The sequence below is a fragment of the Acipenser ruthenus genome, chromosome 47 (genome assembly GCF_902713425.1).
Source record: "Acipenser ruthenus chromosome 47, fAciRut3.2 maternal haplotype, whole genome shotgun sequence".
Lineage (NCBI taxonomy): Eukaryota > Metazoa > Chordata > Actinopteri > Acipenseriformes > Acipenseridae > Acipenser > Acipenser ruthenus.
Genome location: NC_081235.1, coordinates 8307763 through 8412500, shown reverse-complemented (window position 1 = coordinate 8412500; position 104738 = coordinate 8307763). Strand labels below are relative to the sequence as shown.

Here is a 104738-nt window from a genome sequence, read left to right as displayed (position 1 = left end):
TAGTCCTCTTAAAGTTAAAAAGGGTTAAAAAAAAAAAAAGACAATTGAGAACAGTTCACAAAAACAAAGCGAGTATATATATATTGTTGGCATAACTGTCCGTGTTTTGATTTGAAATGTACAAAACCACTCGCTTAGTGGACAAGCATTTAAATAATAATAATAATAATAATAATAATAATAATAATAATAATAATAATAATAATAATAATGAAACCCTTTTGTTCGGGTGAACTAACACACCTGATGTATCTCTATACATTTAGTCGGCATTTAATAAGGGTAATAGTTAACGTGTTACTGTTTTTTTAAACGTGTTACTGTTTTTTTTTATTTTTACAACATGCCATTTTCATTAAAAAGAAAAGTTATAGGACCTACTACAGTGTAAAGTAAAGCATCCGCTAATTCTAACGTTTGAAGCCAGCTTGTTGCTCCCGGTTTTGTTTTTTGTAAGGCCTCAGTTTGGAGAGTATATGATTGGTTGGAGTCCCATCTTGTAAACTTCCGAAACACACCCGCTGATTGATGTTTTACGACAAGCGTTTGTCATCCTAAAAGAAAACTATTTAACTATTTCAATAAGTTTGTTCTAAAGGGATATTTACTTCCAAGGGCGCCACGTTAAGCACTTTGAATACGTGTGCTTGTTTTCAAACTTTACTCTCTGCCAATGACAGAATACACAGCAAAGAAAAGTAACGATTTCAATCCAAGTGCTTTTTACAATCATGCCTGCGTGCTTCACTGACATGAGGGGGTCCTATTCAGTTATTACGAATTCACATTAGCGGAAAAATAAAATAATAATAATAATAATAATAATAATAATAATAAAAAATAAAAAACATTACACACTTTTGATTACAAAGTTAAGAAGTTGTTTATTTACTTTATAGTTGTTACATTATTTATTTTGTAGGCAATGGTTGTGTAAGCCTGTATAATAAAAATAATGTATTGCACACGCACACGCACACGCACACACACACACACACGCACACGCACACGCACACGCACACACACACATACTGCATACTGCTACTTGAATCATAACAAAAACCCGCGAGGGAAAGCTATGACGACAACATAAAACAAAAGGTACATTTCAGGTGCATCTTACTGTTTGTGTTTTAAAATAGGTTTAATTTAATTTGAATAGGTTTATACCCACCACGTCAGCCACAGCATGCATATTGGCCCATGTTAAGTCTCTTATCTGTGCTATACTTTATAATGCACTCCACGAACACACAACTTGGTAGGACAACTTTGAGTGCTCCAGGGTGTTCGCATGAAAAGTTTATAAAAAATAAAAATAAAAATAAAAAGAATTGTGACCCAAGGGGATATATTTAAGCTTTGTTGTTTTACTTTCCAAATGGGGTGCTTATAGGTTGGCACAAAACATAAGTCTAAAACTGACTGATAAACCAACACGCTGAAGGATGCGGCGAGGGTCTGTCCCAAACTGGCAAAGATTTAAAAACAAACAAAGAAACAAACAAAAAAACAATCCAGAACATCTTTACAATGGAGAAATGACGTTTACTGCAGAAGACAGATATCTAATACGAAGCCCCAAAATAGCCTACAGCCTGAATCCAGTTCCAGACTTAGATAATGGGCGCATGCAGTATTCGAGAAACCTCCTGGTCTGAACACCTGTACTGCATGCTTCAAGACATTTCATTTAATAAATAATAATAATAATAATAAAAACCGTCTGCAACAAATGCGTAATACTGGCAACACTGCAGTTAAACTGGACTTGCATTTCTAAAGGGACCACACTACATCCAACTGCTTATTCTGCTTACTACAGCTCGCCTATTTGAAAGAGAAAAAATAACTTACACGAAATAATTAAAAAAAACATATTCAGACTGGCAAGAAAAAAAAAGTTATACATTGTTTTGATCGAACCCTATTTGAGCTTACAGTAAGTTATGTAAGTTACAGTAAATAAAGGGGATGTTGCATTTTAAATAAATTATTATTTACTAAAATGGATTCGTTTTTTTTTTTTCCTAACAATACATGTATTGTATTTTCCTTAGCAAAAGAATAATATTTCAGAATAGCGCAGGCTATGCAAACAGTAATAACAAGAACACAACACGACTATTCTATGCTCACACGACCTGTATTACCCCTTTATACTTTACAATATTAATGAACCTAGCCTTTCAATACCAGAGTGTTTTACAGCCTGTTTTCTTACTCCATTCTTAGAAGGGCCGAGCTATACTGCGTTAAGAAAATCTACCTTGAATTTCATTTAATTTGCCTGCACTGCAATTTATAAGACATTCGCCAAAGGCTGGCGGGGCTATAATTAAGTTATTGGGTCATGGTTTTCATTCGCCTACATGTAGGGGATACTACATGAAACACAGACATCCTCGTAAGGAGGACTGCTGTGTACAGCACGGGCACACTGAGGCACCACAAAAAATAAAAAAATAAAAATAAAAAAATAAAAAAACCGCCGCGCAGAAGCGCGTCCCCGATGGAAAAGGGGGTGTTGAGAGTAAGCTTCTTCGCCTTAAATAACTTAGTGATACCGCTTATTCTTTAGAAAACAGAAGGAAACACTCTGCCTCGCACCCCTGCGAGCGAAAGTCCTGTTACACATGCTAATTGACTTATTTCCATAATATACCCGGAAATAAATAAGACATCAACGTCTGAAATTTTAAAAAAAAAACAAAAAAAAAAAAACGGGGGGCGGGGGGGGAGGGGAGGGGGGAGCGCTTCTTAATTTGGTCTTGTTTCTTTTCTCTGTTTTTTTAGCCCCTCCATACACCGGACCGTAAACATATATATGTATATATGTATGTATTTAAAAAAAAAAAAAACTACGCCATCAAGCGCAGCACTAACACATTACCCCCACCCCATGCTACCTCCGCGGTCTCTCTCTCATGTATTCCGTCTTGAAGACGATCGTAACATCTCCTTACAAGACTTGCATCGGGTCGTTTTGTTTGCAGGACACCGAAAGATGTTTCTCCTAAAACATATATACACAAATATACACCGAATCTGAAATAACAAGCCGGGGACCAAGGATATAGCGTTGCATTGTTATGTATGCTACGCGCTACAACGCCACAGCAAGCCAGACTGCACCAAAGACACAGCCTCCTTCTAACTGAACATTGCATTTCATAACAAGATCTGATTTTTTTTTTGATGTCCTCCTGTACCTTTTGTTGAAACGGGGGGCTCGGATCGAATTGAATCTTCAGACCTCGCACTGGGTTCTCGATTGTTATTATCGTTTTTTTTGCCCGTGTTTGTTTTTCCATCGAAGATTGGAGATTTCTTTGCGAAGAGAAATGGATGACTGATAAATACAAAAAAAAAAAAACTAATAATAACAATAATAATTAAAAAAGCCCCAGCCGGATCGACGAGATGACCAGAGACTGAACTGCGGTGCTGCAAAAGGCATTTTTAGCTGCAACTTTTTTCTTGTGTGTGTGGTTTTTTCAGTCTCCCTTGGCAATGGTACGTTAGTCAATTTCCTCATTATTTGTCGCTGTTCCAACAAAACATGCACGACGAAAATATCAGGGGGAGTCTGCAAACACGTTTAGATAATATATAGTCTGGAAGAAGTCTTTCAGTTTTGTGTCAGTTACTCTGCGCAGTTGTTGCTAAACGTATGGTTTTGTGTTGTATAATGGGGATAGGAAAACACTGACAGTATACTGTATTTATATTTATGCACAGTGGGATAAGGCAGAAAACAGCGAACTGGCATTTGTCCCATAAAAAAAAAGTTTATTTTTACATTTTTGCCAACAAGACGAGTGTAGTGTAGCTCTGTGTATGCCACGGGACTCTGGAGGCCGACTTAACAGCGAGGAAGCGATCGGAAAATGGCCGCAGTGAAAGCCAGGGGCACGCCGACTTGAACGTGAACTCGTACCGACAGAGGCGTGCTGTAGCCGGGGCACACTGGAGCCAAACCCCGTATTAAAGCGACAGAGTCCCACAGCACCGTATTCGTATTCAATAGAATTACAGCGTTTTCAGTACGAGATAGCTGCGGTATAAATTCAATACACAAACACGAACAGGCTACACATAGGGTGCTTTTAATATTTTCATAACAGTGTAACTCTTATTATGTTAATAACGATATCCGTTCTGTTTTGACCACCTTAAAAATAACTAATCCAAACGATTCCCAGAAATATTGAAATGTTATATAGGCCTATATATATATGTGTGTGTGTGTATAAAGGGGCATTCAGAACAGAAAATAGGAGGCACTTTTTTACACAGAGAATTGTGAGGGTCTGGAATCAACTCCCCAGTAATGTTGTTGAAGCTGACACCCTGGGATCCTTCAAGAAGCTGCTTGATGAGATTCTTGGATCTATAAGCTACTAACAACCAAACGAGCAAGATGGGCTGAATGGGGCCTCCTCTCGTTTGTACACTTTCTTATGTTATTTTTATGTTCATATATATATATATATATATATATATATATATATATATATATATATATATATATATATATACACACACACAACTTTAGGTAATTTATTTTGTTACTTCAGTTTAACCCCCCCCCCCCCCAATATTCTTTATGTATTGATTTAATATTTAATAACCCCATTTGATATGTTTAGTGTTTGAAGAATAACATTGTTTTAATATTCAAATATGCATAGGAATTAGTCTATTTTTCTGCACAGTGCAGAAATAGTGTATATTTTCCATATTCACGTTAGTAGTCTGTACATATACGCATTTACATTTTTAAATATAATCATTTATATATATATATATATATATATATATATATATATATCCCTTTTTATTTTGTTCTATTCTAACACATTCTATATTATCAAAGCCCCACTTTGGACAGGTAGGTGTTCTGAAATATATTTACAGTGATCAGGGACTGACTTGTAGTTTTGTTGGGTTTGTGTTAATAGTTATGTGATCTTAGGTCTTGCATATATTAGAAAGATAAAAGCATAACTTTATTTTTTACAGACACCCTCATGGGCTGCACAGTAATCTGAAATATAAATTAACAGGCAGTAATGCAAAGTTCGAGGTCTTTGTTGTTGGTGGCTCTGTAATCAAAGCCACCCCATGCGCAGCTAAAAAACTGGGAAACCCCCGACGTACTGTATTACCAAAAATGACACTTTTTCACGTCGCAGGACTTAAAAATAGCCCCTATATCACAATAACCTCTGCATAACATGCGGCAGCGTGAATGAATACTGTAGTTACAATTTCCTGTCTGAGAATCAAATGTTTGTCGGTTCAGTTATAGGTGAATTTCTTTCTTGTTTTTTTGTTTTGTTGTACTATAGTATGTGTTTTGTTCTGTTAAGCTTGGTGCATTTTTGACGTTGTGGAGTACAGAAAAAAGCTTCCAAAGTTATTAAAGACATCATCTCTGCTATGTAGAAAGTTAATGTGGTTTTAGTAATGCATTTCACTTTAATGGTGGTTTAAGTAAAAAATAATAATGATAATAATAGAGGGGTGTATTTATTTATTTATTTATTTATTTATTTATTTATTTATTTGCTAAAATATAGGGAGTTCCAGTGATGTGGTTTATATAATAATAATAATAATAATAATAATAATAATAATAATAATGTGTGTGGCAAATTAAGCTTATTGGATTATGAAGCAGAAGGGATGTAAGTGTTGTTAATTTACTGTTAGTCCAAAATGAGTACATTTGCTGGTCTTGCCCCAGTTATATTTTCAACCCTTTTTTCGACAGTGATATTTTTATAATTATATGCACATTTTTTGCATTCAGAGCTAAAGCGAAACCCCGTGCGGTCGTACTTTTCTGAAATCTTTACTGTACTTTTTCTACCACTAAAAACAAAGTTAAGAGATTACTCTACAACGTTTTGAAAACTGAAATTGAAATGAATGCAGGACATAGTTTCACGATACGGATTTCGATTCCTATGGGCAAAAAAAAAAAAAAAAAAATGTTAGAATTCTGCAACTTTTCTGAAAGGGGTATTGCAAACTAATTATACAATAAAAGATAATACCTGTACATTCAGGGCGACTTTGTACGAGTAAGATATAGTACAGATTTATATATTTTGCTTAGCAATAGGGCTTCGTGGATCTGCTCAGCTATTTTGATATTCCAGACTAAGGCAGGCCTTGGAAAGGGGGCGAGCAGTTATGTATGCAACTTTTATTTTTAAACGCGTCTTTATTATATATTTATTTTTTAAGTTTGTAACATATTTTAAAACATTTACCGGAACGGAAAGTCGATGGGGTGGGGGGTGGGGGGGTGCAAGGGCTTAGACTGAAAACCTTCTCACAAAAGAGAGCGTGGTAGATTTAAAGAGAAAGGCGTGCATTCAAGCTGTGCAAATACAGTATATGATGAAACGCATTGCATTTTATTAACGGAGATTTGTGTTGACCATTCTCAATCAAAACGGGAGGAATATAACCAGCTAGTAACTCGCGCGCCCACCATAGCTGTTGTTATCCGATTTGACGATTACAGACTTTTATTAATAGTGCGTGTCGTTTTTTTTTTTTTTTTTTTTTTTTGGCGACTATACTACGACATTTAAAACTATTTTTCTAAATGAACGTGGCTCGGCTTAGATTGGAATTTTGATAATGGGACGCGGAGTCGCTTGGTGCAGCCTGAGCTTGTCATATCAATTAACTTTCCGATAGTCACAACAGAACAGTAATCAATTAGGACCTAACCCCATGCTTTGTGGCAGATATCGTGATCGATAACGCAGAGGCTCTTAATTATATGCACATTCAATTATATATTAAATGCCAGTCGTCCTGGTGTGGGAAACAGGGATACTGCATCTTTAAGTCGGATGTAGCCCTTTTTTTTTGGGATGGGCTATTCTCATAACGTCACATCATTCCTCCCTCTTTTTCATTTTCTCGTTCTTTAATTCTTTCTCTCCCCCATTTCCTAAATGGAACCGCTTTTTAAGCCCTCCACGTCTGTGCGCTTTCTCTGATTTTCATCTTGTTTTTTTTTCTGTTTTTATTTTCCGGATCTGGCTTTTAATAGACGGTGCAAAATGACTCAGTAACTTTTTTCTTTTTTTTCTTCTTCTTCTTCTTTTGACTATTTGTCAAATTCGAATCAGTTTCACAGAACCATGATGTATTCTCCTCTCTGTCTAACTCAGGTAAAAAAAAATAAATTTATATGTCTTTAAAAAATATTAGTTTTCTGTTGTGTGATTGTGATGCTCCTTGTTAAAAATGCAAATAGGTTTACAGTTGAAAAAGGGCGGGATGTTTCTTGGCAAGTCTCCTTGAGGAGTCTCACCACATTACTGTGCTGTGACCTGGCAACTTTGCAAAGTTTCTTTCTTGACATTTTTTTTTTTTCAACATCGATTTCAAAGTTCCTATACTCGCTGTTGTTGTTGTTAATTTGTTCACTGCGGCGCACACATAGCGTTAGCGTTATTGCAATAATATTGACCTTATTAGTATTCAAACGCACGGCATACATTTAACCCATTATGTTTGCAGCAAGGGTTTTCAGTCCAGCATTTGGCATTATAAAATAAGCAAGAGACTTGTTTGAAGGAATTTGTTTTATACTAGGTCAGTGTGTTGCTTGAATGTTACCCTGTGGACGGGGAATCGCTAACTTTCATGAAAACTAGCCAATTGTGCCATGCGTAAAAACAGAAGAGAACATTTGGCATTGTTGTTATATTATTATTATTATTATTATTTATTTCTTAGCAGACGCCCTTATCCAGGGCGACTTACAATTGTTACAAGATATCACATTATACATTATTTCACATTATACAGATATCACATTATTTTTTACATACAATTACCCATTTATACAGTTGGGTTTTTATTGGAGCAATCTAGGTAAAGTACCTTGCTCAAGGGTACAGCAGCAGTGTCCCCAGACCAGGGATTGAACCCACGACCCTCCAGTCAAGAGTCCAGAGCCCTAACCACTACTCCACACTGCTGCCCTGTATGAATCGTATGAATCGGCCTTCGTTCAAACACTTTCTGATTGATTGTCAGATTCAGACAATGACTTGGTTCATGTCACTTGTCACCTTTGGAAAGCGGTCAGCTGCGAAAGACTTTTTCTGCTGCCTTTTGACTCTCGGTTTGATTCGTTGCCCAACACGCCGCGGTTACAAGTCCAGTGCATTAGGGAAGACACGTTCATTTCCCCGGTCACCCTGTTTTGAAATCTTGTTTTCGTGTGGAATATCACATGCGCAGAGAGCGATGCAACATCTATGTTCTCCATTCCATGAAAATGTAGCGATACTTTGAGAGCTGGGTCTTGATTTTATTTGAACGTGAGAACAAGGGGAGCTATGGGTTGTTCTTAGTTAGAGTTGTTTGACACTTTAGTGGGGGAAAAAAGCTTACAAAAGCGCCTTTCTGCGTGTCATTCTGTCCATACAGAAATAATTCAGACTGAGGTTTATGAGCGATTATACAGCAGCCCGGCATCAGTATCCGTCTTTTACCTTAGCGCTACCATTGCCCCATTTGTAATATGATTTAATCATTATGATAGTGGATAGGTTGCATAGTAAATAAATAATCAACATTGATTTTTGAATGCTTTTACATTGTCCTGTATACTAGGTTTGTGTGCACGCGAATATGTTACTAGTCCCGCGATGATTGTGTTGTTTTTTTTTTTCGGGGAGGAAGGGAAAATATATTGTATGACTGTGAGGTAGTGGTTGTTAATTTAAAGTAATAGTGGTCGGAAAAACGTTTCCTGTTTGATTATTAAAAGATGTGTTATTATATCCATATGTAAGTGCTGCATTATACACACAGAGTTGAGTAGAGGTCTCTGTACAGGTAGGTACACCACTCACTGGAACAGCACTGGAAAGAGACAGGCCACCACAATTTGGTAAAGCATTGTGTGGTGTTTATTCCACCTTGGTTAGCACTGACAATAACACTGTGTAATATTAGCCTGAAAGAATTTCCACAATTCAGATCCTTGAACTAATTATTGTAGTTAACCACTTGACCTGGTTTTCATTAGTCTGAAGCCACACTACGCTTTTTTCAATTGATCTCGAATTTGAACCCAGTGGTAATTTAACCTGTGTGGTTTGAGGCCACAATAATTGACCCCATAAATATACAACAAACCCACCCATTACCATAGAGCATGTGAAGGGAATGTACCTAATTGTACCGGAGCGGTCTGCACAAAGGCATGTGTGAACAATACCCAACGAGAACGAATACATTCAAGCCAGTCTGAAAATATTTATAAAAAAACAAATTGTCCAGCAAGCTGGATGCTGTGCAACATGGGGATGTTTCTGAACCTTTGAAACCCGATCTATTGAACTGCTATTGAGTAGCATTCATTCAGGATCATATAGGCAAGCAGAAACTGATAGGGTATAGATACTAGCATGTAATCTATCTATCGATCTATCTATCTATCTATACAATGAAGAAGAAAAGTAATCGATTAACTCAAAACTCACTATTTTTATAATTAGCTCCAACATTCTGGCTTCCATCTTCTTCAGATAGTATGGTAGGAATAGCCAGGTAGACTGGTGTTTATATCTTTAAATATATATATCTATATATATATATCTATCTTTCATCTTGTGGTTTTATATAAATACCATTTTTGTAGCTGGTATCAGTTCCCGAAAACGAATTCTGGTTCTCCCCCCTCCCTGGACTTTTTTATATTTGTTCTATGGCCTAATTTGCTTGGTAATTTATACAGCAATTGCATTTTAAACGACCGCGTTGCTGAGATTTGCAAGTGCGGTAGTGTTTTGTACTACACACACACACACACACACACACACAAACTACACTACACACGCACGCACACAAACTACACTACACATGCATGCACGCACGCACACACACACACACACTCACTCACACTGACACACACACACACTACACAGACTGCATTGTATAAAGTAAATCACAGGCACAGCATGCTTTGTATGTATGTATGTGAGTGTAGAAGTGGTTCCTTAATACCTATAGTATTGTATGCATCCAGCTCTATGGACTATTTATATGTCTATGATACCTTTAAAAAAATATATGTTGAGTAGGTACAGTATTTTTTTTTTTTAGTTAAGTTAAAGTGTAATTTGTAATAACACATATATATATATATATATATATATATATATATATATATATATATATATATATATATATATATATATATATGTTATTACAAATATTTGGGATACAGTATAACCATTATAAAAAGACGAGTGGGTTGCAGGAAGCTGAAATATTGTTTATGGTCCAATCCGCATATTAAAAATGTAGTAGATTAATTTTTTATCATATTGTATATTCATATATAAGATATTTCTCTTTCTCAATTCATCATACCAATGAAAGCAGTGGGACAATCACAACCATTGTTTTCCTTGTGTGTTGCACTAAAACCCTTCCCTTTGTTTTGTGATGGGGAAACAGCAGGAAGTCTTTTTAGTTTTTAAAAATAGTTCCATCAGTGTAAAAATGATATTACTACAGATTTTCAGTCGATAACGGTGATTGTGGTACAGTGTTCCCAAAGCACTGATTATTGCCAGATATTACCAGTCCAGTATCTCATTAGGAAATTGATTGTTGATTGTGCCTTTAACAGATAGCTGAACAGTTCAAAACCCACAGCACTGAATTCACTGTGCTTTGCTTTACTTTGAAAACACTTGGCTAAGCTTTTCCCATAGTATACCGCTGTAAACTTAACAGGGGCTGTACTGAAACGGTGCATTCAGGCAACAGTGGCAGTCTGTCATTCTGTAAAGCTGCTTCCCTTATACCACCAGGGTGTTCCCCAGCATCAGAGATGTTTCTAATAACCAGTCACTGTAACTAATGCAGATCATTGTTAATCCTTACAAAAATCAGCTTGGTTCTGAGCGGGCAACTTAAAAAAAAAATGGGTGGAAAGGCCACGGCACCCCGCTCTGGAGACAGTTTCGCACACACTTCACCCTGCAGGGCTGTCTAAAAAGGCCACAGCACCCCCCTCTGGAGACAGTGTCGCAGACACTGCACACTGCAGGGCTGTCAAAAACATACAGCCAAAGAGAACAACAGGGAACTCTGCAGCTAAAAAAAAAGGCTCTTTCCCCTGGCAAGCACAACTCTATGACAGGAGTGCCAAGACACTTGTAATGATGACAGGTTGTAATAATTACATCTCCCTTTTAAAACGAAGGGAATGGAAGCTTTGATACGTCCTAAATGTAGGTAACGTGAACTGAAGTAGGACAGGTTTGTGTCGACGGAGGCGTGTTTTCTTTGCAGAAGGAAATCAATGTATTGAACAGTTTACCAGGCAAAGCTGTGGCACAGTAATGATGCTTCTCTGTGATAATGGGGTGCTAACAAGGCCCTGATTCATACCATTATATTGGTTCAGCTCTCTTCTGTAATGGACTCTTACACTGCTGTAAAGGCACTTGCCCCAGAATTCAGTTTGAATCCTTATATCCTAAGGATAAACACGCCTGTGAAAAAAAAAAGACACCTGATGTTTACTGTCATGTAAGCATGAGAATGACATCATTCAACGCAGCTATCAAGTAGACAGGCGTTCTCAAGGCTAAACGTTTGCTTGGCAGGGTCTTGAAAGGTTTACATTTGGATTTTGATCGAGCGTTTTGAATGTTCTGGATGAACGCTGTCGTTGTTTGTATTATTTGGTCCTTTTTAAAAGGAAAGGATAGCTAACATTTATTTATTATTAGTTTATTTGACAGACGCCGTTATCCATTTATTTGTTCTTATGGTATTTATTGAGTCGTTTCTTGCTGGTTTTATTGCATGCAAATCATTTTTCAGAAAATGTTCTTTTTGGGGTTTTTGCACTGAGCCTCTCTTAAAGCAGCATGATGTTTCCTGCATGGTGCATTGTTAAGAAGCAGGCGGTTTGTGATTCAGGAGTTGGTGAGGGGCAGATTGAATCTACCATTTTTAGTTCAGACAGTTTGTGGGTCTGTCTGCATCTGGATCAAATGGCAAGAGCTGTAACCCCATCCCCTTTCTCTGCTTCAAGCACAAACACACTGCCTGCTCAGATTGTATGAGAGAGCGAGACACACCACCACCATCGGCTCCACGCAAATCAATGTTTCACTTGCAAGAGATTTTCCCGTAAAGACAAAACAAACAAGCATGTTGATTTAAAAAACAGATCAAAGAAACTGTCAGACGCAATATTTTGACGTATATTTTCCAGATGCATTATTTTGGAAGCTTAACTAGGTCCTCTGTAAAAGTTCCGGCCTGTTGTGTTCACTGTTCCATGGCAACATCCCCACTGGTTTGCCTTTGACGCTCTTAATAAACATCTTGGGGACACCTTGGTGCACTGACCCATTTCTTTGAGATCTAAATGCATGCCCTGTATTATATTGCAGGATCTTATGAAATATCTCATTGAATCCAAGCAAATGCTTTGCAGGCATATTATTATTAGTTCTTTTTTTTATTCTACTCAAATTCTTTTCCCCAGCCTCTTTACGTCAGTAAGCTTCAGGATTAAATTCGTGTTGGAACAATGGACTCCATTCCTGGACGTGGCTACCCCTCCAGTAGCAATAATGACTTATTTCTTAATTAAAGACGAGCAACAGGGACTTGTCTGATGAGCTGCCAAGATTTCTTATCACATGGTTGACATTATAACAAACAGGGCCCTATCCGTATCAAGGACTGTTCTGGAATGTTTTTAAGGACTGTTCTAGAATGTTTTTAAGGACTGATGTCTTGCAGAATAAGCATTCTCTTAGAGTACTTTTAAAAATGGAAATACAGTTCTAAACCTAAAACAGTGGAAAAAGTTGTTTTGCACACTTCTAATGATTCAAAACAAGCTTTAAAAAAACCTTCCTTATTGTCAATGTGACGACGGGACGGACACACTGATGAAGACGAATTTACCAAGTTTCTTTTCTGCTGTGTATCCCCAGATCGAGTTGTGAAATGAAGTACTGCATTTATCAAATCTTTTCTTTTTGCAATCTGCAACTTTGGAGTAAAAAAAACTGGTCAATTAAAAAAAAAAAAAATCACACTTGGTACAAGCAACTCAGACTGTTAATTTAGACGTGTATTCATTTTCTTACAGGGCCATTTTTTCTTCTGCGTGGTGTTAGTTCTGATTCCCGTATGGAATGCTGTGTGCGCCTCTCTAACAGAACATTCCTTCTGGCTGTAGTGAAACCTGCTTGAGTTTCTCTCTTACCGTGGCATCGCCTGCGCTGCCTTGGCACGCACTTAATGGAATCTGTTTTGCACGTGAATCGGCTACCTCTCCTGTTACAGTAATTGCCTATTTCCTAATTACAGAGGAGCAGCACTGACCTCATTTTTACTTCCATCATCAGATAAATTTCCTACGTTTCTTATACTTCATCCAAATGGAAATTCCATCCAGAGATTCCATTCAGGCATTTTGTTAAAGGGAGTGGTGGGGGTGCTTTATTAATCTGCTACCTCTAAAGGGGGTAAGGGCTAGGTGGTCAAATTGGCGATGGGTTCAAGTGCAATCTCGGAGTGCAGCACAGGGAAAACGGCTTAATGGAATCTTTTGTTAATTGGATCAGCTGGATACTAATAAGAAATTGCTGTGCAGCTGTTTTGTGTGATCAAGCTGAAGGCATGCATACAGGATCATGTTTAGAGGTTTTCTATGGAAGATGTTGGGCCAGATAGAGGTGCAGTCAGCAAGCTCCTAATCGAAACACACACAGTCATTGATGCATTGGAAACACTTTGGTTTTCAAACATGTAGACTCTTCACAACTGAAAACATGGCAATAGGTGTACATTGAGAAAACTTGAATATTAAAAAGCAAGAAGACATGCCATGGGCAAGGAAAGCAGGTGTCACTGGGCAGCTGCATGAGGCTCCCAATGGGACGATTCCTAGATTAGTAAATGTTTATTGAGGCAAAGCTGTCAGGAAAAACAAAGCAGCACCATAATTTCGACCGCTGCTGCATTTTAGGAGGTAGACCAGGGATGATCTAGGCATGGAGGCTGGGTACTGAGGAGAGCAGCGTGGGGAAGCTGTCTGTGGCTATGCTGTATCGGCTCTGTGGATAATCACTGGATTTCAGTCACCAGGGCCACATGATGTAATAATGTTTTAACCGGCTCAGCGCTCAGTGACCTTGAGAGCGGTTCACTTTAAATTTCATTGATTTATTTTAGCAGGATACCCTTGAGATCGCTGATATAATTTTTCAACAGGCGTAATTAGCAACAGCCATTTACAGCAGTCAACACGCACAGGTCAGACAGTACACCCAGCGCAATACACACAAGGTGGGGCTCAGAAACCACAGACGCAACCCTCATTTTTACCACGAGAGCAAACACTTGAGATTATCAGATTGCAGCTTTTTCAAAAAAATTGCCAAGTGACCTACTTACGCCTCAGTTCCACATTAGCTGTACAATTAGACTGAAGCAGGCCCCCTGTTGCAGTGGGATGTTAACTCTCTGAGAGAAAACCAGCCACCTGAAGCACCCAGGATTTTGGAATCCTATTCCTTACCAGTATACACACTGATTGTGTATTTAAGAGTAGACAACACAGGATAGAACAAAGGTAAAGTAATGCTTTTTCGTGTACTGCATACAAGAGACCCACCCAAACACTTTTTAAACCACAGGGTACCGCGAGGGAAACACTACAAAGTGTTTTGCCGCCACAAGGAAAGGATTATTTGTTACACAAATGAATTTGCATAGAAGAATTGCAGGAACATGAATTGCTGCATTTCTCCGAGATCAGCAGAGTGGAAATGTACTGAGATCGTTTGGTAGGTCAGGCCGGCAGGCAGGCATTACCTTAAAAATTGGAGCACGCTGCCAAATCAGTCCAGGATATACTTACTGAGCTATCTCTTAATGGAAAAGTTCACATCAGGTGTTTTTATATACAAGAAAGAACCCCAAATGACTGGCACACACTATTTACTTATGACATAAAACTAGTAAGCAACACTGTAGTTCAGGAATCCGTTCTAAGTGATTATATACAATCTAGAAAGATCATTTTCATTTTGTTAATAACCGTTGGATATTATGATTGGGGTTCAAAAATGATTTGTGCACCAATCTTTACCAAGTGTTTGTCATACACTCATAGCCACCCAGGTTTGAATTGCAGTATTTTTTAACATTTCAGGCACTGTTCAATTATAGAGTGCAGGTTTCTTCCCCGCAAGGACAAAATGACAAGGACCCCGATATATTAAGTAGAAGCAGTTCCGTTATCGCGTTGAGTACCGTCATTATCGATTGCTTGTTTATTTTTAAACTCGCTTCGGAAATCTTGCCTCTAAACTAAACTAACATTCTTGAGTTGGAAATAAAAATCTGTCTGGGGCGGTGCGAATGATTACGTGGCTCGTGCTATTGCTGCAAAATTACTGTCTAATATCTCAGCGTGAACTAAAATCTATAAAGCGAGTGCTGTGGATTATGCAGAGCAACATGCTGCCCTGGCTGCACTACCACCAGGCTAGATGAAACTGCTTGTTTAAAAAAATGCTGTTCAGTCTGCTGGTACTGCAGAGTGCCAGTTACAAAGATTAGAAAACAGTAACTCTCAGTCTGCATTCTGTACGGAAAAGCTAGTAATTTGTACAAGTCTGTCCTCTCAACAGTACCGTGTTAACAAAACAACAGTATAAACACAGGTTGAACATTTATCATCGTGACTAAAATATACTGTAGCCTGCAGGTTAGTTGTTGCATGCAAAACCAGTGTTGTCTTTATTTAGGATGAAATTCTAAATATGATGCGGCTGCTCTTTAGTGGCTTTTAAAAAGTACCAAATACCAAAACACTGTAATAAATGTGCGCAGTGGTTTCACACTGCCAGCTCCTGTTAGCTCTTCTTGGCATTGCCATGCTTCAGCCATGCTTGTACTGCAGTATACATATTAGTTACCGTACTTCTCAGTGAGGTACCATGCTTGCTTGTGCTTTGCCACTATGTTTTACTACACTTTGATAGGCTTTCTACCAGTTCATATACTGCTGTCAGTCTATATAAGGGGATTTGTATAATGGGCATGTAAGCACTGTACTTGCCAAGCGTGTTTTATTGTAGTTGCCCAACCCTTTGGGATATAGGGTTTCCTCATGGGATTATAAACATTAGTGCTAATAAACATGCTCTGTGCCAGTTGTCTTGTTATATAACCCGAGGGGACAAGTGGGTGGAAGCTGAATGCCGTTTTTAATCCTCAATCTTGAAATCTTTATTGCGCTGACAAAACTGCCGTCTTCGGTGGGTTGTGCAGCAAACTCTTAAGTGTCCGACCTGCTCTTATTTTGCAGCATGCGCTGCACAGCTCTGTGTGTTCATTGTGCGAGGCTTCGTGAAAATCAGATCAGTCCATTTCGGTAACGGCTCAGCTAACGCTACGCTTTCGTTTCCGTCCGTCACTTGGATCGTCTTGAAAGCGGTTTTTCGAAATCAGACTGGTTCGTTTCCATCAGAAGCAGATCGAATCCGTTACGATTGGGGCTCTGTCCCAGTTAGGATTGCGGGCTGGCAGAACCCGATCTCTACAGCTTTCACTGATAGTGGGAGTCACCTAATGAGCGTCCAATGAAAAGGACTGCAGATGATCAGCCCCAGTCTGATATTGGACTGAGCTGAGATTTACAGAGCAGGTTTCATGGTGTAGATGGGACTATGACTTCATTAAGCTTAGCCAATGAACACACAGATTTCCCATCACGTATTCCGTTGTTTCCGTTGACTCACTTACTGTAAATGTTTATTTATTGATCCGATCTTCATTTAGTTCTGTTGTTGCCTTCAAACAGACCGTGTCATTTTAAAAGCAGTAATCTCATTTGTTTTACCATGGCAACAGACACATGTCTTGCTATTCCCTGTAAATTGTTTTTTTGCAAAGATGCCGCATGTTTTTCAGCGTCTGATATGCACTTATACAGCAGAGGGGGCTAGAGGCAGAATAGGCACCATTTTCCGGGCTGGGTATCTGTTCTTGAATAGGCATTAAAATCTCGCTTCGAGTTTAAAGACCACCTCAAAATGAAGGCCTCTTTTTACTGGTCTTTTTGTTCCTCTTGACCGGATGTGTGTAAAAAACACTTCTGTCTTAAAAGGTTTTTTTTTTTTTTCTTCTAATATATGGTTTTCTAATCTTGATAACATTTTATTGAAAAAGCCCCCATAACTCTCATAACCCCACCAGGTCACAAATTGTTAATTTCATTTTTACACATTTAAAAACAGTTTGTGTGAACTCTGCGGAGTATGCTCTATGCATTTGCAATCTTATTATATCCTGGTCAAATCAAAGAACTCCTTCATTGTTGGAACTGAAAGGGAACTGGTTCTGGAGCACCAGAGTGGGTGGGGTGGGTTTTATAAACAAGTTCCTGAAGATTTGGTTTCTCCAGAGCTGAAACTGAAAGTGTTTCTTAAATGCAAACAAAAGCTAAATGATAAAATACAATCAGTATAACAAAAGAAAAAAAATGTTTGTCTTCCTGAGAAGTAGCTATAACTTTCCAGTCCTGCAGGTCATACAGTAGCAGGAGCTAGCCTGGTTTCCTGTTTGGCTCACAGCATAAGTAAACTCTAAGTCTGTGTGAATTGAACTGTGATGCCATTTTAATTGTGGTGCAAGCTCACCTGTTGGTTTAACCACCTGGTGTTTCTCTTGAGTAGGTTTTGGATTTCTCTGATAAGAGAAGGTTCAACGATGGGACACTTTAGCTGTGGTTCCTAAACTGGGGGCCACAAAGTAGTTTTTGCCGCAGAATATTCGCTTCGAAACAACCCTGCCATGTGAAAAGGCAGGGTTTCCCGGGTCTGTTGAAGAGCAGCCCAGGTAAAATCACTGTTAACACAGCCGCAGTATTTTCTTAATTGCAAATGGAACCACAAACATTATAAAAAGATAAAGGCACAGTTAAAAAAAAAAAACAACCTGTCATTTGAAAACTGTTTGCTCTGCACGTGGGACGCTGCACCTTTAAGCACCAGGTGACTGTGTGATAACCCTGCTGAGGTCATTTAAGGTAATCTCTTCAGGTGTTGTCACACTCCGCTGATCACATTACACTTGGTTGCATATGCAGCTGCTTTACATGCCTTCTATTTGAATTGCTAAATATTTTCCTGACAGTTATTGGGACAGTGAATTTACAGACTCACCGGTCTTGTCTTTCTGCCTTTTCAATTGTTTTCCAAGAATCCCTTTTCAAATTACCAAGTACCGACAAGCTAACACCATTCTGTGACAGTTCCTTACACCTTTTTGTTTTTTGTTAATAGATTCTTTGATAACCCTTTATTTATTTATTTATTTATTTATTTATTTATTTTTTATTGCCAAAATGTAGTTGCGGTCTGCTCTCCGAATCTTTTAACTGACTTGGCTTGAAACTTTTTAGTGGAAAGTATTTTTGTGCCACGGCTGGTAATTGGTCATGCTTCAGAAAAGCCAATTCCTTTAATGTGAAGTGTATTAATCATGCAAAGGTAACCATTGTCAATCGATTAGAGTCGGACATGCTTTTAAGCATGGACACTTTAGGGGTCAGGGGTCAACTACTATAACTCTCCATGCTAAGTAAAACACAGGGCAAGGATGTTTGGAATAATCGAACAGGTTTTTAGGTATGTGGCAGAAATAAGCAACATTAAGACACGACTTCCATGCGTTGCACTTAATACTCTGTGAACCTTTATGGAGCGCTGTGGTGGCTGTAGACAACAGAATCAACCTGTTATGGGGCCCTTTTGGTTATTCAGCCACCCTCATTCCTGGGATAACTACAGTACCCAATAAACGGTCATGGTGTATCCTCTGTATCTCAGCGCTTGGTACTGAATGAATATTTACAGGAGACCAGCATTAAAGAAGACACTATGTGAATTGTGCCATAGCCCATCTATAATGTCTAACTCAATTGTCATGCAAGGTGCTACATGATATTTGTCACGAGGTGCTGTTCTGCTTATTGGGGCTTCTGGAAACTTACTGACACCTAATATGATATCTTCGGCTGGAGATACTGGATTTAATGTAGACTGTTACTAACCTTTCGAAAAGGAATCGCGACCCTGTTTTTGGTATTGCTTCTGTGGAAGACAGTGGCCTTTGTGTTCTCTAATCCATCTTGATAGTGTGGTCCATAGTTAAGGTTTACACTGTGAAGTCTAGCTCTCTTCGGTGGTCCATAGTTAATGTTTACACTGTGAAGTCTAGCTCTCTTTGGTGGTCCATAGTTAAGGTTTACACTGTGAAGTCTAGCTCTCTTTGTCAGGTCTGAATGTCCATGGGCGTGGTAGAGCAGTGTCTCCCCAAACCTGCCTGCTGGCGAGATCTTTGTCTTGTTTAACGAGGCTGCTTCTTCCTTCCTCATCCTTTCCATATTGAGTGGAAAAATAGTGTCACAAATTCAGGGTAAAATAGGAAAGCAAATAGATGGGAAGCAGATGTGATAGTCAGGTGATCTTCTGGCCGCATTTCTTGCAGACAAAACCAAACCTAAAGAGTAAGTAGTGCAGTTTGGAAAAAATCTAGCGTTACCCGTCCCCACGTTTAAATAACGTACCTGTCATTTTTCTTTTCATTCTTAACATCCTGACAACTTTTTACACTTATAACTTTAAAGTCTGCTTCAGAGTTCAAAATGTCTGCTCTAGTGCACTGGGGTTTGATCTGTCCTCTAAGTCACTGCAGGAAGAGCTATCAAAAAAAAAAAAAAAAAATAAATAAATAACAACATGTGCTTTGGCTTTTCTGTTCTGTAGCACATCATGAATCGTTCTTGCTGTGTTACCTGTTTGACAATGTGGGCAATAATCTTTATGCTAGCAGTGCACTACAGCAGACATTTTGAAAAGAGCTTTGAAGCAGACTTTAAAGTTATAAGTGTCAAAAGTCGTCAGAATGTTAGCAATGAAAAGAAAAACGATAGGTACGTTATTTAAACAGTTGTAGCAACTCGGTTCCCCACTGTTTAGTGTTTAAGCAGCACAGTTTGGGATAGTGACAAATTCCAGATTAAAGGCTGTACTGTAACTTCCATTTCACTTGCACTGCCACCTTTCAGTGTTTTCAGAGGAAAAAATACACAGCAACATTTTGAGGCAGATTCAACCTTTCCCCTTTGGAAATGAATAGGCTGCAGTTTCAATATTTTGGTTTAGATTCCTCCACCACAGAATAAATACAAGATATCCGTTTGAGAACTGCAGATCACCATGGAAAAATCAGCAGAAGGACTTTGATGTCACTGTGCATCCGACCGTGGTGGAGGGGGAGAAAAGTTCACAGAGGTCTCCAGTCATTTCAGGACTGTAATTTCAGCGCGGCCCAGAAAAATAATACAAGGGTATTCCCTACAGCGGTTCCTCTTTTCTGATGAGTGCGGATAACAAAGTCATCATTTTAAGGTCTTGTAATAGTCAAGGTGCACTTCCAGGAAAGATACTGAAAGCCTTGCAACTTTCAGCTTATGTCAGCAGAAGTGTATTGGGGAGATTTATCGTCAGTGCTGACTAATGGAGGGTAAGCTTTTCACTTCAACCGTTTCACGGTGACTCAAACCTCTCACCAATCCCCAGGTCTGTGTGTTGCGTGGGGTTTTGATTTTTTTACTCAGATAAGGAGGTGAAGTGGGAAGTTGGTGCTGATAGAACGACTTTCAGTACCCAGTTTGTGTGTTGAACTAAAAGCAAAGAAAAGCATGACCTTTGCCAGATTGACCAAACATTTAGATCTTCACATTTAACCAGCCATATTTGATGTAGTTTTCTGACCAAAACCCAAACAACAACATTACATCAAGCCTACAGCACTAGGAAGAGTGACACTATGGTTTTGTATGAAGATCCAAACGATCAGTAAATAAACAGTTTAAAACCTGTTTCGTGCACCTCGTTGCAAAAATGAGAAAGTTAGCATAATTTATTTCTGTGGGACACATATGTCCCTTGTACATAAAAATGCTTAATGCTGTTGTATCAGTGTGCTACCATATGAGGAACCCCGTGCAATATTCATTCCAAACCCATTGTGTCTCCTTGATATGATGGCTGCTATTGGGTTTCCTTGCGGCATTATTACCCCAGTGGTTTTTTTTGTAAAGGAAACTCTTTCTGAAGCGTCTTCCCAGAGACAGAAGGTGTATTGCAGTCCCTGTGTGTTGCCCTTGGGAACTGTGGTGTCTTTCGCGTTTGCTAAGCACATTTTATGCTTTGTTAATTACGGGCTTGGCAGCCTTTTTTTTTTTTATTTGATGTACTCGGACTGGCTGTAGACGCAGTGAAAACAAAACGACAAAGACCGACTTGTCCAGGGTATTTTACAAATCTGGGCAGTTAGCAAAAAGGGCGGCTTTGTAGAGTCGCTGGGGAGGCAGTTTTTTGAACATGTAATATTTATGCACCGGTTTTCTCTGTTTTCCTCTGTAATTCCCTATTTTCTTCTCCTTACAATCACCCCCATTTTGTTATGTAACGGTACATACCGTTAGACAGGCACAAGCTGACGGTAGAGTTGCATTTGAAGGAATCACAAGCGTCCAGCAGGAGCGTTGGTGTAAATGAATTGCTCCCCTGGTCTGGGGAGCATTGCTTTGTCAGGGTCATTTGGGAGAGTTTGGGGAACCCCCAGCTGTGTAACATCTTTCAGCCGTGTGGCGTTGCAAGCTCAAGGCCGTGTGTGTGACTCGGGGACTTTGAGCCCTCCTCCTGCTGAGTCATCGTGTGTTCATTGCAGCACACGCTGACTCAGACCCAAACAGCGTGGTTTTGTTACTACAAGCCTATGATCCTCAGAAGGTGGTATCTATCAGCTTGGTGGGATACTTTTGAGAACGTCTGACTCACATTTGAAGCTCACTCACTGGCAGTTTCCAGATGACCTGCTATGACATCCTCTCTTTGATCTCTGCATCGTCGGATGCCGTTAACGGCTTTCAAGGCAATTCATTTGTTTTGTTTTTCATAAAGCCTGCATGAGACTCGTTTGTTTATTTCCTATGCAAATTACAGTAGCATTATTGAATGCTTGCTCACGGCAGCATGCAGACCTTGTTGACAGTCCAGTTTGAGCTGCACAACAGAGACCCAAGCTTCCTCTCTCCCTCTTACAACGACAGTCAGTGAGTCCTGCCAGCAGTAGGAGGTTATAACAACGTCTTCAAGCTTTCCTTTCACTGTTAGCATTATACGCATTCATATAGTTTATTGTATTAATACAGCTGTATTTTTTAAATCATTCTTGTGACATTTTATATGACATAAAACAGCAGTGATTTATTTACTATATATATATATATATATATATATATATATATATATATATATATATGACATCTATTTGGACTTGAAATGCTACTATAGCATGTTTCTACTATATCTATAGCAGCGTTATATATATATTTTAGGCACAATAAATGAATACAAATGGTAATGTTTAAAAGTACTAAAGGTAGCGTATAATTAGCTCTGCATTTGAGAATCACTGGTAGTGTATCTCTTATAGGAAAGTATGAATTAATATTAGTTTGTGAATGACTCCAGGCTAGTTCACAAGTATCAATTGTTAATATTTTCCTATAAGAGATACACTGCCAGTATTTTTAAATTGCTAGTTATGTATTTTCTCTTAGCTCAGATCTCTGTCCTGATTACAGTATTGTTACTTCTTTGTCTGTTTTAATGTCAGTGTATTTTAAATTTAAAATGCCCAGACTGTATTTTCCAGACTCCATTTAACTTTTCCATAACTTGATAGCAGATGAATTTGTACCGTCAGAGAGAGAGCGTCATCAGTACTGTACACATTAACTTAGAAATCATTTTGAATTAAGAGCAGGAAGGAAATGCATACTTGTCAAGTTTCCATAAGACTTTTTCTAAAATACCCTCTGGTGGAAAATGATGAGGTATATTCTCCACATTCTTTAAAGGAGAAAAAGTTGAACAAAACAAGAACAAAGAAATAGGAGACGGGTTTAAGAGACTGAATATATCACTTACTTTAGTTGGTTATTTTAACTTTTCAAAAAAATTGGAAAACATGTTAGTCTGGCTTATATAATTAAGTTTTCCAATGTATGCTTTTCCCATGGTCATACTGTGCATTTAATATAGAATCCTTTTTTTTTTCTTTTTGTCGCTGTACCATACTTTGCTATTCTTTACAATGCTTACCTGTGCTTTACCATGCTTACACTTTGCTATGCTTTTACTATGGTCAGCTTTTATAAGGGTAATCGAGCCTTCTTTAGCTGGAAGAGCCATTCAGATTCCCTCGCAGGCAATTGCTTGTAATTACAGAACTAAATCTGCTGTAGGGCTAATTGCATGCATTGTCCCTAGATTGTATTTAAGTCAGGAAATGTTTTTGTTTACACCACTTCAGCCTGTCAGAGTCCTAATTACACTGATAACCCCGCATTAGCATGTGTCAGGAACAGTGCGAGCACAGGGAGGTTGTGTGAAATATGCCTTCCTGCAGTTTCTAACCGTTTAACCCTTAGAAACTCCTTCAAAGGCTTCTTTCCTGTCATTAGATCCGATTCTTCTCCTGTGTTGGCTGACATGCTTACAGCTACTGTAGTACCATGCTTTGATCCCAAAGACACTGCAAAACGACTCAGGGGGTGCAGGTTTAGCAGATTTCCTCAAGGCATGGAAACTGAGACATTTCTTTAACCCGATGTAGTACCAGATAATAATACACGTTTGCTGCCATCTGATCGATTTTAAGTCTGCATTTTATCATTTCTTTTCTGTAGGTTTGTTGTGATGCATTATGCTAGTATAGTATAGCATTCTGGACAGGGTAACCCTGTGGTGATGCACAGCACAGAATGCACTGTATCAATGTGTCGGTGATGGTTTTGCATATTGCTATTGGCTTGAACAGGTTTTCTGTTTCTTACATAGTTGCGATTGATCGTTGCTGCGGTTGCATGACTTGATGTGATTGATCATGCCTAGTGTTGATTTGAATCCTGCCAGACACATTTGGACGCCCACTTTGAAAGTCATGACTGCCAATCACAACCTTCGAGTATGAAAATATCACTAGGGAGGGGAAGCCGAGGTTTCAGCAAGAGACAGGAAATAAAAAACAAGCTCCTGTCCCCGTGATGGCTCTTCACTAACTATATAAATAGAGCTGCGGAGGGAATCACAGCCATTCACTTCGGCACAAAATACCACCGGTTGCTGCTGGTAACCTTACCTTGGTTTCAATGGAAGAAGTGCAGTGCTTAGCAGTTCACAGTACATGGCAAAAAAAATGCAATCCATTGAAAGCCCACCACAAGTTTGTGCAATGTTTGTGCCAAAAAAAAAAAAAAGATTGTGATACAAAATCAATCAGACACTGGCCAGTATTTTCAACTATGGGCAAACTTGCAAGCAATTTGCAGGGTCCAGTGATAATGTTGCTCCTGCTTAGAAGACCAACGATGATGCTGCTCGTGCTTACAAGACCGATTTGTAAAGCCTGTTGTCTTTCTCTCCTTTAAAAGGCAGCTGGGAGTTTGAGTACCTGGCGGATTCTGTTTTTGTCACTACAGTTTAATTGAAGTTTTGTCTAACTGTTCTAGTCTTGAGTGCCGTTTAGCCGGTATTGTATTGCAGAATAACCCTGGCTGATTCCCTGACTGCTGTTTTTTCAACTTGTTTCAAAGTGTTCTTGCGGGCTAATTAATCATTACTATAAAAAGCTCAGCCGCGCTCTACGGGCCAGACAGCTTGTTGTCTTCTTGCCTGGCGACAGGTTGAGATTCCAGAGGGGAACCACATCAAAACTCCAGCCCCTTGCTTCATTAACAATTCCCACAGATGAAGGCTCATCGGCCGGCTGAAAAGCAGGCCTTTAAATAAATAAAAGATTGTAGTGGCTCTTCTTAAGAATCATAATACAGAAGTGCTCTCACACTGCAATGAAAATAACTGAACAAAACCTTTTTTTTTTCCAGTTCTGATATAAAGTCTTGAAACATTGATTCAGGGTCTCCTAACTGCGGGCCTAATTAGTGTTTACTTTTGCCTTAGGAGATCTTGGCATCCCTTTCGAATGCAGTATGCAATAATAAAATAAATTCCAACTGCGGTGCAGGCAGAAGAGTTTGAGTTTGCGGTTTTTCTGACGCAATCCCCATTGTAGTTTATGTAAACCATTTAAGGGGAGCTATGAGGGAGGTCTTTCAGCTCAGATTAAATATTGCGTTTTCCCCGGCCTTAAAAAGAATCTTAAATTACGCCCTGTAAAAACAAGGGGTGTAGAGTCCTGCTTCGACTTGCTGCCTGTGTCCTGCGGCAGAGGAGAAATCAGCATGCTAAAATATACACACTAGCCAGAGTTATCATGGACAAGGTTTGTATTTACTTAGGCCGAAGAGAAAAGGAAAATGCCTTCATGTGAATTGATGTTGGACCACCAGCTTCTTTTACATTTACTTGTTTAAATTACAGGGTTTTTTTTTATATTCCTTGGCAATTCACATCAGATTGTCTTGGGGGTGACTGGCCAGAGTTCTGTAATTACAGTGTAGCCGCTGGTTAGTGGAATCAAATGGTTATTGTGATCAAAACAGAATCACAAGTTATTTTGCTTGTAATATCCCCCTACAGGAAAATATAGCAAGTATGCCATTATAATAGCAAAGAAAACTTTGCCTTTACAACAACATTACCAGTTACAAAATGGATTTTGAACCGATAATGCACAATTACAGTGACCTGGAATGTTTCAGTTACCGGAAATGTTTGTCGTCGGATGGTCACTATAAATATTTTAAAGGATCAATTATAACATCCATTATCTTACCTCTTATTAGCAGTATTATTATCGCTGGTCCACTTTGTGTACTGTTGAAAAATGTTTTGGTTATGTGGTTCAATTTGGATTATGGAACAATATTTAAAAAACAACGGTGTGGAGGAAACGTTGCTGCTACTTCCTGGTACCTAATCACTTCCTGTGTGTTTTTCCCCAATTCAAACATTGGTCAGTGCTGCAGACTTTATAGTCCACTGACTTCTGCTTGTTTTCTTTTTCCCCCCAGGATGAGTTTCATCCCTTCATCGAGGCTCTTCTCCCGCACGTCCGTGCCTTCGCCTACACCTGGTTCAACCTGCAGGCCCGCAAACGCAAGTACTTCAAGAAGCACGAGAAGCGGATGACCAAGGACGAGGAGCGAGCGGTCAAGGACGAGCTCCTCAACGAGAAGCCGGAGGTCAAGCAGAAGTGGGCGTCTCGGCTGCTGGCCAAACTCCGCAAGGACATCCGGCCTGAGTGCCGTGAGGACTTTGTGCTCTCCATCACGGGGAAAAAGACTCCCTGCTGCGTCCTCTCCAACCCCGACCAGAAAGGCAAGATGCGGCGCATCGACTGCCTGCGCCAGGCTGACAAGGTGTGGAGGCTGGACCTGGTCATGGTCATCCTGTTCAAGGGGATCCCACTGGAGAGCACGGACGGGGAGAGGCTTATCAAAGCTGGTCTGTGCACCAACCCCATTCTCTGTGTGCAGCCCCACCACATCAGCGTATCTGTCAAGGAGCTGGACTTATACCTGGCTTACTTTGTACGGGAAAGAGGTAAGGCTTTCTTTTTTTTTTGTACTTCCAGGTGGAGAGATCATATCAATTGACTATTTCTCCTGCTGGCTCTCTGGAGACAGACTGGATGTTTTACAAGGGAAGGAGGTGGACCTGTAGGAGACTGAATATTCAGTCCAGTGTGATCGGAAAAGTCTTTCACCTAAAGAGGTTGATGCTGCAGGGTGAATCGTGTTAATGCTGACCTTATACTGCCTTAGTGATGTGGAATCTGGGATGCATAGCAATATGGAGGACGAAAGTGGTCATGCAGTCACATAACACAGCAGGATATTAGTGGGTTTTTCTCTGGCTAACGCTTCAGAATATGCACTCTTTGTAAAAGTCCTGTCATAAGCCCTGGCCATGTCTGCCAGTTCCATAACTCCTGGCTTACCCCGACCCTTCAAAGCTTGTTGGATCTAGTTGGATGACTGTCTGGGCTCTATAAATAGCCAGTGGGGATGTTGTATGGAAGGGGGTTGGTTTTCCAAGCCAGCGGCAGCTCACTGTACAGAGGTAGGATTTCCAAAGCCAGGCATGAGTAGAATTGGATGCAGCCTTGCAGATCCAGGTTAGACTCAATTCTGGGAGTTTTGTTTCCGCAGAGAGACATGCTGATTCACTTTCCTCTAAGGAATAGGACTGTTCACTTGGACTGTGAGGCTGGCTATAGTAAAGGCATTAATATGATACATATACAGGGACGGAAATAAGACTCCTATTACAGCAGTTTCATCCATTCCAGGTTTTAATACGGTCTTGATTTGCCACAGTGTACATGTAACATGTGTGTCTTATTAAGCTCATAGTAAAACCAGGAATGGATCAAACTGCTATGCAATGGGGGGCCTATTTCCATCCATCCCTGATGTACAATACGATAAAAAATATCAGGCACATCTTAACGTTAACACGTTTAAAATGTGTTGTGATCAAAAACGCACTATTACGACCACCGAATTTAATGTCCAATAATTCAGCCATACAAGTGAAGCAGGGTCAAACGCGATTTAAAGTGGATCTTGACTCACCTGTGTTAGTAAGTTTGAATAGACTGGCCTAAACGTCTGCGTATCTCTTGGTTCAAGTTTTTAATGAGCCCTACAATGTGTCACCTAACACCGGTGAAACCATGTGAAATCTATTTTGGTGATAATTACAGTGACCCTCTTAAGAATTTGAATTGAAGAATTGTTCCTACTGTGAACCAGCGGGCATCTTAATGATAGCTGCTGTAGGTACTTCAAAGCAATTCTTTGTGTTGTTCATACATAGTCTTTAAGCAAGGCTATATTTGAAGTATCAGAGCATTAAGACCACAGACCGATGCTTAAGCTGAATAGGAAAGAATTCTTTTTAGCCATGCTTCCATGTTGTGTAATTCATTTTCAATGAGCACGAGCACGAGTTTTCCAACGCCAAACTGATGAGAGATGTGTTGGAAATTATAATAATGCAATATAACAGGGTGTAGACGAGCGGTTTGAGGAGAGGACCGGGAGCCAGAACATGCTGGTTTCTAATCTCAGCACTGGCCTCTGAGTCACAGTGTGATCTTTGGCAGGCTTCTATCTCTACAGTCTTAGAACTGGGTCTCCTCCTTTAAATTTGTATTAGTTTTCAAAGAACGGGTCCCAGCAAACATGTATTTTTGTTTTGAAGCAAGGTACTGGCGTCACTAAAACAAGGACATTTAATCTAATCACCCAGGGACAGAATATTTTCAACGAGACCCTTAGTGAATGCTAACAGTACTGTGTTTTTGTGTGCGGTCCTTTCGCATTGAGAACGCTCACCTAGCTGAATCCTAGTGATGCAGTAAATTGGAGAGCAGATTAAAGTGACTTTGAACAGGTAGCTGTCATGTAAAGCTTCTGTTCCGGCTGAACAGAGGCAGACTATTCTGAAAGCCCCCCTCCTCCAACACGTGGTGCCAGGATTTCTCCACTGTTACAAAGTATTTCAAAACTTCTGTTTTCAATTAAACAGCTTGGGAGTGCTGCAGGTGGGTGCAGCTCAATGCATGCGGTTGTAAACCGTGAACTGTGACTCAGCACTATTCAAAGAAATGCCCTATGTTGTCACAATGGATCTGGGTAACTCATATCTCTGATCTTGAAAGGCAGTACTAAAAGCCATCTGCCACCTGCTATTTCAAGTGCTGACCATGGCTACATTTTTCATCCTAAAATATATGTTATAAAATCTCCAAAACGTACCTGTCGGTTCGTTTCGAGAGAGCATTCTCAGTGAATTACTCTGCATATTATCACCACATTGAAATGAGGGAGGCCTGAATGTAATTGGAGTCAGTGGGGGTAGGCTTGAATTATTGGCACACTCATGCTAATGTCACTGAAGTGAAATTACAAGGGCTTCTATTAATGACGTGGCTGCTGTCCCAAAATCATGTTAATCCTTAAATATGATTGCTAGGTTATGGTTTGCAGGGTTATTCAATAGTTCAGCTACACACACACTCACTCACTGACTTCTTAATTGCAGGCTCCTCTTACACTGAGGCTAATCAGACTTGCAGCATCGGGAGGTTATAAATGTTCAAGCTCAGCTGTAGCTAAAACAAAAAAGGGCCAGCAAATGGTATTTCTGAAATATGTCAAAACTGTACAGAAAACAAAAGCAAATGTGGATATAGTATTTCCACAGCCCTTAAAGCTGGAATTGACCCAAATGCTTTGGGTTCTAAGTTTGCTGTTAAGGTAAAACTTTTCAGCTAGTTCTATCATCTTGGTACGGATGAGAGAGAGAGAGAGAGAGAGAGAGAGAGAGAGAGAGAGAGAGAGAGAGAGAGAGAGAGAGAGAGAGAGAGAGAGAGAGAGAGAGCGGCTGTGTTGTGGCACTTGTGCCCCTCCCCCTCCCACTGCCTCTCGACCTTGACCCCTAGACGTCTGGGTCGACGAGACCGTCTCCAAGTCACATGACCTCCCTAATAACCAACAAACCCTTGGCTGTAAATACTGGGCTCTGCCGATAAATAGCTCTGGGCTTTTCACTTTCACTGATCACAGGGAGAGAGGGAGGGGAGGGTGGGGGGGGCGGGGGGGGGGGGGGGAGAGCAAGACTCTTAAAGGCACAGAATCCTATTCTTACCGAAATGCAAATAAAAGTGTTCAAGGGGTTGTTTTGACCTGAACCGTTGTCAAACATATGCAGGGCAAATATAGGTGTTAGCCTTGGTGCTAGTGCTCCATATATACAATGAAATGCTTGCAGATAGAAGTTGCACTGATATATACAATGTCATGGAGGTGCTTAATGTGATGGCTTTTCAGATTGCAAACACCCCCAGTATGTTAAAGTTGAAATGTTTAGGAAATGAAACAGAGCCTACCACCCCTAACTGGAATCTCTTTTTTTTTTCTGGATGCTACAGTACATGGTGTTTTGTTTTTTTTCAGGCACTGTTTGTAGTTCTTTCTGATTTCGGCCTTTTTTGTTATTTGTGAAAAGTCCAATTACTGAACTACAGGAAACCCTTTTTAATGTGGATATTCTCCAGAGGGATAGCTTACAGGACACATTGGGAATCTGCACCATGGTTAATGTCATGGCATCCTTTTAATGAATTTATTTTTAAACCAACCCCTCCCCCAACACTTTAAAACAGACCACAACATTGTAATAAAACTTTACAGCACAGAATATACAGTAACCACCCAAATTCAACTGAAACTTCAAAGTTAAGTTTTATAGATCACATATTTAAATTGCCTTTAAATGAACCTGTCTGTGTTATTAGTAACATTTTAATGTATTCTTCTTTCATTTGTGTTCGATAAACATTAACTCCTTCAATTGAAACAAGAAAACTAAACCTAGCGGCCACGCCTCCCTCCTGCTTGGACTGATTGTGACTCGCCCTGAGATCTGAATAAATAATCCAGCTGGACTTGTTTTACTGCGTCTGCTAAATTGGTCACTTAAAAGGGGAGCTTGCCTGCTCCCTGTAAGGCTTCCTGTGCTCAGTATTACACAGTCTCCACTGCTATAGCCATTACCATGCTGCGGAGATGGGTATATCCACACAAACACTCAGCAGTCCTCTTAGCCCGAGTCCTTATTTCTCAGCCCTCTTTTTATGCTGCTGTACACACTGTTGGAAATATTTACTTGTTCATTATATATTGTCGTTTTAATCAGCTTGGCTGACGTTTCTTTTGTTTTAATTAAAAAAAAGAAATTGGAATTCCCTTTTTCGTTGATTTTTTTCGTTGAAGACATTTTAAAGAAATCGTCTGCGGTGTGCTCAATTATTTACCGGAAGCAAACTAAACCGACTGCCAGGTTCCTAAATGCAGTGCAACAAGTAGTGCATCTATTTTCACTGGGAACTACACATTACACGACAGTGGGTACATTTCATGGAAAACCGCGCCAAATGTAAAAGCCTTGTACAGGAGTTAAGATAACAAGGCTGTTTCAACCTAAACCAAGTTGCTCTTGCACAACATTTTTGTTTTGCTTCCCTGAGCTACAGCAGAGCTTGCAGACAACATTCATAACCTCCTACTGATGCAGGCGGTACCAGGAGGGGAGGGGGGGGCTGCCTGCCTGGAGGTTAAACACATATTCTAAAGGAAAGAGATATCAACCTTTCCAGTGGTCCTAAAAACAGATTATAAGGAATATCAGCCTTCACCCTCCACTGATTACTTAAAAGTAATGCCAATGAGAATGATACCTGATTTGCTACACCCTCCCCCTGTCCCAGTAGCGGTGGTAAAGCCCGGCTCTGAGTTTTCCGCAGAGAGTGAGACAGTAAGGTCGCGGGTGAAAGTCAAAGACATTGCAGTGTTACTGTAATCAATCTCACAGATCGATGCAATGTGACCAGCCAGGCAGAACAGAGGGATTCTGCTGACTAAATGGTCTGTGCTAGAAGATTTTGTAGGGGAGTGGGGGAGGAAGGAAGGGAGGGGCGGGGGGAGGCATGGATCTGCAGAAACTAGAAGGAGAGAGAAAGATATCTTGTAACTCTGCTGTCAATTCCCATATCCCTCAGCAGTGTGAGGAGCTCATTTCATTCTAGGGTTCCAGGGGCTCACACTTACAGGCCTCAGATTCAGTTTCATTAACAGCAGGGCTATCCCTTTAGCCTCTGCTGTAGTACCAAATAACTAAACAAGCCGCTTTAGGATAGCGTGTATTTTTTATTTAGTACTTCTGCACCATTAATGCCTCTTCCTGCCTTCAGTTTGTCTCTGCCAATTGTGTGTTAAACGGTACCCAATTATCAGTACTGCTCCTAAACCGACACTCGTTTGGATGTGAACCCAGACCCTCAGGATTGAATGGTTTTAGTGTTGTAACCAGCAGTGAGAAGTCTTAGCCAGCTTCCCGAACCTGTGTTTTAGTTTTTCAAATACAAAGAAATTGACCAAAACGGTTTGGCATAGTGTGCAGGATCCTCAGTGATTTTAGTGTTGCAAAAAAGTTTGATATCTGATTTTTCTTGTAAAAATCATAACCTGGTTGGAGGTACCACTAATGAGCTTGTTTGCAGAAGTCCAGCACAGTTTGAAAATAACATTTCTTACGGACAAAACCGCAGGGGAAAAAAAAAGTTGTTTTCAGCAACAAAACGTGTCTACAGCAGTGGCACTGATGATCCCGTTTAGTTTTAGGTGGCTGGCATAGATGAAAGAATCTTTCAATCATTAATAATAATAATAATAATAATAATAATAATAATAATAATAATAATAATAATAATAATAATTATATAAAACAAATTGTACATAGTTTTCTATAGGACGACCCTATGAGTAGGTTGGCTAGCTAATTGGCCATTCCATAAAACATTAGTTCATTGATACAAGTCAAGCCCAAGACATTTTGATGATCTTTGTCAAAGGATATACCCATCACCCAGGAAAACCTAGGGCTTGCCATCAGTCCGACATCACTGACGTACCCTTTCCTGGGATTGCTGTAATATTCTCTTGAGTGTCTGTACTGTACTGCAGCTGTTCTCTATCAGTAAGACCGCTGTGCAGTGCCGGAGACGACGCTGCAAGCTTCTCCCAGACACCGCACGCAGCCCTTGCTCCTGCAGCACTGTAAAGTCTCCACATCCGTTTAGCACGGCCCCTCGGAACAAGAGCGTGATTGTGTGGAGTGAGGGAGACCCGGACCGTGGCTTCTTTTCAGCCTGTTGAGTCTATTATTTCAAAGGCAACCCCCGTGGGATAAACAGACAGGATTACTGTTTCATTTCGGTCACAGTTACAAACACTCCACTGACAACTACCCAGAGCTACAGGGGAGACTCCTTTCTAGCACAGATTACTTGGGCAGCAGTAGCGTTGGTGGAGGGGGGCTGCTGACAATGAGCAGCCCCTGGAGATAGGGAGAGAGGTGGGCAGCTTCCTACAGTCACCCCCTTCACTCACATCTCCAGGATGGATCCCAGGACAGTATTACTCACCCCTGTTTACGTTTCTAATTAGGTTTATTCAATTTTTCGATTTAACAGATAATGATTAAGCCCAGTAACCAATTAGTAATATTCAAATGTGGTTAAATTAGATACCTATTATATAGATGTATACCTACCTTGATAGCATGCCTAAAATGTTTTGTCAAACTAATGTATTCTGTTTTACAATCTGAAATACTAAAACGTTTTGACCAGTGCTCTTTTTTTTTAGCGTCTTTAAAAAAGTCTTCTTGTTGAAACGTTTGTAATTTAATGTATTAAGTTTCTTTCAGTGTTTCTAAATTTAGCACTGTTTAGTGTTTAATAGCTATGGATTATATTTTACAATGCAGTATATGATTTATTTTGTGACTAGTTTGTAAAATAGGCAAGTGTTTATGCCTAGTTTACAGAGTTGGCAGTACTTACTGCATGTTTTGCATCGTAGGCAAAAAATAAAATAAAATTGCAAAACCCATTAAATAAATTACACAAGAATAAAAAAAACAAGGCAGATTACTGACATGTTTTATTTTTTGTCTTCTGGCATGTATAACTGTTTAGGCATTGATCACCTCAATTTGAACTTACACTGTTCTTCTTAATCTCATTTCAAGACTGTTATTCTTGTAAAAGGTCAGAATAATTTTCTCCAGTACTTTTAACGAGAAATCATTTCTTATCTCGCTCCGAATAAAGAATGGTGCTGGTTATAATTATTTGAGATAACGATTCTTAGTGCAGGAAAACTCCTTTTTCTTTGTAAGTACAGCATCTTTGGCAGCGTGTCCTGGAATAACCATGGCTTTTGAAACTCTGCAGTCCACAATCATTGTGGGGATCACTGCGTCGATTTCTCCAGGTTACTGATCCAGTCGTGTGTTATCCCAATAATATATTTTTTCCTGTCATGCCTTTGTAGCACCCGGGAGGGGCACTCGTTCTTTTCGATCCGTCAGGCAGAATACCAGAGTGAAATAAACTAAGACCACAACAACATGCAGGGCAAAGAACATTGTTTTATTAATTACAGGTGGTTAACTATATTTAACAAACAGGTCAAGCCTAGAATCCACAGTCACGGCATGGGGGTTTGCACTGTTCAGTAAAAACAATGCATGTTAATTATAATTCAAAACAAAGTGCCGTGCTGCTCGAGACAATGGTGGAGACGTGGCTTATTAAAAACAAGAATAAAACCAATACTTTAAAAATTCCCAGTCTCCAGCTCTCCTCTAAAACCCCATTGCCTTTAAAATACATATTTCTAAAACAGTTACACACACACACACACGGAGGGAGACAGGAAACACAGCAGGAGCCTTTCTCTCAACGTCGGCAGCTGTTTCTGGCTGTGCATCCAACCTCCGCTGCAGACAAACCCTGGTTCACGTCACACTGGACCAAAAACAACCCCCCACCTATGGGGGCTGAGAACAGGAGAGCACCAACGTGCCGGTGAGATCTGTGCAAATCTAAACGTGAATATACTACAGTAGCAAAATCAAACGTGCTAAACAGAAACCACACAAAACTGCTCTCTTGTCTTACATCGCTAGGTAATCTTTTTAAAAAGCTAATTAAAATGCTTGGTGATTTTATTTGTGCTCCAGTGAAACTGTGTTTGCAGTCTAGCCTTTGTCTTTGGTTACGGCCTGATGACATTGAGATCAGCTGAAGTCTGGGCTGCCAGTGAAATACTGTTGTGCTGAGAGAGAGAGTGAGAGAGAGTGAGAGAGAGAGAGAGAGAGGAGAGAGAGTGAGAGAGAGTGAGAGTGAGAGAGAGAGAGAGAGAGAGAGAGAGAGAGAGAGAGAGAGAGAGAGAGAGAGGAGAGAGAAGGCCTCTTTCGTTATTTGATTTCTACCAGGAGATATTTGCTTAGCTGCAGAGCTGTCAAGCTTTTCAAACAGGGGAGATTTAAACAAATAGGATGGTGAAGTCTCTATTGGATAGGGATGGGAAGCTGGAAAAAAAAAAAAAAAACGAAAGTCTAGAATTGTCATTTTAGGTTTTAACACTGATCAAACAAAAAGAAATGGCACTGGTGTTAATCTTCTAAACACTAAAAGTGATCTTTTTGAAGTTGGAAGTTTCACCATTTATGGAACTACTGTCCCCTAGGGTTTAAATGAATTTGTTGCAGCCACTTTCTTTCATGTTTTTCACGTTAATTGAGTCCTGTGGAGACCCACTTGTGCCATGTTGTTCATTTTAAGGTAATTATTTTCTGCTTTGCATCCATTTCTGAATATCAACACTAGGCTACATTTAAACAATATAATTTTTTAGTCTCATAGTGCTAAACAGCATATTGGAGAGTTGTTTTTAAAGATGAAGAAATGGATTTAAAGTACGAAAAAAAAATGCCTTAAGAATTTGCAAACTTGCAAAAGCGGGCCTACTTATAGGATTTTATACACACTGAGAAATAAGAATGTGGCAAAATTCATTTCTTAGCTCTACCCTATCGTGGTTCTATTAAAGGTGAAACAACTTCCATAGTAAATATTTCATCCCATCTTGTAGGCCCTTGTCCTTTTACAGCTTAGTGGTGAGGGCTTACTATACTGTACCTGAGGCCCAGGCTGGCTGTACTGAAGCTGGGCCACAGCTGGACTGGTGACTGAGGCTCTGGGGGCCTGTCACGTACAGTATGAAGCATTGCTTCTGCATTCTCCACAGCTCTGGCAGCCGCTGATGTGCTGGGCTGTTTTAAAAAGAAGCTTTCCAGAAATGAGTCAGGCTTCCTTGACAGCACTTGAAAACATAAACATCCCGGCGCAGCTCCACTCAGCGAAGATGGCCCTCTCCGTGTTGTTGTTGTGTTTTGCTTATGGCTTTTTTCCCCCCCTTTGTAAAGGTTTACCATGGCGATTATTGCACTTTTCCCAGACGTTTCACCAAAATCTCAATGCCTTTATGTTCCGTTAGGATTGTTTAGACAAATTTAGCAAACGAAGTACATCTGTAAATCTCTTCTTAATAGATGTTCAAGCCTTTGAAAATGAATGTAAAAGCACTGCCTAAACAGGACACACAGGTTTTATTTCCAAAAGAATCATACTATTAACCCTTTCATGCATGAAATATTGACAATAGCTGAATAAAAGTAGTTTTGGCCACATAATAAATATATTTTTAAGTAAAAAAACTTTTTTTGTTTCACTAATTTATATGGGAGAAAAAATGGCATCTTCATATGAGGCTGTCATGCATTTGCATCTTCCATATGTCCCCATATATCTAAAGTCTAGAAGACATTATTATTATTTATTTCTTAGCAATTGTTACAAGATATTACATTATTTTTACATACAATTATATTATTTTTTACACATTATTTTTACATACAATTACCCATTTATACAGTTGGGTTTTTACTGGAGCAATCTAGGTAAAGTACCTTGCTCAAGAGTACAGCAGCAGTGTCCTCTATCTGGGATTGAACCCACGACCCTCCGGTCAAGAGTCCAGAGCCCTAACCGCTGCTCCACACTGCTGCCCCAGTGCCATGCATGAAAGGGTTAAAGTTCAGTGCAGTCACTGTTGCAGAGATATAGCACATCCTTGTAAGCTAACGGAAGATGACATGGCAGTCAAGTCTGTACCTCTGGTAATGTCACATCGGTGCTATGGGCAGCCGGCAAGCAGATAACCATTGGGAATTATTTTGTGGGAATGCAGTGTGCCTGACTGGAATTTCCTTTTTAAATAAGGAGCGAGGCCATCCCAATAAATCAACAATCGGAACCTGTAATCTTAGAGTGCTAATCTGAACTTAAAAGGAAAACCAGTGTTTACTGGAAGGGGACCAGTGACCCCAGTACAAGCTCTGTAATCCTGGCTGGTTCGTCTTTTGATTTCAGCCCGGTGGGTTTGACAGGACCCTGCAGCTGGGAACAATCTAGGGTGATGACCTCATCTGCCGTGGCCTCTGAAACAGGGGGCCGCCTTTTGTGGTGGGAGGAGTGGGATCGTGCCAAACCCCTTGCTATTTATAGAGGCCAAGGACCAATTGCAGTCTTTAAGTGCGCTCCTTTGCCTGTCTAACTCAATCAAATTCACAGGGATCAAAATAAATTACTGGAAGCATGGCTGCTTTTTTTTTTCAAAGGAAATTCTGATTCGCTTTGTTATTTTTGTATTGGGTTGCAGTATATATTAATATTCTTTCTGTCCTTTATAGGTTTTTATGTAAAAATGAATATGCATGCACATCGACATGTATTTTAATGAGATCATATATATCATAAGGTATTTATTATAACATTTTGGAGTATCCATTTTAACAGTATCTTGGAGCTCTGTTATAGTTAGGAAGCATGTGTTTAAAAACTGAATCTGCCTCGGAAGCAATTTCATATACTGAGATGCAATGGTAACCAATGCACACTGCTAATCCACTGCAATGTTACAATATTTGTACAAATACAAATACAAATTTGAGCCCGATTAGGATTCTTACTGGCAAATCAGAGGAATGTAACAAAATGTCTACTTTCACCGCGGTGTGGTTTTTTTGTTGTTGTTTGTGATTTGCCTTTATTTCAGTTTAACAGTTAAGGGTCCCGATTCAGAATTGTTGTTAAAAAAGGGGTTCCTCAAATAAAGTTTGAGTGTCCCAACAGAGACTTCAGCTTCTCTTGAAGGAGCTGCAGAAAAAGGAGGTCTGTCTCTTTAAGAATCCTCCGATGTTTACATTTCTTTTGGCAGTTTAAAAGGCTGGACTCTTCCTTCCACTCTCTCTCTCTCTCTCTGTCTCTCTCTCTCTCTCTCTCTCACACGCGCACACACAGATTTCCTGCGTTAATTTCCTGTACTGTACATTACAGTCAGTCATCCTCACTGAACTCGCTTCAGCAAGCAGGGAGACTCTCAACTTCAGAACCGGGAAACTTCCATTTATCTGCTCGTCCCAGACGACCTCTCTGGGGAAGTAAAACAATGAAACAGAGAGACCCGGGTCAGCTGGGGCAAGCTGACATCTGCCACAACAGAAGCACAGATACACAGAGTGCGGGCTTGAACTTGTACTGCTGGTGGTGGTGTCTTCTCCTTTTAAGACATTTAATCACATAAACAAAGGCTTCATCTTCAATCACTTTAATTAAATTCTGATCCCAGGCTTGTTTGGAGCTTTCAATGAGTAATTGCAATTGAGGTTATTGAGCGCAGTTAATAATAGAGCACGAAACCGAAACCTTAAAATTCAAATCTCGAACCATACCAATCCTTAATGAGGTTCGGCTGTGTATCTGGGTATCATGGCGTAGGGGTTTGGAGTGATGGGGAAAGGGGAAGAGAGAGACGAACACGTGACTGTTCTTTGCTGCTAGTTACACCACTAGACTCCTTATTGGTCAGAACTCTGAGCCAATGACGTGCAGGGAAATGCCCTGAACCTATTCCCAAATACCTTGACCCCCGCCCCCCCCCCGCCCCCCCCCCCCCCCCCCCCAGCATAAACCAAACTGAATTAACTCAATATTGGATATCAGTCCCAATAGTGGATCAACACATACAGTAATACAAATCTTTAAACACACAGTCATAAAACCAGAATACAACTATAGAAACATTTTACTTCTGAAGTATTTTTAAATACTTGAACAAAACACTACACTGAAGGAATATACCTAAATATTTTCTCTACCGGACCTATACAGGTTAATTTAGTTTTAAGCACGGTTCCTGTAACTATTGAATTATGCTGAGACACCCCAGACTTAGAGATCAGACATCCAAAAGTCTTCTACTTGTTAGGTCATTGCTAGGCTGAAGTCCAACATGAAGACCATTTTAAGACATGACTTTTGGAAGGACATCCGCGGTTAAAGCCGGAGTAGTTCAATAAATACCAATGAGCAAGGATTTCCTGTGGAAAAAACTGATAGGGTTTATTCCAGTCTTTTCTTTGAAGGTGTGTTGCCAGAGTCACTGCTCTGGACTTCAAAGCAGAAGCTTGCTGTTATTTTTGAATGTGCAGGGCTCCAGCCACTCTTCTCTTCCAAAGCTTGAGTTGCTGTGGGTGTCCCTAGGGGAGTCTGAACTCTGCCTGGACGTATTCCTTTGTCTTCTGCCAGCTTGCAGGTCTAGTATTTTGCTGATCGTGCATATGTGTGGTTTGTTATGGGGGTGGTTGTTATGGTTTTATTAGCTTTTTCCCCAGTAGATTATAAAGTGGAAAAATGTAAGAAAAAATACAAAAAATAACAGAGACGATAAAAGCATACACCCACCACAAGGATCAGGGGGCATGGGAATGCTTTCACAATTGAGATCCCCTGTGCTTGTGACTGACAGGGTGCTCTCTCGCTGTTCTGCAGGGCTTTACTGTTTATACACAGCCTTAACTGGAAACCAGACTCCCATCCATTATTAATAAGGAGAGAGAGAGAGAGAGAGAGAGAGAGAGAGAGAGAGAGAGAGAGAGAGAGAGAGAGAGAGAGAGAGAGAGGCGTGGGACTGCCAGCTCTCAAAGAAAGTTTGGAGACAGGTGTTTACAGAAGTTTACAGCATTATTATTTACTGTCGTTGCATGACCTCTGTAAGATAATAAGACGTGTTTGAAGATATTCTGGGCAGGATAATGCACAGGGAATTAAATCTCAAGTCAGTCAATGAGTACCTATTGCAGGGCTTCCCAGCCCTCATCCAGGAGAATCCATGTGTCTGCTGGTTTTCATTCCAACTGAGCTCTCAATTATTTATTTATTTATTTATTTGCATTTTTATAGTGCCTTTAACCAAGGCGCTTTACAAATTTAAACGAAATGGTACAGTCAGGAGTACTGGGTGAAGAAAGAAGGTAAGTTATTGGGCGAGGGCGGATAGCAAGATTGGATAGCAACCAAGCAAGCTGATATACGGGCATCCAGCTCGGGGGTAAAGGAGGGGAATGAAAAGAAAATCTGGGTGTTGTCAGCAAAGAAATGATGGGGGAAATGACTTAACAAGACCCTGAATTGAACTAATTTTTATGAATTGAACTAATCATTTTTAAAGTCGCAGGGTTCAAGTTATGAATAAAATGTTATAGTTAACTTGAAATCTGCAACTGTTTAAGAGTTGAAAACAAGTAAAAAGGTTTAATTAAGCAATATATTAGTTCAGTTAAGGGTCTAGTTAAGTAATTGAGAGTTCAGCTGGAATGAAAACCAGCAGACACATGGCTTCCCCAGGACCAGGGTTGGGAAGCCCTGCTATTGTATATGTAGAAAGTGCTTTGCATTGTTTTCTGTGTTGAATTGACAGATTCGTTCAGTCTGGTTGCCGTTATTAAACCGTTCATAACCAAAGATCATAAAGAGAGTTTAAAAATAAAAGCCGAGAATCATCGGATTTGCTGTGCTGTCGGAGGTCAAGTCAGTTCAGTCGTCTGCCTGGAGTATTCCCGGAATTATCCGGTGGGGATCCAGGACATTTATCTTACTGGCTCAGATTATCCGGGGATCAGTTTTTGCCATCAGCTGTTTGATATTCTGGAGCCCTGTTTCTGAGTTAATTTCACATCCAGCGGCTTTTCATTTGTTTCAGAGGAAAAGCCAAATCAAAATTAAATTCCAGCAGATGAGCAATCGCAAGGGTCGAGGCAGAAAAATACATCATGTGATGCCCGCTGCCGCGTCTCAAAAACTGGAAAGAAGTCGAAGAGGTATTGAGCAGCTGTAGGGAATTCAATTCCCCAGTCACATAGCTGATTTAACAGGGTTGTAGGTGCAGCTACAGAGGCGCTCAAGACAGAAAGTGTATGGGCCTGTACATAATAACTGAGGTACAGTCAGCTCAGAGGTTTGCAGCCAGATTTAGAGATCTCCTGATCCCATGATCCCCTGTGCATTTTTTATAGCAATGGAAGCTTGCGTATTGTGGCAGCGGTGGGATATGTAGCCTGCCTGGACAGAAGGTTTAAACTTGAAATTAAGAAAGGGAACAGGAAAGACTCCAAAACTGAGAGAGAAGGAGCTGAAGACCAAAACGAAGAAGGTTAAACTTACCATTGTTTAACGTGAATTAAAGAGGCTTTTAGCCAATAACATTTGACATTGGACTTTCTGGTTTGCTTTTAGAAAAAATTGCAATATGACTTAAATATGAACTCAATATGAAATTGAATGAGTACTTAGTTAATATATAAGTTATGCTTAGATTTTATTTTAAGCTCCCTTACGACCAAATGTTTGCCATGGTAAATGTAGCTAGAAGCTTCCCTTCCTTCTCCTAAGCTTATATTAAACAGGCATTGAGTTGTGGTTTAGCATTAGCATGTGTTTACCACATTTTTCCTTCTGCTTATTTTTATATATAATTTATAATGAATTTCTCTCCAACCTGAAACATTTCCACATGCCTAAACAATACTGGTTTCACAGGCATACCAATAAAGCACGATTCAAGTTGAATTTCATAGCAGGAGCGAGAGAGGAGAACAATCTTTCATCTCTGTTTAGTTTCTCATGAATAAAAGATGAGAGGGAATTTATCTGAACTGCACCTGTCACTGGCTCAATAAGATATGCTCATTCCCGCACAAATTTGGCAGAAGACTTGTTGTCTAATGGACCACGCTGATGCCAGGCTGGCAATGTGCCTGCTTTGATTAAATAGTTCAGTCAAGTAGGAGGCGGGCTGGGGTTGGGAGGCAAGGGTGTAGTGAGAGATACCCTGGGGTCTGCCTCGCACCTGTCACACAGAGAGTTCATCGTTTGCTACAATGAAAAGCCTAACTGGGCTAATGTATAGTTCGTATGAATGTGAAAGCTTATTCTCCCAGTATAGGTACACCTGGGTCATCCCTAGAGGGAATGCCAACCAGCTCCCTCTGAATGTGTAGCTCCATTGTCTAGGAACTGGCTGCGTGGCACGGCTCTGCCTGCCTGCCTGCCTCCCTACCTCCCTCACCCCCTCGCTCAGCTTCTCTGGGTCACACACACAACCCTCTGAGAGACAAGCAGCTGTCTGTTTGCCCTTCGGAGCTTTGCCAAGCCCGGCAGCTGGTAGCGCTGGTGGCATTAAGAAGATGACATTACCACTGATGGCACGCTTGGCCCCCAGCCCAAATGAAAGGGAAAAAGCGTGAGAGAGAGCGAGAGAGAGAGAGAGAGAGAGAGAGAGAGAGAGAGAGAGAGAGAGAATGGGTAATTACATGGCTGCTTTGGGCCCCAGATTTTCCCAATTCATTAAAGCTGATTAAAACCCGCTCCTGTACATCTGTGTTCAAGTAGCAGCTGTCTAATGACAGACAAATCCTCTAAATAATTACAAGTTAAGAGGTTGCCCCCCTTTGAGTCCTGTATGTTTTGCAGGACTAGTTTCATGTCCTGTTCTATATTTACTGGATGCTCTGGCATCCAGTAAATAAATCCTCTGGTATTCTCCTGTATTTATTTTAGCACCTTATTAGTTTATCGACGGTTACAATGTGTTGCTATGGCTGCTGTTTAGAATGAGATTTTGCAAAAACATAAATATTTCTGATTCCTGCTGAGTAAGAACTGTGGAGGTATCTGGCTTATTATTACTATTGTAAGTCATGTTGCTATTGGAACCTACTAGCAACATCTACACTTACTGTATAATTCCGCAGAGAGTGTCGATCTCGCACTCAGAATGTCACTGACAAAGCATTCTGAACTTTTAAACCACAGCGGGTTCTGTATATGTGTTATTTATTGGTTTTGTTGTTATCAGCTGGTCAGAGCTGGTGGTTTGCTGGTTTTCAGCTGGTCATCCTGTTTCATGAGCTGGTTAATCTGGTCCAAGATAAAACCGGTCCATTAAAATCCCTTTATTAGAAAATAGTATGCCATGGTCGGGTTCTGCTTCTATAAAAACAAGCTACCCCTTACAACAGCACAGTTTGTTTGTCTGGCAAAAAAAAAAATATATATATATATATATATATATATATATATATATATATATATATATATATATATATATATTTTTCATTGCCACCCACTTTATTCACAGTATAGAAACCACAATGGGAAAACCAGACCACCATGTTTAATTTTGTCACATCAACACAGTTGAAACAAATACCCTGGGACCTTCGAGTGATTTCAAGCAGACTTAAAAAAAAAAAGCTTATTTTTTTTATCTGCAAAGCAGTCATTTAAGTATAAGAGAGCTCGTATTTAAGTATACAGCTTGATGCATGAGATTGGAGAGGAACAGTCTGGAGGTTCAGACCTCTTAAACTGCTGGTGAATGATGGTTCACTGCTCCCTGCGATTGCCAGGAGACTGGATTCCGTGCTCCTCGAGCTGTAGCGGGCAGGGGAGCTGGGGGAGGGCTCTCCCTGCCTTCTTTCTTCTTAACAGGCTCTCTCAACATACCAGCTGGTACCAGTCGCTTGCAGTCTACGGGGTGTGATATGTATGCAAAAACAATATTAATAAAACCTAGCAGTGGTGTCTCTAAACTCAGATTAGCTCTTACAGAAACAGGTAAAAAAAAAAAAAATTGCAGGGCTTGCCCAGAAACTGCACTGTGAACTTCATGAAGTTTTGGTGTGCCTTAAAGAGACCACTCTTACAGTAAAGGGGTTATTGCGCTGTTGAAATACTGTCCACTCAAGATTCGTGATTGTCACAAGACATGGTTTTAAAATAACGAGACAACCGCGTTCAAAGGGCTTGCAGTGGCACGTCAGTAACTGTATATTGTGTAAACACTGGAGGCAATGGTAGCACCAATGTGACGAGGTACTGACGTTGGTGATAATTGAGTTTGAGAGTAGATATTATTACACTTGGATTAACACAGAAAAAAAAAAAACTCTCTTTCAGTCTATAACCTGGATTAATTGATGGCACAAAAACTCTTTCAACAAGGCTATGGAAGATACTGCTCTATGCCGGATATTGTGGAAACTTTAGTCATGTAATGTTTCCTGTAAATTTCCACTTAGACCTGAAGAATGGTCTTTTGAAGTTTGAAAGTGCTTATATCTAGATAAATAGTCAACTCGCCTATTGTAACCATCGCCTCTTTGTTAGCATTTTCATATTCTGACATGCCAATAGTATCACAATGTGAAGCACACAGCGCTGGTCAGTCGCTGTACCACCTGACAGTGTGCTCCTCCTGTCTGATCTGAACTTGTTCTAAACTACTGTGTTGCCAGCGCTGTGGTGGGCTGATCGTTCTGCTAGGGTAAAGGGGTCCAATACGTAATTCGTAAGGCAACAGTTAGTACAGTTTGATCCACTGACGTTACAGGGCCACATGACAAAATGTGAAAAGCTGAGACCTTCTGAAGTGCAATGAGATCTGCGTACCCTAGTACTGGTCACATTGTAATGCACAGCTGGAATCGAACCCGTGACCCAGGAGGGGGTGTCATCTCCACTCCACTGACTCATTCAGGCTTTGACATTACGGAATTCAGGTGAGCGAGAGAGCGAGAGAGAGCTATTGTGCTACAATGTTACCCCCCCCCCCCCCCCTTCCCCTATTCCCAGGCACCCTCCTCAACGAGCTCCTAAAGTGAGCTATAGGATAAGGGAACTGCAGCCTGAGGGAACATTGTGTGCAGCTTCTTTGCAGCATTAATTGTGTGTGACAGATGATATCTGCAGACCATAAACAACAGCGATAGGTTCTTGGCAGTGCGGTGGCGGCAGCAGTGAGTGCAGCTGGTGGGGAGCAGATGGAGCAAGCAGGAGAGCTGCTGGCTTGGAGAGAGGCAGCCCAGATTGGGGAGCTCAGCCTGTTTCTCATGTTGTTTTTGGGGGCCGCGCTGGCTTGACTGCCCAATATGAGACTGCTTCCTAAAGTAGCGACAAGGACCAGAGTAGATGTCCTTTTGTCTGAGAAGAGAAAGGGGCCGGAGATGACCACATTTGATCCGCCTGAGCGAGGTGACTAGGCGGCACATATATGCATCTCGGTATTGGGTTAGACAGTAATGAAATCTTCAGTTGTACGTTATCGTCCAAAAAATGATCACGGTTATTCAACATCATGTTTTAGCTCTGTCCTCTTATACTGTAACACTGACAGAAGGGGGGACTACAAAAGAACAACGGCCATTAAGAAACCTGAATTTGATATTTAAAATAAATATTTAATTTGCATGACAAAGTGTTTTTTTTTTTGTACCACAGCTCTGATTTTGTCATAGCTGGTGGCTCGTTGTTTTTGCAAAGGAGCATGGGGGATAGAGTTCTCAAGAACTACAACTCCCAGCAGTCTTTGTAACTCCCAATTTTCAATAAGCACCTCATTTCAAGGTATTCACTCTTAGTCCTTCAATTATAGTATTGTATTACATTCTGCAGTGTGCGTTATAACTGCTTTAGTTGTACGTTTATTGCTGTAGTTTGGTTATGGAAACTAGGGAGTTAAATGTTGCCTATGCATCTATGCCAGTTTAGAAGATGACATTCATTTGTGGCTTTAGATAGAAAAAAAAAAGTACCAGTACAGTGTTCTGGTTCACTGAAACCCAGGGCTAGCCTTTTCATTAGCAGTGTATTTATGGCGCCATTTCTGGTTGGCTCTTTGGCTCTGCAGTACAATAATTGCAAGTGTCTTCTTAAAACTGCTGAAACGTGAAGCCCACACAGAATATTTTGTTATGCTTTATTTTCCGTCTTTAAGTTTTAAAAGCGAATGTATTTTTTTTTCCCTGTCTTTTCTGTGTCCTGCGGTTTTCACTCAGTCAGGAGTGAAAAAGAACACGATTCCCGGCTCTGGGTTTAAACAGAGATATTTCCATACCCTGGCAGCTGTATTTAAAGAAGTGGAGTAACTCACAAGCCAGAGGGCTCACTGGTTAGCTATCACTTGGTGACAAAAAAATCAGACATTCCTAAATTTCAACACCTAGTACTTACAGAAATGCAAATCTAAAATGAGCAATCCCTGAAGCAAGCTGTCTGCTTGTGTGTCTGTTATTTCCCTTCTAAAAGCGAACCATAGTACCAGCAATGTGTGATACAGCACAGGGAAAGCTCGGCAAAGCCTTTATAAAGGAGTTCTGAATATCGTGTCCAATTCAAGAGGATGGAGGCGACGGAAAGACCTGCCTGGTTGCTCAGTGTAAAGCCCCTCGGCTCAGTGGGGAAGTGAGAGATGATGTGTTAAGTGGTGAGTCCTCTTAATGAAGACATGTAAGAGGTGTGAGACACACAGTCAGGGGATAAGGAGATGAGACTGGGGGGCAGAAGGACTGTGATTAAACTCTCACACATGGACCACATTACTGATATCATCTTTAATTTGTTTATTAACCCATAGTGGCCTTGGTACTTGGATTAGATAATATCTGGACCTGTTCTGGGTGTCTAGATGAGAATAATAGTATGCCTTTAATATTATTAATATTACAATATGAAATAGCTTTGACATTGCTTTTTGGTGCCGGTACTGACTGATTGTTAAAGTTACCTGTGTTCTGTGTAACTAACGATGCAGATTTGTGCTTCTCAACAAGTTCTTTGTGTAAAATAAATAAGTAAAGGCCTGTGTTGCTGCTCAGTATTCAGTTACAGTGCCCCTATGCCTTGACCTGAGAATCCGGTACATGACAGCGCAGCAGTTAAATAACCCAGATATCTCAGCTAAATGTAGACCAAGGACGAAGATTACATTTACTTTAATGCGTGGGATTCAAGAATTATCACAGTATAATTGTGCCTGATCCCAGGTGGAATGAATGACGTTTTCTTTAGTTCTGGGTCTGTTTTTATCATCTAAACCATGATCTTAATACCTAAAAATTACAAACCTGTTTTTTCCCTTATTTTTGGTTTTAAAGCTCCTTCTGGGTACAGTCTTCATTCGTGTGATTTATAATACGCGGTGTGTAGGGTTTTCTCGTATTGTTTGAGGGACGTCGTTTCGCCCAGTTTGAGCAGCTCAGATTCGCTTGGCAGTTCTCTTGCATGACTTGGCAGTGTAGTTAAAAACTCATTGTACATTGAAATCAAATGGTCCGTCCCTTATAAAAGTCCACCATAGCAAAAGCATAGCAAAGTGTAATAAAGCACAGTGGAAGCATGGTAAAGAAGCATTTTAAAGCCCAGAGAGGTAAATCATAATAAAAAAAAGACCACGGCAGACCATAGTAAACTATGATAAATGCATGGTATAACCATGGGGAGAACATGGGAAAACTGCAAAGTTACTGTGCAAATTCACCATAGAAGAGAGATGAATGCAGAACACATCTGCAAGCAAATGGATTAGACAACTTAACTCAGTAACACCACTTCAAAGCGTTTTTCTTCCAAACAAACAAAACATGCTGTGGAGTGACATGGCAACCCGGGATACTGCTGTTTAGCCAAGTCAGCTTTATTAGCTGACACGTTTTTGAAAAGCTTCTTTGGAAATATGTGTGTATCAGGGATCCCCTGTCTGCAGGGCTGGCTTTCATTTAGAGAAAGGGCACTGCAGCCACAGAGAAATCTGGTAGAGTGACGACTGTTTATTGGACCATAAATCCATATATCGCCTGATTGGGGTTCTAGGTGGTTTGCGAAAGAGCAGACTGAGACATTGTAATATAACACTTTGGTTATTCTAAAATAAATTAGGCATATTCATGAAAGCTGTCCTTACCAGTACTAGTCATGGATTTGGAACAAATATTGAACACAGTTCTTTTCAGGTCTGTTGCATTGACTCGCTGCCTGGGAATGACAGAGGAAATGTGTGATTTAGTTATTGCTTTTGTAATAAGGAGTCCAGATGGCTTAGGGTTGATGTTAAATGTTTGCCACATTTGCTGAATCGTAACAGATTGTCTGCCTTTGGAGTAGAGGGAGAGAACGACGGCACGGAGAGGGAGCGAGAGAAGAGAGAAAGATGGGGAGAGAGGCAAAGGGAGGGAGTGAGCTAGAGAGAGTGGAAGAGCGAGGGAGCTAAAGAGAGAGGAGAAAGAGAGAGACAGAGGGAGGGAGCGAAGGATAGAGAGAGGCTGAACACACGCTTTTTGTTAAGAGGGCATTTCAGGATAAGTGCTGCATCAGGGCCATACTGCACAGCTCACACACTCAGCTTCACAGTTTGCATTGCAGATGGCTTGTTGAAGTATTATTTTTTCTATTTGCCCCAAATCCTAATGTTAAGCCATTAGGGGTCACTTTAAGTTCAGTGCAAGAGATTTAAAGCTACGTGGTCATGACACTTAAAGAACAGTTTGAAGAAAACAACATGAGGAGGAAACCATTATATAGTAATGGGAGTCCTGCTACTGTCGCTAAGGGCGTTTTCTAGTCTCTAGTCGTGCGACTGTCTGGCTAACCAAGGGAGACTTGTCACCAGAGTTCTAACTGATCATGTCTCACAACCCTCTCCGGTTGTTGCAAGACTGAAGTATAAACCAGCCTTTATCCAGAAGAAACCATAGCAGAATCATCACAACATTACCAGCAATGGCAATGAAAAAACACTGCAAAGTAGGCCCGATACATTAGCACACTGGGTTACCAATGTGCACGCTGGTTCACCATTGTAACGTCATTGGCATAATAACAGGGTGTTGCCACTGTGCTACTGAAGGCTCTTGCTACTCTGGTGCTAGATTTGTGCTGGCATTGTTGTGTACTGCATTACCACTGAATTTAAGAGAACGGAAATAAAGAAACGCTGCTTTGACACTTCAGATCCATCTGGTCTTGGATTTCACAGCCAGAAGTGTCAGCCTCGGTCATGGGGAGGGGTTTATAAAGCTTGAAATTAGAATCTGCGCTGGTGGTTTGCCATGTTTTTTTTTTTTTTTAATCCATCCATGCTATATCCACACACGGTCCAATATGCACATGCTTATGCTGACTTTACTAGATTATGCTGACTTTACTAGCAGTGTCTGGGCAGTGTTACCCCATTACGCAGGGAGATACCCATGGTGCACTGAGCCAGTGAAGAGATCTCCTGGGGAGACAGCACTGGTGGCCCTCAGTCGAAATCCGAGGGAGAATTAAACCCCTCACATTCCAGTCTACAGTCCCCCCCCCCATACTATATAAAGCTCTGCATTTTAAAACTACTGTACAGCAGTTCTGAGTGCTTAAATGTATTCTTATTTTGTAAAGATAAATGTCAAAGGAAAGACGGAACTGTATGCTCATGCAGAGCTTTGCTGCATACAGTACGTTTAGCATTAGTCAACATCACACTTAAACTTAACCCGGTCTGGAGAAAGTCAATGCTGCTGAACATGCGTGCACTTGTCTGATTAGATTGTGCATATAAACAGCAAAACAAAGTAGAAACAAATGATCTGCATAAATTGGCTCAGGTGTTGAAAAGCATTGTGTAAAAAAAATGAATCATGGAGAATGCACAGACTTTGTCCTTTTACTAAGTTAATATTAACCAGATCTGCATTACGTGGACTGCACAGTGTGAGCCCAGGATAAGTATGGCAAACTCTAAAATTACTATGCAAATGTAAACATGCCTAACTGTTACATGAGCATTGTTAAATTAAAAAAAAAATTCATCTAAATTATACAGGGGGGGGAAGGAGAGGGAGAGACCACACAAAGAGTTTTGCTTCCTAGAATTCCCAACCACAATGAAAAATATGTCATTCCTGCCAGTCTGTCGAATGTCCGGATTCTGTTTTTTTTCCCGTTTCAAATCCAAACAGAACGGGAATTCGTAAGAAGCGGATAGATTACCCCGAAGCCCAATGAAAATAGTGCCACCCACTGCTGTGGGAAAGACGGTGATTAAAAGAAAAAAACATACTTTGTATTTCATATGTTTTATAGTAAGTTCCTTAAGACCACCTGAAGGAACTGAATCCAGCTTGTCAGACGTGTTGCTGGAATCATTGGACAGTCCCATGATCATGTGACTGATGCTGACACAGTGATTGGAAGATTGGAGTTCAACATGCAAGCAATCGGTGTGTCTCTCATTGGTCACGGTATTGAGCGACTCTGATTTATATTTGCTAAATAAACTGGGGCCATTCGAAGAACAATTAGATGTCAACGCTGAGTTGTTATACTTATTGTGCCAGTTCTCTAGTGTAACTTGGCCCTAATGAAAGGATCCTCAATGTCAAAGCAGGGGCGCTGAAATGTTCTGCGCTAGAATGATGGCACACAAGCCATTTCGACAGGTGTGTGGATAAACGTTTGTAAGCCTAGAGTTGTGCAGTACTTGTTGGAAATCCATTGTGTTTGTAATTATATCGCCTGCCAATGGTTCTTGCTGACACTTGGTGGCAATTATTGTCTCTGTCGGGTTCAACTCTACAGTGCAACAAGTTTCCAGGAACATGTCTTTGATTAATATTAAAGGAGGCACAAATTTGGAGTCCCAAGATGCAACTCTGGGGCAGTTTTCCAGGATAGAAATTTGCAAACAGGTGTAGCCAGTAAATTATTTACATTTTGCATAAATGACGCATTGACTTCGGTACAAAACTCACATCTGGACGAACGCTCAGTGAATAAACACACTTCCTAATTATTCCAAAAAATATACATAAAATCGAATTTTGATTCCTTTTAAACGTGGGCGTGCTCGGTCAAGCCTTGAATAAGACATGCTTGCCTACAATTGAAAACGTCTCTGCTGAATTGTATTGCCGATCCAAAGCAATTGTGGGTGGTTAAGCAGTTTTTATATAAATATATATTTGAATACGTCTGTGAAAATCTTCCAAAAATAACTTTTAAAGAACACGCCATTCGTGTCTGGTTTTCATATTGTGGTTTTGTGCAAGCAAGGACTTTGTTTTATTCTTTTATATGCAGTACCAGTAGAAGCTTTCAAGTCAGTTGTTGTTGTTATTTAATAGCTTTGCATTAGAACATTGATTTACCAGAAATGATGTTCAGTGGCAAGTTAGTGGCACACCACTGGTTCTGCACTAAGTGACAATGGCACCACAGTGCACGCATGCTCTGATTTTAATGGCATTACAAAAAATGACTTTCTCAGTGTCTTCTGTGTTGATGATTCATTTACATTCTTCTTTCACTGGGAAAGCGGTCTCGACTTGATCAAAGTGTGAAGGATCTCTTTCTAGTCTATTGAAGAGGAATGTGTGTGCGCTGAACGTGCATGCATTAGACATTAACTGGGCATGGCTGTGAATGACCTCATTACAGTGAGTCATGCACGCAAGGACATTTTATAGACAATTGAAAGATGGAATTTCAGCCAAAGACCTGTAGGTTTGGTGATTCCTTAAGTGGGAAATATATTCTGGTATAACTGTGTTAGTTTGCTTTTTTACAAATAGGCAATCTGTTATTGGTTTGCATCCTAGGGATGGAAATAAGATTCCTATTGCATAGCAGTTTCACCCATTCCAGGTTTTACTAGGAGCTCGATTAGCCACAGTGCATCGGTAACAAGCTCAGGTGTGTCTTATTAAACTCATAGCAAAACCAGGAATGGGTCTATCTGCTATGCAACAGGAGTCTTATTGCCATCCCTGGGTGTCCTGCAAAAGGGTTAAAAAAAATATTACCATCAAAAACTATTTCCTGGAACATGATTTCTTTTTTTATCTGGTTGGTTACAGGAAGCAAGGTGAAGTTACCTAAAGAAAATGAAATCGTAGGTTAGCAGTTTTTATTTTCCAGGACACCTCTTAATCGATGCTCTTTTATTTATATCTTGTACCATTTTGGTCGCGTTCTGTTTGAAGTCGTTGTACAACAAAGTGAAGTACGATGAAGTAGAAGTCAATGCACAAATGGATAGTGCATGTAAACATTTATACACTGCATACCTTGGATGACCCTGCATCCAAAACATCACCTGACACTTTATTTAACCACAATATCATCAGCTATTAGTTTGTGCAACACAGATGGGCTGACACAACCGACCTCACTGCTAAAGCTAAGCATCTTACCACTTGCGGTTACATTTGTCACTGACTGTTTCCCATCATAAACTTTCCTTATTGCGTTTGCATTGCATGACTTGATCACTTAAACATTTCCAGTCAGTACTTCATAGCCACCTCCCAAAGGGTATGATAACGTCTTGTGTGTGTCTTAAAACCCTGATTCCCAAACAACTCGAATTTGTTCAGATCTGCAGTATTGTCTTTATTCTTTGTATGCCGAATACAAATCTCAGAATCCTGTTCTGCCAGGTTGCCTGTATAAGGCTCTGGAGCCTTCGGCAGCTGACGAAGGCATTAGCTGAAGTGTTTGTTTGCTAGGTAAGGGAAAAGTGTAATCAAAATGGGATCAAAGAAAGTAATAACTGTTTAAGAAAAACGTGCAAAAGCATGAACCAGTGTACTTGTTAAAGGGCTCACAGTTAATTGTAATTGAAGACAAACAGCAGTCAAACATCTTTTTTCTTTGACTACATTTTTATTAATCAACCACACTGACGCAAGGACTGTTCTGAAAAGCAGGCGGTACCGAGAGCTTGAGGTTCTCACCTTGATTGGTTAACATGTGTGTCGGGCTCTCTCTTTGATAGGTTAACACGTGCGTCAGTCAGTGTGTGAGGAGGGGGGGGGGGGTGTCCATATGCCAGCTGGCAGCTGTGCGCTTTCTATATATCCCCAGAATCTATTCTGTATTATTAGGCACCAAGTAATTGGCCCTTGGATTTGAATGCTGCAGGAAGCTACAATTAGGAGATAAGGTCAACCGGAGCAATTATCAGCCTAGTAATTAGCATAATTAGTAAAGGGATTCACACTCACACAAACCCTCCTCCAGAAATGGAGCACAGCTTGGATCCAACACTTTGAGACGTGGGAAACTTTAGAAATCGTACAGTAATTATATGCTGTTAAACCCTTAGTGCCTGTTAGAGTGCACAGCTGCTGGGAGGAGTGGGGCAGGAAGCTGCAGGCTCCTCCACAACCTCTACTTGGGTTTAAGACACGCTGCAGTGCATTCTGGTAATTGTAGTCTTTTAAAGAAAGGCACAAGGTAAAAGGTAACAGATTGTGAGTTGTATGCCAGTAAAAAGGATAAGGAGGAAGTTTATTTATTACAAGATATTGTCTTGCGTGATTCAAATCAAGTGCAGGTGATGTTAGTTCAGTTCTGGTAGTTATCGGTCTGAATACATTTCCAGCAGCGTTTGTTAAAATATGTGTCCCAGCAGTAAAATACAAACATTTCGACTTGAAGTCTTTCTCAGTGTCCTAAATTGAGAAAGACTTCTAATCAAAACTCAGAACATTTTCTACTGAAGTTTCTTTTTCGTATTAAACTGTACAAGAATTTGGACAAAGAAAATAGACACCTCTGCTGTAACACTGGCATGAGAGTATAGGGCCAACACGGGCAGACATTAATTCAATGTGACAATACAGAAGCACCTTCCAACCAAGCACCTACTGTAACCCCCCCTCTATCGGAGTCTTCTGTCTTGCCTATCGTGACTGAAACTCAATTGCAACAGGTAGTGGCAGAATTTCCATTTGCAAATCAGATATGTAAGTGACACAAAAGTATGAGCTACACATGGCAGGTTATTTTTTTCCCCTGGAGTTGGGGGGTAACCACATTTCTGTGGCCATATGAAACAGATGGATTGACGAATGAAGGCTTGTGTGTAGCTGCTAGTTTATCTCAAGGCAGACCTGTAATTATGTATAGGATTTAATTGTACCAGCTGCAACCCCCCCCCCCCCCCCCCACCCCCCTCCTGTAAATGTGATTTGACAGCTGCGTGTAAACAGCAGCTCTTGTGTGAGGTATTAGGTGTGGAATCTTTCACAGAAACTTCAATATTCCGGTGCCCATCTCTGTGTTCACAAACACAGGAGCCCTGCTCAGAATTGGCAGCTAATTATTACTGTACAGTGGGCTAATTCTCACTGACAAAGCAGCTTCGCTTTTGGTAAGAAGATGTATCAAATCAGAGGCAGTGCCAACCACAAACTAAGGGAGAGAGAGAGAGAGGCACTGCTTTTTACAGCAGTAATTGGTATGTATTTGCAAGGAATTGTCAAATAATTACAGCATGTATTCTTAAATTGGTACTTTGTAGATAGTCCCTTAATCCTGCTAATGCACCTCAAATTTTGAGTGACAATTGTGCATTAGCCCTTTTAAAAATGCAGGTATGATTCATATACATTACATATGAATATATATATATATATATATATATATATATATATATAAAGAGCTCAAGAGAGACAACTTCCCAGTTTCGGTATGTTTAGCTTTGTCAAGGGAAAGTGTGTTTAAAATCAAACAGTGGAGGTACTTATAGGCTTTTGATGCCATGGTAACAACAATCACTTAATTCTATTTAAATCCTGGCGTTGAGTCTATTTATCTATTTATGTTCCTTTATATATTGTACATGATCTAATTTGATTTCTTCTAAAACTACAAATTGTACAGTAGCTCATCCATGTTATGTACATTTTTTTGTAAAACGTTGAACTATTGGTTCATTTCCTTTTTTGTTTCATATATTTGATAGGTGATTGTGTATTCTTTTATATAACAGGTGATTCTCTATTTGTTTATATATATATATATATATATATATATATATATATATATATATATATATATATATATCTATATATATATATATATAATGGATAGCAAACAGGCTCTGCTCATCCCCAGCCCTCTCTCTGACAGGTAAAGCCATATTATTTTTGTCTGCTCCTTTTGCAAAGTCAGTCAGAATATGGAGTGGCAGGTGGGTCGATGGCCCTGCTCGATATCACTGACTCCTCCACGCTGCACTTTGTGTAGCTGAGAGCCGACGCTGCTCTCTGCTGTTTAATAAGTATTGATCCCTCTCGCCGCTCTCTCAGTCTGTGTGGCCTGCGAGGCTGCAGTCTCTGGCTGACTCCCCTCTCTGCACACACACATCCCTGCCTGGGCAATGGATTCAGTATTTTGAAAACCGTAATAGTATTGCCATTATATGAACAACTGTGTGTCATGCAGGGCTGTGCGGTAATGACATCTTCCGTCATCGATGGCTGACTAAAAAATGTATGCCGAAATGTATCATTTAATGATCTCAGAAGTGGCAGATCCAAATGCCGCCACTTTTTAAAATTCTTATGAATCCAGCGTGAACGGTATTCAGATCGGTCACTGTATAGATTCTTAGAAATAAACATTAGGCTAGATTCTCAAGCCCGTTTACTGCAGATCATCAGTAGCATAGCTTTTATTTCTGAATGGGCAGAGAGAAAAAAAAAACACCATTACCTTCCAATTGTCAGGTAACCAGAAGTGAAGAGGGTATATTTTTCCAAAAACACCTTAGAATAATAATCTCACTAGGCCTGAGTATTTCTGGGCAGGTAGACAAGGCGCTGTATTTTTTGTAGCATCCTTTAGTAAAAAAAAAAAAAAAAAAAATACTATTTCCCGTCTGTACCTTTTCCGCATCTCTTCATAGTCTCGCTTTACTGTTATTTTGTTTTTGAAAAGGGAGCCTTGTCAGTTTAGAGCCTGCCTTGCAGCAGACGTCAGCCAGATGAAGGCTCTCTCATCGTTCCAGCCGTGTTGGTGTGTGCATTGTTTAGGAAGGACTTGGCAGGACTTAGTGTGTCAGCTCCTGGCACACACTTGGCAGCAAGGCTGCCCCCCCTGCCCCCTGCCTGCACTTGGGGAGAAGGAGCCAGCAATCCCGAGGATGTTATGTGTGCTGGAGGGGGGGCTGGACACTGGGAAAGGAGCCCAGGTTCAGGATGGGAGAGGAGGGGGTGGGGTTGATGTTCTTGGAGATGCTACTGCCTTTCATACCCAAAAACTGAAGTCAGCAGTCGAGTGTGTTATTGTTTCCTTGTTTCCGATGGTGCTCCCAGCGGCTTAACCCTGGCAGTCTTATTAAACAAGATTGAGGTCCTTTATTCTGCTCAGATTTGCTCACCACCTCGCTGAACACAGAGAGCCTCTGAAATGGAGCTTTGCAGGGTGTTACGTCTTTAAGCATTGAGCAATCGTGTATCTGTAAATGTTTGATATGTTCGAAGAGAAAACAGTTTGTTTCAGATGTTGTAATAAAGACTTTCGATATCTTCAAATGAAGAGTGTTTGACTGTGTTTCAGGAACTCAGATCGCTTCAAAAGCCTTGAAAGAATAAGTATGTGTGTTTAGACATTTATAACGGTTATACTTTGTTCTAACAAGCACACTGCTGGTGACTGCTGCATTTCGCAATGTTCAATCAAAACGAGACCCCACATGCATTCTGTAATACGTTTTCTCATCATTGAAACATTGAGATTAAATGCTTTTTTTCAAAGGTAGTTGCTTGGAAGTCTAACTGCAAGTTGTTTGGTGATTGACTGCATTTCCTTATTCCAGAATTGCCATATGACCATTAACTCTGGGCTCCACCTATACTGTATATTATAAATAAAGCAGTTAAACAGATTTGAAAGGTCACCACTGTGTGACGTTTTCTGGAATCAGGAAGCGCAGACCTTGGACTGACAATCGAATTATCTGAGCAATCTCAAAACGAGGTGGATATATTTAGAGATAAAAACATTTTATCAAAGTGAGAAGTGAGAAACGTGTTTGGTTAAGCTAGAGCCGTTTTGGATTTCGGTAAAACTAGGCTTGTTTATCAGCAACGGGTTTAGTAGTGAAAGTGCTGGCTCTTCAAAGGTTTCTGTTTTTTTCTTCTGTTGTTGTTTAGTTGTTACTCACTTAATTCCTCAGCTACTCCAGAGGAATTACTTTCACGTTAGGTCATCTCAGAGCAACTTTCTCTGCCAGCTAGCTGGCTTTTTCTTTCTTTTTTCATTCTGAAGGAGGTGTCTTGGCACATGTCCGTGTTGGAGCGACGGAGGGCCAACAGAGAGAGAGAGAGAGAGAGTGAGAGAGAGAGAGAGAAGGGGAGAGAGAGAGAGAGAGAGAGAGAGAGAGAGAAGGAGAGAGAGAGAGAGCAATCTAAAATGGCTGCCAGCTGTACTCTTTTTCTCCTTCGTACATGAAATGTCTGCCAAGAAAGTTCCCTGCCGCTTTGCATACTGAAGCCAAAAAAGCTTAGCTTAAAAAGAAAACAGAAAAATATTTACAGTAACTCGGGTGAGGGGGGGGTGATTTGCTCAAGAAAAATAAAAACCGCACACTTGTGCAGCTCTGTGAGAGAGCAGCTATTAAGCATTTATAGTATTGATTCACAAAGGCAGATACACCACTGTACACACTCTGCAGTTTACAAACCAGGTTATTTCATTTACTTAGCAACGTGATCCGATTACATGGTGAATTTCAACTGAGATTAAAAAAAAAAAAATGCCATCACAAAGAAAAAAAATATATTTTCTCTTTCCTGCTTTAGAAGAAAAAAAAAAGATGATTGGGATCAAGGAGTAGTGCACAAAATGGATGCCACCCCCGTCCATAAATGTAAAATGGCTGACAGTGACCGCCCCTGTTTGACGTCATCAAACGGCGAGTTTTTTTTCTCTTTTTATAGAGAGCTTCTCTAAAAAAAACCCAAAAAAACAGATCTATGTATATATATATATGTTACAAATTAATTAACGTGCAATCGTTTTATTTTCTGTCTTTCTTTTTTATCTTTGAAAAGCAAGGCACGAAAGGTTATCTTAAGAAAGTCGGTTGTGCGTGGTGCTGTTCCACGTCCCTCCTGCTTCTCTCTGTGTCTCTTTCACTCCCTGGATTTGCTCCGATTCTTTCTCTGCACAGTCAAGTTGTGAAGCTGAAGGCCAGGGGATTTTACATCTACAGAAAAAAAAAAAAGTTGGAATTTTTCCCTTGTCTGTGACTGCCAGTGCCGTTGTTGGGCAGCAGCTAAAATTAAAACTACAGACACAACTTTTGGAACAAAAATCATACCCACTGTAACACGCTACTGAAGATAGAGAACAATCAGCATGCAGAGACCGCTCGCACTTAACCCTTTGCCATCCCTTTACCAAAAAGAGACTAAAATGAAGCAGACGAGGCTGGTGCCTTCATCAGTGTAGACCCTGCCGCTAGCATCCCAACACAATTCTTACACTTTTAACCAGAACAGGGGTGTCATGGGAACGTGCACATGTGTTAAATATGAGACATAAATTGTATATGATTGTAACAATTTGAAAGGACTATGCTTGGTCATTTTAAATTCTTACATGGAAAAATAATATACACTGCCATGTGCCATACCATATGCTGTACATTTAAAAAAAGAGACTCATTTCAGTCTTCATCCACAATGCAATTTTATTTTGCTGTCTGTTCTTCAGTTGTGTTTTCTGTGCACACTTCTGGTAACATTTTCACATTTAATGAATTTAATCCAGTTTTGGTGTGCTGCTGTATCAGGACCACATTCTGTTAGGGTTTCTCCATTGAAATAATCTGGGATTATAATTAAATATGTTAATCTGATACTGCAGATTACACATGATTAATCTTTCTTGTAAATGGTTGTGAAACTGTACATATTTTCAATAAAAAAAAAGTACACTTGATTTTTATTTTACCTTTTCATTCAAGTTTTTACATGTAACACTTAATGCACATTTTTTGTCGAATTTCCAAATGGCTGTTTTACGTACGACTGTGTATTTCAGTACACCTGATTGCAGTTTGGATATGATCTTTTATATAATATATTATTTTCTCATGCTCTTCATATGTGTGTACTGTTCTCTTGTGTGAATCACTTTTGTTGTTTTGCATATTGCACCAAAGTCCATAGATAAGTGTAGCACTGAAGCGGGTGCGACGCCAATATGCTTCCCCACCTTCCCCAATCAGACTTGAGAAGTCTTTTCAGAAACAGTTTAGCACAGTTAGCGCGACACCAATATGCTTCCCCACCTTCCCCAATCAGACTTGAGAAGTCTTTTCAGAAAGAGTTTAGCAGAGTTAGCGCGACACCAATATGCTTCCCCACCTTCCCCAATCAGACTTGAGAAATCTTTTCAGAAACAGCTGAGCACAGTTAGCAGGACAGATCTAAGCAGACTCACCAATAGAGAATCACACATAGGCGTATGGCAAGACCTTTAGTACAGTGTGTTTAAAGGTTTATTTTTGGTCACCCTGACCCTATGTTGGGAGTTCTGCCTTTTTCATCCTGCGGCTCCCTTCGTCGTGAGCCAAAGACTGGGGGCCATTGTCAGGGAGGCCTGCGCTCGGCCAAGGGGAGAGAGAGATCAGATTAACAGCAACAACAAGCAGCTCAAAGAATATCACAGGAGGCTATTTTAGTCCTCGACTGGCCTGTTTATTGAAGCTGGTCTGCAGCCTTGCCTTTCTGCTGACACTTTCACAGCTGTCTATTTTTAACTATTTTGAAAGACGTGCTGCCTGTGTTTTTACCAGCACTGGCTGGCGAGGTCAAAACCTCCTTTAAGAAACACTGATCTTTCCAGAACTAGCTCAAGGAGCACAGTCCTCCTGTACAGTACAGTGTACAGTTGAGGTAATGTTGCAAAGTTACTTTTCCTTAAGTGGGTAAAGACCCAGGTTTTATTAACACTATCTATACTTTCCAGTTTCTTCTGCTACAGATGTTTTGGTTCTCTGCTTGTATTTTGGAATACACTGTAGATGAGGAATTGTTTCCCTGTTCAGTACCTAATAGCTTTGTATTGTAGCCCAAACTCACTCCAGCGATCTGCAATCGGACCATGTGACCATGTGCAATGGTACCAGGATGCAGCAGTTTTTCTATTACGTAGTATTTTAAATATTTGCATATCCCAAAATGAACATTAAAAAAAACAAGAACCAGGCCTACTGCAAGTTAGCCGTTTTGGACACCACAGTGCCTGTATGTCTTTTCGGTTTTATATTGTGACTATAATTTCTTAGTCACTTTAACCCTTTCAGTCCTGAATTATTTTTTATCAAGCTGAAAAAAGGAATTCCCGTATTGAGCATACATGAGAACATGACAAACAATTATATATATATATATACATATACATTTTTGACATTTATTTCTACACAACCTCAGACTGGGAGCTCGGAGTCCCGTGAGGTTCCAGCGTGATTTCCAATGGCGTGTGTCAACATCTTGACGCTAAGGGGTCCTGCCAGGACTGAAAGGGTTAAAGGAAGTCCAGCTTATTAAATACCACACTGAAAAACAAACAACACTGTGCACGCACGTTGCTATTTGAGATCAGTTTACTGGTGCGCAGGGCTGAGTGGAGTTATATGCCCTCGCTCTGTATGCAGTGTTGAAAGAGTTATGGGTAACTCAGTATCGTGCTGACCAACAGGTGTCAGATCTGCTCTGTGGTGGGTGTTTGCAGTGCACAGCAACAGTGATGGTAGCAGTGCTTTCCATAGGAGAGAGTGTGCATGCGGAGTGGCTGCACAACACTGAGTGTGGGGTTCAATGCTCCTGCAGCAACTATGGTCAAAGCAACCCCACAAATATCTTTTAAGTAAGTTAGAATAACCAGGGATGCCAATTTTTTTCCATTAACCAAAAAAAAATAGCATTTTTCTGTGATTTGAAATGCCTCCCCAACAACAATTTACTGTAGGTAGCAATCAGTTTCAGTAACAATGAACACAAGAGTGGATGTGTTGATACACTTGCACACCAGCAGGCAGTGAAGTCCTGAGCACCGGAAGCAGTCCTATTCCATGTGGTTATGCTAATGGAAAGTTAATGGTATGAACAAGCTGGTAATCCATTGCCGGGCCCCGGGCTCCTATATGACGAGGACCGCTGCGTAACGTTTGTATCAAATCCATTGGGATGCCCTTGCTGTTAATCCGTTAGTTAGCTCTGCTCAGGACTTGTGTAAGTTTTGCTTCCACACTAAACTAGAAGACGTCAAGGGGCTTTGCGTTTGCACAGCTTGAGCAGCTGTGTGCGTGTGTTTATATAAGAGATCGTCGGTCCACGGATCCGTCTTGGAAATGTGCTTTCTACTCCAAGGTCAGGGCTTGCATTTTGCCAGAGGAATGTGTGTCGGAGTAGCGTGGGATTTTTGGCCGACACTTTATTTCATGACATGGACAGTTTGTTTATCTGCGTAGAGCATTGTATGTTCGTACCCATTGATTAATCACATCATTATTCTCAAAGTGCCCGTTGTGTAGGTCAGGGGAGAGTTATTGATATGTATCTTGTGAATGATATTGTGAAATGCCTATAATGCACGCTATAATACACTTTGACACGTATCATAATGGCAGCTTTACCAGTGCTCTTGTGGTTGATGCCACAGAACCCCTTGGTGGAATTATACTCTTCGCTGTCGTCTTTATTATACCGTGTATTTTAAGATTTTGATATAGATTTCTTTATTAGACGGCCTTGCAGCAGGGAGATGCAGCTTTTATATGGTCAGAACACTGCAAAATAGCGCAGCAAAAGACAGCCTGTTTATACAGTGCTCATGTGTATCTGTGGTTTATTGTGATGCCATTGGTATGTGAAAACATGAGAAGGTTAACACCGTGGTGGAGTTATTCTACCAGTACGACTCATATCACTGGAGCTGCCCTTGGGCTACCATTGCTTTTTTAGTACCAAGCCATACCTTTGCCATTGGTAAGGATGAGTACCTCTGCTTCTGTAGCTTTGTAGTGCCTGTGTATTCACTTCTGTCCTGTGAATCCTTCACAGCATGCTTGGTATTTATAATATTAAAAACAGCAGGACGATATGATTTGTTTGAATAATTAAGTGGGGAATTATTAAATGCTGTATCCCTTTTTTAAGGCAGAAATTAACATCTAGCTGAAAAACCTGTCTGGTTTTTTTTTAATGTTTAATTGAGGGAAATGTATTCAGAGGAAAAGTACTGAAAAAAAAAACACACACAACAGAAGCTTAAAAAAAGATAAAACAGCAACAAGATTTTCAATTGAATTTATTCACGCGAAATGGGTTAAGTTATAAATCTGGGCTAGTCTTTAATTCTGATTATGGACGAACCACGTGCTGAATGGGAAACCAGGTTTTATTTGATAATTTATTTGATTTCCTTTTTTTTTCCTGGATGTAGAATCCATTTGAGAAACTGCAACTAGAAGGGAGTCTCACAAGCTGTAGGATCTGCAGGCAGCAATGAATTAATCACTAACTAATGTTTAATGAATGCATTTATGAAATGCTTCACTTCAACAGAAGAGGAGTCCATGACAAAAAGAATGCTTTATGACTATAACAATGAAGAATCACACTGGGTGCTTCTCAGATCTGCTCAGATCAGAAGGCAGGATGTGTATCGTGAGATTACAGTTGCAATACCAGCTCATGTTTCCAGAGCTTTATCCAGCTCAGGTCTCTTTAATCCCAAATCCTCTGTATCCTTCTGTTACAGAATCCGAGCAGAGCAGCAGTCCTAGAACCAGGATTGGCTCAGACCAGGAAGACAGTAATGCAGCCACGATGGGTAAGTGATGTATCCGACCCCATCCCCCTAAGTAACCGACCCCAAAGAAACTCTTATAAAGTCAGTCTTATCAAGTGATTCAACCTCCCCACCTTTTCACACCGATAGCAGACCACAAAATCCACAATGACATCTGCCAGAGCTATTTGGCTTGGCTGGCTGGTGGTGTTTTTTTTTCTCGTAAGCCGTTTACAGTAACAGAAGACATGTGAATCCCCTACCTTCTCTGTGATGCAGCAAACAGAAAAACCCCATCACACGTTCTCATTGATATACAATGGGATGAGCCAAATCATTGCAGTACCATGGACAACGTGCCAGGGCATCAGGACCACTGTGCAATATGTGCGCCAACTCCATATCTTCTTCTTCTTCTTCTTCTTCTTCTTCTTCCTTCCTTCTGTTTTTCTGTTTTGGGTATCACCCCCAGGTCATGTGACTTTTGTCTTTTGCAGATGCCCCAGAGTTTCAGGACAGCTTTGTGGCTTCAGGAGTTTTTAATGTAACAGAACTGGTTCAAGTCTCCAGAAGTAAGACTTTTTTGAATAAATTATTGGCACTAACTTTGAAGTGCTATTAGTGTTTATAAAAAAAAATGGTATGCTGCAGTCCTGTCTTATTGATTTTAAGTGATCGATATTGAGTTAAAGACTGTGGTATAAAGATCCTTCTGATCTGTAGATCATTAAAATAGACCCCAATATACAATACATGATGCTGTCCACACACATGCTGTAGAGTGTTTGTAAATGAGGTGGCGGGATTCAGCAGCCTCTGTTTGTTGAAGCACTGGACATTGCAATACAATATTCACACCGTATATGAGTTTGTGTTAACGGTCCTCTCATGGGACAGAGTTTTAGTAAACAGGTCCATGTTGTGTACCCACAGCCCCAGTGGTGACGGGGACAGGCCCAAACTTCTCCCTGGGGGAGCTCCAGGGGCACCTGGCTTATGACTTGAACCCTCCGGGGGCAGGCTTGAGGAGGACCCTGCCCAGCACCTCATCCAGCGGGTGAGTATTGCTGCAGAGGGCCAGTGCTTCCCATCAGCGAGTCCTGGGTCATTCAGACAGCAAAGCCATTTGTTGGGCTGTGTTTCTCAAGATAATAGTGTTAATAGATGTTGATGCTGGTTATAAGCTCAGGGACACAAATTCTAATACTCAGACAAACAAAATATATTTGGCAATAATTACTATTGTTTAGTAGACACTTTTATTCAAAGCAGACTTTAAATTGCTTTTCAGAACAGAGCCCAGTAATACCTCAATGTGGCAATTTTTTTTTGACATAAGAATGTGTCATGTGATCCCAGTCCTGGAAGGGTTAACTGTGAAATCCTGAATTATAAAACTGGGGCATTGATTGAGAATATTCTGTGAGAGAATTACAGTGAGGGTACTTCCTGACGGTAGTCTCTTTGCTTCCCTTCAGGAGTAAAAGGCACAAGTCTGGCTCCATGGAAGATGACATTGACACTAGCCCAAGTGGAGAGTACTACACCTCTCCCAACTCCCCCGCCAGCAGCAGCAGAAACTGGCCTGACGAGATGGAGGGGGGTGAGTGGGAACCAAGTGTTTAGATTTAGAGGGAGCGGTGGTGGATTGGATGTGCGCTCCATGTTCCTTCAAAACCTTACAGAAATATTAGGGGGAAAAAAACCATTGGGATCCCGTCAGAATCTCAGCGTATGTGCAGAACCATTTGCAGAACCACAGCATTGCCAGCAGCAGCAACTGGACTTGAAACAGATAGTCTGATCCTTGGATTATCGATTGACTGATTATGATCAATTATCTCCCCAACCCTAGGTCATACCGTTGTATTAACATTGGTATGTCAAAATATGTGTTAGCATTCCAATGGCTCTTGGCACAGTGCAGAACAATTGAATGGCAAAATCTAACGGTCCGTTCAATAATAGTTTATCCATTATGTGAGCTGAACTCAACATGCGCTGGTGGTTTGGGAAAACGCATATCACTGAGGTTTTGAAAGAACAATGGTACTGCATAATTCAATATTGGGAGCAGGCTGGTGGAGGTTTGTCCAAAGAAATAACTACTAATCTAACCAGTAATTTTGACCCACCACTGTTTCAGTTAATAAACCCCCTATGTTTGGTATTACTAACTATAGCATAGATGTATGACTCAACCAGACTATAGCATTTATATCCTAGTGCTTTGAAATTTGGCATAGCAGCGTGTGTGTGGTAATTTTACTAACCTATAGTCTGTAAATTATTTGGGTATTACTAACCCGAGTAGCTGTTATACCACAGTGTGTTATATTACTACTTGTAGCAGCAATATCGCAACATTTGGTATTACTAACTTCAGTACCTGCTATAACAGTGTTTGGTATCACTCATTTCAGTAGTCCAGACTTAGGTAGTGACATGGCTGATCAAAGGGCTTATTGTACTTATGAGAGTTTCCCCACATCCACCTTCAACATTAGAATGATATCTTTGCAAACAGCCATAAGAGTCACATGGTCTCGAAGCCTGAGACCTAGACTAGCACCATTAAAGCTGGAATAGAGTTTAGCATGTTAATGATCCCCAAGGCACCTTAACAAATCTCTAATATGGAGGTTTGTCTAGTCTTTATATGATCAACAATGAAAGAGTGTTCAGGCCTAGTTTAGTTGCCAGGTAGATATTAGCGGTTTCTTGAATAGTCTTGCTTAATAACTGCGTCTGGGGGCGGACAGCATAATCTTTCTTGTGGGAGTGGCAGCTAACAATTCTCCCCATTGTACAGGGATGGAAGTCAGGGAAGCTGGATCCACGTGACTGTGGTAGTCTTCTGAAGGGCACCTCTGAGTTAGCATCTAGCTAACTAGCGTGCCATGTAGCTTTGTTTTCAAATGCAAAAATATTTTTGAATATTTTGCTTTTTTCTTTTGACAGTCAAAAAAAAAAATAATGTAATATGTTCAGTCTGCTTCTCTTAATTTTTTTTATTTTGGTTACGCTTTACAGTAAGCAACAGTTTATATAAGAAAACTAGAACTTGTTTATCTTTATTTCTTGTATTTGTTATTTATTTATTTATTTATTTATTTAGTTGCCCCATTTATATCATTTTTGTGTTTTATAAATGTTATGGCTCATGAAAATGATGCACAGTGACACTGGGCCCTCCTTGCCATTCAAGCCTGGGTCTTTCCTAAAATGAGGCAGACAATTGTATTTTAAATCTGGGCTCATTTGAGACCAATCTCTTCAAGCCAGGTTGGAAGTCTTGAGCTGTAAAAGCTTGTGCATTAACACACTACGCTAACCTTTATTCTGTCATTTTTGTTTAATATTCCCTCTTTTACTAATCAGACTCTTTTTCCAGCACATAGTAGTCTTGGGGGCTAGTCTGACTTTTCTTATTTTTCTATTGAGATTCAAACAAAGGAATCGTGTATTCTAAACAACTGTGCTGATTAGGGGCTTTGTGCAGTAAGACTTATCTTCAATATCTATGCCACGTGTCTGGGATAAAAAAAGTTCTGTGCTAAATACCCCCATTGTTCTAACAGAAGACTTTTTTTTTCCCTTGGATATACCTTAAGGATTTCACTTTGTCTCGTGTGTTGTTGTCTGTGCTGTATAATTTTAGATTCTGTTGAGGCATTATTCAAGTAAATCATGTAGCATCGGACAACACCAGAAATGTGTCGCTTTCCACTCTTAAATCACAAATCCTTTTTGTCATGTTTATACTACAGTTAGGTGTGTTATGTACCCCCCACACCTTTATTATTTGTAATGTTTATCTGTTTTTCTTTCACTTTCTCATAAGCTTCCTGTCCAGACAGGAAGGTGATGCCCCCTCTTGCTTCTATTGGCTGATTCCCTAGCCTTCTAATAATAGAACGCAGGCAGTGATTGGCTATATTGGCCATATACCCTGAACAGTTCCAAACATGACAATTACAAAATACGTATTTCCTTGCACATAACTGCAGCCAAACATTACACTGAAATGCGACTGTAAACTGAATCTGGGGTCTGGGTTCTCAACAGGTAATTGAAGGCATGTCAGTCACAATGTTACAGTAAAAAAAAAAAAAAAAAAAAAAAAAACAGCGTTCAACTGTAAGTTGCAACAGACGAGCCCGGTCATGCACATAACACAGACGTTTTCTTAACCTCGTCTTACTCAGTCCTTCCTGTGGCTCTTGTTCTGATTAAACTAAACCAAAGGCCCTCTAACCCCCGTTTTGTCTAATCCCAGGTTGTTCAGTCAGGATTTACCGGGAGCTCTTCAATCCCAGCCTCATCATGTCAACGTCTCCTGTCAAATACGGTGCGTCGCTTTTACAACTGGCTTTCCCAGGTTTCTGCTGGATACTGCCGAGCACAATTCCAACCCCCCCCACCCACCCTTTTCAACACACTGTTAGGGTTGTGGATGACGTGGCTGTATCTTTCAGGGTTTATATAGTTATTTTTAAGGATGTGTGTTTCCCTGTGAAAATGCTACATTGTTTTATTGTTTATTGATGGAACCCTAAGCAAACAAACGGTTCCTTTTTACTGTTACTTTGTGAGTCATTTTTTTCCTATATGAAAGACACAAACATTATTGTAATTGTATTTGATTATTTTATTTTTTTTAATGAACTCTAAAAGAATGTTCAGCTCAGGTTCCCAAGCGTCTGCCCTCGTGCAGGCACAGCTACGTGGTGTGCAGGGTGAGTCATACAGTCAGAGGAGGGCAGGGAGTAGAACGTTAGGGATAACACAGAGAGCACTGGCGCTGACGCTCCCCTGGGATAGGGAGGCAGAATGGTCAGAGACTGTTACTCCTCACTGGCCAGGTTCCCGGTCAGCTACAGGGCTGGCCTTTTTCCTCCAGAGGCTGGTAGCTTGTAGAATTCCTGGGTGACCGAGCTTCAGTTCTCCTGAGCTGTGGTGAGGGAAGAGAATTTCCAAATGAAAATAACGGGGGTGAAATAATTGGCCACATACAGTTCCAAAGCTTATCAGTTTTCAGTGCCTCTGCATTCTTTGCGTTACTCTCAGAAGCAGCATTAATTGCTATGATGAAAAAAAAAAAAAAAAAAAAAACATTCAAAGATCAAATACACGTATACCATAATATGTGCATCTTTCAGCTAGGAAAATCTGAGACTTATGAAGCGACAGCAATTCATGTAAGATTTACTGAAGTATTATTTTGTTGGCTCAAAGTCCTTCAAAACCACAAAGGAAGCACTAATGGCCAACTGACCTTATGATCTCTAACAGCGTCAGTTCCGATCAATAGAGGTTATAAAGCTGTTCATGTGAGTGTGGATTTGATCATGATGACCTGATTTCAGGAGGAATTGATATTTTAAGTCCTGTTGTATGCAATAACATTTGATTTCCCTGTATTCCCTCATTTTCTTATCAAAGTAACATTGTACATCATATTCAATACCATACTAACCAGTAGGAGTTGTTTTTTTCCTGTGGCATTTAGGAGTTCATAGAAACATCTATTTCATCCACCATTTTTTTTTTAAGTTGTGGTGTTTTGTGAGAAAGAGAAATTCAGATAAATATATTGTTACACCCTACATAACCTAGGTATTCCTTATTTCTTGTACAACCTAGTATTTAAATTTCTTACTAGTTCGTCAATCAACTCCACACACAAAACAGGGCGTTGAGTTCATGATGCTCTGGAAGAAATCCAATTACAGGTAATTACAGTCTCATATACACTCTGCCCTCCAGCAAGTATTGGACTTAATGTATCATCAGGTCTTGTCCTCAAAAACACAGTACCAGGGTCAAGGACGGTGCGGGCCAAGGACTGTTTTCTTAATCTATGATTTAAAATCTGTTAACCTGGGGTGTTCTGTTGTCACCCTCTTGGTGACCCCAGCCTTCAGAAGGTCAACAGCGTGACCCCTCCCCCACCCGCTTGGACTGCCTTCCACTCTGGAGTAGTCTTCCTGTCTAGACTGCTCAAACAAGCCTGTTAGTTAGCGAGCTCTTCAGCTGGTGATGCCTTGAAGGGGAGAGGCTCATCCGGGACTCGGGGTTAGTACTGAGACTGCATTTCCGGTTGCCATCAGCTTGGGATTAAGTGCTGTCCAGACCCGCGACTTTAAAAGGAATTTGGGTTTCTCTGAGAAGCCCTGGCTTAGGGGTTGATTTTCAGATCGTTGATTTGGTCAGGAAAAGGTCCCTTGACAGGCCAGCTGTACTGCATTGGGCAGACAGGAGCAGCAGTGATTATTGACAATTGACAAGTAATGTGACGTTATTCAGTGGTGCAGCTCTGAAACCTTTCCCTAGCTGATTATCGATTAGGACATGCAGATAAATATTTGCGCAAGAAAACACATTTTAGGCGCACCAGAAATTATTGATTTAATCGTCAACGATAAATAACCTAGATGCTGTTTTTTTTTCCATCTGGAATATTTACATGCCTTAACAGAACCACACTTCATTTCAGTATATTTGTATGCAGGAGTGTTTAGCAGGATTGCTGCAATCGAAGGAGGAGGCCTTTGCAAGTAACATTCACCAGCTGCGTCTCATGAAACCAGTCTGGCACTATACAACTTGCAACCGACATTGTAACCCCCTTGCTGTAGGTCGGGAAAGAGAAATTAAAAGTGGCATTGCCTTTTCAAATGAGTCTATTTAAATGATCTCAACACCCCCACACTGATACTCTAGATGAATCCTGCTGCCCCCCCCCCCCAGTCTGATTTATTAACCCACTAATCAGCATTATTAAAGGGGTTGTAGCTTACAAAATAATTTCATAAACCATACTTTTCATACTCTTTTATTCACCGTATAGGTCCCAGTTTTGAAGGAAACACATGATATCGCGAACCTGTTTTTTTTTGTTTGTTTGAAACATGGTGCCTGGTACTAGGTTAAAGAAATTTCAGTTTCCTTGCCTTATCTTACAGGAAGTCTGTTGCTGCTTCTCTTCCCAGGTCATTTCACCTCAGCAGTGTTTTTTTGGAGGCAAGTCTCAGACTGGAGGCAAAACATGTTAGTGTTTAGGGGAAGCGGGTAGTATCGCTCTCCAGACGGAACGACCATGAAATTGCGAATCAATATCCGAAAGCCTGCAGAGATAGATTTCTTTAACGTAGTGTAGCACCAGGTACTTTAAAATGACAATCCAAGGGGAAATGATTTGGGTTAGCTTGGAGTGGCAGTGCTTCAGCCTCTGTTTACATTGTTAGTTGGATGTCTACAAACAGTTGCTGGATGTAGGATACATTTAAAATACTTTGAATCTCGCACACCCGCTTCCGATCCTCCAGGAACAATAGAGCTAAAAGAAGCTGTTGTGTCGCGGTTACTGGTTTCTCCTTAAAGGACCCGTTTTGTACAGCGCTGCAGCTCTGTAATAATGGCAGGCATATGCAACCCATTTCGGTCAATTACGCAGTGCAAGCTTTGGTCTTAGAAGTGTCTAAGCCTCGCCTTTCAAAGTTTTGCTTTTATGGGACTCCCGAATAAGTGTTTAAAGAGAGCTCCTGTACCTGTAACTTGTTTAATGGCCTGGTGTGGGGTTTATTTTACAGGCTTATCAAGTTCAGTCCCTCGTTTCAGATGAATAAATCAAATTGAAAGGAGCCGCGGGGTGGCGTGGAGCTGGAAGTGCTGAGGTTATATAGAGTATGAGTGTACAGGATACAGAGACAAATGCAGCGTTAGTGAAGCAGCCCATCCGAAACGCTAGAGAGAGGAACCATATTCGCAAACTAGAGGATAAGTTTTGGTGGTACATGTTTACTAGGGATCATATTTCTAGCGTTTTTTGTAACTTAAGCACACAATACACGGCAAACCATTTATATTCCTCTTTTTTAAGAGGTTTTAAACACAACTCTTCCCTTCGCCCCTTACATGGAAAGTGTAACTAGCGTTCCACGCACTGGACATTCCCTCAGATCATTGCCAGCTGTCTGCATGACAACACTAAATACCTCCAACTACTAACAAGCATCTGCCATCTCTAGAAACTCACTTTCTTTCACTTGCTTTGATTTTTTTTTTCCAGGACTTAATTGTGTAAGCATAGGAAACATCTGTAACTAACAATCACTCAATAATGTCTTCAATAAAAAACACAGAAGGGGAGAATGGAGCTGCTCTCCAGCAGCGTGCCTGGTCTTGTCTTTAGTATCCTGAGATCCCCAGTGCAGCAGCGAGCCTCTTCCACTGTGTCCCACTCCTCTGTAAACCTGGTGTTCCCTCTCTCTGCAGGAATCTCTCCCACAGTGAAGAAGACTGAGATGGACAAGTCTCCCTTCAACAGCCCGTCTCCACAGGACAACTCCCCGCGGCTCAGCAGCTTCACACAGCACCACCGGCCCGTCATCGCCGTGCACAGCGGTAAGACCCGGGCGGAGGAGCCTCTTCTCATCCTGGACTTACCCCAGGATCCCGTTTGAATTACCGCACTGCTACCCCTATAGCTGGAGGCAGTCCAAACCTGCGGAAAAATATGCAAAGGATTGTTAAGTAGATAACTGCTGAGTGTTCTGCGGAGCATCTTGCGTGTTTAGTATTTGTATTAATAATGGCTAATCAAGCAAACGTAATCATATCAAACAGTTTATGGGTTAGTACTTCTAATTTAATATGTCCAGCATTTTTATCAGTACAATCTTTAGAAACAGACAAACAAAAACATCCCATCATATGAGACTTCTTATCAGGACACATTTCCAAAGCCTCCAGTCTTTTATTAACTCCTACTTTTTAAAGGAGACAAAACATCTGTGAATTTAACAAAACTGGAACCGAACAACTAAGCTGTATATCTCATGGGTCCTTTAGCAGTCTGGTTATGATAACGATGACGATGATGTAGCTGCAGAATATGGTTAATCTGTGGAAGACTGATTCCCAAGTTTGACCCACATGTCTCCAAACTGCTGATTGCTAGAGTTATATTATAGTATAGTAATAAGTCATGAACAGGCCCTTTTGAATTTTAGACCATAATCTCTGTATATAACATCCTAAAGAGAGATCAGTCTGTCTGCCATTGAGATTATCACACCAGGTGTCAGCAGACCACAGCATTGCCAGCAATGGCAGCACAGTGGATTTGAAGCTGATGTTGAACAGTGGTCTAGAAAGAGTAGCACTGTGCCTGGTTTTGTTTTTAACTTTGTGTAGCGCACTGGGATGCCATGCCGTGAAGGGCGCTATATACAAATACTTGCGTATTGCACTGTATTTTGCATTGGATATTGTTTCACAGTCCCCTCCTGTATTGCTGTTGTCTGCAGGGATCTCCAGAAGCCCACATCCTTCCTCATCTCTGCATTTCCCCACTACCACCATCCTACCCCAGACAGCGTCCACGTACTTCCCCCACACGGCCATCCGCTACCCCCCACACCTCGGCACCCAGGACCCCCTCAAGGATCTCGTCTCGCTCGCCTGCGACCCGTCCAATCAGCAGCCGGGATCGGTAAGCCACGCCTCCAGTTTCAAATTTGTATGATTCAGATCTCTCAGTAAAAATATTCAGTTCCTGTACAAAATGTTGTGTGATTATGAATAACTGCATAGTTAAAAGTCTGATACATATTGTATATATATATATATATATATACACACTGTACATATTCATTTTAATATACATAAATAGATGTATCGTGTAGAGTTCTATGCATATATAAAGGGAGTGGGGGGGCCTGTAAAGTACTGCGTGTGTTTTCTCTTTGTTTGCTTGTTAATCCGTTTCTTTTATGTATTTTCAGTACAACGCACATGGTAGTTTTTTGTTTTTTTTTTCTAAAGGGAACCTGCTTACTAGAAGGAGACCCTATACTTTCCCAGACAGAATCTGGGAGGTTGAATAAAACTGAACAAAGAGAAGCTCATTGGCAGGCAAACAGAAGTTCTTTGATAGCCTCTCTCAGTCTCCCTGTCATTTTGTCAGCGCTGTCTGGCTCCCCGCATTGTCATTTCTTTTGGTTTATCATGCCACCGAAACAGAGCTCCCAGCATTAGTACACAGACTGGTGCTACAAAAAAACAGTTTGTCTGTGCCCTTACTTCTCTCTGTCTGTCACACACACACACACACACACACACACACACACACACCGTCCTGAGTTGTCTCTTTTCTTTCCCAGTTAAACGGCAGTGGTCAAGTTAAAGTGCCCAGCCACTACATTTCCTCACAGATGCTGGCACCGCCACCTCCCCCTGGCATGTCCCGACTGACGTTACCACCCGACACCAAATCTGCCACGACCACCACAGAGGGAGGAGCGAATTCTCCAACATCACCTAGTAAGACTTACACTCTGAATGGAGCCCAGAACACAGAATGTGGCTTTCTCAAGCCTGACCCTTCTGTTCTGTGTCTCTCACTGTGCAATTTTGAAGTCACTTACAGTTACAGAAAAAACAAAACAAAACAAAAACAAAAACATTGGCTTTCCATTATACAGGGTTTAATAGAAGGCAGGCATCTTATTATAGTGCTTAATTCCATCGAGGCGGTCTGATGGAGAAATAAAAGACAAGAGCGAGGATCCAGCATACAGTGTTAAGCACTCCCGGTGATTTGCTATTGGTCTACCATTCTAAACTCTTTTATTGACGTATTTCAAAAGTCACTTTGCGAATCAGTAGGGAGCCGTATCGGTTTCATACATCATGGAGATGGCAGGATTAATGTAAATTAAACAGAAGAGAGAATAATATAGGTTTCAGTGTTGTTATAATACCATTATCAAAACCATTAGCAGGCCACAGCGTTATAAGCAACTAAGTCAAGTCGACAGAAGTTCCAGCTAATGCCTTTATCAGCATTTCACCAGTCGCATTTTATGTAGAATCTGACACAGAGGTTTGTGTGTAATTGTTATAGATTTAAACCGATTATTTCCAAGGACTCAACAAAGGGCCTTGTCAAGATGGTGCTCCTAATACACCAGAACGTATTCAGTGACTTAAAACACCCTAATAACATGAATAAAATATATAATGTTTTATGGTTTTTGTTTTGTTTTTTTTCTTTCAAATAGCTGCTCAGGAATGCACCTCACACAGTAAAGGGGGTTTAAAGCTGGCAGTAAATAAGAATGACTCATATACTGAACCTTAAAGCTTCTGTTTTTTTAATTTTTTTATCACCAGGTAATATTTTATTAGAGACAGAGCTATTATTACCCTTTGATATAAATATGTGGCTTGGCACTGTCACCCCTGCCTGATATAAAATAACTGATTTATTTAATGCAGGACTTCCGTTTTTGTTTGTTGTTTTGCTGGGTTGTGTTTGTTTCAAAGACTTGGCAACACACACAGAAGTGATACACAGCTACTAGCTCAGCACAGGGAGGTCTAACCCATTGCAGTCAAACTTGAGGCCCTGGTCTAAAACAGGCCTCCAGGAAAGTTTTAATCTGCCTCACAAAACTTAACTAAACATTACCAATTTCCCCCCTAGTAGCATCTCACTTGTCACATTGTAATGAGAGCCATACTTTCCTTAACACTTGTGCTACTGCAATTTACCTTGCTGTGATTTTGATATATGACCTTTAATACAGAAAAATATGGCAATACATGAAGATGCAGGTCCCAGGGAAGATGTATCAGTTCAGGAAAAAAAAGAAAAAAAAAACCTTGTTAATTATCTAGCAAGGCTGTTAATTCAATTTACAAGGGATCAGGCATGTAGTTTATTAACGCTGTGTGATTTACATAACAAGTCATTACTTAAGCAGTCTGCCTCTCTGCTTTCATAAAATGTTCTCAGAATCCCGAATCCCTGAGCGATGCGCAGAGCCGTACCCCCCACCGGAGTACACCACCAAAACGAATCATTTTTAGATTATTATTTATTACATATGCAAAGCTCAACGGGACAGATTCGTGTAGCGCGGGCTCCATCACAAAGTGAGCAGCTTTGTGTTATAGGAAAACAAACCGGTGAGGTTACAGGACAGCCACAGAGAGCTCTTAAAGGGATATAGCAGCTTCATTTTCTGCAACCTTCTGATTTATTGACGGCCACCTTCAGTAGTAAGGCCACCATTAGCAGTCCCAAAGGTGTCTAGACCCTGTTAAATTCACCTTCAGTACACTTCAATGTCTTTATTTACATGGTTGTGTAATTCAGGAAATCCAACCTCTTTTAAGGTCTTTGCTTGTTAGTTTGTCCTTAACACTCATATCGATGTCACTGTGACATTCTTGCTATGCCTAAGCCTAATAATTCAACACAACGCATCTACTTCAACATAACTTAAGAGGGGTGAGTTTCCTGAATCTCTACGCATGCTGTTGCCTTAAAGCAAGAAAATGTAATCCGGTTTAAAATCTCTCTTTGGATTGCAACATTCAAAACTGAAAGCATGGCGGTGCCTGTAAGCAGCACATTGTATAATCCAATGAGGACCCAGGGCTCAGTGTGATGCAATCCAAGGAGGAGGGACACGTGCGGCATAACAGTGTCTGTATCAGCAAGGGACTACTGGATATATGGAAGTGTTTGCTCTTCCTACCTTGTCTCCTGTGCCATGCTACAGGATAACAAAGCTGTTTGCCACAAAACTTGCTGTTCCCAGTACAGAAAGGCATGTAATCCACATTCAGTACTAAAGACTTTAATGCTTTAATATGATAATACGAGTTGGTAATACTGGGTGGCTGATGCTGTTTCTCTTTCGTCCCTCCCAGCTTACTCAGCCCCCGGCACGCCCCCTGCCAACCGTTCCTTTGTAGGAATAGGACCCCGGGATCCTGGGACCATCTATCAGGCACAGGTAGGTCAACCACTGCTGGTATTGCACCGAATGACTGACGCGACAGAGATATCGGGACACTGATTTTGTGACAGTGACAGTGTATGGCACTGTTTAATATGCCGGTACTTTTTATGAACAGTACAGAAAATGTGTTTTGACATCCAATCCGAAAGCAGTTTCGATACAGATGTACTGCTGCTCCCCCCCCACCCCCCTAAAAAAAAAATTACTCAATTAGACGTCATAAATGTGTCAGTGGTGGTGATGTCATCAGCAGGCGTCGAAGTTCATTATTTCAACACGCTTAAGAACGGGTAATGAAATGTGCGACGTTGAGTAATATTAATACTATACACCCAAGACAGTTATAAAGTCAGCTGGATCTAATGAGGATGTGAAATAGACACAGCTTTCACTTTGACACATTCATTAATCCACTAATGGTATATTGCTGTAATACTAGCAAAGTGTAATAAAGCATGGTAAAGCATAGGCAAGCGTTGCAAAGCCCAGAGAGGTAAATAGGTAACGGTAAGCTATGGTAATTGCATAACCATGGGAGAACTGCAATGTTACCATGCAGATTTTACTGTGGGACGCTTTTATAGTGGTCGTCCCAGTATTATATAAAGTCATGGAACCCCTGTATATCATATAGCTTGTCTTACTGCCCATACAAGATGGTGGAGTTGCGTAATGTGGGGGTTCATATTAATTTAAGGAAAAGTCTCAGTTCCCATGCCTAACTCAGGGTAAATCTGCAACATTTGCCCTTCCTAGGTCATTTTTAACCTGCGTCTAACCAGGGTCAAACCATGGATGTAAGCATGTCAGCAAATAGGAGAAAAAGCTGGTTGGTTAACCATGGAAGTCCAACGCTATCTGAAAGCATGGCTTGCAAACAGACCTAATGTATTACCAGATAACATGCAATTCTGTCAAAGCTGCGCATTTGAGATGTATAAAAAGAAATGCACAGCAGGTACGATTTCTGGAATTGTTTTAGTTCGCTATAATCACTTAAGATAGCAAAGCTTATCCGAAACTGTGGATATGCCATAACAGTGTGCAAAACAAACAAACACATGAAGTAGACCACTCCTGTTATCACTGTAGCCCTCTCTTAACTCTTCCAGACCGATAACCCAAACCACAGTAAACACAGACGGCCTTCCCCTTCTCAGTACTGGCACTGATCCATGCTTCCATCTCAGCTATTGAGAGCGGTATAGATTATCACCTCTCCCAGACTGTGCTGCAGTGCAGTACTTTCCTTGGCTGGCTAACCCCCCCCGCCCCTATAAGTTAAATGCATTGCAATGAGATTTCAGGCTGCGGTAGCGAGCCAGGGAGTGTAACTCAACCTGCGTATTTGTTTCCAGTGTTCTGTTAGAATGTCACCAGGGGAAACAGGACACTTGTTTACATTTTGTTTATCAGCAAGAGCCAGTTTTTTTTTTGTATGTGGTGGGGGGGATCTGAGAGCAGTCAATTGAATGTGGCTTCTCTCACATTTCGATATGTAATATTATTTATTTGTGTTATTTTAGTATTTTATATATATATATAAAATATGCAATAAGAACAAGAAGGAAATATATAAAAAAATAAAATAATAGCATAAAAATATAACTATGTAAGAATCGTAGAAAGCAAACGTAATTGTCTGGCATGTGATGGTCTCCTTATAAAGGTTTTTACTGTAGTAAAAGCATAGCAAAGTGTGATAAACGAAACAATATGATCAAAAGAAAGATTAAAACATGAAAAAGGAAATTCATATGCCTCCAAATAATATGGTACATGCTTGTTTGAATGCATATTAACGTGTAGAACATATATTTCCAAGGCTATGTAGAATGAATGATTGTTAACAGTATTTTTTTTTCTGCCAGTCCTAATCGCACAGTACCTGAAAGGTTTATAACAGCTACATTTTTCAAGTCTAATACTGTCAAATTGTTTGAGTCAGGCTGTGTTTGGGTAGAATCGAGGCCCCGTGGCAGAGGTTTTAATAGAAACACAAAGGTAAGAAAGTGCAAATGGGAATGTACAGATTTTAAAAAATGTATAGAAAGTTGATCGGATTCTAACCAACTGCAGTCCGAGCTAAGAGTGTATGATAAGAGGTGCAAAGCCGAGGCGGTTATCGTGTTCACCATGTGGAGTGTGACATGATCGGGTCCTTGTTTTTGGAACACCAGACGAGCGTCTGGAGCCCTCTATCTATCTGAGTCTGTCAGAGCTGCTGGCTGTGTTACTCAAACTGACACACAACAGGGACATGCATCTTTTATATATCGCAGATTAGAACCCAGCTGGCATGAAGGGAGCTCTGTGCAAGGGATGAAACAGCAGCAAGACCAAGTCCGTTTCCTATCCTGAGAATAGCACGGCATTCGCAATACGTACAGTAAAGAAGCAACGGATGCCAAACGCTGCATGTGTTATGAATGAGGGCCTGTGCAGTACGCTCTGTTTGAACATGCAAACAACTTCCTCCTCCGTCCTTGGAGGGAGCTTCCATTTCCTGCATCTGGTCCTGGGCCTGCGCGCGTTTCCATGGAAACGCGGCTCGGGTTTCCGAAACAGGAAAACTCAAATCCCACGCTTCTGTGGAAACCGGACTCCTTGGGTTGCGTTCTTTGCTGCTCAGGGTTTGAGTCAATCCTGTGTTTGGTGTACACAGCACTCGAGTACAGGAGCCAGGTTTCAGTGCCAAGCTTACCAGTACAGTATCAGAGCACGTGAATTTGTGCAGTGTCGGATAGGAAAGCACCTACCAAGAGAGCACCTACTATCAGCCCTCTGTCAGACCGCTGGCTTTCCCATAATGGAGGAAACTGACAACGTTAGAGCTTTTGTATTCTAAAGAATCTGTATCAGGGATTTGCTTTAACCTAATCAGAGAGGGACAGTCCGGTTACTCGAAAGTATGTGCTATATATGGCAGGTGTTCCTAATTTTTTTGGTACCTGGACATGATTATAAACAGTCAGTTGTTTTTATAGGGAGACACAGCCTGGTGACTGGTTATCTCAATACGTTACAATATCTGCCCAGCCTCTGCTTGGTTAAAGACCCAAGCATCTGCAGATGTGATAAAGGAATGCCAACACAGCCATAGGGAGGTGGGGCACAGTGAAAAGACAGAGACTCAGAGGGATAAGGGGGGGAGGGCGGTGGTGCCACCCACTTGGCAAGAAACAGTTGGCATTTTATTGGCTGCTTCGCTGGCGTGATGGCGGGCAGCCAATTGAATTCCTTCTTCGAAAGGTTAGTTGCTCTTGGCACCTGTCAGCGATTAGGCCTGGGCCCTCCCTCAGTCCAGCTCAGAGGGTTCTAGATGTAGAAAGGATTTCATGTTCACTCAGTCTGACGAGGTCAAAGCTAGATCACTGGTGATTGGGCACATGTTTTGCAAAGTTTCCTGTGCCAGTGGCTCTGGCTGCATCGTTGTTTTTGTAGAACACAGAAATGCCTGCGCTATGCAGTGCCGTCCCTGTGTGTCAGTGCAAACCGCTGTGCAGTATATACAAGCTGCATCTCTCTGGTACAAGTCAGTTTCAGTCACAGAAGGATTGAGGTCTGGCAGCAGGTGCTCAGTTGGCAGATGCTTCATCCCTAACCACAAGAACAAAAATACATCAAAGAGTGTTGTGAGAGCCGTGGTGATAATGCCCCATAATGAGATGTGGAAACAACACTTTAAATGTTCAAGTCTAGTGAAAAAAATCCAACACATATTTGTCCTTTTCCCTCCTGTTTTACAATGTACACCTCAGAAATACTAAAACTTAATAAACTCAGCGACAAACGTTTCCACTACTAAGTCTTTTCCGTTTTTTTTCACATTTAACATTACAGTCGAAACGTTTGTTGCTGAATTTATTATTTTTATTTTAGTATTTCTAACATTACTGCGTGTTTAATAGCTATGGATAAAACACTGAAACTAATAAACTAGTGAAAATTGTAAATACTGTACCCCCCCCCCCTCAGTAACCCAATTTTAGTTTTACCAAATATCATGTTTGAAAATACATGTTTACATGTGCATCTTTCAAAACTGCACATTCGAGACCTGTGCAGAGAATGAATGGGAGTGCAAAACAAGTATGTCTGTTAGATACAAGCACCATGGCACCACAACGTTGACCAAGAAATATTACTGCAGTATAAAAATGGACCTGAAAGCGCGAGACTGCCGCTTTAAGAAGCAGATTGCTCTTTCTCAATGTCAGGGTCAGCAACTCATTATGTGTGAGTGCTTTGCAGTGCCCAGCAGCAGAGGAGGTACATGACAGAGAGCTGATAAATATTAATGAGCCGCCCCAGGATCACATCGCTGGTAGGAATACACAGCGTTCGCCTCACAAACTACATGTGGCCCACCAAGCAGGATTGCCTTCTCATGCCGAAGAAGAAGTAGAGATTCTCTAATAGGACGCCTCCCTGTTGAATTGAAAGCGCAGTAATGTGTGTGAGTTTAGGAGCTCCTCTTCAGTTCTATTTGCCTGCCATAGACATGTGTAATGTAGGCTAGATCAGCCAAAGTGTCGTAATATTAGTGTGCACCAGCGCCATCTAGTGCACAGCTAGTGTATTGCCAGCAAAACAAAAGAAAAACGACCACTAGGTGGCACTGGCTCTTCTATAAAGACAGGTTCTGATCTAGGTTACCTATGTCTAAGGCAGGGGACTAGAACTGAAGAGCAACTCCTGAACTTATAGTCAAAGCACCTTTACACAGACTGTACACTAAATGTTTGTGCAATTGCTGTAAGGACCACTCCCTGCATTTAGACGGGGCACTTGGAAAGGAGTATTACTATTATTTATTTCTTAGCAGACGCCCTTATCCTGGGCGACTTACAGTTGTTACAAAATATACACAGTATCACATTACAAAACATCACATTATAAAATATCACATTGCAGAATATCATATTACCGATAAGAGCAGTTATAAAGTACAATGAAAATCAGATGCAAATAAGATCATCCATATCCATCCTGCATATCAAACCTGTGGTGTTTAAATATTGCGCTCACACTGCAAAAATGCAAAAAAATGACAAGTGGGCCAGTATAGAATTTGATACAGCCTGGAAGAAATAAGGAGGTGGCAATACACAAGCTCTGCTAATATACCCTGCGGCAGATCCATTAAAGATCAGAGCTGTAAATATTCCATTTTAGGCTGTCGCTTGTAGAAGTGAATTCCTGTCTTGTAGAGCCTAGTCCTTTCCTGTGTTAAAGTTCAAAGTGAGCGCACTGCACATGCCCACGAATGTGCTGCAACCTGTGCGCTCCAGCAGAGCTTTTCCTATTAGGAGCCCCGGTCTGTGCAAGCCTCTCTCTGCACCGCATAAGGAAAGCCGTTGTGCTCTTGCAGTGGGGTGGCCACGTCTAGGGCTGTCTGGTTGCCACGGGAAACCAGACATGATGTAATTGCAGGATGAACTTGAACTTCAGGGACTGGGAAAGGGAACAATAGACCAAAGCAATCAATGCCTTCTCGGCTTTTTTTTTTTTCATCCAGATACTGAGGGGTAGTTGCATTACACAGCTGCTGTTATCGACTTTTACAGGCTGATTAAAACGTAGTCCAGCGTTATTAGTGAGGGTGTGTATGTAAATAGTACAGTAGAGTAGGACTGCAGACTAGGAAAGGGTCTTTCTTTTTAAAGTAGTAGACTGTAGATGAAGTCGATTCGTTCTGTTGTTTACACTTCAGAACTCTGGCCCTAGCAACAGCCCCGATGGAAGCATTCCAATTGTTTTTTTTTGTTCATCCTGTGCAGGGATTTGCTGCTCATACTTCCTGTATTTAACTGCAGTCACAAGGTCCCTAACTTTTCTTTAAAGAGTCAGCACGGAGAGGCTTTCTAGCGAGGAAATAAAAAGGAATTATTAAGATAGAAAAAGCAAATGTGAGGCAATAGTTCTGAACTAAAGGCCTCGTTGGTGACTGTGTGTTAATGGAATGATTTCGATTTTCCCCAAAGTGTATTTGTATTTATTTGGTTGAGCTGCTTTAGTGTTACTTCAGCAGGGAAAGCTACAGGCTTTATATTTCACTCCTGTGAGTTTTGCAGAATGCAAAAACTGTTGCTGATACATAAAAGATTTAACAGGCTGTTAGAATATGGACCCCGAATTCGATAAAACAGTTTTTGTTTGTTTGTTTGTTTAGAAGTGTTTCCTGTCTCCCAGACTACATGGCTCAATACTAGCATTTTTAATTATTTTATTATTAAGAAGTAGGTTTGAAAAAAAAACAGTTCTTGTACTGCTGATGCATTCTTTGATAGCTATGTTGTTCATGGAAAGACACAGGGCAGCCAAAACGTGTCTAAAACACACTTAGACTCTGGAGCAGCTGACTGGTAATCTAATTTGTATTCTTCTACCAGTATGCATTAAGTCCTTGAGACTCCAGCATAAAACCGGTTATATGGGCATTTCTTTTCTCTTGGAAGTCTGCTCAGCCAGGTCACCACAGCAGACGAGAGTCTGTCCTAATGGCTTTTAAATGGATTTGATTAGAATTAAGAACACTGATAAAGAATTCCACGTACGGTGGAGTTCTATTAGAGTGTAATCGCGCACCGCTGCTTTCTACTGTCTTCCACAGAGGCAGACCCAATAGATCCTTTTACTATTAATCCAGTGGAAGTGGCAGTAATTTCCTGGGGGGGGGGATGCAGAACAATTAATGGATTATAGTTTGGAAAGTGGAAGCAGTTGGGGTGGGAGTGACAATGGTAAACACTGCCCCCTTGGGGGTACAGTTGGTACTGCATGCACAGATTTCTTTGAATGGTGGGAATATGCACTTGATATCACACACTGACTATATCTTTACTGTTCTTTATCATACTTTCATAGGGTTTCGAATGGTTCCATGTTAAGAGAGAAACAGTATCATGCCCTCTTAGCTAATTCTGATACTCTAACAGCTGCTGAAAAGACTCCTCAAGGGGCGGGGGGTGGGGGGGAATGGAGGTGATGCGCAAAATAAGCGAGTGGGTGTGTGTGCTGGACTATATGAAAAAAGATGAAGAGATAGACTGGGAATCTGTGCAGTTGTTATTGATGTTACCATGGCAGTTTACTGTTTTGTCCCGTTAATTATCTCAGGATCTCGACATTTCAAACCATTACGTAGAGAAGATAAATGATCTCAGCATCTAGACATAAACACATTTCGATTTGGATTTCGTTCACACTTTGCTATGCTTTTAGCAGTGGAAACTTTTATAAGGGGTGTTTGAACTTATCCCAGCTGTGGGCGGGGGCATGTGTACTCTGAGATAGCACATGGGCTTATTATTATTATTTATTTCTTAGCAGATGCCCTTATCCAGGGCGACTTACAATTGTTGCAAGATATCACATTATACACTATTTCACATTATTATTATTATTTTTTTACATACATATTTTGTTACATACAATTACCCATTTATACAGTTTTTTTTTTTTTTGTTTTTTTTTTTATTTACTGTAAAGTGTGTGTAAAGTACCTTGCTCATGGGCTTATATAGGAAACCAAAGGAGTAACTGCATATACACAGAAAACAGCATACACCCAATTTAAAAAAACTGCAATTATTATGTAAGTTGTGCTTGAAAACACTGTTGGGTGCACGACCCCTTTAAAGATGTATGCTGGTTATGCACTGTATAAATCAGCCTTTTCCTAAATGAAGCTGTGCTGCTGGCGCTAAGCCCACGTGAAACCATTCACTGGCAACCTTAATTCTGACTTGCTGCACACTGCGTCTGAAAGGAAACAGCTGTTGGTTTGAAACCTTAAATGAAGACATATATACAGCGCATAGCACTTCATCAACCAGACTCTGTCACAAAAGCAGCGGCACTTACAAACAGTTTCAATTAAAAGGCTCTGTGGGCAACCCTAATGACTGCATGACATTTGGAACAGAATGCTAGGTCAGTCACTGTGTGCACTATTGTACCACGTTAAGTTTCCTATCTGTATTTTATAATGCATAGATGTTTTTCAAAGATATGGCAGGGCAACTTCTCGAACTCCATAGAGTTCGCACAAACTGTTTTAAAATTTCTAAAAATGTCATTAAAACTTTTTGACCGACGGGGGTATAGTATATTAAAGACCAGTATTTATGTACTTGGTAAAAATGAATATGCATATATTTTTCCCATGTTCGTAGTGGTCCGTGGGTTAATCACTGCACCTCGTGTTGGAAACAGATATGAAACACTGTATTAAAATTTTGACAGCTGGTTTCAATAAACCTTCTCCCATACACACAGGCCTGCGCAGCTTTAAACCCAGTGGAGATTCTTTAGCTCAGTGATCAGCTGTTCTGTGTTTGTGTGTTCACTTGGCCTAATTGGTTTAATGGTGTGCAGAGATTAAATGAACAGCAGGAGTCTTTGCATAATACAACTAACTGAGTTGGCTTTCCAATTATAACTGTGCTCCTAAATCAGCTCTTTAATTACAAACCTAAAAAGACAACTTAAAAAAAAAATCACGTTTCAAACAGGGCTGGTTCATTTCAAACCCAATCCTGCTGACATGCTGTAATATATAAATGATGCATCTCCCTGTTGCAAGTCAGTTTCAGTCACAATGGGCTAGACAGCAGCAGACTTTGACAGATACAGTGCTAGTTGCTTCCATATGCAAGACTGCGCAAACCGCAAGGAACCATCACAAAAGCCTCCTTCTTTACTGAGTATATGCTTTTTTACATTATAAATCAACCTGAACTGCACAGTCTGACGACTCATTCCCAAACCCTAACGTCGGAATGTTTCAGTGAAAAATGTTTTTCAGTGGAAAAAGTCACCCACACCAAAGTGCTCATCTACCGCAGAGCACAATAAACAAGAAACCTCAAGAATCTGTCCGGGCTTCCCTGGACGTTTGGCAGGCGTACAGGGCTAGTTAAAAAGAGATGAGAATCCCACTGATTGCAGAGCAGCCTTGGAAATGACATACCTCGTTTTAGTTTTGTGGTCTTAAGGGAATCAGCATTTCAAAGGGTGGCTAACCAGGGCCCACCCACCTGCCAACGTTTTTGGCGAGTTATGTATATATGTAGTTTGCGTGTGTGTGAATGCAAACTGAGGCCCACACTAGTTGAATACATTTCTTACGACTTATAAAGTAGTACTAAGCAATGTTTTCAAATCTATTACCTCCTTTTAGCATTACCAGCACCCCATTTTCTTGTGTTGAAGGCGTTGATGCATTTTTTAAAAAATCCAGCTGTTACTTCCTGGTATCATCTCCTGTGCACTAAGTCACGTGACCTGAGTGCAGCTGAAAACTGAGCAAATCTGCGCTGCAGCACAGGAAGTGAGCTGGTACCAGGAAGCAGTGGCAACTTTTTAACTTACACATTCCAAAGTATCAAATACAAGCACCTGCAGCCGAAGAAAAAGGTGGAGCAGTGATGATATCACTTTTGCGGATAAGGTTTTAAAGTATGGCTGTGGAGTTTGGAATAGTGAATATTTCTGGGCTTCCATGCAGGTAATAGTAGAGGACAGTAATGGGAGTGTGTGTTTTTCATACTGGTGTACCAAATCTCTCTGTGTGTGTGTGTGTGTGTGTGTGTGTGTGTGTGTGTGTGTCTGTGGGGGCCTAGTTTGTTTTGCCTCCTGCCTGTGCTGACAGTAAATCAAAATCTCTGGGATGTCGAGTGGACTGATGTGTTTGAAGTTTCTTTTATATAAGCAGGTCGGCCAGCCAGCGAGAGTCTTTATTAACACTAGGGATGGCTAGCGGAACAAGTTCAAAGTTATCAGAAGTGTTTTTTTGGTTTTGTTTGCATCCATACTCCTGGGCTTGGTGGTGGGATTGGAGCATGCCCCTTGACCTTCAGTTCTCCTGAGCTGCTGTGGGGAATTGCTGCAGTCAACTGGGGAGAGAAGCAGGGGTTAAACACCCCAAACTGAAGCTCAAGCAAGCAAAAATAAAAATGCATGCAAAGGAATCTCCAGCTGTGTTTTTTTGTTTTATTGATTTAGATTTTGATATAAAAACTAGAATCCTACTGGAAAGGGTCTGAACTGCAGAACTACATGACTAAACACTTGATGGGGAAAATTTCAGAAATAATAATAATAATAATAATAATAATAATAATAATAATAATAATAATAATAATAATAATTGGCTACTTTTTTCCACTCTGTAAATTTTTAAAGACTTTAGTGGTCTGCAGCAAAAGCCAAAATCTTATTAGGGCATATTTAAAAAAAAAAAGGCATATTACACCGAATCCTGCTGGGATGGCGTTCTGATTTAAGTGCAGTTTTACTCCATATTATTTTTAATAGCTGCGTTTTATTTATTTTTAGACTGGCTCTTAGTGTTTGAGAGCCATTAGGGGACGATACCGTCTGATTACGCAGCCCTTGGAACAGACATCTTTAGAAAAGCCCAGATGGATATCGGGCAGCCTTCTGGCAGAGTCACTTATATAAAAGCAGAGCCCGGTGCATTATTTATAATTGCCATGCAGATGGCATCGGATGTGCCAGTTTTACAGGAAGCTGGTGCTGCTTTTACAGGCGGGGAGATCCTTGGGAACTGGCATCTGCCAGCGCGCAGCAGTGGAACAAAGCTGTGGGGTTGGCAAACAGATGGCATGGCCATCTGCTGAGTGGCATGTGGCATTTTATTGGATTTATGAGGTGCCCATCTGAAGCACAGGTTGGGAGGGAGGAGCAGACACCTCTCCCAGGCTTTCCCTCAGGCAGGCTGGGCAAAAAGAATGGCATTCCAAAGCTGTTTAATTCACAAGCGCTTTCTGGGCACTCTCTCTGCGGATTGAATGATTTATGGCCCTCGAGGAGGATTAACTCACAAGTCTTTTTACGTTTTTGAATTACAGAGCCTTTAGTTTTAAAGAAGTGTCGTATTATTGCAACGTTAAAAACATCAAGACGGTTGCTGAGGTGGTCAGGTCTTGAACAAGAACGCATCGGTTTGGCATTTTAATTGTAAATACTTGAAATGTTAAATCATTTCCTTGCGCATTTTTGCTCATTTTAAGGAATTTATTTCCTGCTATTTTTTAATGTGAGCGGCACCTTGAAACAATATATTTACTGTTTATCGCATCCGGGGGTTTGATTTGTCAACAAAAACGTACCATATCTTCTAAATAAGGGATAGCACTTTTGCCTCTAGACCTAATGTACTAACCTTGATTTACAGTAGCTCCCATATATGCATTTTATATTGTGCATGTTATGTATATTGATTTTATTTTTTTTTCTTCATACAGTTCATCATTTGCAAACGGTTACATTTTCACCTATTGGATAAAAAGGTACCGGATCTGGGACCCGTTGCGATCCGGTACAAATGAACCTCTGATGCTAAGCAACAGGCTGACGAGACGTTTAAAGATGGCACTTATATTAAAAAAAATGATGCAAGGCAGGACCTTAAAATGAACACAATTGCACAAGTGGTTCTACTTAGGGTTCAGTACATATGAAAAAAATAAGAATCTGGCAACAGACAAGTTAATTTCTACATACCTCCATTAAATGTGAAATAATTTCCATAGTAAATATTTCAATGTTGTTCTTGCAGGCCACTTCCCCATTGTTTAGACCCTGTCCTTTATCCTGGAGTGGTATATTTAAATTGAATACTTAAGGCATTTTCAGCAGCTGGTCAACAGCCGGTTTCTCTTACTGGAATCAGGCCAAGATTCCTGGCCACATATCCACTTTGTTTCTAAGTACAGCCCTGCATATTTGAAATGAATAAACTAATTCAATTTTTCTTTTTCTTTTGCAGTCCTGGTATCTGGGCAACTGAATGCTGCGGATAACCCTTAGAGAACGGACACAGATTTGGGATTTTGTGTGGGGGGGAAAAATTGTGAAAGATGCAAGAGGGGATATATTTAAAGATACTTCAACTCGCCTTTAAGAAAAAGAGGAATGACAAAGAAGAGGAAGGCGGGAGAGAGAAAAGAAAAAAAGAAAAAAGGTGCAGAAACACTATCACCCGAGCAACATCTTTCAGAGAACAACAGTCTTCAGTCTCACATCTTCCCTGGGCTGCTTGTATAAGGTGCCACATTGGTCATATATGCAAAATGATAATCCTTTATTTTCTTAAAGTAGAAAAATACTAATGATCGTTTTCAAAGTTGCAGAAGTGCAAAGGTATAGGAACAATATGCTACTTTTAATAGGGGGGGAGGAGAATAACAGATGAAATATGATCTAGCCCAAATAGAGGAAAAAAAAAAAGATTTTTCATTAGTTTTCTCAGACAATCATGATTTTTTTTTTTTAACTCAAGTGTATTAGTTATTGATTTTGCAATTAGTTTTTACTCACTCATTAATGAAATGCTGTCCTTTCTGGGTTTTGCACAGGAATCTTATGAAAATATAATGCCTGCGTGTAGCGACTGCTAATTGTGGTCTCTGTAGGTAGTTGGTGTGTATGCATGATAAGTGCATCAGTGGCCTGTATGTACAGTACAAGCACAAAGCCTGCACATTTCCAGCTTTCTTTAAAACGCTGTCTTGGTGGCATAACCTGTTCATTTAAAAGCTGCTCAGTGCATTTGTAAATGTTCTGTTCTAAAAATTTCCAAATGTATATATTTGCAGGGATGCCAATTAAATAATCCAGTCTAATATTCTGTGTGTGGATGCTCTGAGCTGTCCATGCCAGTTTTTAAATTGTCCTATGATGGGCTGTGCATTAGAGTCAGGCGGTCCGCTTAAAAACCTGGCAACCTTGACTATAACACAACACAATATTCACAAGCCTGCAGCTGCAGTCGGGATCACATCTATTGTAGACACAGTCTGCCGTATTAGACTTACAATAATGCAGTAGCAGCTATTAACTGGGGTTATTGTACTACTATGAAGACATGTGGGGTATCATGTTAAAGGGCAAGAAGCACTCGTTTGACTTTCGTTTGACCTTTTTGCTGCGATTCCAGCTGGAGGCTGTCGAGCCAGCCTCTGATGTGTCAGGGTACCTGGTCAGAGGAGAGGAACAATCCAAGTACATCAGAGATTTCAAAATCAAGGGGACCGATCATTTCAATGGTTCTGGATCCTGAAAGCCTGTGGGACACCCAGAAAACACCCAGGCTGCTTTTAAAGAAGCTTGATTGTGTAGGGCTGAAGCATCTTCAGCCAGTCATTCACGCGGGGGGTGGAATCGCTTAGAAATGTCACCTGAGAGCAAGCTGATTTGTTAGTCTCCCCGAGTTTCAAGGAGCTTCAGCAATAGTTGGGAAGAAATGAGCAAATTTAGGACTAAACAATATGCAAACGTGCTTCTTTGTTCTTTAACGTGGAAACGTCACAAATTCTAGCAGACAACCACCATGAAAAAGACTGGACATGGGGGCCAGCTCTCCCTAGCCTCAGCCGCTTGCAGGTTTGACTGTTGCTATAGGAACTTGCAATCTGGTGCCTTGGCATCATGCAACCAGATTATCGTCAGCTGGGTATCGTAAAACCTGACCTTCACGCAGTCAATATCAATAACATTCATCAGTAATATTTATATGGTTTAATAAGGGCCAGTGCTGTAATATCAGGGCCCTCTTCACAAAGCCTGTGTGTTATTGGGAACAGGGCCCAGTATTTCAGTCAAGGGGATGTCATTTCCTTTTAAACCATGATGTAACCAACACCCTTCTCAAGGGTTATGAAGTAGAAAAGCACTAGCCAGGTATTATTCTTTACAGTACATTTGAAACAGAGGTGCCGTTGTATCCCTCTGTTGCTAGGAATACTGTTACATTTATTTCGGTGATGCAGAGTATAAAGACATTTACACAGCTGACTCATTTTGTCAGGGCAGTATCCCACCACACTATGTCAAAACATCAGAGCTGTCCAACCACTATGAACCACACCAGTGACCCTGCAAAAACACAAATCATATGCAAACGTTTACGTGAGCAGACTGTAAAATCTGAACTGAACGCGACACGAAGCAACAACACTGAAAAACAGATGGCGCTTGCATCAGGCTTTTATAATGGCTGTTTGCATAGGACTCATAAACTTGCTGTATACACTGTAGTGGTATTAATAGGAGGATCAATAAATCGCACCAGCAAGAATAATGAAAGGTATGTTTGCAGGTATTAAGACCACACACCTTGATCGCTATATTGTTAATTCAGCTGTAAAACACCGGGTTTTGTTGTGGGTGATGAATAGCAAAAAGAATGTCATTTTCGGTGACCAGCTACAGTTGATTGGTTTAAGCAGTTTTCGTTACATAATGAAAGGTCATTGGTTGGACAGCCTTGTGATGTATTACTCAGTAGTTTGCACCATGGGAAGAATCCTTAGGCTTGTAAAGGTTTCTACACTGTGGGAGGCACTCAATCCCTATTAGTTGCACCTATTCTATTTCACCAGTGAGTTTGTAATTTAAGAATCCTTACTTATATTTTACGTTTTTAAAATTCCCGGTTTTAGTAGTAACCCCCCCCCCCACCCCCCCCCCCCACCCCCCTCGTTTCTCAGCGTTCCGTTTCCATATTCAACAATCCCTCGTTCTGGTTGATGTATTCAGTAGAGTAGTTTGCAGGTTTTGCATGACAGTGGCGACTCCTAATGAAACCTGTGTGTAATGGTGCAAGATCGCGAGTTGCTGCAGTATTAGGTGTAAAAAAAAAAAAAGTTATTTCCATTGTTTGTTTTTTTTAATAATTTTTTTGTAGTATACATTTCTTTGAAAATGAAAGGCATTGCACTACTATTTAGATGACTTCTTTAGCAGCTACGATTTTTTATTTGTGGATAATCAGAATAGATTTTTTGTAGATTTTTTTTTTTTTTTTGGCGGGGGGGGGGGGGGGGGGGGGTATATTAGAATGTCCACTTTCTTAAGCTATACAAGGTCGGAAATGTTTTTCACGTGCCCTTAAGTTCTAGATACAGCTATATAGCTCTAGATATGTATATCAAATATCTATGCATTCATGCGAGTTTCCAGTACACAGAACCGCACCGGATTTGGAAGTATAGGACCCCGCGGATTGCCAGCCGCATTGGTTAGACCCAGGCGAGTTTTTTTTTGTAATATACTTTCCAGTTCAATGTGTCTCAAAAGATGTGGAAGCCAACGAGGCAAGTGCAATCAGAACTACCAACTATTTTATAGAAGGTCCACTAACCCCAGGACTGTAATTGCAGGGGTTTTTAAACTTGTATTTGATTTTTCGCAAAGCGATTATTTAGTTAAATAAGTGCCCCCCCCCCCCCTCCCCTTCCCCTTGTGTAAGAACAGAACATAGATGCCTTAGTCAAGAATGAGATTGTTCTGAGTGTTCTTTATTATTAATGATGCTCTGGTTTAGGGTAAGACAGTTTTGCCGTACCGTGTATTGTTTTGTTTTTGTTTTTAAAGAGAGAATATTCGATATGAACTATCTAGAAAAATGAAGCAGTGATGCAAGGCTACATGCGATATCTCGCACATAGGGTTAATTCCGCGTTCTGTGCGCTGGCGTGTTTAAAAGTTGTTTATGACAGTAGGGGGCGCCATTGGGGCCGTAATAGTTTGTCAGGCAACACGAGATACTGAAGACTAGTTATATCAAACCCAGTCGTTAGTCACGAAAAGTGCCTATGAAACAGCAGGATTATTTTTTTTTAAAAAGCTGGCAGTTCATTAGCCCTATATTGACAAATACTACTTTTAACTCATTAAGCACCGTTGTCCTCGTTTGAGGACAGGCTACTTTTTAATTTTTAGGAGCGTTTTTAATTGACAATCTACCTGGTATTTTATTTTTCTCTTTAACTATATTGTTATGAGAACTTCTCTGATTGTCTACATTCTAAACATAAAGTATCAAATGACAGAAATAGAGCTTGTGTTCTGATTTGGTACTTAACGGGCCAATGCAGCAGTCGCTCAAACCTCAAACGTTGGTCTCTGACTCGAGACCGGTGAAGCGGAAACCATGAAAATATCGGGTTAACATTAACAGTAACGAAAGGGGGTTGAAAAAGAGAAACGGTGTGGAGCACACGAGTCACACCCTGTTTCAGTTCGATCTTTTATACCCTTTTCTAACAGGAGTCTCGATCAGACATTTCGAATTTAAAAAACACGACAAACAGTAAACTGAGCCCTGTACTCGTGCTTTTAGTGCTAACATAATCAAACTGACACATATCATATATATATATATATATATATATATATATATATATATATATATATATATATATATATATATATATATATATATAGTCTTTAAACCGCTTTTAAACAAGTATTGTCCATCCACGCTGGTTATTTTTTGATAACCCACCGCTATGCTACTACAAACTTTATCAGTAAAGACTACTGCACCCTAGACTTGTATTTATTAATAGAATACAAATTCTCATTGCAAAGGTGCAGAGACAAAATAAATAAATAAATAAATAAATAAATAAATAAATAAATAATGCATGGTGCTTTCAACAAGAAATCATGTAATTTGCCGGTGTGCGTGTGTGTGCGCGCATGGCAGATTGGTCCTTCAGTCGACTACCGCACCCCCGGGCCCCCTTTTCAAAATCCTCGAGGCCTGTTTTGTTTTTCTTTTTTTTTTCCTGTTGTTTTACTTTCCTCTGTTTTGCACGAGATTTTTTATACCACATTACGTGCCTTGCCTTTGAAAAAAAAAACAAAAAAAAAACTTGTAATCAATTTCACTGAACAAACAGATGGGAGAAAAACGCATGTGTGATTGCTTGTCATTTAACAGAAATTGCCATTTGTAAAATATATATATATATATATATATATATATATATATATATATATATATATATATATATATATATATATATGAAAAAGGGGTTTTTAATTTCATAGGATATTCTAGTGGCACTTAACAGTATTGGGATGTGTTGTTTTTTAAAAAAAAATCTATTTGTTTTGCCATTACATAGAATCATTGCTTCATTGTGAAATCAATTGTTGTTCTTAAATGGTTTTCCCCATACTTGTCTTCCAGCTTATATATTGTAATAATATATGAAAATATGCAATACCAGTTTTGTCTGTAATGATAGAAGCACTTATCTATGGTAAATTGTGTTTTTTGGGTTTTTTTTTTTTTAGCTAATACACAGCAACTACAAAATTACGTTTTTATTTTTAGTTGGAATTGACCAAACTGGGCGCTGCGCTCTATGCAGTTAGAAAGGTCCTTACCCTAAAAAAGACTGAAGTTTGATTTTTATCATTTTTTGTATTGTGAGAGGGCAAATCCCATACAGTTCAAAGGTCAAGGGTTAATAATTGAGGGAGGGAAGAGTAGGAGAGTCTGTGAGGCACTGTGCTGGTCCAATCAGTTTTGAGGGCTCCTTTTTTAATTTTAATTTTCCAAGCACAGTCGTTTATTTCAATTTCTTGCAAACAATAGCAAAGATGCTACAGGGAGATACCCAGCAGAGCAAACTGGAGCACACTGCGTCCTTGCTGGGTCTCCTTGTGTTACTTTGATTGTATCTCCGCTCTTGAGCTCTGGAAAGAACGTTTTTGTCGATGGCCACCTCTCAGAGTTAAACCCGTCAACTGAAAAGCTAATATACTGGATTTACTGGAAACCAGTGAGGATAAGCTGAATTCAGGAGAACTGATACCTGCACTTGTGTCAGCCTTGTTTTAGAAAAATGACTTTGCTGGGTGTGAATTAATTCTAATGCTAGATCTTGGTTTCCTGTCAGCATTCACTTCCTGTGTTGCATGTAATAGCGCCCCACTTATTAAGGCTGGTTCATACTTCCAGTTTTTGACGTTGTGCGACGCGACCAGCTGGAGCTCACAAAAATTCAGCTTTGGAGACCAGCTTTGCTTGAATTGCCAGTCGCACGACTAGAGGGAGTAGAAATCTTCCACGGTGACAGTTGCACGATGGAAGTAGTCTTAAGACCCTCCTGCAACTCAGGAACTGAATAAACAGAGAAAACTGAGTTCCGCCTTCAGACCTGTAGGTTTGTGGTGAAATGGCTTCACCCATGTCAAAAGAGGAAATCATTAGCAGTAAAAATGTATCCATAAATCTGCATGGATTTAATCAGGGGGCTTTAGCATTTTGGCAACAGTTTCTGGGCTTCTAAAAACTTGCTAACTTTCAAAGACCCAGTGGGGTCTTTTGGCCCATTCTTACATAAATTTATGGTCAAATTTAGATTTTTATTTAGGATTATTGTGTTTTTTCTTTTCTTTTTTTTGTCGTTGTTGTTTTTGATTGTGATAGAGTTAAAAACACCTCTCCCCCAGCTAGGGCTGACACAGTCGTCAGCCTCGTATTTTTTATTTTCTTTATGATTAACTTGATCTGCAGATCTTATGTTATGCACTATGAGTGGTAGAAAATCTTTTCCAGGTCACAAGACAAATTCTTTCCCAAGAACGCAACCTCTTCAGTTCCAATTGCACTATTACCAGCCAGACAAAAGTGCTTCACGACTCACAGGCTTGTTTTTACTGTTGGCTTGAGCTGTTCATCGAAGAAGCTTTTTTTTTTTTAATTTTTTGCTTTGTCTTTGACAGCTCTTTTGAGATTGTACATAGAGGATAAAACAAAAACTAGAGAATTAACAAAGCAATAGATTCAGGGGGTTTGGCAAGGCAGCGTAGTTGAATGCTTCTTGTGCCTGGGGAGGGCAGTAGTGAGGAGGGGGGGTCGGGGGGGGGGGTGTGACATTTCTCCAAGCTCTTTTCTATGTTGTGTGAAAGGCTGTCAGACTAGGGAGGGGTGTGGGGGCTGGGATAGGAAAAGACTATGTTATTTGTAAGATGTATAGTTTTGTTAAATACAATTTACCTAATCTACCCTGTTTGTAAGATGACAAAAAAAAAGAAATACGATAAAAAAAAAAAAAAAAAGTACAAAAAAAAAGTTCCATTACACTGGCTTACAAGATTGTTTAGCATTATGTACCATTTTTAGACTTTCTTGGTGACATCATTGGGTTCTGCAGTTTAAAAGTTTACACAGTAATCCAAACTACAAAAAAAATAGATTTTTTTTTTTAACGGTTTTGCATATTCAGTATAAGGCTACTGATGCAAGAGCCAATGTACACAGAGAACAAAGCAAAATCCTGGAGAAATGTCATGTTTATCTTCATAAGAAAAACAAACAGGTGTTTTAAGGAGTGTTTTACCTACAAGCAGCTTTTAAAAAAAATTTTAAAACCACAAGAAAAAAAAAAAAAAATTAGCAACTAGTTGATTTGTAAGCGCTTAGCATGACGAGAGTTTGAGAAAGGGGTGTTTTTTGTGTACTTTGTTGTAGGGCTGAGAGAAAAGGCCATGTGAACTGTTATTATGCAATGTACAGTCTTGTTTCTGCAATTGACAATGCGATGCTCTGTAGATATTGTTTACATGCCTGTCTTAAGACTTGACGATGACAGCTCCCATACTCCACTGCTGCCCCTGTCGACATAACAGAAGGCCTTTTAAGAAGGCGTTCTTGACAACCCATCAGCCACACAAGCAAGAGAAAATGCTGCCAATACTCCGCAAGCAACTTTGATATTGTTATACAGGGCGTGAGGTGAGGGAGGGGTGTGTCGGTGGGCCACTAAGCCATTTTACTTCGTTCTTGTTTTAGCTGACATGTAAGAGCGACACTACTTTTCCAGTTTAAACCAGGCTACGATTAGCAGTCCCACACTTCAGCGAATTACATTAAAGTGGTTTGCGTCGCTGTATTGTTTACTCAAGGAGGCCTCCTCGCCTGTAGGTGGCGATGTTGGCTGCCTCATTAATCCAGATGTCCATGAGCACTTAGTTAAATATAATTCCCGTTCCACCAAGACGTTAATATTGTCTAATATGTTATACATGCCACTAGAAGACCCTAGATCTATACATATAGTTTTAAGACTTTATATCATGCACTAAGAAAAGAAAAAACCCTCAATGTGACAATCTTATGTTAAAAAAACTTTTACAGTAGGTAAAAATAAAAAAAAAACTATATAGGATGTAGGATCAAATTGAGGAAAACACTACATTCAAACTAGATCTAAACTGAAGCACGGCATAATTCCAGGTAATGTGATTTAAATGGAAAGGCTCTTAGTTCCTGTCACGCTCACCCACAAACTCAGTTCCCCACCACAAGCCCTGTGAGAATTTGCACTGTTCCACACTTCCTTCTTCGATAACAATAACGCCTCACAGGGGCGCCCCCTGGTGGAGCAGTGGGACGCTTGCCATCGTCAAGTGCCACAGCATTAGTGAAGCCAACACCGTTCGTTAGGTCAAGGTGCAGGTTTTATTGTCATTTGTACAACTTGAGACAGACTAAGAACAAGAAATCAATACGGGATTTCACAGACCCGTATTCCAAGATGTGCCAGTTGCTTCAGTTAGCCTGAAGGGAATATGCAAATCCCATCGCCGTTTCTCCATTATCCATTTCTTTTTTTTGTTGTGTGATCTTTCTTCCTTATTTTGTTTTCACAACACAAGGCATGTCATGGCCATGTACACTTGCAGATTGCACTAGATATACTGGTATTGATGTTTCATGTCACAAATCTTCACTCAAGTTGTGAATCTCCAGAAATATCTTTAAAATGTGTACCTTAAGCAGAGATTGAGAGGGGAGGGAGGGGGAAGGGGAAGAGAGAGAGATAATTCAAGCAGTTTTTGTTTTTTTAATGGAACGGTAACAGGACTACCGAAGTGAGGTAGCCAGTCCTCTTTTTTTTTTTTTTTTTTTTGCAGGCTGTTGCAGATTTTATTTTGGTTTATCGGACTGGGCTGGCAAATGCATTTGCTTGTATCAATCGTTGACAATCATAACAGCAGTCTGCATTTTGCTTTGCCTTGTTTACAAGAATGTGGTAGTGCTGCAACCAGCCCAGTTCAAACAGCTGGTGAGTGAGAGAGAGAGCTGAGAGAGAGCTGAGAGAGAGCTGAGAGAGAGCTTCAATGCGCATTCACCTTGAGATGTATTCCATCTGTGGGAATGTTTATATGTCGAGAAAAATCGCTTTTATTGGGAAAGACTTTTCCACGCCTGTCACTAAAAAAAATATATATATATTTATAATGAATTGGTCAAAAAAAAAAATATATATATATATATATATATATATAATGTGTGGGGAAAATGGTAATTTGCATCCAAATTTATTTTTAATGTTGACATACAAACCTTGAATGCCTAAAAGGTAATTCAGGTTTATCTCTGAATCTCCACATTCAGCCTAATCTTCAATAATTTGGATTGGCAATAGTTACTTGTAGCAGGAATGCGTTTCTTTTGGTTATTTTCTTCAAAGTGTAATTTAAAGGGTGACTATGCAAATGAAGATGTAACCAAAAGCCTGCTCCAGAAGCAAATCATGGTTTAAAGTACAGAGTGTGTTTCCTAAATGCGAGCTTGGAAGGAGGTTTTTGGAAATGGTCCTCCAAACTCAAGGGCTATATACCCAGTCTTTTCACAATAACTCTCCTTTGCCTCAAAAAGCCGTTGCTCTTAAAGGGGGTGTAAATAGAAGCAAATTCCAGGCTTCTTGTTTTGTGGTGACTGTCGAACCCGGCGCGGCGATCAAGCAACAATATCATTAAGCCAGTCCCTTCAACAGTTGCCAGAACAGGTTGTGTTAACATTGCCTTTTTGTTGTGTTGCTGTTTGGAGATAGCAGTGAGGTACAGCTTGGGCAGGGGGCTGTACAATGTCAACCCAGATCACAACCTTAAATTGATCTAGGCCTCGCGTTCTTACCAAGCCAGAGGCTAGATATCAGAACGTTGCACATTTCTAACTGTTCTGGTGTATTTGGTGCTATAGGGAGATTTTCCTTCTGGGGTCATTGTCAAAGGCAGTCTAATGCTACCCTGAAAATACCATCTGTCAAAAAAAATATATGTAGTCAGAATGGACAAACAATTGGCACGTGATTTATATAAGCATTATTTTCAGACACAAACACATTGTAATGAGTTATTCATCCAGACTTCCAGCTTGTGGGTTTATTAAATAACTCTTTGTTGATCTTTTTAGGATGGATTTAAACTTAATATTGAGGAAAGCATGGACCCCCCCCCCCCCCCAATCCATTTCTCATTTGGTTGGGGTAGCATTAGATTCCACTAGGCCTTGTTGTCGTGGCAACTGCAAGCAATCATTTGAAGAAGCAATCCTTTGTGCCGCGGTTCCATTTCAGAGCCAGAGTCTTGTTATAAAATCTGCTTTACGGAATGGCCATATGCTCAGCAGACTTTTTTTTTTTTTTTCTTTTTCGATAATATAATAATAAGCCAGCAGGAAAAAAAAAAAATTATATATATATATATATATATATATATATATATATATATATATATATATATATATATATATATAAAAGAAATACCAAAAAATAATTTCAACAAGCAGTGCCTGTCATTTTACTGCTGGTTTCTCTTTTTTATCTATCCATTAATATATATATATGTATATGTATATATATATATATATATTATTCGTCATGATAAACAGGGCTCGAGGCTATTCAGGGATTCACCCTGTTCCGTGGTATTTCATTCACTCTGTTTATTAAGTCCTGTAAACTTGTGTTGTGATGATATGTTCTGTCAATAAATGCTTGGAGACACAACAGGCTAATTCAGTTGCCTTTTGTGTCTTGTACCTTAGAGGCCTGGGTTCGAAGCCAGCTCAAGTAAAACAAAAATTGTGTTCAATATATATATTTCTTTTTTGTTTAAACTCTTCAGCTCTAAATCTCTGGAACTCACGAGTAATTAAAAATGACTCCCTATCATAACAATACAAGTGTTTTATTTTTAAAGCATGCTGTTTTCATTTCTCAACGTGTTTTCAAAACATGAACTGTTTGAAAAGGAGGAAAGGTCGGAGGGAGGTTTTCGAGATATTTCTCGGAGAACAATGACGCAGTGTTAACTTTTAGGGTTTTTTCTTTCTCATTATACTTTTACAAATATTACTATAGTAGTGTATCATTTATCGCTTGCTTGCTGCACAGACATACACACTACATGCCAGTGAACAACATGTGGCTGTTTAGTTTGCACGTTGCAGAAAATAAATCTGGCTGATATAACTGTAAACAGCATTTAGATTTTCTTTACATTTGTTTTTGTTGTTGCAAAAATGCTAAATTTTTAGAAATCAATTTAAAAGCACCGCATTGCAGACTTCCAGAGGCAAGAGCCTTTTTCTTTCCTGTTGTCAGTTGGTGAGTCTTTGCATGAACTAAATTACCACTTGTTTTTCAACTGGTGTGCAAAAAAAAAACAAAACAAGAAAAAAAACAGCTTTGACAATATTTGATTATATCATTGTATTCAGCCATTATGCTCATAACTACATACAATTACTGGAAGTGACTATGTTTCCCTATGCAAAAAAAAAAAATAAAATAAAAAAAAAAATGTATAAAAAAATAAACAAGCTATGCTACAACTCAGAACCAAAAGTCTCCCTGTGATGTTTTTCAAGTTTTGTTCTCGGTACAGACGATTGAAATTCGAATCAGGCGTTTGTTCTGCAACGGCGCTGATTTTAGGTGGTATTCATAAAACAAAACAAAAAAAAAAAAGCATGCCGCATCCTTCCATCACACATTTTAAAACAGTTTGTGTGAACTCTGTGGAGTTCGAGAAGCTGCCCTGCCATAACTTTGAAAAAAAAAATAATAATAATGCATATCGGCATTATGAAATAGATACATAGATAGGAAACATAACACTATGCAATTGTTCACACAGTGAACTGAAGGGGATATGGCTTTATTCAATTGAAATCTTACCACACACAGTGTCCTTTTTTCTTGGACATCAAGCTGGCAATCTGATTGGACAGAGTTTCTGTATTTGTACTGTTGAATCTGTTGCACACTGCAGACTGGCAGGTTGGATCCAGTCATCGTAATTCCTGACTCAGAGGTAAAAGAGTTAAAAGCGACACTTTTCACTGACTCCATTAACAGAAGATCGCATGATACTCAACCCCCTTGTAAAAGTTCCAGTTTCCCATTCATTTACCAAGCAAGCCTCACGTTTTGCTGACTTGTGATTTTGTCTATTTTTGTCCAACATTTCTTATATTTAACATTCCCGTTCCATTCGTGAGCTCCCTTGGTAATTGTGAAGTTTTGGGGACTGTAAAAGAATACCTACAAAAGTTTCAGATATCCTTCAAGGACCAATAGCAAGGACCAGAAAGTGCTTATGGGACATTTTGGTATCTCTAGGCTGACGCTACAGATATATAAAGTTGCACTATAACCAGATGCTGGGGATGGTTCAAATGTTAAGCAGCAAAACAGCTAGTGCCCTCATCAGTGTAATGACCTTCAACCTTCAAATAAAGCCTTTTCACAATACTAGGGTTACATTTGAACTATGGATCTCCTTACAGGGACTTTTAGAAAGTACCAAATAAAACTAATTAAAATAACTGTGTGTGAATATTTAACGCTAACACTCCATGAAAACAACGCCACTTATCTTTATAACAGTCGTTTGTTTTGTTACCTTGTACCTTTTTATAAAGGCGACATCATTCAAAGGATATGGGAAGTCTATAAGATGCCTAAAAGGTGAAGCAACTTCCAATAACATACCATAGGGGTATATTTGCTTGTCTGTCGTCACAGTTGCCCCCAATGTGTATTTTGTCCAACATAGGCCCACTTGTGCAGTTTTGCTTATTTTAAGGTCAATTTTCATAGTTTGCATTCATTTTCACGTCTCATAATGTTGATCGTTTATAGCTGGCACTCGCCTTCAAAACCTGATGCCAGCTGTCACCGAGTCGATTCAGATGGACAGCACAAGACCGTGGCACTAGACTAGTTCATTTCTGCACTGTGCCCCATGGTCGTTCTATTAAAGGTGGATCGACAGCTTCCAGAATCATTTGTATTTTTTTTGGCCGCCGCTTGTCCATTAATCATAATGTCTGTTTCTTCTAAATTGTGACATTAGTTTATCTTCTTTCAGAAACTTTCTTCTGGAGCAAAAAAGCTGAATTAAGACTTAACATTTCGTGGGAAAACTGCCTGTCAGTCACTCAGTAATTGCAAACTGTGAAGATGTAAATATTCCCTAAACAAGTATGAAGCAGTGAGTACGCAGATAATCCTGTCATATCAGATCCTGGCCCATTAAATCACTGGGCACCCTGTCCCAATGTGTCTGAATCACAGATATCACAGAGCAGATTAACTCATTTGAGCCACCCTGACCTCTCTTTGACCCCGGTAATTGATTGGACACATGCTACTCAAACACTTGGCACTCAGGACCCCGTGCTTTAATATGCAGTAACTGAAGACTTGCTGTAAGAGGACACTGGGTGATGCAGTCTTCTTGGAAGTCCCTTCTTTTCTTAGACGCCGTTATGAAGCATGAAATTGAAAAAATTGAATTTGCTTGCGAGTCTTTCCGCTGGTTCGCAGCTTCTTTTTTTTTTAATTCAGGGAAATAATGTGCTGTCGGTTATTGTGAACGCTTTTCTGAGCTCGTCGGGAAAAGCATTTTGTAAGGTGGGACCTGATGCTTTCTGGAACTTATCATGAGTCCAGATGTTCAGCAATACACAGCTGTGCTCTAGATGGTGCTGCTCTTCTACCAAAAAGGCAAAAAATACACAACAGCTGAGCAATTGCAATATTAATGACTCAGAGCACCGTAAATAAAGGGGGACTGTCCAAAAAAAACAACTGTTGCAAAACGTCATTTAAAGCGACTTGTTATTTAACAATATCATTACTGTGCATCCCTGATCTCCATATTGGACCCTATTTATATTTTAATCCTTGCACCAGGGAAAGGTTTGCAATAAACATCCACCAGCGAGGCGTTGCAATTAATCAGAAAGCGGGTTTATTGAAGCAACAAACTGGGCCCTTTGTAACACTTTACCCCAAAGGAGACTTTGTTCCATTTACTTGATTGCTAAAGCAAGTTGTGCTGGGCTTGATTGATCCAATAGCAGAAAACGAATGAACAACAGCAGGGTTAGTAACAGAGCTTTTCAGAGGGCATCAGAAAAAAAAACAATTGCTTCAGAGCAATTACAATCCATTAAGGGCTTGCTCTTGTAAGGAACAGTGTGTACAGCCTTTGGGTTGAAGGTTTTAGTGGTTTTATGTAATTGCATTGTCAAGTTCCCATAACTGATACTGTCTGTAATCCCAACTTCTAACAATGATGTCTTTGATGAAGCTCACACTCCTTCCCAACGGCTGCACTCTCTAATATTAAGATTTAGATTCCCACTCCTTGCACAACTCCAAGCTTTACGATGAAAGCTGTAATGACACTGGTATCCAGACCAAATAGTTTTTAAAAAAATATCATAAAAAGTGGTAAAACAATAGAACTTCATTATGATGGTGGAGGCATAATAAAATACCTGAGCTTCAGAATAAGAAGACATGAAAGATGGTCTGTAAAAGTGCCATCGAATTCAAATTCATCTAGATCCCTATAGGGGAAAACAGTTTTTAAAAAGTATCAAGAAAGCATAAAAAGTGCTTTTTCTCAACTTCTGTTCTTTATTATGTTTGGCTCGGAGATCACAGCACCCCATTCTAACAATCATATGCTTTACGCTTACCTCTGATATAACGTTTTTTGGACCCTCGTATGGAAAAAATAAGTTCTTATTTGGAAAGGAAGTGCATTTTTTTTGGTATTATTTTTTTATAGGCTACAGCAGTTTCTGCAAGGTAATGGTAAATATGGCTTGGGGCCCACTTCACTTTCTTCACAAAAACTAAACCGAGCCCCCAAAATCAAGATCCTAATCAAAAAGACATTTAACACGCGGTCTGCTGAGACTACAAGCACAATTCTTGTGTTGAAACAAATGATTTGTATCAAACAAATAATATGGCGAATGACCTGGCTTTGAATGGTATTCGTTTCAAACTGAAGGATGTAGCAGACTGCCCCAAAGAAAACACACTTAAAAACATACTGTGTGTTATCAAAGCACTGTTCGTTACAGAGAGCGTCGCTAGGGGAAGGCTCCTGTTAATGCTATGGTAACACTTTGAGTACAAAAACATGCATCTCTTGCTGAAATAGCCATTATATCAACAGTATCGTTATTACATGAAGTCATTTTGCTATCTGGTGAGAACTTGAATAAAAATAAAAAATACAGAGACCCCGCTGGGTTCAGTGAGGGGTCAAAACTAACAGGACACTTCTGGTTGCCATGGAAATTCACTAACCTGCATGAGGAGGCACAAGAAGGGCAACTAGGCCGCTCTCAGCGCTTCATGAAGACAGGTTAAATTAATTCAGCCTAGAGAAAAGAAAGGAAAGAGGGGGCATGATTGAAGTCTTTCAAATCGGAATGGAAACTACTGTACTGCACCACTGTGGTGCCGTTTGTGCCGCTATGACAAGGTGTACAATATATTACCGCTGTGGTACCCTTCTCCTACTGTAGTTGCCATTGTGTCACCAAAGCACCATCATTTGGTTTCTCATTCTATTAGTTCCATTGTAGAGTCTTTAGAACAGTGCAGACTGTACCATCACACCTGTATAGGATGGCCACTCCAGGGCTGAAACCAATTAGAGAAGGATTGAGGGGGAGGTCCAAACTGCAACTCACCCCACCCTAAACATTCCCAAACTAAACATAAACACAGAGTTTTTGCTTCAGCCACACTGCCCCCCCCCCCCCCCCCCCCCTCCTAAGGCCATCACTGAAATATTTAAGTTAGAGCTTTTTTAACTTTATAGAAACGTACACTGAACTAATTCTCCTTGAAAGAATAACACAGCCCTAGTTAGATTAATGTACAGGAAAATGTGGAGTCTGGACCCAGATGAAACACATTTCACAAAGGAGCAGCCCAGCCAGGAAATTCTGAAGTCGATGCCACGGCTAAACAGTTTAACTTTAGACAGAGTATACACTTAAATTTCCACACTTCATGAAAACATTATTTTTGAAGAATGAAGCCGTGTCTTTGCAGGAATGTTCCATAAGTTTTTCCATTAACATTGGATACCCCACCCAAGGAGCAGTGAAATCCATGACAGATGAGTTTTAAAACGTTGCTGGAACAATAGGGTAGGTATGGGAAGTGTGCCATGTAAAAAAGCAATCCATATACTTGGCAAAGGCACGGCCGTGTAGCGTGCAGGGTCACTCGTATAGCCTGGGGAGCACAGGTTTGCTTCCTGGCAGTGTGAAGTTGCTGATCTTCATTGGCTCTGGTGCTACTGCAGGTCAGGTACACAGAATCAGCAACAGTCTCTGTGCTACAGCGGCCCCTACTGGCTAAGAGCAGGCACCAGCAGGACTGGCCTTTGTCCTATCAAGAGCAGTTAGCCTAACTACAATAAATACATCCAAGAGGAAAGCCTCACTTTTTAAATCAAATTTCTACTGGTTTTATTGACTGTTGTTTAAATGTTTATTTTTGTCCAAGATCCACTCGGCCATCACATATTATAGGAGGAAACTGCACTCTTAAAATCCTGTAACTGCGCCACCTAGCTCCCTGGGGGTCCAATTACATCGCAGAACCTTGTCTGTGTAGGAGAGCATATTAACTGTGTGCTTATGAACCTAATAACGCAATTTACAGTATGTTATGTGAAGGACTTGCAAAAACAGAGCGCAAATGGATTCCACATGTTGAGCAAAGGCCCTCAATCCCCAGAGACTCTTTTTCTGCAACATGATAGCAATGAGGTCACAAAATTATATATAAAGCGGTTGAGAAAATGTAATACATTAAAAAATGGGTCTTAGTGTTTTTAAAGTGAACCTGGCAGTAACGTACGGCCGTGTAAAATCTTAAAATAGATAGAAAACTACCATAAACATGGAACCAAAACTTAATTCAAATGTGTTGAAGTTACAGTACAGTACAGTTTTAGTTAATTGTTCAGTAAGGCTTGTTTTTTTTTATTTTCAAGTAGCAGTGCAGGATCTTCTCCCTCAGATACTGTTTTTGCTTTCACACTGCATTGGTTTTTGCATTCTGTGAGAGTTCCACGGATCTGTGTGAATTCACAAATATGAAAGGAATGGGGTGTGGCTGAGCATTTCAAGTGTAATTTGCAGGCAGGGTGCTGCAGCTTAAAGGGTTCATTTGGATGGGTTGCTATGAAGTCTTCGTTCCAGAACCCCGCATCATTTCTTGTGAATGTTTTTGTGGTGTCCAGAGAGAGTTGGAGGCAGAGCTGTGGCTTCAGTCTCACTTTAGTGCTCTCGGAGGTAACCGCTCCACAGAATCATTTTTATGCAATGGCCGCAGGAATTTTTCTTTTAAAAAAAGGGTTTAGCTCTGCTATTTCCAAACACAAAATACAGTGGCATAGGTTTGTTTGCTTTTTTTTTTAAACTTTATTTTATTGCTTGTTTTTTCTTTACATTTTAATCTCTAACCCCTATGAAAATGGCAGTACCCATTCTCCATAGCTCCAGTGTTTACTAACTAGCTAATGTCTAATTGGTAATAATAAAAAAGGGGCACAAGTACAAAGACGTGTACTGCACTGTATTCT

General features: G+C 40.3%; 1 protein-coding gene across 5 annotated transcripts; it reads left to right on the top strand.

The window, feature by feature from the left end:
* Positions 1 to 2767: 2767 nt before the first annotated feature.
* On the top strand, positions 2768 to 98541 carry LOC117401466 (nuclear factor 1 C-type). Of its 5 annotated transcripts, none has more exons than XM_059013981.1 (12): positions 2768 to 3516; positions 26159 to 26690; positions 62347 to 62418; positions 62874 to 62948; positions 63289 to 63433; positions 63855 to 63979; positions 66656 to 66727; positions 70657 to 70785; positions 71691 to 71875; positions 72546 to 72705; positions 75106 to 75191; positions 86998 to 98541. In XM_059013981.1, exons 1-12 carry the CDS (start codon positions 3514 to 3516, stop codon positions 87016 to 87018), a joined length of 1605 nt encoding a protein of 534 aa, XP_058869964.1. In that variant the 5' UTR covers positions 2768 to 3513; the 3' UTR covers positions 87019 to 98541. The 5 variants fall into 5 exon arrangements, with proteins under 5 accessions (XP_058869964.1, XP_058869962.1, XP_058869965.1 ...); XM_059013979.1 differs by lacking the exon at positions 2768 to 3516 and adding an exon at positions 6706 to 7202; XM_059013980.1 differs by lacking the exon at positions 2768 to 3516 and adding an exon at positions 6707 to 7202 and having other exon boundaries at positions 63310 to 63433.
* The last annotated feature ends 6197 nt before the right edge of the window (positions 98542 to 104738 follow it).

Bases quoted from the DNA above. Each gene is read 5' to 3' on its own strand.
- LOC117401466 (XM_059013979.1), top strand. From the start codon at position 7,173: ATGATGTATTCTCCTCTCTGTCTAACTCAG. The intron at 70,786-71,690 runs GTAAGACCCGGG...TGTTGTCTGCAG, and splicing joins CGTCATCGCCGTGCACAGCG to GGATCTCCAGAAGCCCACAT. The intron at 71,876-72,545 runs GTAAGCCACGCC...TTTCTTTCCCAG, and splicing joins CCAATCAGCAGCCGGGATCG to TTAAACGGCAGTGGTCAAGT.